The following is a 144,179-nucleotide window of genomic DNA, read 5'->3' as shown; positions in this document are numbered from 1 at the left end:
ACTTGAGACAGCCTTCAGCTGATTTAAAGGACAGACAATTATTTAGGTGTGACTCACATGCCTGTTTTATTGATCTATCCTACTGTTAAAATGTATGTAGGCATGTGTGCTTCTGGGACTCTTTTGCTTCCAGCACAAATATTTAGAAACAACTTGTGCCAAGACATTAAGATTTTGTCTTTGCTATTCTTTCAAACTTCAGTGCTCTAAAATAGAAGACATCTCAACAGATAAGGATCACATTACATTATGCATAATATATTTACCCTTTCTGGAGTAAATAAGATGCCTTCCTACAAACTTCAAAATAAACCAACTTCACAAGTCAAGCTCATAATTTCTTTCACAGGTACTTGCTAGGTAAAGTGGTAAATCCAACAGTGCATACACAGGTCGTGTTGCTACCACCACGTTAAGTGACTCCAAGAGGCCCTACCTCTGTCATATTCCTGCAAAATCTCTAGTTTGAGTAATCTCAAAAAAAAAAAAATTCTCTCTTGTACATTGACCCTTTAACCCTTTTCAGAGATTCAGCTCCCATTAGAGGACCTTGTTTACCAGTTAGCCAAACTGTAATAATTTCAGATTAAATATTCCATCCTAGGTTATTCCACAGGGAGATTAGGCTCACTTTTCACCAGAAAGGTTTGTCGTCAAGCCACGCAGCCCCCTGAGCATACTAGCACAGTCCATGGGAGTGAAGTATTAAGCCAAATAGAAACACACAGGTCCATGGGACCAGATGGGATGCACCAAAGGGTGTGGTAGGAGCTGGCCAGTGTAATTGCAAGGCCTGCTTCTCTACCATCTTCATCTCACTATCTTTGATTACTTTGATTCCTGATGATGACAGAAAGGCAAATGTTGCATGCATCTTCAAGAAGGGCAAGAAGGAGGATCCAGGGATCTACAGGCTGGCCAGCCACAGCTCAGTCCCTGGAAAGGTGATGGAGAAAAATCCCCCTGGAAGCCACTTCTAGCCACGGGAAGGACAAGAATGTGACTGGGAGTAGCCCAAACAGACAGACATACCAGGCAAATCCTGCCTAACCAGCTTGATTGATTGTTTTCTACAGTGACAAGAGTGGCTGTGTGAAAAAGAGGAAGGCAGCATGTGTTGTACACCTTGAATTTAGCAAGTCCTTTGGCATGATTTCCAGTAGACTTCTCACTGCCAAACCAGAAAGATATAGGCTACGTATGTAGATGATGAAATGGATGGAAAACTGGCTGGACTGCCAGGTTCAAAGGGTGGTGATGGTGCCATGAGATCCAGCTGGCAGCCAGTTAGTAGTGGTATGCCTTAAGGACTGGCAGTGGGACTGGTACATTTTAATGCATTCATTAATGACCTGGATGATGGGTTGGACAGCACTCCTGGAGTGTTTGCAGATGACACGAAACTGGGGGTTATGCTCAAAGTGCTGGAAGGCAGGGCTGCTATTCAAACAGGACAGGGTGAAGAAATTGGCTGATAGGAACCTCACAGGATTCGTTAAACAAAGGCCAATGCAAAACTGGGCCTCCGTGGGCCTCTGTCCTATCACCCTCAGTTACATTATTTTGCTAGTCTAGAGACCTCACCTGTGGTGACAGAATGTGGCCAACCAGCTAGGAGCAGCTCTGGAGAAAAGGCCCTGGGATCCTGGTGGGACACAATCTGGCCAGGAGGCAGGAGTGCTCCTATGCAGCAAAGCAGCCTCCACACCCAGAGCTGCACCAGCAAGAGAAAGGGATCCTTCCCAGATGCTCAGCATTGGTGAGACCACTCCTGGTGCTCTCCCCAGGTTTGGGCTCCCAGAAGAGGACAAACGCTAACATACAGGAATGAGCCCAGTGGACGGTCCCTGTGATGGCTGGAACTGGAGCACAGTGCATATGAGGGGAAGTGGAGAGCAATGGGCTGGTTCAGCCTTGGGAAGAGGAGGGAAAGAGGTGACCTCACTGCAGTTGCAACTGCCTGGTGGGAGGGTACAGAGAAGAGGAATCCAGGCTCTGCTTGGAGATGCACAGCAACAGGATAAGAGGTAACAGGCATATGCTGGAATGTGGGAAATCCCCATTAGGCACCAGGAAAAACTTTTGTAATGAGAGGATGTTAACAATATTGGAACAAGGCCCAGGGTAGTCCTTGGAGATATTCAAACCCCAAATGGACAAAGTCCTGGAGCAACCTGATCTAACTGGACCTACTTCAAGAAGGAAGTTGGAGCAAACAATCTCTAAAGTCTCTTCCAATCTAAATTATCCAGTGATTACTTTTTAATGGTGAATTACTTCAGCTAAAGCACCTCAACGTCTTTGGAGAATAAATACTTTAGCGCCAAGTTCCAACTGATAACAATAAATTTGACAAATGTTTTGGGAGAACTCTTTTAAATATATCAGACCACATAAATTTGATGATACTTGTAGGAACAGAAGCTTGCTCTCCTTTGGGATCATGCTTTTTGCTAGAAGGGTGGTTTTCTCTTCAGCTAACAGCAATGCTGCCCTGTAGGAAGACACCTACAGGATCTGTGCCGCATAGAGATGCCTAACAATGAAGGTACCCTTTGAGAATGCAGCCAGGTGGGAAGAAGGCGGCACACATTTTATCTACTCTTAATGATGCTGGATTTTTGCTTTTAACATAAATTATACCTGCTAAGAAAAGCAGGTTCACCTGCCTAGCCAAACAGAAAATACCAAACAGACTTCATAAAAGGAAAAGAATAATTTGTGCTGAATTCCATCCACATTTTTCTAATAACCGTTTCAAGCCACACACTGAATATACACCAGCTACATAAGAAGGAGCAATTAACAATTACCTTATCAATGTTTAGAGATTGTCTGAAATTCATCTACATAAGAGGAATGTACCACTCCTTTTAGAGACCTAAGGTGAGGTCTCTAGAGGAGCAAATTAATGTAACTGAGGGTGATAGGACAGCTTCATGAAGCTCATGTGCTTTCACTCTGCTTTGCTTAGACTTGAGGGGAAATGGGAAGGGCTGGCTAAGAGAAGAGGCTCTGGAAAAATGCCCACAGCTAGGAAAGGTTGGCGCTATCCCTCTTTCTTTGGAAGGGGAAGGAAAGATTTTCAAGTGGTTATGATGCTGAGAGTAACCTGGAGGAAAAGTTAAGTGAAGACTTGTCATTGCAACAGTCCACAGAGAGGGCATCTCTTTTCTGTGGCTCCCTCAACCAAAGTTTCACTGGCAATGAAGCAAGGATCATCTGGCCTTGATCCCCTCCCCAGCCTTTCCATGTCAATGGGAAAGGATGCCTGACTCTCTCCTGAAGTCAAACCTGAAACTTGGTCTTCCTGTGTGATGGTTGTGACTGTTGGTGTATATTAAAAGTTATGCTAGTGAGTTTATCCTTTCCTCCTTGTTTTAAAGTGATAGTGGCTGCAGGCTGTATTTCCTGCTGTATTTATGCCCTGTGGATATGTGTGATACAGCAAAAGAGTTGAGCCTTTCAGGGTGCTTATATCAAAGGGACTGTAGTTTAAGAAGTGGTACTGTGTGATATAGTCAATGAGATGCTCAGCACTGGCGCAGTGGCATTGCTGTGCACAGAAGCAGAACCACAGACATGAAAAGAAGTATACTGGTAAATACACGAGTCCAAGTCTTTCTTGCAGCAAAGCCTTTAGATGTGGATCAGGGCGTATGCTCTTTCTCATTTCCTTTCACATGACATTGCTCCATTATTCTTGTCTTTAAAAGTCATTTATTGGCATAGTGCTGCATATTACTGCATAGTGCCAAAGGCACATCAGTCTCAAAATTATTTTAGTATAAATACTATTCTGCAGCAAAGAGTCTTGGTTGAAGTGAATGTCAGTGATTCAGACAAGGCATTGGGAGCACAAGTTCATAATTCCTAACAACTCCTCTTCTTTATTACAATTTGAAAGAGATGTTTCATTGCTAGGTTTACAAGTGAAGATCTGATTTTTTCATCCTAGTACGTGTTCTCACTTTGATCTTTTACAGCAGTTTCAGGGTGTACTTCCATGCCCTTTGCTGAACTTGAGACTGATTTTATGACAGTACAACACCTCTTTGTCCTATTTAATTTTTTGTGTTGTCACAGAAAGCAATCCCAATGTGAAGCACCGAAAAAAACCCCAACCCTACATTGAAGGAAACTGGTAACCCTAAATGAAGCACTTTTTTATTAAGATCAAGCTATGACAAGAGGAGATGGTTGTCACAGACAAAAAAGGTCCCATTTCTGCAAAGAGATGCACTGTTTCATGCACAGTTCATTTGAGGTTTTGGCAGGATCTTGAATGGGAGCAAGTGGTGCGGTTGCCTTATTGCCAGTTCCCTCTGGATGGGCCTTTCAGCCCTGCCTCACAGGCTGGCGGGTTTTCCCATCCCCACTGTGCTTGGCAGCTGCCGGGAAAGGTGAGTGCTCTCCGAGCCTCTGCAGGGTTTCACCTGACCCTGGCTTCTGCAGTCCTGATGAGACAAGCAGGCAACCTCCATCCCTGTTGCCCAGCCGCACCCTTTTAAAGGAATTTGCTCTATGCTCCTATATAGCAGCAGATTGTACAACCGCTGGCTTTGATGGTTGAATCAGAGCGGCCTACGCAAAAACAAGGGTGCCAATCTCAGTGAAACTCCCAAGTCTTTCAGCTCCTAAGAGACTTCTATACATTTGCAAATATATGCGGTTTCCTGCAGCTTTCCTCCTTGCAGGTCCTTTTGTCTGACGACACTTGGGCAGTGAGGGATCAGGAATTATGGCATGCCACCAGAGGCACTGCAGCACTGCAGAGCAGCCAAGTGGGCCTGAGAAGAGCAAAATAAAATTCGTGTGGAGAGGTGTGATAGCACTTTTATATATTTGCTCCTTAACATGCACTTTGCAAAGCCAGTGTGGTCAAGTGGAGGACGCATGTGCAGCCTAACAAGTCTGAAAGCTGTGGATGGTGGGCCAGGTCATGCTGTGCTTTAGAAGACTGGTGGAGATACCAGCAGAGCCCTGAAGCTCAAACAACGCTCTACTGCAAAACTGCTGGCGAGGGCAATTCCATGTTCCTGCTCCACCCCAAGCTCCCATTAATCTCGTCTTTCCATAAAAAACATTTTATCTATGTTTTGTATGTGGAAGATCACACATTGGTCTGTTTCTCCTCCTACTGGCTGTCAGTTAAATTACTGCTAATACTGAGGCATCACAACACAGGGTTAAAACAGTCTGAAGGGAATAGAGATCTGGTTGTTCAAAGTACAACTAAGAAATGCTGAAATACACTTCCAATGCAGATCTAACAACTTTTCCCATGCACAGAAGATTAAGGCAGAGAGAAAATGACCCAGACGTGAGCTTTTCCTTTTTGAGCAATTTCTGCATAGCTTTCTTAAAAGGAAATAACAACAACAACAACAACAATAAATAATTTAAATTTCTGCAGACAAAACACTCCTGTCCTGTCAGAGAAATGAAAGACGTTTTGCAGAGTAGTCTTTGTTGTTGCAGAAAGGAAAGAGCTTGTTGGTCACAGTAGTCAGGAGACCCATGTTTTTATTTCCAGCTGAGCTTCACATTTCCTGTGTGACCTTGCAACTCCCCTGTACCTCCGTTTCCCGTTTGTAATGTTGGATAATAAATATCTTGGTGAAGCAAGGCTGATACTCTGCTTGCAGAAACTATTTGCAGCTCCTTATTCAGGTGGTGCCAGAAAAGTCTGAAGTTTGCTTTAATGACTTGGATGGCTCCGGAAGTGAGGGGAAAGGGCAGGGGGATCCTTGCTTGTGTTGTGCGAGGAGGAGTGTGTCACTCTCTTTTGCACTGATGTTTGGGAAGCTGCTTTGGAAGGAGTGTGGTCTTTCTGACTCTCTGGGGTGCTAAGGAAACCCTGAGGTGGGAGAAGTTGTCAAAATTGCCTTCCGGGTGTTGGAGGTGAATGAAGGAAACAGTCCCCAAGCCACTGAAACTGAAAATTAGTGGGTCCTTCCCAGCCCAGGTTTCTTTAGGGTCTTTACCAACAGATCCTTTTGCCTTTCCCTGGAGACAGATAAACATACTGCCTTTATGTCTTGTTTAGTTTGCTTCCTCTGAACTGCATTTTGAGGGATGATGCTTTGCTGTCCATACACACCTGTGAAAACCAATTCTACCGCACCAGCACAACATGCTTTTTGCCTTAATTTTGCTCAGGTAAAACCAGCTCACTTCTATGTGAAGGCAATGGAAAGCCCTCCATCTCACCAGATGTGCTCCCAGCTTCTAACCAAGGGGCTGTGCGTGGCCATACTGGTGCAATGCAGCAGACCTGATGGGATTCCAGGGATTTCCCAGAAAAGTTTTTCCCAGCCTGAGCCCAGAAAGTGTGTCCTGCAACAAGTTTGGTAATCTCTGGCATATGTGGCAAAGACAATGCAGTGGCAGATTCCAGGTGACACTCAAAAGAGAAAACACATGGCCAGCACTCAGCTGGAGGCATCTAGACATAGGAAAGACAGTGTCTCTCAGACTCTCTGGGACTTCCTTCTAGAGGACAGCGGGTCGTGTGGAAGTTGGTGAATACATCCAGCATCCCACTGGGATGTGGCTGGGGTGCTCCCCATGCTCAGCAGCATGGGGTACCCTGTGGAGGTCCTGAGGCGGAGGGGTGGTCACTGCCTGCTTCAGGGAATGGCAGGCTCTCCTTGGCACCTTGGAAACTAAGGGTGGTTTGCACAACCAGTGCCATCCTAGGAGAATAAAAGGTCATGGTATTATAAATAAAATCTAACCCAGCATTCATGCCCACCATCCCTCTATTAGGGTCACAGTTTGTGTTCATGACTTTTCAGGAAGGGCAGGCTGAAAAACTGTGTAAACTGCATGAAGATGTCCAGCTCATTTCACAGTGACTCTTAGCTCTTTTAAGCAACCTGGCAAGGAAAAGATTTTTTGCGTTAATTTAGGAGTACAGGAAACTGTTTAAGGAAGATGCAACCTGTAAGTTCCTGTGTTTCTTCCTGTTAGGTAAGGATCATGTTTAGAAAACAATGAAGCTGAAGTTATGCTTCACCTTTTTAAAACCATGTTCCTGCCGAAGGGAACAGATCACTTTTCCTGCTGGAGAACTCATCCATGAAACCTGGCATCCTCCCCCTTTGCCATCCATCCCAGTGCTTCACCATGTCTGCTCTCTGCCACTCAGACAGTGGCATTTGTGGAGCCTACATCTTTCTGGTAAAACATGTAGCAAAGATGAAGTCTGAAGTCTGTGGCGAGACCTCTTCTGCTCCAGGAGACACAACCTCCAAAGTGTTCACACTGACTGTGGGGTAAAATTGCTCATGAGGAGCATATGGTGTGTTCAGAACAGTGCTGGGGGGGGCAGGACTCTTTCTTTGGTCCCACATGTCCAACCTTTCATGAAATGCTAGCTAAAACAACACTGTAAGTTAAGTGGTATTAAATGGTAGCTATGGTATAAATACACATCACTTCTCATCACCTGTGTGGCTATTAAAATGCCGATCGTGATTTTAAGGGTTGGCAGCCCTGAGCAGTGCATGAGTGGAGGGATTTTGAATGTTTTTGAAAGGTGTCATGCCAGGAGCAACATACAGGACTGAACAAGCAAATGCCTGCTTTGGGCTCCAGACTCTCCTGTGTGTGAAACTTGCAAGCCAGTAGAGGTAAAGGGTTGGACTCCCAGTGAGCCTGGGTCAGGTTTTTCAGCAGATGCATTTTGGTAAGTCCTGGGAGATAAATAGTAGCCCTTAGCAGATGGTCCACAGAAGGCAGCAGCAGAACAGCCCATGCAGGAATACAATGGCAATACTGTTTCCCATAGACTAAAATAATGAATCATGGCTTCCCCTTGCTACTGTCGTTCACATAACCTTTACAATAATTTACAATTAGATTAGTTGCCCTTTGGATAGGTGCATATGCTTTTTTTTGAAGCGTTGCTAGGGTAACTGATGATTTCCTTATTTCATCCTGTGTAAGGGGAAATTTTACTTCCTAGTGAGCCTGAACTCAAGACTCAGTGAAAACAGATACTTGTTTATCAGGACTTTCAGTGCTTCTACAGTTATCAAGCAGAGGACTGTCAACCTGTTTTATGGGGGGTTGATTGTATTATTTCATTTTAATGGTAAAAGAAAAGCTAGTGCAACTTTGTGAATTCCTTCACCTCAAAGATAAGAGAGTGGAATTTTTAATTCGAATTTTTAAAAGGCTTTTGACACTTCCTTATAAACTTTTACTCAGCCTGTTTGCTTTGCTATTTTCTCTCCTCTAGCTAAAAATGCAGTTACTGCTGTGCATAAAAAAAAGAAAAAGCCAGAGCAGTCTGTGTGGGTGGATGGTAGTGTGCCTCTGCTTGACCTGACTTAATTATCTCTTTTGAAGAGCAGAAGCAGAAGTTTTATAAATCAAACAGCTGAGGGGAAAATTATTTCTAAATTTCCCCTCTCCTCTCCCACTTGCACAAACACAGAGGCCCCAGAACAGAGGGAAACTACAACAGAAACTAAGTTGCATGTCTCTCAGCTGCGGGAAACCTAATACACACCTTCAAAATAAACAGCAAAATTCCCCAGCGTCCTTGCCCTCTACCACTCTGTAGCACACAACAAGGGGAAAGAAGTTCTCCAGCTTCTGGGGAAAAAAAAAAAAATCAGCGTACTAGATTCAGTGGGCAGCTGACTCTGTAGTCCCTCTGAGACCCTGCGTGCTGTTTAGCAGCAGCCCTTTCCACCCACAGCGTGCATACTGCGAGCAGCTTGCTCCCAGGCAGCCTGCTTGTGGTATGAGCAAATGGACCAAGAGGGCCGACAACGCCTTGGGAGGAGGCCAACGATGGGTAACAGCACAAAGTGCCAGATGGCCTTATACAGGGAATTTCCCTTCTCTCACTGAAACTCTCTTGTGCATCCTGCTCTAGCGATTTTATCCCTAAATAAATATTCCCTGGCTTGCTGTCAGCAGTGGGATGGAGAAAGTCAGCCCCAGACATCTTCCTGCTCACCCTCCAGAGCCTGCGTCTGTGCAAGGCACCAGAGCTGCTGGCAGCAGAGCAAAGACCTCCACTAGCCAGTGCTTTGCAGCTGTGCTCATGTGCGGAGATGGAAAAGAAATTTATCGAGGAAATATTGGCTGGAGGTTTAAAAGTAGTCTGCAATTCGATGAGTTAAAGGACAAAGGTGAGTATATTTTATTGTTTAATCTGTCAGAAAGTTCAATGCAATTCAAGGTTATTGTAATAAATAGAAATGTTTTCCTAACCTTTCTCCATCTGATTCATCATGAATTATATGATACGTCCTCAATGACACAGGAATGTATAACTATAACGAAGAAACAAGCAGATAAGAGCTTTGCAGTGTATATCTCTGGTTTTATATAAAAGAGCACATTAAAGATAGGCATGTCCTGGATGCAGGTCTTATGTATATTCCACTGACTATGTTGCTCAGATGAGGTTTCACACAACAACCAAACTCCACAGAAATTCTTCAAACCGTCATCCTGAGACCTTCCACAGTTACCATTTTTCTCTCTGTCTCCTCCCTGCTTTCTCAGTAAGGGTTTTCTGTAATACTCTTGAGTAATTGACACCAAAATTGAGAACAAAATGGTTGATATCATTCTTCCTATTTGACCATGGCAGGACATATTGGTTATTTTGAGTCACTACAGAGTAAAAGCCCCAGTTCCTCATCAAGACTAAAGATTTGTGTCAGAAGGTGTCTCAAACTACTTATGGAATGTGAAGGTCTCCACTGTGCTTGTTCTCAGGTTTGTTTTTATTGGTAAATTAACATAATCGTTTGTCAAAAAGATACCATACATTCTACCAATGCTTTTCATAAGGAAAAAAGTAATTTATAAGAAAATTTGTCAAGTCAAAGTTATTTAGTTTTCTTTTTAGTTCACAATTTAAAAAAATCTAATCTTTATTTCTAAAAGAATTTTCATTTAAAAATCACTTAGAATTAAGTTTATGGTAGATCATTTAGATATTAATGATTATTGAGAGTAAGTATATGGTCAAAATAAAACCAAAACTCATCATGATGTTTGGAATTTCCAAGTTTCCACTTTTAATTTTTTTCTTAATTTTTTACCTTTTGTCCTGATTAGGTTTTGGACTCTGTATTCTATGTTGAAAACTTGATTTGGAGGCAGGAATTATTTCCCTCTTGAGATTTCAAGTTTAAAAGGAGATATTTACTTGGCCAGTGTACAAAAACACACACACACACACAGCAGCAGCAAGCAACTGGAAGAGTAACTCAAAACATCTTGCAAATCCTGAGTTTCTTCCAAGACCTCAATCCTTTTCTTCTGGAGAGTTGCCCCTTTTTATATAAATTAATGGCTCCTCAGGAACACCAAGCCAATTAATTATTGGGAAGACTGACTCTTGCTAAACTCCCAGGGAATTTTAAGCTGTCTATGACTGCCTCTTGAACCAAGCTGCCCATTTGGTCTCATTCTGGCTTCTCCAAGAGTAGTGGGAGCACCCCTTAATTGGCAGAAATCCCAGCTGTCACCTCAAGGAGCATGGTGGGATTGTGGAGTGCAAAGCTAAGGCCTTTGTTGGACAAGGGTAGAACTTGTATTGTGTGCAGAGTGCATGGGAAGGGAGGTTGCTCCTGGAAGAAGTGTGATATTCCCACACTGGAACAGGTCACTGATTTGGTCTGTTGAAATGCACTGTCGGACCGTGATCGCAGCAGTTGTTTCCAAGCCAAATGGGGGAGAGTCACAGAAGGTAACAGTACGAGTAACTGTGGCTAAGCCCACATCTGCTAGTGGGGAAGTAGAAGTTAACATTGCAAACTGAGCATCATTTCTCTATAGACGTATCTTTTAACTTAAACAAACAAACAAACGAATCCAGAAAAGCCTTTTAGAAGTAAAAGAAATAGTTCCTTTTCAGAAAGTTGGAGTCCACCTGGAGTACTCGGACAAATAAATTGTTCAAACAATTTGAAATTATCAAAAAGATAAGCTGTAACATGTGGGAGTAACCTGGGATTTGAACTTGTCTGACTAGAAACAGACTCAATGAATTTCAGAGTGCCAAAGTGAGAAGGCAATTTTTAAAGGTATGAATAACAAATTATAAAGGTGCAAAATAAAAGTAATACTGATTCTTGCATGGCAAAACACCCCCTCTTTGCTTTTTAAAGAGTGTTGACTCTTTATCACCTCAGGTGTTTCAGCTCTGCTAAATGGTACAAAATGGATGACATTTTAAGCATTAATGTTATGTGGGCCTGTACAGCCACAATCTTCAAGGGGCTATTCCCTTTCTTTCTATAAAACAAAGCAAAATAATGGAAGTTAAGGACACAGCCATTCACACAAAATTCTACTGGCAGGTCAACACTGATAAAGGAACTGAAGAGGTAGGATACTGCAGAAAACATAACCAAACCATGGCATCAACTTTGCCACACTGCATGTGGGGGAAAAAAAAAAAAAAAAGAATACCACGTATCTATTTCATTTCTGCTGTCTTCTTTGCTTTCAGTGCTAGTATACTACATAGCAACAGTTCACCATGTGTCATAAAATATAGAGGAAACTTACTGTGTCCAAACTGGTGTCAAATTAAAACTTTATTAATCATTCACATGGAAAGAATAATTAACATTACAATTACACTATTTACAATACTTTGAAGAGTCCTAGGCATGTAAAAACATCCTACTGGAATAAATTACACACAAAATGTCAATTGTAAGCCATCTAAATCCAAATTTATACTGCATCTACAGTCCTTTATTTTGGCTCTGATGCTCTCACACAGAAAAAGGAGTTTCCTTCTCCGAGCATTTTCAAATAGCATCTTAAAGATGTTGGGAATACCACAAGAGTGAAACTGTACAGCTTATTTGAATAAACACTTGTGTTCATTTTGTTGTTGACATGCTTTAGGTCAACTGGTTCTCATCCAGTAAGGATATATTAACAGTACTATCATCTTTCCAAGGCAGGGACTGCTTCTTATCAAGAATATGTAATAGTACCCAGAGAATAAGTAATAACACCCAGAGCAAAAATAAGTTAATATTAACCAGGACTGCCACACGGTTTTGTAACACAAATAATAAGATTACCATGAGACAGTGATTATGCCTGCAACCTTGCACAATCTGGATTCTTGCCAGCTCTGCTTCATCTGTACCTTTATAAGAAAGTTCCTATTCAAATCCTCTCCTCCTTGCTTTTAAGACCTTCCATGAAGCAGATGTAAGCTGTTCCTCAGCTCTTCTCAATATCCAAAACACCATCCTCGCTCCAACAATGTCTGTTGCTCTAGAACAGATAGTCTTTCTGGCATGCTGCTGCTTCTGCAGAAGACACTTACTCCCTACCCCGGCCCTTCCCCCTGCCAGCTAGTTACCATACTGCCTTTGGGTAGGAGGGTAAGGATTTTCCAAATGACCTCAGCACTCATTTTGTTCTCTAGATTTGCAGTGCCTATGGTGCAAGCATGACGATGCCTCTGGGCAGGTAATAGGGGGATTTCCACAGCAGCTGCCTTGGTACATGCCCTCAGTCACGAAGGGTGTGAATGTCCCACAAAGCACCTGGTTTATTCAGACCTTCATGAACTGGGAAGTGCAGGACAGTCGAGAGTCTTCCACTTCTGCTGCATTTCACCTGGCAGAAGGTAAAGGGGCTGAAGTGGATCCTGTTTTGTTCAAAAGGAGGATCTATGATGTAATGCGGGGAACCTTATATACTCAAGTATTTGAGGTGAACATTGCATAATAAGAAACTCTCTGACTTGATGTTCTGGTTTTGTCTATGAGCACAAGGTTTTCAGCCTTAATGTCTGCACCTGGGGCACCTCTTCTGTAGAGATTCAGGAATTTTCGGCAGCAGCTTCTGGAGGGGAGAAGGTGCACTCTGTTGCTGTGGTGGCACAAGTCTAGGTCAAGGTCACGTTGACATGAAGAGTGACTGGCAGCTGACAGTGAGGCAGCAAACAGCACGTGGCACTCTCACCTCTGCTTTTTGAGATCTCATCCTAGAGTTGGCAGCAGCATTTATGCAGTGCACCAAGTATCAAATCAGCATGCACTACTGAAGTCTGCCCAGACTTGGTCTTGGCCAAAGACTACTGGGTTTGGGAAGACAGCCTCTATGCATTTTCCCCAGCCATTTTTAGCTATTTATGCTCTTTAATTAGTGAAATAAGTACAAAAGTAATCAGCATGTAACCAGTGGCCACAATTCATTTATCAAGCTTTATGGATTCATTAGTTTCAAGTGGGTGGCCCTCTCTTTCAAAGGCACTAAAAGCTTGCGGCTCCCATGTGTGTTGGTGGGACTGAACACATTTTTGGCCACTGTTAATGAGAAATCTGATATCTGTTACCACTAGATGAACTAACGAAGCCCTTCACTGTTAGGCCACACAGCCTAAACAAACTTCTGAGCAATGTGAAGCTGAGATATGTAGGGCCAAACAAGATAGACATTTGCATACTAAAAATCTGTAGGCAAAACATCTTTTTCTCCTATTAATACTGATTCTTCAGCTATCAACATTGCAACTTTGGACTTTTAGTATCAACTGCAGTTTTTCTCCTGCTTGCATGTTTCATAATTTCTCCTTGGCTAATCTTGGCAGTGCCCTTCTAATCAGCCATTGCAGTTAATTAGGAAATGGGATTGGAAAGGGGTCCTAACATGTAGGCATTCACAGAAGACAAGAATGACTCTGAAGGACTGACCACAAGGCTGTGGGTGGCTGCATCCGTTTGTATCATTATTGAGAGACATATATCCGGAGGCTTCAGTGGAAAAAAACAGTCAGGATAAGAGAGGAAGTTCAATGTACTTAATGCAAAGTCCTCAAAAATTGTAAAGGAAAGATCCTCCAAATAGGTAATAAAAGGGGGAAATGAGAATCATTTGGGGATTTTTAGTGGTATCCTGTGATTTAGATTATAAAACATGTATTTTTAGGTAGTTATTTCACTATATATTTTTATTTATGATATATAAAGAGGTTTTGGCTACCTCTGGCTTTGGAAATTTTGTCTTGCCAGGTATGGATTTCCTTGATTCTGCCTCTGGGTGCATGATCTTTTAGGAAGGACAGACGATTTAAGACATATTATGAGCAATCACACTTTAGACCAGGGTCCTGGTGTCTTGAATCTCAAGGAAACCCTTTCCCCATGTGTGTAACTAAGGCTTAGAGCTATATGAATAGGAATAAACGGCCAAAGCACCTGTGTTCAGCAGTTCAGTTAAAAATGTTTTCCCATACCCAGTAAATAAACAAACGCTATTTTCCAGTTGGCCATTGAACATGAGCAAGGAGAATCCATAGGTCACTATCCCCAGTCTTACATTCTCTTTTAACACGTGAGAATGAAAAAGATTATACAAATCTGGAAACTTAAACATTTAATGACTGAATGACCTAAGTAAAAACTCTTTAATGCTGGAGTTGCCTACAATTTGCATCACATGAGTCTTTTTCCAAAATTAATAAGGTATAAGGACACATAAGCAAAGTGCACACAAGTTTGAGTTGGAGAACTATTAAGTAATCCAAATTATTTATATTTATTCTTTATTAGTTGGATTAAAATAGCTCCAGACAGGTGTGGAGCCTGTGCACCTGGCACTGCAGAACTGAACGGCAACAGCCAGCCAGCGCCAGGCCCAAACCCTTTCAGTGTGTAAATGGGTGCTACCCACCCCTTATGGCTATACAGGTGATTTAAACCCTGGCGGGCTCTGGAGAAGTGGCACTCCTGGGGGCTGATGAAAGCCATAGACTGAGCCCTTGTAGCCCAAACAGCCAGAGAACAAATGGAAAATCAAGGCAAAGGGTTCATCCAAAAATGATACAAGATTTTAATGGTATGTCCAAGGTTATTGATCGAGAGTCATGTATGCAATGCTTTTACTTTCACAGATCTCTTCTTAATGAGGAAGCTACATGGGACAAAACTGTGAAAGATGCTTGTGGATAAATGAGCAAGGCAGTTTTACATCACAGAGAGGGTAAGTATGCTGGGTAAGAAATGGCAGAATAAGAGAGAAAAGCAGATAAGTAAGTGTGTTGGGAAAACTCTCAGAACAGGAAGCTGGGAAAATTTTATAGTGGGGTTGGAGGTAACAGAACAAACTTGGAGAATGTTGTAAGCCTGGAATATTATCTTGGACATTCAGAGAAAATCATATAGGAGGGATCTTCAAGGTATTCAAATTAAGACTTAAGGTGCCAACAATGGAGAGGATGGAGGGCAATGGACTAAATGAAAACAGAACAAAGGAAGCAATGGCTTGTTTATTTAGGGCAGAATAAGCCAAAGATTTCGTCTATGATATGGGAAGGGGTAAAGATACTAACAACAGTTGAGAAGAATGCCAGGAACAAGATGAAAAAGAAAACACAACTTAATCTGTCTGGAACAGAGGCTAAGTCAGAGGTGCTTATGGATAGAATCAACAGGATGACAGAACTGATTTCATTGCCCAAGGAGAAGGCAGAAGCAGAGGGAGGAAAAACAAGCTCTAAAGGACAAGTGCCAAAAATTGTAGGAGTGAAAGGTAAGCCTGTCATGAAAGTTAGAAAGGAGCAACCAGATGTAGACAGAGAAGCACTGAGTCGTGAAAGCCAAAATAAAAAAAAAAAAGAAAAGAAAAAGAAAAAGAAAAAAAAGACAAAATCTCCAGCAGATAATGATTGATAATCAAAGGAAAAAATAATTTGGAAAGCTTTCCACTCTGAAGTACATAAACAGTATTTAATTATTGTGAGTAACAGGAAGAAAAATCCCAGGACTCTCTTTAAATCCAAAATAGATTGTGAATCCAAAACATAGGAAGAGGAAGAAAGCATGTACAATATTGTTTCCTAAAGCAGTAAAAACTAGACCCATGAGATACATTGAGTGCAACAAGGCATTTGTTTGAATGAATTAAGTTTGGATAGTGCATATTACTCTTTCTATTCAGTCTGAGAGCTAGCTAGCTAGTGTTTACTTGACCTTTCTCCCTGCTGTACTTGCTGTCTGGTCACACAAGTGTGCCATTCACAGAAATTCTGTATATTCCTGTCATGCCTGTACCTGCTCTTGACTGTCTTTGTGTCTGTCTGGGTCTATATTCAACTCTGAATTTCACCCAAGGAAAGCCAGTTGGCAGCAGACAGCTGAATTCAGCTCAACACATGTCTGTCTTGCCCCAAATGCAGATGTTCAAGGTGACACACCCTTTGTGTACTAGTACCCATGAACAACTCTTCTGAGAATCCACAGTGGTGGGAAGAGCATTGCATGTATTTCAGCAGCTAGAAATGGGCAGGTGTTTGATAAATCAACTTCCATGTGTGTGGTTAGTTGGGGAAGTGGTTATCGTGGTTAATAGTTATAATGACTGTCATTTACTCCAGCCTCTTAGACAGAAGCTTGATTTCTGGGGGTTGATTATAGACATGATAACCTTGCAAATTCAACAAAGCTCAATTTGCTAAAGCTCAGATGCTGTGTAAAGTGGGTGCCGAGGGGAAGGGAGTGTCTGTGGCTCTTGGCCACATGGCAGCACGCCCATCATTGCACCAGCAACAGGCAGCCTGGGCATGGGAAACTACCCCTGGAGGAACCCACGACACCTGTCCCTCTCTGTGCTGGGAGGAGACACTCTAGTTTCAAAGCAGTGATGGAGATTGATGAGGCACTTGGTTAGAAGGTGAGGCAGCTTTTAACACAGGGTGCAAATATTGAGGGAAAAGAAGGAGAAATTAAGGCTAGTCAGAAGGCTAATGGTTGTGGAAAGTCTGGTGCAGACTACAACGAGCCAAGGATCAGACTGTGTAAAATTTTTCTGTGTCAATATGTTTGTTTTTATAAAAAAATGTAGTCCCTTCTCAGTGAGCCTATCCACCATCAGCAACCTGTAAGTCTTGATTTTGTAAGGAAAAGGCACAGTTTAAGCTGAGTCACAGACCAGCCATGCTATGTCCTAGACGTGGTCATGTTCAATGACATTCCTTGAAGGCACTCATCTTGTCTGATCACAAGAGTAAGTGAGATGGTGTAAAATATTGTGTAGTCCAGATTTTGATCTGGTACAGGTCAGCTGAGACCCTGATGCTGTTGTACTGGTTTTATGCCAGTCCAAGCAAAGAGTAAGCCTTGAGGTTTTTTATACCTGCATTTCCTACAGGGGACACAGTGCTTCAGTGCAATTACTAAAAGGTAGCTACCCATAGTTAACAATAAAATAGACTTAGACCATAAGAAGAAGTCTCAGCACAAATTGTCAAGAAAGGCAGATGTTTGGGTTTTTCTGCCAATGTCAAGGATAATGCTTTTTAGTATATTTTTCTTACTCGTCAAAACATCCAGCATAGTCCTAGGTCTGTTGCTCTGACAAGTGTGTATTTGTAAAATCAAAAAAAGGCCATAAGAAGCTAGACTCATCTCTATGTATGGACTACGTGAATTAACTGGGCTTTTTTTGGCATTGTCCTCAGTTTCCTTTGTGCCTGAATTATTGAGGTCACTCTTCGAATCTTACTATGAGAGGCAAGGGGTAGACCTCCTAATTAATTTGCAATGCTTCTGAAAACAACCTATCTTCTGAAATGCATGGGCTATTTCCTGAGATCATGGAAAGGATCTCTTAAAATTGTCCATGGCCCCACCTATTCATGGAAAATGTAGCTCCAAGACAGCATTTATTCTGAAAACACCGATTACTTATTAGGAAGCTCTTCAGATATATGCATAGAATCAGATGCTCAGCCAAACCTTGAAGTGACTGAATCCCAATGACTTTATAGATGTTTGGCTAATTTTAATACCTTTTCTTGCATTATTTTCTGGTTTCACCAGAAGCAGAATTGGAAAGTCCGTCATGCAAGTGTTGTCTGAGTCTTGAGCTAACATATCATTGCAAAATTTATCTGAATCAATAATTTTGTCCACCTAGAGGAAAACCTCACATCTGGGGGAGTTTCATTCATTGTCAACATCCAAATATTTGGATGAATGCAAAAAGCATATAGGGAAAAAAAGAAGAAAGAGCCTCAAAAGGTGGTTATAAGATAATTACATGACAGACTGTGCTTTTGTGACTTAGCAAAAATTGTTAATATTTAGCAATTATTTGCATGTGCAGAGAGGTGTATGATCTGATGACAGTGAGACCTAGTTACTCGTTTCAAGATTTCTCTTCTTCCTTTGAGCTGAAGAAACATGCATCTGAAGCCAATCAATTTGCAGTGATACACAGGGGAGAGCCTTAAAAGTGGGTGTTTAGGCTTGTTGTTTGTATTCAGTGTAATAGTTCATGGAGCTGTCTATTGCATAATTTTTTGAAATTGCTTCAAGCACATGCCAATACTAATAGGACTCATTCTTACAGATCTCGGTGGATACAGGAACCTTGAAAGAATGAGTAGGAAGCACAGTCTACAGACAGTGGAAAACACAAGAAAACATATTGCCACTCACACACAGAAAAGGCAGGAAAAATAAGTAGTAGGTTTGGCTACTTAGGTGTGTTGTGGACTTATGTTAAAATTTTCAGGTGGAGGAAGTGTTTGGGGGCTGGTGAGAACAACCTTCAGGGAGAAGAGTTGGCGTTGAGCAGAACTGCAACAAGTAGGACTTCTGTGGTGAATATTAAATCAATGGGAACAGTTCTGTCTTCATGAGGTTGGTGGGACGGCCCAACTCTGAAAAGAGGAACTTTTGCTACCTCTTGCCACCCACACACTTCCTCATCAGCACTGAACTTGATAACGTGGCCTGCAAAATACTGCTGTCTTCCCTGGACCCTTGCTGATAACAGCATACCCAGCACTGAGCTCTGCAAACCCCATGAAGATGTGCTTTTCTCCCAGAGTTGTCTTATCAAACCCCCTCTGCCTCACCACTCCTTGGAAATGATGTTCTTTGCTGTGGAGACATGATACCTGACCTGTATGCAGAAAGTAGATACATAAACAATCCTCTTACCTAAAAACACAGTTGATGTGAATGTTCATTGGAAAAATACTCCAGGCCTTTGGTGGCTGAGGTCCCTCTGTGCCATCAGGTGTGTGGGGAAAAGAAAAGGGCCTCTTGAGACTACAAGGAGCAGTGGGCTGAGCATGTGCTGGCATGAGGTATCACATTGGTCATCCGAAAATCACTGTGAGGAGTAGGGGCCTCTACTTCCAACACCATGTGTACCTTTAGTAGACATGGACCCTGTAAATCTCCCGCCACACTGGCTTTGTCCAGCATATCACACCTACTCTTTCTGCCTGTAGGGCTGCATGCAAGCTGCAGGAAAAATTTTGCTAGGTGGTAACCCTTGTCCGCACGTTTTGCAGGCTTGCATGCACAAATTCAGGTGACCTCAGTCTAAAAACTTCAGTCTTTGCTGGGTCTCACCATGAGACTGTCAGTCAGGAAAACTCAAGCAGGCATATATGAGGAGCAGGAGGAGAAGGAAGGAGCCCAGGTCTCCTCTTTTGCTGAAAGTGGAATCCATAGGAAGACTTAAAGATGACTGTGGTGTCTCTGAGCGTGCTGTGGGGTGGAAAAGGGAGCTCTGAAATAAGAAAGGTAAAAAACAAAGAGAAGGCCCTATCAGCTACGCTGGAGTTAGCAGAAAGTACACACAATGCTGGGAGCAGTTCAGACTTCCCTGTCTACACCATGCCCCTTGGCTTTCTCACTCACCCATACAAAATGCTGGCTACCAGTGTGAAAGACTGGGGCAAGGTTGCTAGTCCTGTGGGGGTGAAAAAAATAGCTGTCAAGTTTTACTTTGCTTTCTCTGAGCTAGTTATGGACTCTCCAGGCAGCCCTCAGGCAAGGAAGACGAAGAGGATCTGGTGGGGTCTTCACAGCACCCTGGCAGCAGTTGGTGTTGAGAGAGCTGCGCTGTGCTGCTGGGTGGTGTCTCTGCAAGGTGCTGGAAGGGCTCCAGAGGGAGGCTGCGGGGGAGCAGGGGTACAGGTTGCACAGGGCTGTGCACTGTACATTCGGTAGTGCTTTTCTTCTGTGTTATTTGCAATTGCTATTAGCAGCTATGTCCTGTTTGCAGCTAGAAGTGGGCAGCTGGCTGAGTGAGTTTCTCTGCCCTTGTGAGATGGTGTTGCTCTGCAGGCAGGCACAATAAGGCATATGAATCATACCATCCCAAATGCTTGGCATCCGCGTGAGTCATTGTTTTGCTACCACGTTTTACAATTCCTTCCTGTTTTGCAGCATCTGGGAGTTTGTTATCCTTGTGACCTGCCCACAGCACTTTGAAAACTGGCCGAGGTGCAAATGTAAGAGCTGGCTGGGTATGGTATTTTTCATTTCCTAGGAAATCTCACAATTACGGTCTGTTTCAAAGGAGAATGAAAAAAAAGAAACCTTTGAAATACCCTGCAGGAACGAACACTTTGAACGCACCTTTGGTTGACTGCTTTTTTAAAAATTTTGAGGCATTTTTGATACTATTTTCTTCTGATATTAGCTGTTTTAAGGTTTCTAAACATCTCCTAAATAAACACTGAAAATTGGTTGAACTGAAAAATCAGTGTTTCCTTTATTAAAATGTCAGTAGCAAGTTTTGACACTACCAAAACACAACACTTAAAAAATCCTACAAATATGGGCCCTGTTTTGAAATGTAATTTTGACAAAAAATATTATTTTGTCAAAAGGATTAATCAAAAGATTTTTTGGCCAAATCGTTGTATACAGATTCATACACACAGAGATATGCAAACAAAAACTTGTCAGAATTTAAAGATGAAAATTTGGAAACATAATCATGCAAATTGAAGACTATCACAATTTTATAGGTTTTGGAGCAGGTATTGAAATTCTTTTCCCATTTCCATTCCATTACGCTTAAGTCTAGCACATTTGACACTTCTGTCAGTTACTTAGGAAAAAAAAAAGGGGCTAGTATTTAAAGCTTGCATAAGACATATTGGAGAATTGCTGAACTGTGAAGAGATTGCATTATGGATTTAGCAATCTGATTTAAATATATAGATATGTGCAACAGTGTATGTTACCTCAGGGTGAGAACATAGGTGACATCGTCTAAATGGGAACCAGTGACAAGATATTTGTGGGTGGTATGTAAGTTCCCCCAGTGCCAAAATAGCTTAAGAAATCTATTGGGAAGTATAAAGTAGAAATGAAGCTTTGGCTTTTTTTTTTTTTTTTCTTTTTCTATGTGTGCCACTGATGCAACTATTTCTGCAATACTATTAAAGATGTTGATAAAGTACAGAGGGTTCATAGAGGAGCCACAAGGATGAGTAATGGCTTGAAAAACATGTCACATACTAGGAGACTCAAAATAGTTGGTTTACCAAAGAGGAAGTTAGGAGAAGATTTGATCGCAGCCTGTCAGCACTCACATAGTGAGCAAACCTTTGCCTTTTATCTTCTAAACCTGGCAGATGAAAATATCACAGGAACCAGTGAATGACAACTGAAGCATGACAAATGAAGATTAGCAATGAAGTGCAGATTCTCAGCAGTGAGGCTAACTAATCTTTGGAACAATGTATTAAAAAATATGGCAGGTTCTTCAGCTGAAAATTTTAATTCGGAATTTTGTTGCTTAAAAGAATAAAGTCTGATTTTGTCAGATAAAAAATAATGCAGAGAAATTTGGTGATCTGTGTTATTTAAGAGGCTAGCCGGGATGACAGAAGTGATTCCCTTTTGCCTTAAGGTCTAGAAATGCTCAGTCCTTGTTTACTGTCATCTTGATTTGGTATGCTTTTCAATATGAAGGTGTGATGGATGGTGTTTGTGTTGCTTGGGTGTTTTCAGTGATATATTGTGTTCCATTAAGAAGCGAAGAGGTTGGCTTCAACCCTCTGGAACGAAAATGAGTGTAGGTTGCTGTTGTCTAGGTAGGGACCAGACATCCAAGTGTCAGAAGGTTGGAAAAGGGAATTTCCTAGAGAGTACTAGGAAAAATCTACTGCTACTCAAAAAGTCAATGAGTTGGCTGCAACCGGCCATGGGCATGAGGATCTGCCTGCAGAGGCACAGTCGGCAGGGGAAGAAATGCATACAAACCTTTCTATTTCTAGACTCTCTGATCTAGTTGCTTAGAGTTTTCCCAATTAATAAAGTGAAGTGTTCTAATTTTAGTTCCATTAAAACTGAGATTTTCTCACTTTAATCGATTTTTGGTCATTTTTGAAGGATCTAATTTTAGATGAGGGTCTAGACACATGGCCTTGAAATCTGGCCAAATTAAGATATCCTTGCAGCTTGTCTTTGTTTAATCCCCCCACTCCTTCCAGAAGTACTAAAAACTTTTCTATTGCTTCTCTACAGTGTGGTGCCCATGTGACGTGTTGGAAGGTCTGGAGCAGGTTCAGACACAAATCTTGTTCATCTCTTTCTTTCTGACAGCTATTAGTGAGGATTATTTGTTGGCTGTGTCTACAAGAACATTTGGTGGGGAGCCTTCACAGAGTCTCCAGGTGACATGAGCCATCCAGACCATGCCAGTAGTGTCTGATCTCCACCTCTCCTAGTGCAGGTTCCCTAAGCTTGTCAGTCCTACTCTTGTCCTAGCCTCCCTTTAGTCTTCTCTCAAGTAGGTGACTTCACTTCTTTCAGCCTTTCCTGATCAGCTGAATTTTCTAGCCCTCTGATCATCCTCATTCTTCTCTTCTGGATCGCCAGTTGTAATGTATGTAATTGTAGGTATATTTCACCTTTCTTAAGAAAGGATGCCTAAAGTTGAGCACAAAAATAATTTGAAAATATATCAGTGGAGGACAAGCAATTTCTCCCTGGGTGTCTCAAGTTAGACATCTGATCATGTGTCCCAGTGTGAGCTCTTTGCCTTTCTTGCCACAGTATAAGACTTTGGCTTGTTTGATTTAGAAACCACTTTCCCCCAGATGCCCTTTGCAGGGCAATACCCTCCTATTATTTCGCACCCTGCATTTGAACTATTTGATTGCCAATGTTTGTCTAGAATTTTACACTTACTGAAAATTGAACCCAGTGTTTCTAGACCTTTTCTTTAATGTTTAAAAATTATGCTGAACTCTAACCTTGCTCTCCATCACATCTGACCTTGCAGCTCATTCCGTACTGATGGTACAATAAACACATTTACTCTTCAATCATCTAAGCTGTTAACAAGAATATTGAATACCATACTGGGATAGACCCCAGGAAAACTTACTCAATACATATGTCCTGTTTGACATTTGTGTCATCGTTTCTTGAAGTGTGCTTTTCCAAAATGCTTAGCAGCCACCTTAGAACAGTATAATCTAAACCATGCTCACTTAAGAGAATGTCATCTAGGACTGTGTTTCAAAAGTCTTATTTAAACCCAGATTTCTAAAAAACTGAAATGCATACCAGAGGACACCTAGCATGCTTTTACTTTATTTCTAGGACCTATTGTCCTGTTATGTCATGCACATACTCCCTTTCGCTTTGATATTAAGTTTACACTTCCTTCAAATATCCAAAATGATGTAGATTTTGAACTACTGAATGGGACATAGAAAACAGGGAACTAACAGCTGGCTCAGCAACTGTTGCTTTTCATTATCTACATGAAAAGCAGGTTATGATTTTGGTTTCTTAGGAAAACTTTCATAGAGGGAATAGTTTGGATGGGAGCTTAACACAAATAAGATAAAGAAACCCAGTGTTCCAGTAATAATACTATGCATTTATAAAATTATTTTCTTCAAGGCCCTTTATAGATCTTATATAGTAATTGCAACAAAATATGCCTGGATCTACGTGGATAAAGGAGAAAGAATATCCTGTAATAACTTTGAATGGGGTGGAAAGATTTAAAGGCAAGAATGGCAACCGGAAAAACCCATTGAATATTTTGTGTATGGTGTTCTATATTCCCTGAATTTTACATTGATATCTTAGGAGAAGAATAATAAAAAGCTGTATCATTTGCAGTTCCATCAGCTGCAAATGCAATGGATAGAAAGAGGGGAATGAGCCCAGTAATTCTCTGTGGGACTGACAAAAGCATAAACTGCTGGGTGTACTCATCATCCCAGAGAAATTGTTGTAATCTGCTTTCCACACACCGATAATAATAGGGCTGTGAATTGGGTGGATAAAGAAAAAGGTTATCATCCTCCTCAAGTGTGAGACCTCCTACCTCTTGTCCTCACTGTACCCTTGCAATGTTTGTACTCTATCTACACAGTTTTCTTGTTAGCCACCCAGAGGTTCCCAACAACTATGTATCATCCTACCCCACAAATCAGCAGTCCCCCTTGCTTGGGATCCCTACTGCTCTGTCTCTATTAGGAAATTCTGCCTATATGAAGGGTGTAGTCTGGGTACCATAACACCTACCTCTGTCCTCAGGAATGGAGCTGCAGTCAGCAAGGGTTTGGCACCTGGGATCTGGGGACTGTAGCATACCCAAATTAACTTCAAATTACTGAAACAGTGCACTTCCAGCTGCAGAGAATGCAATTCAGGTTGCAAAACCCGAGGTCCTCTATAAGCCCGTTGGTATCTCGCTCTACACTTCTAGGACTAGGTCCGCAGCTCAGACCTTTGCGTGACATTCATTCACACCTTTCCCTCAAGGCAGGCATTCACTCTTGTACAGATATCAACTAACTCTAGTTTAAGAATTTGAGAATGCAGGTCTTTTGCTGGCCTCTGGTGTTTGTTTGAATCTGAAGTTTACTGTTTTGCAAACCATTTACACTTACCTGCTCTGTTTTGCTTGAGTTTCTGCTGAGTCATTTCCATCAAAGTCCAAGCCAGGGCCTGAGAAATTACCGAAGTTCAGCGAAACAGATAGTTCAGGGATACTCAGCCTTTCCTTTGAGAAAGATGTGGCTGGACAGACTTCATTATTTCCCCTGCAGTGCTTTCTAGGTTTTAAATGGCAGGTGAGGGTAATGGCAAGTCTCCAGAGAAGCACCGTGGAAAAGGCCAAATGGCTTTACTGACAGCAACAGCATCAGACTGTACTTTCACTCCCATGTATATCTGGTCTCACCAGACCTTTTTTCTTTAAGGTTCCGCCATAAGGATTCCTATACAATACAGAGCATCGAGCTCAGTACTTCTGCTTTGGAGAGGAGATGCTGCTGCAGCTGTAGGATTTATCTTTACAGTTCCAGGAAGAGAGAACTTCACTTTACTTTTTAATACACTTTTGATGTTAGACCAAGAGCTTGACCAGTTCTGAGCTTATTATGATAAAGGTCATATAAAGATATAAAAAATTGCAGGTCCTGTCCAAAGAACATTCAAAATTTCAGCCCAGTCTCCTTTTCTGCTGACCATCAGTCAAGAGAGGTATTACATCCTTGCATCAAAAAGTCAGTATTGCACCTTTGTGTGCAAATGACAGTCTCAGAAGTATTTTGCTTTCAGCTGTGATTGTCAAAAAGGAAGTGTATGGTGTACAGGATGCAATCAGGCAGTTCATAAGATGGGCAAGACTGTCTCACCAGAAGGGTTACAGTGAGGTGAATTTCTCGTTGTTGCTAAAACTTTGTCTGAATGTATTTATGTATGCTTAGTTTGGGGCTTTGGCAGGAAGCTTTAATGCAGAAACAGCATACCCTTCCGTCCTCCGTGTGTTTGAAAGCTCTTTCAGTGTGAGTCATCGGAATCCTGTGGTTTGTGTATCCTGAGAGGAGAAGGGCTCTCTGTGATTATCAGACACCATGAAAAAGTAGCAGTTTGAAAATAAAATGATAAGGAAGTTCATTATTTCATAGGAAATGTCTGCTGATGGCTTTTTTTCTTCTCCTGTAGGTTTATTGTTTTGTGCGGAGGTCTTGTGAGTGTGCATGGTCCTCTGTCATTTTGCTTTGCAGGCACGTATCATTTGTCACAAGTACCACTGGTTGCTAGAAGGTGGCTCTCCTTATGAGCTGAAGAAAATAAGATTTAGAAAATAAGACTCCTTGAAACAAGGGAGTCATCCTGAATGGTTGTCCATGTGCTGAACTGACGTGCAGACCTGTGCCACTGTGTGATACCACTCAGTAGCTGTCATGGTGCATCTTATCTCGCAAGACATTGATGGGAAGATGTCCATTGTTACCAACTTTCTGTTAGTGCCCCAATGACACGTAAGTGGGTGAAACTGAGTATGTTTCCCCAAAGTGATGTAGACTTCTTGTGGTGCTTTCTCAAGATGGTTCTCAGCAATTGCCATTGATTTCTTTGTCTTTATACTCTGCTGAAATCAGGGGACATTAAGGGTCCTGTCATTGTGTCAGGTTGTTTTGACAGAACATGTTAACAAAACAGGCAAATGGCATGCAGAATTATAACTAAGGTTTTTTAAATCTCTTGTTATGTCCAGAGTGAATCTGTCACTATGTGGGATCTCCAACATTTTACAAAACTATTTCACAAAAGAGCATTAGGAGAATGCTCTCACTGATGTGTTCAGGGTGTATTTGCCTAAGGGGCCACTCACTGAGTGAACAGAAGTGCCCTTTGAGAAAACTCTCTTCTTCTTGGCAGTGGGGTGGGGGAAGAGGAAAAAAGAGGCATAAAATAACTCCACGGAACTAATTATTGCTGACTAGTTCAGCAAGCTTGTGAAGCTGAATAACACATTGGAGAACTGTGGTATGTGAGTTTATTTAGAAAAACTAAACAGTCTTGTAACATTCTCAATGATCTTTCATCCCACAGAAGCAGGCCTTCTAAAAATTTAGAGAAAATCCAAATTCTAGGAAGTGCCTGGAACACCAAGGCTTGTGTAATATTTGAAGGATGAGTTAGAGTCTGTGGGCTGAACTTGAAGTGATGTTCTTACTATACTTTTCCGGTGTTCAAAAGGATTCTTTATAGATAGCAACAAAGTTACTGTTTCACTAGAGAATGTGTGCAGGCACCCTCCCTCCCCTACCAAAGCACACAGGCACGCTGGCATTAGCAGGAGCTTTGTGAAGGAGCTGACAACTGGAGCAGTGTTGCAGTGGTACGGACCGCACCACTGCTCTGTTGTGTCTTGTAAGCAATGCCTACACAGGCATTTGGGCAACATAACCAAGCCCAGGGCATTTAAGTTTGGAGCAAAGCTACTGTGTGCTGTATTATTTTGGTAGGAGTCTCTTAGCATATGAATAAGACCGATAGCCTACCCGGCATAGTAAAGTGTGTTGTAGTTTGTAATAATAACTGTATTTCTTCGTGCACAGTGCCTTAGAAGAAGCGTATTCTCCACATGACCTTTATCTTGACAGTCACTTTATCAATAACAATAAGAATGCACATCACTTCTAGAAAATATTATTAGAGATTCTACTGATCTTAGAAAGAAGAGAGGGTTATAAAAGACTGCCAAGTCTTTTTATGGCTGTAGGACATAAATGAGATAGGTCTCAAGTAAAGCAAAATATAATTTATGTGAACATCTGGGTGACATCCAAAGTCTTTGGTTAAATAGAATTACAACGAAGAAGAGAGTTGCAGCCAATAAAATACTAGTAATAACAAAGTTAAATACAGTTGGTGAAATTCTTCTTAACTGAGGTAAAAATGGCAGACTACCCTTTGGTTTTCATCTGGGCAGTGTTTCACTTTAATTCTGAACCCAGCAATTTAGGGAAGAGAAACTCAAAAGATGGTTAATTTGGAAAAAGGCAAAGATTTGTATAAAGCATTACCCGGGAGGATGAAGTTGAACTCTGTTTAACCCAGGATCTTGTGTAATTGGGATTCCATTACAGAGGACTGTACATATTTCTACAGGATATTGATTCATTCTTAACTTCGATAGGGACTCTCCATAATCCTCCCAAGGCATTCACAGAAAACCGGTCACGTGCTGTGTTAGAATCTTCTTCAGTAACCTTAGGAACTCTAACTAAACACTTAATTTCCCACACAGAGCCTGATGCACTCAAAATGTACAGTGACATTTGTAGTGGCTTAGTTGTTCCTTGTTCTTCTAAAAATATGAGGCTCACTTTTGCAATCTTATAAACTATTTGGAAATTTTGTGCCATTGCTAATCACCGGTGTCACATGTATTGGTCAGGAATTTGACATGAAGTGGTTTGCAATCTATTTTACATTTTGGAAAAATTTAAAGTTGTAAGCAAAAGTTATAAGCCCTAGAAAATGAAGGCCTTTGCTATGGGTGTAAAGAACTGTGGTTGATCTTGTCATATTTTATTGCCGTGTAATTTGTTCTGAATCACAAAACACAGATTTCTGTCCTATTTTGCACAAAGTATTTTCCTACATTCTCTTTCTAGTATTGAGTGAAGTCAGGAGAAAAGCATAACTGATGTTTTCTTCACTACATGGAACTTGGTTCATTGTAGGAAATTAAATAACAGAATGTCTCAGAAGAATTAGAAAACCTGTTTGTGTGCTGATTTGAGTAAGCAGACATGGTTGATTCAGGTTCAGTAAATATTGGATCAAGTCAGATGTTTTATCAAAACTGGCCTTCTTGTTCACAGTCTCAAAGATCAGTGAGAACTACTCTGCATCCGGTCCCTCCAAAACAGCTGACATATTTTTTATTCCCACCTCTACCAGACTGATATTTTTATGACTTCTTATTTCACTCAGAAATAATATCTGTGGAGAATATACTTCTGTTCTGTAAATTTGCTCCTAGTGTAAAACCTTACAAGGCAAGTTACAGACACCAAGTGTCTTGCTGAAATTGGGGAAAGGAGATTTGACTCTAAGCTCTCTCCTGCTTTACAAGCAAGATAACATAAAGACAAAAGGTGCCTGTAGTGAATGTCATGATTGCGCAGGCCTTCTGTTGGCTGAGAAGATGTTGCAACCCACCATTTAGGGTTTTATTGTTAGCAGTTGAAAAGTGGTACTGGCGTGGTTTAAGCCCAGCCAGCAACTAAGCACCACACAGCCGCTCACTCACTTTCCCCCCACCCAGTGGGTTGGGGGAGAGAATCAGAAGGAAAAAGGTAAAACTTGTGGGTTGAGATAAGAAAGGTTTAATAGAACAGAAAAGAAGAAACTAATAGTGATAATAATACACTAATAAAATTACAACAGTAATAATAAAAGGATTAGAATATACAAGTGATGCACAGTGCAATTGCTCACCACCCACCGACTGATGCCCTGTTAGTCCCCAAGCGGCGATCCCCCTGCCCCCAGACCCCCCAGTTTCTATACTAGATGTGACATCACATGGTATGAAATACCCCTTTGGCCAGTTTGGGTCGGCTGTCCTGGTTGTGTCCCCTCCCAACTTCTTGTGCCCCTCCAGCCTTCTTGCTGGCTGGGCATCAGAAGCTGAAAAATCCTTGACTTTAGACTAAATGTTACTTAGCAGCAACTGAAAACATCAATGTTATCAACATTCTTCTCATACCTAGCTCAAAAACACAGCACTATACCAGCTACTAGGAAGACAATTAAGTCTATCCCAGCTGAAACCACGACAGATACCAATTGCCAGCTGATGTAGAGCTTCTGGAGAAGTCTTTATAGGTGTGTAGAAGGACCGTACATTTTTTTGGTAGTTATAATATGCTCACTTTTATGTACACCATTTTGTGATCCCCAAACATATGAAATCCCATTTCTTTTGGAGGATTTCCTTCACAATGAGATTCCTCCTACCAATAAAGGTGCTTTCCACAACATACCTTGCAGATGGGAAGTGTTGCTTAAAAGCTAAATTTCATATGTTTTTAAAACTTAACAGTGTGTAGGAATAAGAAAACCCCACTAATTTTGAAGGAATCTCAACCAGAGCAGAAATTCTTCAGGGCATATATGTGTGTGTGTTTTGGGTTGTTTTTGCTCCTTCACTTCATTATCTGTGCTGGTAGCTCAGACTTCTGATGGAATGTGGTTAGTCCTACCTTAGCACAAAGTTGTTCTATTAAGACCTCTATTTTCTTTAAACTATTGGATTTTTGTGTGTATTAGCAGTGACACTACACTTTGAATTCAATAGCATATCAAATAAAAAAAAAATCCATATAGCTTTTATGACCAGTAAAAGTGACAGGCATCAAGAAGAAAGCTATCTAAGCAGACGCCCATCCTCAGACATACCTGTCCCTCCATATTTCCTAAACTAGGCAGGTATTGCAGCTAAATTTCTGCTTGAAGCCTACTTTTAGTTCATAAATTCAAGGAAGCAAACAATGGTAAAGCTCTGTTTCTTTCTTTCAGAGCAACTTGCTCTGGCCTTCATGACTGCTAGCTCTGGATGTAGAAGAGGTATTTAATTTCTGCATTTCTTACTGTTTATCTGCTATCTGGAGAGCGTCTGATGTTCCTGTCAATAACCAAAGCAAAACTTCAATGGAAGATTTTTTCAGACTTTGCTGATCTCTTTCTTATAGGCATTCAGCGTCATCCATAAAGTGATCTTTAATCCGTCTTTGGTCATGGTCCTCTGAGAATCCCTCCTAAGTCCTCCTTGGATCTCTGTTAAATACAGAAAGTCCTACTACAGCCAAGGCCATGAATACCTCTGACCTGGATTTGGATCATCTGTCCTCCTCATGACCTTCAAATCTTCTTTCTTCACTAGACATACCAAATTAATGAGTCCATGGATTCCTTTTCCTGCCTTTTCCCACACTTCCTCCTAGGTGCCTGATGAGTTCCCACAGCAGGGGATATCCCTCCATGAATTGTTTCTCCAGGTTCTTCTTCAGCCTTCCCAAAGCACCAGTCTTCCTCATTAAAAAGCCATCTCCAACCTGTTCATTTGTGCATTGGACAGAGCAAGAGCAGGGCTTGCAGTTAAGTGCTGCATGAGACATGCAGTGTCCAGAGAGATGAGCAGAGGCAGCACCACTTACACTCTGTAAGAGCATGGAAAGGAAGCAAGGAAATTCAGCAAGTGCAAACTTAGTGTAAGATGAGAAACCAGGCCAATACAGTTATTGTGAAGGAAAGTAAACAGTTAAGTTCCCACTTTTACCCTGGGTGTCTGAGTGGCAATCAGCTTGCTTTGTGATTAAGAATGCTCTTTTCAGGTGTTTGAGAGAGGAATGTGAAATTCAGCAGTAGAAAGATGAATCACAGCCTGTTGCGGTTAGTTTGTAAATTCCCACTGCATAGTGTAAGATAACAATACCCCAAGACCTGAATTCCTCCACCTTGAGGAAGCCCAACAACAACATCAAGACAAGCTTATTTCTGCACATATGGTTGTACATGCCTTGAAATTATGGATCAATTTCCTTGTAAAGAAGGAGGTAAAAGGATATGTGAGAGGGCACTGGTCACAGAGGAACAATTATACAGTCTGGTAACTATGAAAGTGAATTATTGTGGGCTGCTTGGTAAATGGCAGTAGATTTTTGTGGAAGATAATCCTTGTGAATAACAAACATGAAAGGTATTTATGAGAAGGATTTGAGGTGTATAAAAATGATACCAACCAGATCATTCACTTGGCTTAAAAATACAGGGCATATGTGCTTTAAATGTATGAACTTCTAACATTCACAATAACATAGTATTTCTATTAATGCTGAGCTAATTGGTGCAACAGATGACTGAATAAATTTTAGCAGGTTTAAAATCTTATCACTAACTTACATATTAGTGACCACAACCCCTAGAAGCTTGGAAAATATAGACGACTTCCATGAAGATAAGTTCAGACACAGAGACATTCAAGTGAAAAGAACATAAAAGAAATAATTAATTAAAGACATTTTCAGGAGGGTAGTACAACAAAAAAGGTTACCAAATACTGGACAACTACCTGCAGTGTATTAGATTAATAATGATTTATTATCTTCTTTTATGTCAATCTAAAACTGTATAACTTTATCTTTTTTGTTGTGCCCTGAAGCACTAACTTTTGCAGTATAACAAGAGAGCCTGAGTTAAATGTTCAATAAACATTAAACCTTAAATATTCTTGAATCTCTTTGTCCTGAAATTATGCTGTTGATTCTGCCTTTACAGTCTCCTCATTTTCAGTGACCAACCCTCCCAAGAAAAGAAGACAGACTTCGCAGCTGGAAGTTGGTGCTATGTTGTCCTGGTTTCAGCTGGGATAGAGTTAACTGTCTTCCTAGTAGCTGGTACAGTGCTATGTTTTGAGTTCAGAGCGAAGAATGTTGATAACACTGATGTTTTCAGTTGTTGCTCAGTAGTGTTTAGACTAATGTCAAGGATTTTTCAGCTTCTCATGCCCAGCCAGTGAGAAAGCTGGAGGGGCACAAGAAGTTGGCACAGGACACAGCCAGGGCACCTGACCCAAACTGGCCAACGGGGTATTCCATACCATGTGACGTCCCATCCAGTATAGGAACGGGGAAGTGGGGGGGCAGGGATTCGCCACTCGGGGGACTGGCTGGGTGTCGGTCGGCGGGTGGTGAGCAATTGCACTGCGTATCATTTGTACATTCCAATCCTTTCATTATTGCTGTTGTCATTTTATTGGTGTTATTATCATTATTAGTTTCTTCTTTTCTGTTCTATTAAACCGTTCTTATCTCAACCCACGGGTTTTGCTTCTTTTCCCGACTTTCTCCCCCATCCCACTGGGTGAGGGGGAGTGAGAGAGCGGCTGCGTGGTGTTTAGTTGCTGGCTGGGGTTAAACCACGACATATGTCCAAAGTAATTATTTTGGTAGCTAAAGTGAGAACTAGATGTCACTTACATAAAATGTCCTGTCCTCTAGCTCCAAGGCTGCAACTTTCTTGTATATTTTTACCTGAAAGTTATTAGGAAACAGGGGTTGCATCTCTGAGCAGCCCAAGACCAATCCTATTGTGAAGGGGGCTGTTTTCCATGTATTTCGTACCTCACTCAAGTCCAGAAGTGGAGCATGTCTACTTTCATGGGGAATACTGACTCAGAAGCTGCTCTCAAAACCTACTTGAACATGTGCCATTGCACAAAAGGGCATGTACAAGGACAGAGAGGGAAAGGAACACGATGAGTATGGCCTACAGACAGAATAAGAAGACATATCCTTCTTCCAAAAATTGCTCTCCATTTTATTCCACATCTGTTTAAGGTGGGATAAGAAAATAATAATTGCATCAGGGCTGAGACACAGAATTATTACTGGCCAGTTATGTACTCTTTATTTTCCGCTAGAACAGTTTTGAGGGAGCATTTTCATTAAAATGGTGGAGGCACTAGAAAAACAAGGTATTGCAATATTCCACTGTTCATGACTGAAATGTTGTGTCATCTATCTGTCTTTGACCTGTGTTTGGTGTTGGTGAGGCTGGGAAAAACACACTGAACTCTTTTTCACCCATTACATTGGTTTTGCTATTGGCAGTATTTACTGGCATAAGTCCTCAAATAGCCATATAACAAACAGTCTTTTGTATGATACCATACTTTGCCTTCTCATCTGTTCTTGTTTTCATGCCAGATTGTCTGTAACATATAGGTCTTTTTATTGTTATCAGATACTGTCTGCCTGGCAGTAGTATGGGTAGCAACATCCCCTCCCCTTGCCTAGCAACGTTTAACCTGCTCAGTAAGGGAAAAGAAAATGTTTGCTTGAAATGCAGATGTGGTGTGTCAGAGGCTGTGTGACACCTCTGTAGGATTTCAGTGGGAACTTGAAGTGCATCCAGAACTCATGGCGCTTGGAGTCGGGAGATGCAGTAAAATCAGTTATCACCTCTTCAGGGCATGGATCCCTGCATCTAGGTGTGACAAAAAAATTCAGTTGTAATTAGAAAGGTTGTTCCAGGCTAGGTCTGGGTGATTAATTAACTTTTGTCATACTGACTGAATGGGAGGAACTGCTGACTGAACAAGGAATAGGAATTAACTAAAGTCTGGCTGAAACAAAACTACTTTCTGCAAAGCAAGCCAAGAACTACACCCAGATTTATTTGGGTTCTCCATTAGACCAAACATTTTGTATATTCCTCACTAATACCTCTTCCTTATTTCTAGATTATTTAACCCCATTCCTCCCCACTGACCCCCCTTAAATTAGGTCCCATTTTCAAAAAAAAGTTGCATTTTCAAATCTTGGAGTAAAAGTGTTCTGTTTTGAAAAGGGGGAACAAATGCAGACCTTTTCCAAATGAAATACATGCTGAAAAGCACAGAGTTGTAAAGTTTTAAAAATCCTCCTATGCTTTGTTTAAGATAAGTTTTGATAAATTTGCTCCAATTTGTGAATAGTTTTTCTCCCTGTGCTACTTCTTTTTCCAGTGAAGTGACAATTTATTTGAATGTTTTGTCGAGCTCTGTTCCAGCCACTTGCTTGCTGCATGCAAAGCTGAAAGCCACTTAAGTATTACTTGTGGTTGCTTATTCCTTGGATGTGCTGCAGAGCAAGAAAAGAGAAATCATCTTACTTGAAGAGCTATGTGTTAGTTTTTACTAATTTCCTGCAAAAGCCTAGCCTAAGCATATCCAGCAAAACGCTCCTACTTTTATAATACCACTCCCAGCTCGGTTGTCAGTTTTCCTACTGCACAGTACTTTAGAAGATGCTCAGTCAGTCTGTTGATCTTCAGGGAAACCCCTAGATTTCCCTTCCTATTATTCATGGGGATTTCCCAGTCTGCTGCAGAAAAACAAGGATCAAAGTGTTTTACATGCTGTCGGATGTCTCCAGCTTCTTCATCACACTTAAAAGCTTAAGCAAGTGAGTGGCCATAAATAGAATTATTGAAACAATAGAAGTGGGAGGAACACAAACATATTTTACAAACTGTTTTATTAAAATAGCATACATAAGACAGCTTAAGGCTTTAGTTTTTACCATACAACATGGACTATAGAGAACAAAAGAAAGTAAATCTGCAGTTTTATAACTGTATTTTTTCTAGCAAGGTAAGTAGGAGAGACAAAGTTAGGGACATGTCTTAAAACAAAATGAATTAGAGATACGCCTGAGTGTGCTGTTTGAGATCTATCTGTGTTATCAGCCTGTTTAAGGACAAACAACATAGATCTTTCAAACCAAACTGAGGGCATTGGGCTAGAGTGTGGATTTGTGTCTCTTTTGTTAGTTAAATACAGCAGGAGAACAGCCCAGTTCTGAAGTTTGCTCTGGGTTTCAGGAATCATAGGTCTCCCACCTATGCATCTGGAGTGCCTGGCCCTGCTTCCTATAGCTCACCAGGCCATTAAAAGAAATGTCATATTTATGCACACATACACTTCCCTCAAATGTAATAGAAAAGAATGCCGTACCCAGAGAAGATATTTTCACATGTCGTGGGTAATTGCTACTTTGTTTTCTAACAGCAACAATGTTGGAAATGCTGACTTTCAATCATTGCCAAAAGACAGTATATCTATCTTAGAAATACTAGGGTGGAAAAAGAAATAGGCATAAATTTTGCCAGAATTTATCTTGCATACCATTAACCAGTCTGTGACATGTCTGGATTTCAAATTATTTACGTATCAGCCTTGTATTTGAGACAGGTATTAGTTACAGGGAGAGTAAATATTTAAAATATTTATTAAACAAATATTTCTTTAAAATATTTATTTATTAAAATATCCAATATTTTAAATATTTATTTAAATATTTAAATAAATAAACGTATCAGTGTTTTTACAACCCAGTAGAGGTGGGAACTCTTTCAGGCAAAATATAGGTGTACAACTTATTTGCTCATGTATTTAGAACAAAAGTGAAATCATGATGAAAGGAGCATTCCATTTCCCACCAAAGTTTGATGTGACTGAGACCGAACACATCTCCAAATGTAAGCATGTATATGGTATAATGCTGTTTTTACTCCCTGCTAACTTCAAACTTGGCCTTTTTTTCAATGAGTCTCATATTTTTATGTTAAAAATATGTTAAGTTAAAAAACAAGAAATCCTGCATGTATCCACAATTGATTGTCATCATTATCTTTCAGTTTTTCAGCAATGTAAGGATGGTTGCAGTCCATCTGAGAACTGTGCAAAAACTCGCTCATTCACCCTTGAATAACACAAGTGTCTGCAATCACAACTAAGTTTTTAAAGCGTGAGGGATTTGAAAATGAAAGAAAGATAGCAACTTTGACTCTAGGTGAGGTCATAAGGTCCTCATAAGGGCTGGAATTCACTGCAGTCTGCTTGAAATATGTTGAGTTAAATGTTAGAAAATAAATACTTGCTTACATGTTTAGGAATAAAAGTAGCAAATATTAAATTACTAATTTTTTGGCACCTTTTGAGAGTAGCGGGCCAAGTTAACCTTAGCAAGTCAGATTTTAATAGAATTAATCATAGGATGAGCTTCTTCCTCTTATGTTTGAGTCCTGAGTTCAATATGTTTAAATAAGAAAAGATTAAAAATCTGTGCTAAAGTATTGGTGGAATTATGCAGAAGCTAACTGTATATATCTAGGGAACATGAGAGCTTAAAATAATGCTCATTTATTATTTAATTCAGCCACAAGGAATTCTTGTTCATGCATTTGTCATTGACTTTCCTATTTGGCTTGATGTTGTCTTCTGCTGTGTGCACAGTATAGCCTCCTTGGCCCTGTGTATGTATGTTTGAATCCCTCACAGATTTCTGTACACACAGAGCAAACCAGGCTGACCTCTGTGTGAGATGCCTGTTGGTGGAGGTTTTTTCCAAGCCTTTATCACCTTGACTGCTTGTTTGTAGTGTATGGATAGTGTTAGAGTGCCTGAAAAGGGTCCCAAAACTCTTGGGAAAAGATGTAATAATGCCTAATACTAATTATTTTTAATTTTGGTCTTTGGGCTTTTTTTAATTCCCTAGTCATGATCATCTTGCTTTGCAGGATAGATTGAGGGAGATGGCCTGATGCACCCTTATCAACAAAGGAAATAAAACTATGGAAGGCATGAATTATGGTGTGACTTTGAGCCTTTCTGTGTCCTTGTTCAAGACTGCTTGGGACAGAGATGTCTAAGAAATCAAACTACATAGCATGTTTCCATGCTGTTGAGAGATACTGGAATGAGCTACCTCAAGGGCCTCTACCCAGAAGAGCCACAGGGGCAGGGGGGTCTGTGCTTTGGCTCATTTCCCTTCCTAACAGAACCATCTAGACTCTCAGACCTCTGTGCTAATAAAGTAAAGATGCTGCAGGGCTGCCTTTCTATGGGCAGAGGGTGGCACCCTCTGAGGTCACTGTAGTGGACAGCAGTGATATTGGCAGACTTCTTATCTGCTGTGAAGGGGACTAGAGCTGGGAAGAAGACCTCTCTCTTGCTGTAATGGTGGCTGCTCTGTGCACAAATGCGCATATGAAATACACTGCTCATGTGAGACTTAGCTGCGAACAATGCATGCATTTTGTTGTTGTTGTAATGCTTAGCCTTCAGAAATTATGAAAACAAACCTTCTCACTTCTTTTCTTCTAAGTAATATAAATAAAGTGGAGAGAAAACTCTTACCCTTAAACCAAAGGCTTCACTGAGTCCAGTCTGGACAGTAAGCGTAAAGCATAGCAAAGCAAAGCTGTCCAAGCCTGGCAGCTGCCTGATTTCCTAAAAGGTGAAAACTAATATTGTCATGGCGTTGTACCTCGTTTCCTGAAAAGACGGGCTCCAGGACCTGTCATTTATTGTCATCCAGGTTGTTCGCTTTATACTTTTCCCTGATGACCGATGTAGTTACAGAGTCGGTAACTCTTCCTGCCACCTTTCTACCTGTCCCACGATGGTGGGACAACGGTTTAACGGGCTGGGTCACACCGTGCTTTTTCCAAAGGCCAACGCTAGATGGTGTCCCTAAACCTCCTGAAAACTGCTCAGCCTCGTCTCGGCTTAGAAATCTCAGAAACAGTTAAAAAAGTGGAGAGGTGTGTTGTGCTGGGATGGGATGGGATATGTGTGTGCGTCTGTATGTGTGTCTGTGTGTTTTAATCCCCACACACTATTTATGTGCTTAGTTAGTGACATGTGAAACAACTTTCTGTGTTAGTCCCTGGTAATAATTATTTTAAGCAGGCACATGCTTTTCCTTTCCTGTTTTCCCTGAACACCCACACGGAACTGGAGGACAGTTGATTTGAGGGCATGTTAATGATATTTCCAGAAGACAGGACAGATGTTAGCTGTTCTGGTCCCAATCAAGTGAGCTCTCCATATAAGGGGCAGCTATCCTAGTGCAAGTTGCCTCCTTGAATATCATAGCTGTGTTATGTGCATGTATCTTTGCCAGACAGGGATGTGCATGTTCACAAATGTCTCTAATATAAAGTTTTCTGCAGACCATGCTGAATCAGATGGCAATACACACTTTAGGCTTGATTCTGCTCACACCTGAGAAAAACATACATAAGTTCACTTGTAAGAGAAAAATCCACAGGCATGCTTGTGTCTGGAAAATTGGATATGAAGGCTTTTTCACCCTGGTGTTATAGTGCTTAGGGTGTTTTGGTTTGGGGTTGGTTTTTTTTTAGGTTTTGGGGTTGTTGGGTTTTTTTGGTGTTCAGCAACCAGCATGGAAATTGCAGGAAGATGTGCAGGTTGCAGTGTGGATAAATGAGGAATAGACACTGAGCTTGCACCCTTGTTGCATCTTTCCTGAAGGTGCAGCATCTTTTAAAGAGGAGCCAGTTCAGTCCTAAATGTTTGCAAAAACGCATCCCCTGTAACTCAAGGCACCCACCTGGACCATCAACTGGCTGATTTCCTTGTATAGACAATAAGCTGGGGAAGACAGGCATTTCCAGCAGGTCATCTTGAAAAGAAGCTTAACTCCTCTGAGTATAAGGGTGAGCCCCAGGGAGAAAAGTTACCAATTTAGCTGGCACGAACTAATTCAGTGGGTGCGTAAATGGAGTTGAAATGACCGTCAATCACCCAATTACTCAGCACGGGATGATTATTTGTTACTGATGTTAGGCTTTACTGTCTGCTAGTGTATTAGAACTGTGACTGGTGTTGCCTTGTGGCCAAATATTTCAGTTTTTTTCAAGACGTTGTAGTTAGAGGTTTTCTTCAAGCCTCACTTCCTGCAAAAGGGACTGTGTGACATAACCTCTTTTTTTTTTTCTACTTAGTTAATTTCTAGAAAGAAAAGGATCATTTCAAGCTTTCATGATTGACTTGGAAGGCCTCTGTTGTGGTTTAACCCCAGCCAGCAACTAAGCACCACGCAGTCGCTCACTCACTGCCCCCCCACCCTCCAGTGGGATGGGGGAAAGAATCAGAAGGAAAAAGGTAAAACTCGTGGGCTAAGAACAGTTTAATAGCACAGAAAGGAAGAAACTAATAATGATAATTAAAAAAATGACAACAATAATAATAATAAAAGAATTGGAATACACAAAACGAGTGATGCACAATGTAATTGCTCACCACTTGCTGACCAATGCCCAGTTAGTTCCTGAGCATTGATCCCCTGCAGGCCAACTCCCCCCAATTTATATATGCTGGGCATGATGTCACATGGTATGGAATACCCCTTTGGCCAGTTTGGGTCAGCTGTCCAGGCTGTCCCCCCTCTGAACTTCTTGTGTCCCTCCAGCCTTCTTGCTGGCTGGCCATGAGAAGCTGAAAAATCCTTGACTTAGTACAAACACTACTTAGCAACAACTGAAAACATCAGTGTGTTATCAACATTCTTCTCATACTGAATCCAAGGCATAACACTATACCAGCTACTAGAAAGAAAATTAACTCTATCCCAGCTGAAACCAGGACAGGCTCTTAATATTTGAAAGACAGGAGCTGGCAGCCTATGTACCACGAGCACTATACTGTTTCACATCCCCTTGCAGCCTGCTACACTGCCAACACCTCAACCCACCTCTGCCAGATGGCCCCAAGCACCTCCTGCAGCATCCTGCAAGCTCTCATCCCAAGGCTGGATCAGCCCAGGACCACGCTGCAAGTCTGGCTGGTTCATCCAGGAGCTCTCTCTGCTGCCTGCACAGCCCTGAAGGAGGTGATGGGAAGAGATCGACAGAGGTTAAAGCACGGGTCGGTCCTGAGCAGTGGCTCGCTATCGCCAGGGCAGTAGGTGGCACGTCTGCACTTTCTTTAGCATCTTCCTTCACGGGATTTTCTGTAGTTGTCCTGTAAGCTGGAGGGCATCACCCGCTGACCACGCAGTGCTGCGGCTGGGTGACACCTCTGGATGAGAGGCTGGAGTCGTGCCTCCGGTGCCCATGGAACACAGCAGCTGGCGGTCAGGTCAGGCGTGGTTTGGTTCAGTTTCCCCCGCCGCCCGTGGCTTGCGCTAGCTGGCGTGCTGAGGGCTCCCTCTCCCGTCCCCACGCAGGGCAGCTGCACAGGCTCTTCAAAGGGTCCTTAATTCCCCAACTGCTTGTGGTCACAGCGTGTTTCACAAGGCTGAGGCCAGGGCTGAGGCCAGGGCTGGTGCCAGCCGATTTCAAGCCTCCTGCTGTTCGTACAGCCTCGCTCCTGGTGCTCCGGGGTTAAACTCCATCCCTGAGCACTACTTGAGTGAGATAATCGTTCTGGACCTCAAAGGGAGATGAAGTAACTGCTGTAAGGAGGGAAGGCTAAGAGGCTGTGCAGCTGCTTCCCCTGACAGCCTTCACTGCTGATGTTAGCAGCTACAGCCGGTTTGTATCTCTAAGGTTAAGGACATGGTGAGCTTTAGGGTTAGATTTTTGGGAATATAGAAAGTCCAAACCCTGGTAAATTATTTTAGTTTCAGGAGGTGGAGTCAGATTAAGGTTGGGAAAGCAATGCAATTTGATCATAGCATACTTGGGATTAGAAGGTGTTGATGTCTTGCTGGAGGAGGTGACTATGCTAAGAAGTTGGTAAAGACTAACAGCTGTCTTCAGGGGAGGAAAGGTGTGAAGGGAAAAGGAGAGCAGGCTCCACTTACATTTCCTGCCAAAAAGCTGTTTCCCTATTGCCCTCTCATCCAGTTGAGTAGGCATGGTAGGTAAACTCTGAGACGGGGATTACAGTCTGGGTTATTAAAGTGCTCTGAATAGTGGGGGCAACCCCAATTTAGGACTGTTTCTAGTTAGGATCACTGAGCAATGGTCAGACCTGGGCTGAAGTAGTTCACTATGGGTGGGCTATTTCTCCTTTGAAAGGGAGGTTCATGGGGACATGCAAGAGAAGGCTGGAAGGTATCCTGGTGATGGTGGTGTGGTGTGGGCAGGGGAGCCATGTCCCACATGTCCCCATGTATGGCTCTTAACAAACTGCTGTGCTCCCTTCTGGAGTTAACGGGTTGCTTGGTGGGTTAAGCTTAGGGTAGGTTTAGCTTTTAGGAATGGGAAAAACATGGAGATAGGACATTATGTGTTTGCAAAGCTGGACCCGGATGATTTGAGGAGTGGCACCAAAGAAGGTCTTCAGGATAATCTCTGAGGTGGGCCGACTCAGGAGGCCCTCACTGATGCTTTTGTCAAAGCTGAATTTAAGGACATCGTTGGGGAAGGTCCGCGCTGTGGTCAAAAGGGGCAAGCAGCCCTTTTTAACACCTGTTCCCTAAAAGAGGTAGCTGGCTGCTGTTTCTTTCTGCAGTTGGTGGTTACACTTGGGCCAAACTCCTATGCTGAGGATCTATTAAAGGAAAAAGTATGGAACTAGTGCAGGAGCATGTTTTAGATGTTGCCAGGCTGGTTTGAGGCTTGTTTTTTGAGCCATTATGACCATTCTTTTGGTGGAAACTGAGTGCAAAACTCTTGCTGTTAGAGGGTTTCACTGGGAAACAATTTGGGAGTTTTAGTGCTGCACACAATTTCTCTCTTTTTACTTATTACTTCTCTGCTTATTTCATGGGGCTTATAGGCATTATTGTGATAGTGGAAATTTAGCGCTCTAATTGTAAGCACATGCATTAATCACCTCACTAGGGGTACCACATGTGAAAGACACATGCACTTGTGAGTCTGAGTTACTACACATTGCACTAAGTTTTTAAGAGACCTTCCGAAAAGCATACTAAGTAAATAAAACCAAATATGATAGGACAAGCAAGGAAAATTATCATTAGGAGAACTTTGTTGGAATTCCAGTTGGTTACATCATCATACAACATCAATCACCGAATCTTTCCATTTCTTACTTTTGTAAGTCACCAGAACACCTGCAGGTGTTATGTTTGTCATGATTTTGAATATAGTGTTAAAATTTGATCATTAGAAACTAATTACCTACAATAGCATTATTCAAGCATCAATATGTTGTTATTAGAATTGCTTGGGAAAAGTAGGAATTGTTTAAGTGTTGTTTAATTTTTTTGGTCTGAATTTGAACCAATATTTTATTGATAAAATATCTTAACGGACTTTAAAGTCATGTTTTGCTAAATATGTGTATGCCGGCCGTGATTTGAGCAATTCCAAAATAAGGTTTTGTTTTATGAAGGATTCAGAATATGCCCATGAAAAATGGGCAACTTAATGCATGCAAGAAATATTGCTTATACAACTACTTTCAATACCTCATTTTGCCAACAGAGACTGAAAGGGAAGAGCTGTATCTGAATTTGAGGCTGTAAAACATAGCAGCATCATTTGGCTTCTCTGCTCAAGAGAATGGAAACAGTATGTCTTCCCTGTCTGACATTGAAATTGTAAGCTTCTCACTTCTCATAATAATGGGGCTCAAAGAAGTGCTTCAGGTATATTTGTGAAACAGGTCTCTTCTGCTGTGCTGAAAATTTCCCCATATATTTCCCTCACACCCTGGGAAAACGCAGTACCAAGCCTAAGTTACTGAAACTAACTTCACTTTTTGTCTTTTGAACTCATGGGTGGTTCTGTGCAGGTCCACAAAGACAGGCTTATCAGCCATGGACAAATCAAGATAATGAGTGAAATGTTCCTACTTATACATTCCTCCAGAGAGTCAGAGGTGGTCTCCCTTTTTTTTGTTGAGTGAGACAAATGTAAATAGGATTTACACTAATTTTCTATTTCTTAAGCCCACATTTTTGCAGATTTGGCTTATCAGTGTGTGGCTTAATAACAGAGGGTAGACGTATATTCTAAAAAATCATCACAGACTGTTGGGAAGTGGTGTGTGTTTCTCTCTAAGCATAACCATGCAAAAGACAGTCACTTGTTTAAAGACCTGAAAGGCCTTACCATCTGGATTTCCAAAAGTTAGATGAACAAAGAAGGGAATAAAAGAGAAATATTAAGCACTCTGAGATTGTTACAATGGGTTCTCAAATGGAAAAAAGCCTACTGGGAGAAGGTAATACTTCATAAAAAATATCCCATAACTTGCTTTTTTTTCTCTGTGTGATTTCAGGAGAAATAAATAAAATATTTACAGTTTTTTTCTGGTTAGAGATGTAAGTAAAGAGCCAGATTCTGCCCAATAGTGCCCAGTGAAAAGACAAGAGACAATGGACATGAAGTGAAATATAGGAAATTTTACTTAAACACAATTAGTATTTTTTTCACTCTAAGGGTAATTCAGCACTGGAGCAGATTGCCCAGAGAGGTTGTGGAATCTCCATCCTTGGAAATATTCAAAACCTGAGTAAAAACAGGCCTGGACAACCTGCCCTGCTTGATCCTGCTTTGAGCAGGGGACTGGACTAGGCAACTTCCAGAGGTGCTCCCAACCTCAGCTATTCTGTCATTCTGTGAAATATATTTTCATATAGAATAACTTTTATGATTTTAGATTAATGGCAGTAATAATAAAGAACACTCAATACACTAATAGTAAATTGTCGAGGGAATTAAGAACCTAAAAAATTTAAAAATGTATCACTGAGGTTTTAAGACCTAAGTATCAGAAGTCTGTTTTGAGAACTCAGCATGTGCCCCATCTGGTTCTGTATTAGTTTGGAAATCTGGACTTTGGGTCCTTGATCGCTTAGCTTATTTTGAAAAACATACTTCAAAACTGCTGTTTGCCTGGAATTGCATGGGAATTGAGCTTTACAATGAAGTTTTGCTCTGAACTACGGTGCACATTTTTGAGGCATGCTCTAATGACTTGGTGTGCTGCCCACAAGCATAAATTGCTACTTGATCCGACAAAAACCGTTTGTCCCCACGCTACTTTATCATCTGATGTTGTGACATTTGAAATGATTAGCTGATTACTTTGGGCTTCGTATTTGTTCAGAAGAGCTTTTACAGCCACAAGCTCAGCCAAAAGTGTCAGATTTATTGTATTTCAATGTTTTCTTCTGGATGTGTTTTCTCATAAGAGCAACAAACTGACTCCTTCATTTCATTTTCCATTAAAAACTCAATGATGTCCACTCAGCACATTAATAATTCTTGTAATTACAGAATTACAAAGTGAGGGGGTATTTTCCCATGTACAGTTATGTCTTTGTGTGACTGAGCAAAAGATCTGTGCAATGATGTAATGGATTCAAAGTTCACAGTATTTATGCTGGCTGGAAAATAACTTCTAACATTTTTTAGGGTGGTTAGAAGTATTACATTTGAAGAAGCCCCCTGCTTCAATGCCATGGCATACCTACTTGTCAGCAGTGTCAGTATGAGGAACATTGTACCTTAAACATGAAAAGTTTAGAACAGTTTCATTGTTTAATTTACATTCCCAGTGGAGGGAGGTTTGCCACCCGTGGGCAGGCACGTCCTCAGGGAGTGCCTTTGCCAAATGGTGCAGGTGTGCTCCTGGCCCTCATCCCTGGTGAGGTGTGAGCAGGCAGTGCCTGCATCGTGGGAGCAGGACAGCATGGGAACTGCTGCCTTATTTTCCCTCCCCGGCCTTTCAGATCTTCGGTGCTCACAGCCAATTTCTTGGCCTGTTTTCTTGGGGGGGGACCTTGCCTAGTAGATACATTAAAATCAGTTGCGTACAAGCCACGAGGCCAGCAGATACCATTGGTTTTCTAGTTTACAAATCCATAATCCATGATATATCACAGATTTCTGTCCAGCAGTCAGCTGTGAACATAAATTAAATGATTAGTTATTTCTAAAATACACCAGCAAGCATAATTGGATTAATTCGGCAAAACCAAAATTCCACATGTTTTGATAGACTGGCACTCTGTTTTTCACAGGGAAGTTTGCATCCATGCTGTGGCATTTCTATCAGCCACCTTTTAGTGACTGGGCAGTAGGATCACATGTGGGAATTCAGGAAATGTGAGAAGTTGCTGGGTACGTTCATTTAATGAGACCTGTACATTTGTGCTTACAGAGAGAAATTTTACTGGAGGATAACAACATACGCTCTCAGGGTAGTACAGCACAGTGCTGGTCACTGCTGTGGGACCCTGGGACTGCTTCTCGGCTTGCTGCTTGGATTGCAGGTCATGGTACATCCACTGTGGTCAGTGGTGTCACATCAGCGGAAAAGTGGCCTGAAAGAATAGTCAGAGATTAAAGGACTTGTCAGACTCATGTGAGTCATCCTGTGCTTAGTCCACTGACTCATTCGTGCTTTCCAGTGTGACTACTTTTACTGTATTTTAAGCACAGATGTGGAGACAACAATTCCTACTTTTGCAGAAATTCTTGGCTCTGAATATATCTCAAAACTTGATGACAGCTCTGGACATACTGAGTTTTTTCCCCTCCACTTTGGAAATAAAACCTGTTACCATCTTGTGATAAATATTGAAGGGAAAACTTAGATACTCAGGATAATGGCTGAAGGAATAACCAGCCACATTTGAACAGTGTAGCATGCAGTTAAGTTCAGGTTCTGATTCAGGTCACTAGCCAATGATCACTTAATAAATGAGCATCTGCTTAACTGTATTAAATGGCTACTGTTGTTATTTTAAATAATATGATTAATTTTTATTTTCCATAAACCTGCTAATGGTTTCTGGCAAGAACAGGACAATATTGTGCTTTCCCAGGAAAACTCCCCTCAATACTTGAGTTTGCTGAAGTTTTGAATGTACCATGGGGTGAAATGTATTGCATAGTTTGATTGAACTGATTTCAACTAAGGTGTAAATCAGAGAATGGAAAAGGTAAGTTGGAAATTGTATGTGGATTAAAGGAAAAGGAATTAAGAAGACTTAGGAGGAGCAGCTGAGGTCACTTGGTTTGATCAGCTTGGAGAAGAGAAGGCTGAGGGGTGACCTCATCACAGTCTACAACTTCCCAAGGGGGGTAGCAGAGGGAGAGGTGCTGATCTCCTCTCTCTGGTGACCAGTGATAGGAGACGAGGAGATGGAATGAAGCTGTGTCAGGGGAAGTTCAGATCGGACATTAGGAAGAGGTTCTTCACTGAGAGGGTGGTCGATCACTGAAACGGGCTCCCCAGGGAAGTGGTCACAGCATCAAGCCTCTCAGAGTTCAAGGAGCATCTGGACAATGCTCTTAGTCATATGGTTTAGTTTTAGGTAGTCCTGCGAGGAGCAGGGAGTTGGACTTGATCCTCCCTATGGGTACCTTCCAACTTGAGATATTCTATGATTCTAAGAAAAAAGCCCTCTTACTGTAATCTGTGGATTGGAATGAAGTTTCCTGTAAAAATTTGCAGTATAAACTGATTTCTTTTGTTCATACCAGTGTAAGAGGAAAACAATATTCTGAGACTACAATATGTGTGTGCATACATCACTGAGTTGAACATAAGGTAGTGAAACTCACAGTTTGGGGTGTAGTACTAAAATTGAAAGTCCAACATGTTATTGACATATGACCAGCTTCTTCTAGTTTTAAATATTTCACAGTAGACTAAGGATGTATGATCTCGGACAAAAATTGTCTTTTGACCCCCACATGAAAGTGAAAAATACTTTTGCCGTTTGCATAATGAAAGAAGCTGGCTACACGGACAGCTGCAACTTCCTGCTTCCAGCTTTTCATAACAGAAGCTGTACAGTTTATTCTTGCTGTATGTCAAAGCTGTGTCCCTCTTGTAAGCCATTACATTCTAATTATCCAGTTACTCTATTACAGGATACAAGTCAGCAAATGGAGAAAAAAATAGGAGGTTTCATGAACTCTGCAATCAAATCAAGTCATTATTGATTTTAAAGTATTTATAAATGAAATATTTAGCAGACAAGAGTTGGGTGTCATGCAATTTTTTAAATAGGGCTATATAAAAGAGCAATTATGCAGTTAATAATATAATTGCCAATATTTCTTTCTTTTTTGACTTAGTAAAGATAGAAGACATCTTGACTTTTCTGGAACAGTTGGTGTTTGAGTAAGCATGTAGTACGCTTGCTCAGTGTAAGCACTTTTCATTTGTTCACCCAAAGATGAACCCAAAGGAGGGTCAGCCAGGCACAGTTATGTTTATACACATAGACAAACTTACTGACATGAACAGTCTTATTGTGTGAAGTGTTGCTGCCCTTGAGAAGGGTGGCAGAGCTCCCACTGACTTTTATAGCAGCAGCTTTTACCCACTGAATCCAGGTGGATTATTGTGTGAACAACAGTTTGGTGCAAACAAAACAGTGGCTATACATAACTGTAATGGTTGTGGCACTGCAGTGCACCTGAAGTCTGTGTTTGTTGGCTAAGTACCTGCCCTACCTGTGGTGTCTGTAGGAACCAAGTATTTGCAGGGGTGCAGGTGGGCTTCGGTATTGTGAAAGCACTTGATCTGCAAGAAACTTAGCCAGACACCAGACTGAGAGCTGAAAATAGGACAATGTATATATTAGGATTTGCTTAACAAATTGAGCACCCTTCAAGCCGGAGGGTTCAGGCTGCTCCTCTTCACATCCCTCTGTCAGTCTGCACTGTAAGAGGAGATACATAACTTTCTAAATGTGCTCATGTCCTTAGATTGAAAATGTCTCACAATTTTTACACTAATTCAAATTCTTATTAAAAAAGAAACATTTCTACATCATAACATGGAAATATTACAGGTATTTCCTGCCAATGGGCTTTTTCTAGGTGGAAGCTGATAGAAGTGGTAATAATTTCTTTTTTCACCAGATGCTTCCCCCACAAAGACACCGACCAGGATGTCAGTCCCACTGTGTGAACGTACATTTCTTTGAGAAATTAGTGAACAGGGCACTCTCTTTCTAAAGTCTATTACAGCTAACCATGAGGTTAGCAGCGAATCCTGCCCTGCGTATTATCTGAAGCTTGGTTTTATTGCTCATCTGCAAGTCAGGCATTATACACTTATTTTTACTTTTTTGCTCAGGCCACAGGTAAAGTCCATGAAGCCTGACCTGGCTGATAATTCTGACTATTTCCTATTCATTACTTCATGCAGGAGGGAGCCTTTTTGGCCAATCAAGCCTGTAAACTCTTTAATGCACATTAATCATTTGAATATAATTGCTTCTTGCTACCTATGGGACATGTGTACACTCAATAATGTGGGGAATGCACAAGATTATCCCAGAGATTTTCTTTCCAGTATGAGCCTTCAAATGAAAAAGTGGACAATAAAATAATTGAGATAATGAAGATTTTGGGTCCTTCAGTTGCTGTCAGTCATACATGCCTGTTGTCATTCTACTGCACTACTTTTCAGGATTTAAAAAAATATATTGGACCAATGGCTCCTACAGTATTTTGGAGGATAGGACTGTGGAGTACCAAACACCTGTTGAAAAACAGGACTGAAATACCATACACGTTGGTTGACACAGAAGCTTTAGAAGCCTTGTGAAAAATAAATTTAGCTCCCAGATGGGCAGGGTTTTTCAGTGAGCAGCACTGAACAGCACTGCTGGCAGCACTCACCAGCTCTGCTCCTTAGGCCACAAACATTAATGACAGTGGTCAGCCCCTGTGCTATTCCCTCTGTTTTTTTGTATGTTAAACTCCCTGGTTTAGGTGTAGTTTCTGTCACAGTGTATCAGGACCCAAAGGGCTTGAGATAAAATATATCGGAATGAAAAATGATGTTAATTTCACAGGGGAATGCTGAAAGCATTAGAGGACATTCAGGTCTTCTTCAAATGACAGTACCTTGAAGAGTCTCCTGGAACCAATGATAAAAGAGTGCAACAAGGATCATTGCTGTGTTACAAAGCTACTTACAAACTATGCTGAGTTCCTGACATAGTACAAGCAAAGGTAATTTGAATAATATTTTCTTCCATTTCTTGTTCTTTGCCTTGCTGAGGGTAAAAATACTCTCTAGTATAATTTTGTCTTAGAGCTTTGCATGGTGCCTTCCCATGCCTTCATGAATGGTGGGATATAGAAATCTTCAGATAAGAGAAACACTTTTTTAAGGTGGAGAAAACAATTTTAAACCACAGAGACAATGTTTTTCCCATGAAACATATATCGTCATGCCAAATGTCACTTTCAAAGTGCATTAGCTGCTCTTACAGGTTAACCTGAGGGGACACTCAATGGGATCAAACCGAGGAGTCACCAAGGAAGGAGAACGATGCTGTTTGTCCAAATGCTGTTCTGGAGCCTTGGCTTAGAGCCAGAGAACTGAGGATGCTGCAAGCGGAGGCTGCTACAGAGACATTGGATTCTGCAGTGATGCATCTAGCCCAGGTGCTGCATCTTATTTTGAAGCATACCCATGCATTCTGCAGTAACGAGAGGATTAGGGTTTGCACCCCCCCTTGTGTGTTGTCCTCCATCAAAAATTTTATGCTTTTCTCTTGCCACAGCAGAATCTAGCATCTGTCTCACATGACATTAATTATGATTTAATTGATTTTTAGTAATTAATTATTCTCTGCATAGTGGACAGTTATTGAGGAACTTATGAAAATGGGCAGTTTTAAAGATCACCTTAGATTCGTTCTGCAGAAATAAAGCTATGCTCAGAAAGCTGCTATTGACTTTTAGGTCTCATTTTAGTTTTGATCACCAGAGGGAGTTACAGCATAACTTATTAAAACATTTCTCAGGTGAGTATACAGTCCATTCAAGTCTTCCACACGAAACACGAGGGACTTAACAAATCTAATTAATTTTGTATTGATATTCATAGTTAATGTTTCTTAACTACTCACCATACATATAGTATTATGCACTCAGGACCATCAAAGAGCTCTTTTGGGTCTCAGTGCTAAAGAAACGCTCCTCTGTGTACTCTAGTTTTATCAGCATTAGTCATGGAAAGCCTAAGCAGGAGTCTGTGCACATTGTAAACACCCAAGGACAGCGTGAAGAATGTAGGATCCCTGGGGACAGAGGTGGGGATACATGTGAAGAGCCAGGCTGGGCAAAGAGCACTCTGGCTCCCACAGGCACCTTACCTGCTGCCAGATCCTCTTGTCCCTCAACAGCCCTGCTCCTGTGTTGGGACCCAGTCTAGTCCTTAAACAGAGGCATCAGCCCACAAGCAGCCTTTTTGCAAAAGACTACTATGATGGAAAGAAGGCCTCTGAAATTCCTGCGTTTTCTTATTAATATCTTCTTGACTTACAGAAAGGAAATGCAACTACCCATGGAAGACCTGCTGCCCCTTGCCCACCCTGTCGCTGCAACCACATGCTGCTCTGGCTCACACTGTCTTACATCAGGTTTGCATGACAAGCCATGCTGAACACTTTTGCAAAGCTCCCTAGTGAACTTTATAGCCCTTTGTTTGGGCTATCAGAGGGGGCAAAACACCTCCCTATGACTTTTAGTCTCTCTTCAGAGTCAAATTAAGGTTTCCATGTTTTGTGGTGCAGGTCTCTGATCATAAGCTGAAACATCGTTTCAGCTGCCCTATCTGAAGACAGGCAATGAAACTATGGAAATCAGGTCAGGCATACAGATTTTAAAACTGGTTTTAATGCTTACTTGTAAAATGTTTCAGAGAGCAGCTGGTGGTTGTCCCTGGTTACACCTGCATTCAACAGGACACTGATTGAGAGTAGCTGGTCCCCAAATCTCTCTCTCTCAGGAAGGGAGCTGGGGGAGGAACAGCAGACAGGGGAGGACGTACAAGCTACATGCCATCATCTCATCATCTCTTCACAAGCTGGTAGTATAGGTATCAAGCCACAGAGCAGGATTCACAAACAAGATATATTCCACCTAAGGGAGCAGTAGTATTTGCCTATCTGCCACAAAATCACTCTCAATGAGGGATGTGACAACCAGCTCTGTTCAGAGACCTCTCTGTTACTTCTGACCATGATCTTGCAATGCCTCTTCAATCATTGTGTCCTATGGTAACAGAAAACAATCTCTCAGATATGCTGATTAGTTAGTCCTACTTGAGATCTTCTCTCAATAAAGCCAATAAGATTTAGAAGAACAGTATTTTCCTTATTTACTCTGATATAACCAATATGACCAATTTGCTGAATTAGAACCCTCATTTTCTGGGTAGACCACCGGACAGTTGGGGCTGGCAGGGACCATGGGAAGTCTCCAGTCCAAGCCCCTGCCCAGAGCAGGTTCTGCCATGGGGTCAGACCAGATAGCTCAGGGCTTTACCTGGTCAGAGCTCAAAACCCTCCAAGGGTGGGGATGACCCCAGCACTTGCTCTTGCTGTTTTCTGCCTGTCCCTGAAACTCTCCTCAATTCAGAATTCAATTCAGTTGCCACTAATACAAGGCATGTCTTCTCCTGATTACTGGGAGGATTTGTAAGGCTAAGAAAAAAAAAAAGTTTATTGATTAGGCAAACCATCTTTGAAAAACTAATAATAGCCTAAATGGCTACTAAACACATCACCATTATATGACCATACAATGATATCACTGCAAGTAATGCTGAGTTACAACTCTATTGCTTATTATTACTATTAGTATTGACACAGGGTTGTACTACTGTGAAGATAATTTATAAATCAACCACAGAAGCACTGTTTCTACTTGCACCATTTCACTCCTCAGAAGAGCCTTTTTTAAGGCTGTTTGCGGCACGTTGCAGAAATGTTCTTAAGCTATTATCTTTAATTCACTATACAGTAGTTTGGTTTTCATGGAGAGGAAAAAAATCCAGGGCCACCCTGGACTGGGATGCAACCCACAAGACTGCTATGCAAAAATGTCGATTTTGTCACATATATTTACTGAAGCAAAATTTAAACTGCATGTTATTGCAATAGCAGTTAAATATGAGTATTCATTGTGGCTGACAGTCCTCTTGCTGAAGACCCAGGGCTGTGACAGAGGATAAATAGATGAATTCCTTAGCGGATACTTGACAGAGAAATGAAGGGTAATTGGGTAAAAAGTTAGAAAAAAGTGACTGCGCTAGAGTGGTGAACACTCATTGCTGGTTGTGACTGCCAACTATAGCAAGAGTTTTGGTTGTGCTAAACCCAGTGACAAACCAAGCACGTCAGTGTCGGCGAATGTTTGGCACTCAAGTTTTTACTCTACGAAACTCAACATCTTCACATCCAGCATCAGAGTTGCCACAAAAAAACTATACTTAGATGCAGACTGCAGAATTACCTGCTTGTCAGGATTTTCTTTCTCTTTGGAAAGCCAGTAAAATGTACAGTTTAATGCAGAATCTTGGTCCAAAGGCCTTACAGACTGAAACCTAGTCGGTTTATTGTTAGAATGTGTGCTGATGCAAGGGGCAGTGCAAGTGTCTTTATCTGTACCTGGCTATACCAACACTTAGAACTCACCACAGCGTCCTAGACGAGATAGTGTGATGTGCTGGGAGAGGAGTGTGGGGTAAGTGGGAGCTGTGGGTGGGGGAAAGCCAGGCTGTCAGGACTGGAGCCAGGATGGGGTGTGCATCCTCCTCAGGCACTTCTCTGTGCTGGGGACCTTGGGTCCCCCTCCTCTTCAGGCAGGGTCTGGTCTGCAGCCCCCAAGGTACACTAGCATTGAGTGATGGTATCGCAAAAGGAGTGGATTGATCAAAGAGGCTGGAAAGGGGAGGCCATCGTTGATGGATACAATTTTTGCTGTTGTTGGCACTGCATACATTAAACTATACCCTGTGTGAAGAGTTGTAAATTATTTCGGTTCTGGTTTAAGGGAAAATCTGTGCTGTTTTCATAATGATCAAAAAGTGCAGCACTTAGTGACTATAAGTGATGCATGTGACTAAGTCTGATGTTTGATGTGTACCTATTTACTTCTCTTTAATGCTAAATGAAATTTCTTTTTGATAAAGGAAAATTTCTGTTTATTTCCAGCAATTCTTATTATTCTTATTATATTTTATAGCTTTTAACCTGTTCTTGTAGGCTTTTACAAAGCTTGGATGTAGTGGTCTATCAAATGGAATTCTAGGCATTTGCTCGTAAGATACTTCTACAAAACACACAAGAGGGTGCTCAGTGTCTCCAATAGTGTAAAAATAACAGTTCCAGACAAAATATGGCCATGTTTTCTTAACTTTCAGTTGACCTATAGGATTGAAATATGGGGGAATATTCGTATTTTATTTTACACTGAAAGTTATGTAAAACATTGTTATGAAAACTGTAGGATTTGGGCTCAGATGAAAGAAAACCCTACAGAGTAAAGCTGGGAAAAAGTCTGCTGAGATACCTGCAAGTAACTCCATCTATGTGTCTGCCAACAAAATTTGACCTGAAATGCAAGCACGGCTTTAAGGCTTATGCCAGCTGTGTGCAGACAATCTCGTGAAGCTTTCAGTGTGGAGAGAAAATTCATGGGTTCAGTGCAGAACTGGACATCTGTAGGATAATTAAATTCTCAGAGATCGCAATATTTAAGGTTGATGCAAATTTTGGAAGAGATGTAAATGCCCTGCTTCAGATCTGTCTAATCGCTAACAGTTAGAGATCTGGATGAGTCACAGAGCTGTCTAACATGAGGGTCTTGCACCTTCTGAGGAAATGATACTAAGTAGTGTTGGAGACAGGATGCTGGGCTAAACCGACCTCATATTTTATCTTACATAATAACTCCTGAAAACTCTTGGGACTTTATTTTGCCTTTTTTTACACACTTGAGGCCTGTGGTTACCTCCTGAATGTTCCTGCGTGACTTGTTTCTGGACTTCTTTGATACCACCATATGCCTTTTTCTCAATCTCAGTTGCTCTGTGCATTCAAAATGAAAGTTCTCTGGGACAGCATCTGTCTCTTGCCACATGGTTGTATAGTTTCTGGAGGTGTTGTACAAACAAACAGCAGCAACAAACCAAGTTCTATAGTGTATCCATTCATACTATATTACAGAAAACTAAGATGTATCTGGAGGTTTCCCAGTTGAAATGACATCCTCATTGTTTGCATCTACCAAAAATTTTATGCTCTGCAACTTGCAATCCATGTCAATTCATTTAACAAAACATAACTCAATGAGAGGCATGTCAGTAAACATTCAAACAGGCTCAGCACGCAGAAGAGCTAGCACAGTCTTCCTTTGAAAAATATATCCCATATATAATTTACCCCATTTTTTTCTGAAAGAGTAAATTGTGTATTCTGTTATGTATTTTCCATGGGAAGAAAAGGTGTGGCATTAGGTTTTCTGAGAATGGTTTTTTGGGTTGTTTTTTGTTGGTGTTTTGGGTTTGGTTTTTTAATAAGAAGTAGCAATATACATCACCTTAACTGCAGATCAGTAAGGAAAATGAAACATACCATGCTGTTTTCTGCTAATATGTAACTCCTCCTCCCCACTTGGATACTTCACATGACACCATATGGACAGAGAGTCTTGAAACGGTGCCTGTGGCTGTGAGTGTGGTGCTTGGGCAAGACCTGCCATCATATGACTCTTGCACTGAAGTAAGTGTCCCAGAGATGTGCTCAGCCTGGCCAGTCACACGTGGTTCAGTGCAGACTGTCTCTAGGCAGCACACAGATCTGGATAGAATAAGTCTGTTATTCCACATTAGCTAGTTGGTTCAATGCATAGGGTCATCTGCAGCACAGGAAAACCTGCTGTCTTATTTGTTTTAAATCAGAGGCTTTAATATTGATATTCAAAAATGTAAAACCTGGCAGGATTTGAAGAGGGAAAGAGTATGATACTATGCAAAAATTGCAGAAACCCGAACTCCCCTACTCTCCAGCATTTTTTTGCCTGGATGATTGAATATACCTGACGAAAAAAGAAGATCTTTTCCTTAGACAGACATTCTTAGTTTATTCCAGTGTGATTTCTTTCAGATACCTTATATACCACTTTTTTTGACATGGTGGTGTCACTTCAGGTATTAAGTTCATTATGAAAGAACCTTCTGAATAACCCTGATTTGTTTTCTATTGATTAAATAGTGGTGTTCTTTGTATGTGCAGGGTTTGGGTGGTTTTTTGATGAAATGTACTTAACGCACATGTAAGACAGTTTCTGGCAGCATAGTTTATTTTGTTTTCATGCTGGAGGTGACAAAATTCAGTCTGACCTACTCTGCCAAGAAGCCTTGAGCTGGGTCTGCTCAGATACACCAGAATACAACTATACAAACACTTGGGCAACCTGGGGCTACAATAGCTGTTCCTGTGCAGGTTGCACTTTATCATATCCACAGAACAGATATAATTATGTAAACAGATGTGACTGGGACAAGAGCTGACTGAGAATGAATAAATTCAGACAGCTTCCGAACTATTACCATTAGGTGGGATTATTTATATAGACCTGAATGACGGCACTTGTGAAATGTATTGTGTGTGCATCTGCCCTGCTGAAGTGGTTTAGGACTCATAAATCATTAAGGCAACCAAATGCAAGTTTATATTTGTAGTCCAAACAGTGCAAGCATTTCTTTTAAAGATCTTTTGCAATTGAATATAGGTTAAACAGATCCAAAAAGCATGTGGAGAGATTTTATTGGCTGGCATGTGTTTGAGTAATAGCCAGAAGACATAGCTACTTGCACTGGCCAGTTCCAGATGCAGAAAATTGAGTTCCATTTTGGGGGAAAAAAATTCATTTTAAAGAAAGAATAGTATGTGGCTGTGTAGAATTGTTATAAACACTTTATTTCCTTTCCAGAAAACTTTCTTTCTTCCTTGGTGCATATTGAAGCACACATTTCCATATGCCATCATGTACCAGTGCAGAATTTAAAGTTCAGTGTTGACTTTGCCTTTGCTACTATTTAGTTCAAAATAAAAATAAGTGGCAATTTATTTGCTAGACTTTGATGGATTTGTACAAAAGTGTTTAAGATATAAATAGTTGCTCAAATGGCTTCAGTAATCCATGCCTTAGTGTGGTTGTATGAACCTCCTGTGTATATACTACAATAGACATGAAATGATAAAACCTAATGAATTGTCAGAACATGAGGAAAATGAGGAAAACCTGGGTTTTCTCATTTTTTTGCTTTTGAGAGGAAGGAAGTTGAACATAAGGTTTTAGATCAAGATTTTTTTCCCCCATCTTTTTAATAGGAAAAAGATACTTACTATTCCTTTTTCAAAAGACTTTAGCCATGCCTTAACTCTCTGCAGTTTGGGGACCTAGGGAGACATAATCAGGTCCACAATGAATTCTGCCATACATTGTCATTACTTACACAGCCATTCAAGCCAACTATCTCCACAAAATACAAACTCACTTCTCCATCTACAGTAGGGATGATACTATTTCTTAACAATTAGCTTTTGATCACCAGAATGTGAAGAACTACTGATGCATAATTAACAGTCTTGTACAATCTTAAATGTGAATAATGGTTTAGTCATTACCACCATCTATCTGTAGCTGAGAGACTAAAGATCTAATTCGTAAGGGTAAATTCTCCTCCACTGTGGAAAAGGAAGTGTGTTTACATTGTGTGGAGACTGACGATGGCTGATTTTTTGGGAAGGTTTTAGAAGGACATTTTTAACACTTGACTTTAAAATTTGTTGGCTGAAATTTCTTGGAAGAAAGGATGAGATGCTGAAATTTATGTTTTCTCTGTCCACAGTGAATCTAAGTACATGTACCCATTAGCCAATGAGAAAGACTTCTCTGGAAATCATAAATAGAATGACCGTTTAAAGAATTGGGGGGTTTTTTGTACATATATATATATATATATATATATAAACCTATTTTATGGGAAATACCACAATGACATTTATAAAACTTATCCTATACTTGGATATAACCTAAACAGGATATATACTTATCCTATGTATACTAATTTTAAAAAATTTTCCTATATTGCAAACTTTACAGATGCTGTAGTTGCTATCCAATATCTGCTTGAGCTGAAGCTGAATTATGTAGTTTGGCTTCTAAATCCTGGAAAAATTAAGCAAAGCATTTGCTTGTTTTTTTAGATTTGCATTCCCATTGACAGAACCTGCTGAGTCCATCTATGGCCCCTTGAAATGAGCAACCATATTTCATTATGCATCAGCACTGCTGAGCATGTTACTACTGTGAGGATGCACAGTGCATTAAAGGTAGTAAGTCTGAATTTTTACACTGCTTGTGTCAGAACCTGTGTGACCTGATGTCATGCAAACCCAATACACCAGAGCAAATCCAGACACCTCGCACCACTATTTTTCTGTCCTAAGGAATGGTGTTGGGAGACAAGAGCATTATGAAGTCTGATCTGTACATAGTTTTTCAGTTTATATATGATGCACACTTCACCAGAAGATCACACAATGTCCATCCTGCTAATATCATCCCTTGGTGCCACAAATCCCAAACATAAAAAAGAGCAAGATCCTGTTTGTGTTGATCCAACTGTGAGGATAATCAGGAGAATTAGCAGAAAAAAAAGAGAAGGTTGATTTCAGTTGTAGTGATATGGCTTCTCAGGGTTTGTTCTGCATGAAGATAAAATCCTTCTTTGCTTTTGTTTTTTTCCAACATGAGGCACAGAACTTTTCCTGCAGCAAAGTACTTTACTTTTAAAAATGCAAGAAGTTTTGAAAAATCCCAATAGATTAAATTTGGTAGAGATTTTGACCATGTTGCTATCTTCAGGTGTGATGAATAATCATAATTTGTGAGTCATTGATGGTGAAACAAAAGACAGATCTGTGAGTGGAAAGAAATGCTTACAGCTTTGTTTTGTTAGCAACAGACAGAATATTTCATTCAGTTCTACTGATGCAATTCCATTTTCCACTCCATTACACCTAAGAGCACTTCTCTAACTTTGAAATAATTTGTTTGAAGAACACATTCTGTGGTTCTTTTTTTTCTTATATTAAATTGACTTGGTGACATTATAGGGCTCATTTTCACTGTATGAGTTAGACGTTATGTGTCCATGAACTGTAGCTCTCGGCTGGCCACCTGGAAAAACAAGCTGCTCAACAACCATGTAATTTGTTTTTTGTCTGGCTTTTGGTACTGTGGGGTTTTTTTTGGATTAGTGCTGAGCACACACTGAAAGGAAGCTTTCCTTGAAGCAATCTCCTTTCTCTAAGTGGCATCTTACTCAGTTACAAATTAACAAATGGTGTAATGCTGCTAAAAGCTTTAGTTAACAGCATTTCTGTATAACTGGATTCCATAAGAGAAAACATGTCCTTTCCTTTCCCTTTCCTATGACCCCAAAGCAGAATTAACAGCTTTGGAAGAAAGACATGTTCCTGTGTTGAATCAAAATGTGGCTGCCTGCCACATACCTTGATGGAAAGGGCTGAGAAGAAATACTTAACTCTGTGTGTCTCTATCTTTCATGTTAAAATAAGTCATATTTAAGAAAAGAGCATCTTCTCTATGAAATAGTGCTCCATAACCCCAGTGGTGACCAGATCTGATCAAAAGGACGCACTGACATGGGACTTCAATGATTAATGTTTAATTGATTAGGTGCAACACAAAACATCAGAATTGGCTCTTGAGGGGCTGTAGGTGTTTAAAACCCAAATAGGAATTATTTAACTTACTGTCCTGGCCAAAGTTCAGAGCCTGGCTCATTCTGTTTATCCTAAGACATTTGGTGCTCGTCAGCTGGAGCTCCATCTTAGCTCACAAATTAAAAAGTTCCTGTTAAGCAGACGCCAAATTATAACTGAGGCTTGCATTTCACTGATGATTTTAGTAAATGTAAGGCTACTGTGTATGCTCTTGGTGCAACTAACTGACCGTTAAGCTGATCTGGTCTGACATCCTGTAAAATGTAGGCTGAAGAACAAAACCCACTTACTTTCCCTTCAAGTCAAATACTTTTTATTTAAACTACAAACATGACTTTTGAGGGAGACATCCAACTTTGTTTAAAGACTTCAAAGTAATGAGAAATCCATCTCTTCTCTTGGTAAACTCTTACATTTGACCTTATTGTTAAAAACCAGGTTCCTTACTTCCAGTGGGTTTTTTTATTCTTCATTTCACTGTTACTAAAATTTATAACACATCCATCTGCAAGACTGTTCAAACCTAAGGTATCACACATCCTTTGTAGGTTGACCAGAGGCTCTGAAAAAATATGTCTTAATTGGGCAACCCCTCCCCAGTGAAAGCTTGCAGCACAGGTTTCTCAGGACCAAATTTTGTCTATGGAGATGTCAAAAACTCACTTAAAAATATCCTCTAAACCCACAGCCAAATCCTATTCCATTTATGTCCTGTTCTGAAAAAATGAATAGGATTTTTTAGGCTAACATGTAAAACAGAAATAAAGTAACAATCATCTATTTTTATAGGATGGAGCAGAGAAAGCGAAAAAATGAAGCAATGTCTTGTTACTTCAGCTGCTGAAACCATCTTTTTGCTTATGTCTTATCATCTCACTCTTCATCTTGACCTAGTATATGAAGAAGCTGCAATTACAAGAAACTAAGATCACTTTTGTCTCACTTTCATCTAGGCTGGCTTTTGCTGTTTCTTGTCAGGTCCAATGAAGTCAGGCTGAGCCAAAAAATCTTGTTTTTTAAAAACAGTCCCAACTGCTCTATATAAAGTTGTTACTCCTCATTACAGCTTTGGCATAGAGATAGGAGAAATGGTCATTTGAGGTGAACCAGGAGCTGAAGAGTCACTCAAGCCTCTAAAGTAAACAAAAGACAAATTAGGAATATATAGCAGTTTTTCTCTTAAAGTTTGCAGTGTTTTACAAAGTAATCTCAGGATTGGAAAACTTGGGATAATTCTTGTGTCTGACATTTTCCTTGTGTCTGATTTGCAATCCTGCCTGCACATCTGAACATAGACGAAGACATAGGTATAGTTTTGCATTTATCACAAAAGATCCTCATTTAAGATTTCAGTTGACTTTGTTAATTGGTCTGCTAAAGTCAAGACTGTGAACCCAGTTTGCTGTTGTATTATGCCTACTTTACGTCTGTGTCATTCACTGATTCCACCAGTGCCATTCATTTGAAAAAAGAGAAGTGATGATACAGACCTGAAGTGGAACTGAAACTGAACTCTCAGCTCTTACAAGTTGGCCTTCTTCAGCAGATGTGGCATGTTTATTCTCACTTGGAGTCACAAAAATAAGACTCAATGTCTTTGTAAAAGACTTAATGTGAGTTTTCCGCAGTCAATGGGCAAGTGGGTGGTGTCACTGAATGCAACTCTGCAGGACTCTTTACCCAGAAACACAAAGTACACTACGTTCATAAAATCTTACCTCCTGTTGTTTCAACAAAAACTAAGGAGGAAGTGACAAGGAATAGTCAGAAGAAGAACAAACTTTCAGCAAGAATAGCTATGGTTTTCTCAGAAGAGATATATAGTTCACAAACTCTTTCAGACATCGTTGCCTCATCTTTTGATTTTTTTTTTTTTTGACAATTGCTGTACCCTGCACTTATTGTTGACTTATATTGGAAGAAGACAGTTAAATTGGTAGGTGGAGAATTAGCAAAGCTCTTCCTCCACTGCCATAAACTACCTGTGGCAGCACAGGCAACCCAATGGGTAGTACCTTACCCCTGTTCGCAGGCATGAAAGCTGGAAGCCGCTGAAATGGCAGAGAGTGCAAAATATGGACATTTATCTCTGGGCATTAATTATGCCTTGGTTTCCTCTTTATAAAATGGAGGTGATATGAAGGTGGTGTGAAGATATTTGGGATCTAAAAAAGTAAATAGGACAGGGAAACTATATGTTCTTTCCATCTATGAAAATCAAGCTATTATATCTGGCTGAATATTCAGGAAATAGTCAATTACCAACCTTATGGAATAATTACAGTTCCAGTTGAGTTTAAGGTAAGATGTGGGTGTTCAGCCTCTTGGAAACATGGATGCAATAGCATCAAAAGTAATACTGCAGCTGAAAGAAACAATCCTCCCTCCCAGTGAGGGATTTGTCTCAACCTGCATGCTCAGGAGTTTTCCAGATGCCACAGAAAAAAAACCCAACCCTACTGATTTTTTTGTCTGTAATGCATAGAAAGTTTGTCATGTAAGGACCTGAACTGTCTTAGTGCTGCTTAGTATACCTGTGCTGCCTTTACCATGAGGGTTAAGTGTAGTTGCCAAGATCTATTCAGGTTTTTTTGATCTGTGTTTCTCTCAATGGCACAGTGTGAAACCTGTTTCTTGAAGTATATCATAGTTCACTGTTTCTAAGGAGTACTCTTCTTAGTATGCATAAAGCTTATTTACGTTCTCCAGGTAGTGTACACAAAATGGAATACTTTCAAAGCAGCTGACAACCTGTAAGAAGAAAAAGAAACTTTAGCATTTTAATGCCACTAAAGTTTGCTGTGGGACTGGAGTAATGTTAGATTTTCCCACTGCTGGTTATGAAAACAGTAATTACGTGGATGTCCTTGGCAGTTGGCATAGCAAAGCAGAGACATTCTCTTGATCATGTTTCTTAGCAGCTTGGCAGTGAGGGCTTATGAAATGAAAATATTCTTTTGAAATCATACAGTGATAGGCCTGTTCAGTTATATCATATTGTAAACCAGCTGACATAATAGTAGGTGGCTGGGTAACCTACCCACCCTGGCAATGCAAACCAGAGTTTTGCTTGATAGTGGTCATATAAACGTGGTGTGTCCTTAATGTACCCAAGCAGCCATTGAAGGAGCTTGCTGTCACAAAGCCACTTCAGCTAATGGGCGTTTCACTTCATCTGAGTAATTTTTAGCCTGGTTTACTTCAAGTAGATGTGGTATGGGGTACATGTGATTCATGAGCCAGCATTACTTGTCTAGCACACGTCCTGGCACAGCGTTACTTATGGTCAACAGTCTCTCCCTTTTTTCTTTTTTTTCAGATTAGGTCCGTTTGGAAAATAAGCACCTCACTCTTACTGCTAAAAATGGTAATTACAGAGAGGACTTTCAAGGCAATTTGGTTGGTACCCTGTTCCCACTGGATTTCAGTGAGTTTTGGGTGTTTTTTCCCATTTGGGACCCTGAAGCGAGGGCATGGGCCAGAATAAGTTCCTGAAGGATGGCCAACCTTCTTCCCATTACAGAGCTGTGCCTCTTGCATGATCTTTTCTTCTTTTTTAATGCAACTGCTAAAAATGGCTGGAATCCACTACTGTATCATAGAATCAATCATAGAATCATTTAGGTTGGAAAAGACCTTCAAGATCATCGAGTAAGACAGTATGTTTGTTAACTATGCTAGACCCATATAAATCAAGAGTTTCACTTAGAAAGCTTCACATTCATTCAGGAGGCAAAAGAGCCCATGAAGTCCTAGGACTTCATAACAAAGGGTCAAATATGTCATTACTTTTGGCATTAAAATATTTTGTATGTCTTTCATCATTGACAGACAACAAATTAAGTGAAGAAACTCACTCAAGAGATGGGAAAAGGACCTGGGCTGTTTCCCCATCCATCTGTTCTCTGCAGCCGCATAGTTGGGTTTTGCTGTAGGAATAATAAGGACATTCTTTTTCCTGCATCCTCTTTTTCCTAGCATCCTGCTCAAGTGACTGCTCACCGAGGCCAGTGGTACACAAAGCAGCACCACCAACACCACTGTTATCATGATTATTTATATTCTGGATGTTCTTATCTAACAAAACTAAAGAAAATATTTAATGTCTTCCTCCAGCCTGCAATAAGCAAGCTGCTTAAACTGTTGGATTTTTCTGAGGAAGAAGAAGTGTTAGGCAGGTCTGATGTCTTCTTCTGTAGACAAGGTGCTCCTGCAAGACTATGGAGTGCTCCTGAGTGTGCTGTGCTTAATCTCTCTTACATTCAGTGGGAAAACTCTTGAACAGCTAATGTAATTCATGTCAACTTCAAAAGAGGTGAAATTTTACCCCAAAGGTTCTGGTTTGGAGCAATAAGAACACCTGGCTTCCATTTTATCAAATCAAACCAAAATCACCAAAGCTGAATTTCTGAAAGCAACCTCCTCTAGAAGTCTGTCTTCAAACAGCATGTGAAGTCATAAAATAAATATTGTGCTTCATACTTCTGTTACTTCATTTACCTCTTTGTTAAAATAGAAACCACAGAACTATGTTATAGTTAGAACAGGAGAAGAAATTTTAAACTGAATCCCCTCTTCCTGCAAAGACTTACACGACTGCACGTCTGCAGGTACATGAACAGTAGCAGTGGGTACAGTGGGACTGAGTTTAACAGAGAGCTATGCAGCAACAAGTCATTCTGCAAGTACGCCATCAAACTGCAATAACCTTAATATTACTAAGCATGCTCCCTATTAAAAGTTTCCTTTCAGCAACAGATTGTAGACTCTTCCCAAAATATTGGGAAATTATGGTTATTTTCAAAAACTTCTTGTGCTTATTGGCAAAAAAAAAATTAAAAATGGAAGACTACAATTAGCCTAGAGAAAGCTTTTTAGATGCATAGAAATTTGTGAGGCAGTATGATTTAGAATGAATAAAAAATGTAGGTGTAGCTTGAAGAGAGAAGAGCGGGGAGACAGAAGAGGAGTGGCAGGAGCTAGTGGTAAATAAATAACACTAGTCCAGGCAAGAAAAACTAAAAGACAAAGAAAATCAACAAGTGATATGACTTAAGCAGATTCAGCGGTATTTACACCCAGTGGAAGGGTAAATACATGGTCCTGAGTATTTAGGGGCTCCAAGAAGAAATTACTTTAAGTGAATTCTTCAAATCTATTGGTATTAAACCTCTGTGTGGACTCTCATTCAGTGTTAAATTAGATTTTCTTTAGTTCTGAAGTATGTTAAATTAAATTGAATCAAAGCCATTTAATTTTGAGCAAGAATATTCACAACAGTGTTTTGCTATACTTCAATAAATCTCCCTAAGATTCTTATCTTTGGACTCACTTTCTCATCACTCTTCATGCTGACAGTTGTCCATGTGTTTTATTTGGATACTATACAAATTTTACAAATTAGAATTTCAATACTTTGATTGCAGTGGTGATAAGAATGTAAAAATGTTCTTTAAAAAAAAAAAATTCAATTTAAGAAATTCTCCAGCAGCATTCCTCTGCAGCATCCCCAAAGAAAGCCACCAATAGAGAACACAAATCCTTGTATGATATCTGTCGTGTTAAATAGTTCATACTTTACCACTTAGGACAAGAAAATAGTAACAAACAAATAAAAAAAAATACCATGTGAGGTGTATTAAATGTGTCTAGAGCCTGAAGTTTCTATTGCCTCCTGGTACTTGCCTTTGTATTGTTAGTGATGGCTGCATACAGCCTGGAGGAGGAGGTAAGTTTAATTTCCCCTGTCTTTGCTTTCCTTCCAATTAAAAATACATCAACAGTGAACATGTCTCTGTTGGCATACAGTCATAATTACCTCACAAAGTTAAATAACAGTTGCCTGCATCTTCAAACAAAAACAAATATAAAACTTTTCACAGAAGGTTTTCTTTGCAATTTGTACTGGAAAATAGTGAGACATTGTAACAAACCCAGGATGATAAATTGCTGTGGAATCTCCCTTTTTGTGCACTTTCCTTGCCTGTCTCCTGAGGTCCCAGTGAAATGTTAGATCATGAGATGAGGACAAAATGTAAACAAACCAAAGACTGATGTGCATGTTGGAGTTTCTAATGTCATGTTATTTTAATTAACTCTTACAAAAAACACCTGGCCCATTCGCATCACGTTGTTCTCTCAGCAGTTGCACTTATGAGGGCAGGGACCGGCAGCCTTGCTGATGACCATGATTGAAACCTCCTAATACAGCTCAAAGATAGCTGACAAACGTCATGTCACAGGAAGTGCTGGGGCGAGGGGAACCTCAGGGGCACACTACGTTCCCTGCTTCCATGGTGTGTGGGGGCTAAAAAATGCTCAATTTCCAGGGCTGCCCAGCAAGGACTGCCTTGGCACAGGTGGGTATCTGCACAGCCCAGCAGCCTCCACACCAGTTTGCCAGTGCTGCCAAGAGGTATGATGCTGTCTTGAGGGAGGCAGCTGAATTGCTCATACCCCTTGATTGAGCAGGGCTAAAGGCTAGCAAATTTTCACTGAATACCAAAACTAAATGGGAATGTCAGGATCTCTCACCTAATAAATACCAATGTGAAAACAGTAGCTAAGTGTCTGCTAGGAAAAAATAAAAATAAAAGAACCCCAAACCCAGTATCTTAGAAATTAGCAGGAAAAGAGTAAAGAATAAACCAGAGGAGTTTGTTATGTCCTTGTACAGCTCCATGGTGTGCCTGCCTCTTGAATGCTGTAGGGAGGTCTGATTCCCCCCATCCCCATCACAAAAAAGATAAAGCAGGAATAAAAAAGGTTTTTTCAAGTTCTCAGAGTGGCAACACGAATGTTCAAAACTGCGGGATTGTTCCCCTGGAAAAAGCAGACTGTGGTCAAAAAAGCAGACAATAAGGGATGAATACAGTAAGACTCTATAATATCATGAGCAGGATGTAAAAAAGAAAAGAAAAAAAGAATATTGTCATGTACAGGAGCAAGGGAACAGCAGGTGATAACAAAAGGAGTCAGGTTCAAAAGGGAATGAAACAAATTTTCCCACGTTGTCAATCTGTGGAAGTGATTGCCACAAGACATTGTGGTTGATGAAACTGTATAAGGGTTCCAAGAGCTTTAGACAAGTTCATGAAAGAAAAAAACATTGAAGACTATAAAACGTAAAGATACCACCTCTGGAAAAGAAGTCCAAGGTGCAGGTGACTGGAAACCAGGAGAGTAATACCTGAGAGGTAAAATTGTTTGGTTGCCTTTAACTTACGCTTTTGTTTGACATCTGCAATTGGCTGCTAAGTTTGACAGGCCTTGTGGTCCAAGCAAATTCTTCCGTGAAAGATCACAAAAGACAGAGGACAACCAAAAATAAGACCACCAACATGTATTTTGGGCACTGGTGTCCCTAAAGTAGTGGCTTAATAAACCACCATGAGGCTGAGCCAGTTTAACGGAACTGTGTGGACTGTTTGCACCATGTAAGCAAAGGAAAGGGCTTGGGGACCAAAACAGAGCAACTGGACAGGGACTCCCAGGGCAATGCCATATCTCACATGTATATGTCACCTAGGTGAATTAATATCCCAAAGACATCATCTCTTTTCTTCTCTTGCTTCTATTTGACTTACAGGAACATGGCATAGGATGCTCTCCAGGAGTCTGGCTTTGCTCTACAGATTGTTTTAGTGCTTGATCCAAAGATTCACCACTGTTAAACACATGAAAGAGTCTCTGAGGCTTCCAAAACATGAGACACATGGGAAATCCTTAGTTCTTAACCAATTCATTAATGCTGCCACGCTTCTGATATTTAGTCAATACCTCTTCTCATACATCAGCAAAGTCTAAGCTCACAGAAATGTGATTTATAGGAAAATCCGTAAGAGGATTCCAGGCACTGTTGCCATACAGCTATAGTGGCTGCTCCCTGGTTATGGAGATTTAAAATATAAGGAGCCTTTAAAGGAAGCATATTTCTCTGTGTATGAGTGTATTTATATTCTAACAAAGAAAAGTGGCATCTACTTTCACTGGTCAGTAAGAAAATAATTTTCTTATACTGCAAGCTTTAAAAGAACTGCTTTTCTCAAACTGCCTCTTGGGTTGTTCATATGAACAATCTGCTGGCAGGACACAAAGCTGGAGGAGGAATTTCTTCCTTCCAACAGCATATTTCCCTTGCTGACCGTGTGTTTTCTTCCCTTAGATTTACAAAACCAGGAGAATGACTGCCCCTTTCAGCTGAGGATGGATGAGGATCCTGGGCACTCTCTGCAGGGGCTGCTGTCATCACCAACTCTGAAGTGAACGGGGACTTTGCTGGAGCAAAGCCGGAGCTTTCCTGAGTAGGTATTACGTTGCTGCAAAAAAATGGAATCCAAATGATGATGGCACATTTGTGGTGTGATGATTAAACAAGGGATAAGCATCTGTAGGCAAGCACTGGGCTGCAGAACATGTAAAATTCCTACTTCCCACCCCAAAGCTCAAATATTCCAAATGAACGGTCTTTTGAATAGTGGCATTTTTAAATGCTTAGTTTACCTAAGGTGTTAGAAAGCAAAAAAGCACCGCTTATTTTCCCACCAGAAATGAGCAAGTTTTAGTATGCTTTTTTAATAGATTTTGTCTCAGATCTTTTCTAATCTGTTCCTGTATTGTTGGTTTTTTCCCCTGGCCTTTTTTCCCCTTTGTGTATTGCATAGTTGCATATTGGAATATTTTTGTCATCATCTTCATTACTGATTAACAGAGATTTTAAGTACTAGTTCAAGGCAGTTTCATTTAAAGAAATCTGAACAGTTCACATATTAAAACCCAGTTCTCTTTAAATGATTCAGGCAGATCAGGATTAATTTTCAGGCTAGTTTTCAGAGACTCCTGTCAACATATTCTTCAGTTTTATTCAAACATGTTTGTTCACTAAATTGAACTAAGTTAACCTAGTTCACACCAGTTCCTCAAATCCTCACTTTCATTCAGTTTTAATGATAAGCTAACTCCCCCCAAAGTATTTCTTTAAACATTTTCACTCTAGATAAACACACTGAAAACCTGAGTTTCCATTTTTCAGTCATGTGCTGTCTTTTAAAAATCTACAGGAATAATCTGGGAGCCTGAGAAGGGGAGACGCAGCTAACCTCAAGGCTGAAGAGTGAAGATTTGGAAAAGGCATTAGGAAGGCTGGCTGCCATGATTTGTGTGTCTATTACAAGAGATTTCACAAAGCTGTGAAGATGTATTTTCTGAATATCAGGATCCTGAGTCTGTTTAGCTTGTAAAATTTGAAATGTCAGAATGACATTTCAAAGTTTCTAATTTAGAAGATGGCATTTTATTTCTCATTTCTGCTGTGGGCTCCTAGTATGGCCTCTCTATTAAGATTTTTAGCTTTTTCAAATGTATAAACTTATCCAAGTCATATTTCCAAATAAGGAATTCTTTCATGCCACTTTAAGTATTTTCTACTCAGAAAATACATCCATTCCTTTCTATATACCATTTCTGAAGAGAACTGTTTCCTTCATTATTCAAAACCAATTGATTTCGAAATCAATAAATCAGGATGGACTTTTCTTCTGTTTTGAGCAGTGTGGGAAAGACTTGCAAAACTTACTTAACCCCTTCTGTTAAGTAAGATTGTGTCTTGGGTTGCAAGTTTCCTTGTATACAACTAAAAACTTGTCATATTTTTTCTACAAAGGGAAAATGTTACCAATATTTCTTTCTGGTTGAGTATTTAATTCATATTCCTATCTTTTATTAAGGTTTGTGTTGGCCATAACTGCAATGTATTAGTGAGTTTCATCAGGGTTTTGTTGCTGTCTAAGGTCTAGTTGGGGAAAAAAACCCCAACTGTTCTGATTTCAGGCCTGATTCTGACCTCAATTCCAATGAGAAAAAGCAAGGTACTAAAAAACTATGGGGCAGGCCCTCACCTCTGATAAGTCAATGGAACTTTACCAAGGGTATCTGGAGGAAGAAAGATGTCAGGAAAGGGTTAACTGTGAATGTGGCTGCTTCAGACAAGTCCTGAAAATGGCTACTGGAGTTCTTTCTGAGCAGGAATATTCAGTACCTGACATCTAGGAGATACGCAGCAAATATTCAGCAGAAGTCTCAATTTCTGAAGGACAGCCATGGTACTGGCTTTGGTTAGAAGTCGTACTTTGAGGTCTGCTTTAGGCTTTTTTCTTGCCTTTTAAAAAACTTTAGCCAGTACAATATTTTAAAGCATGTCTCTTTACAGACTTCGTACCAGGGGGTGGTCAAATCTTGGGAGTACCTACAGAAACTGAGCGCCATCTTCTGGCCATTCCCGTTCACCGCAACTAGGTGTGTTGGTCTGTAAGGACTATTTTACCCGAAGAGCGGGAGGTGTTTCTTCTCCACTGGTACTCGAAATTTTTCTTCCATGATTAAGTTACAGAGTTCCCAGTTGCCACTGGTTGTCTTACATACGAAAACATGTGTCAAGGAGCGTAATTATCAGCAAACAATGTTCATGCAAAGGATTTACGTCTGCTGCCTTTTCCTTTTCCTCCATAATATACCTACCATTGAACACAGGCTCTTGGGTGAGATCCCTGTAACTAGAGAGAATGCCTCTTAGGTAAGGTGCTTCGATATGTGCCATGCAAAGACTTTGCTTTGGGCATGTTAAGTCATCCTTTTTGGTGGAAGCATTTGTGTGAACTAAGTCACGTGCCCATAAGCTGTTACAAGACTGGAGACACAAAGCTATGTCCTCCCTAGGGCTGTTAAGCATTCAGCAAACACTGCACTTCCTAGCTGCTTTTGTTGTTCCAAGTAGAGGAAAAAGTGTGGGTGCATATGTGTGAGTATTTAAAAAAACTTCCATAAACACCAGTGCTTATTTTGTTTGGTTTTAACCGTTGGCCAGTTAGTGTCTCCACCAAGTGTTGGGAATTTTGTAAGTGCTCAGAGGACTCAGTCAAGCAAGAGGAAAGCGTTAATGGGTTATGAAAAAGGTTATATTTAACAGTACTTGTTAAATTGCATTTTAAAAATAATTTATTTTTACTGAAGTATGGAGCAATTTATTTGCAGTGGAAGGCTTGAGTATGCTTTAGGGATGAGGGGTGATATTTGGGTGAAAATTTTCTAACATGATTCAGTAGATGTTTTTACATAATTTTCTGATGTTCTAGGAACCACCAGAATTCAGAAATGTAGTTAAACATGTGCTCAGTGGGCACCTGTGGCTGGGCTAAGGACCATTGTGTACATATACACAAACACTCTGTAGGTCCCTACAGTAACTGGGCTTACATGCTCAGTCTACCCAGTAAAGGCCACTCACCAGATATTCCCTTTCCCCTGCTTTTCCCCTCTGAAATAAACAACCTGCCTCATTCATGTTTTCCTCATTTGCCTCTGTCCTGCTCACTCAGCACCCTTATTTGCTGATTCTGCACCCATGCTCAGCGACACCAGTAAAGCAGCATTTCCCCCTTGTTCAACATCTTCTGTCATTTGTCACCCTCAGGCTCCCTGATAGAATCCTTCCACAACTTTTCTCTGGTAGTTTCTCCCATTGCTGCCTTACTACTCCAGGGGTAGGTCAGGGTTGGCCAAACACTTTTTCATCACCTGTTTGGCGTGCCTGGTAGTTTCTTTCCTTGTGCTCCCATCAGTTTAACTTTGGGCTAAGGCTGGCCATTGGCCTCAAGACCACCTGTGGTCTTCACTCTCTGCCATATGGACAATTGCTTGGCAATCTCCAGGTGGTTATCCTGGGGAAAATCTACAGCTGGCAACCTGCAAAAATTTCGGCCTGCAAAATCTAAAGCTGAGGACCACAGCCACAGGCTCTGCTTTGAAAATGACAGTGAAATGTGAGTAATGAACCACAGCAGCAGCATTGCCTCCTTCAGCTGCTGGACTGCACTCTAAAGCAGGATTTGTCGGGTCACCTGGGGATCCTTCCAAGCACCACAAGAGTTTCAGAGGGAAAAACTAACACTTTTCCTACAGCCTGGCCTAGAAAGATCTCCAAGAAACTGCTCAGCACGATGATTTGCTGCAGCATGAACAGGTTAAGGCATTCCCACCGCTGTGGCTTGTTCTCACATGACATAATGCTGCACCCTCCCAGCCACCACAATCCACCGCTTGTGCTGCAGCACCCAGACACCAAGTGCAAGAGCAGTATAAAACAGCCACCATGGACATCAGGGTTGAGAGGTTCAACAAGCCACAGCCTGGCTTGCTGCACCACCACCCTGCAAATGTAAAGGCAGACACAAGCCTGGGAGAGCTGCCTGCTTTCACCAGGTGCATCTCCAGGATGGTGGGACTGGTCCCCACTCTCTGCAGGACCCAGTCTGGAGCCACCCTGCTCAGTAAGTGCCATCCCACCTCCTGTATGCAGCTGCTTTTTCCCTGTGCCAGCTTTAAAAGCAGCGTGTCAATCTGCAAGGCTGAAGAAGTGACAGGCAAGGAGTTTGTTTCCCTCTTGCTCTCAGACAAAGCACAGGACTGGGTTTCTGCACGGCAGGGTGTCTCCTACCCAGTTGCAACACTGATTTTTGAGTCCCTGAACACACTCTCTCTGTGATAGACAGAGCTTGAGTACTAAAATCACTCGTCACTGGTAGAGTGAAAGCTCTAACGGGGACTTCTGAAGTCAGCTGCTGAGCAGGAAATGCTCTCTGCTATGTCTGCTACTGGCCCATCTCTGCAGGGTGAGCTGGGTGACTAGCCTGAAGGCTGACACTTCCACCCTGTTACACACAAGGAAATTAAGCCCTAAGGGATCTTCTTACTGCAGCAGACTGGATAAACAAAAACAAAAGCGATCCCTAAGAAGTCAAAGCAGGCTGTTTGCCACATCTTTAGGCTGCAAATTAACCAACTTCACTTACTTTATAGAGGTGAACAGGAAGAGTCAGTGTCCTTCCTTCCCATACCAAATAAGGAGCTGGAAGGTATATGGTCAAACCAGAATTCCAGGCTCATTACCAGACCAATTCTGTAATTGTGTATGTGATTTATTTATTTTGAGCTATTTATGTGCTCTTGAAGTGTGGGTGTGGCACTTGGGGGTATGCACAGAGCTAAGGGGCAGGGTGGCCTGGGTCTCTGCCTGGAAGTACTGGCTTTCCAGGTGGTTGGAGGGAGAAGAATAATTTTGGGGATTTCGGAGGGGAAGCTTTGAGTTCTCAGTTCTAGGAAATCTGGGCTTCCCTGGGAGGGCAAAAAGCATGTTCAAGGGGAAAATTTAACCTACCTGTTTGCTCATTTTAATATTAAACTCACTAGTTGTTATTTCTGTTCTTCTGTAATTGAGGGCTGATGTGCCTTTCTGTGGAAGCTGAGCTCAGGTACAGGGAGATGTGAGAGCTCCTGCTTTGTTCACAGCACAGGAGGAACACACAGGAGGACGTACAAAGAATGGAGACATGACTGATGCTGCCACTTAGGCCTTACTCACCTGTCTTTTCTTGCCATAGAAACTGTCCTGTCCCAGTTGTTTGACCCTTCCGCAGCTAGGGGTGGATAACCTTCAGCTGAGTGTGGCATTTCCCTGGTTCTGCACAGGGTTAATACTGCATAGGGTTAATACTAAAAGTCCAAATGCAAGTCTTTCCTATCCTACGGCCCTTTGAGAGGACAACGGCCAACGATACTACATCATGGTGGTACAGGGGATGTTTCAAATGAGATTTCCTAGAATCCCTTTAGAACTGGGTGGAATAGACAAAAGAGAAGACTCAGAGAAAGAAAAGAAAGAATATTAAGTACTTGAGAGTAAAGATGGACTAGAACAGAGTAGAAAATGTGATGCCAGCAGCAGTGCTTCCTTCTGCCTCCCTCCACACATCTTTCCACTGTAAGCCCGTCACTCAGTGGTATTGTGTTGCCATGGCTTTGGAAAGTAGGTATCTTATATTGGGGCAGTACCTGTTAGTTGTCTATTTGAATATGAGATTTATGAATCTGTAAACGGCTGGATGCAACCACTCTATACACTAGTGGTTAGAGGGAGGTTTGCATATGGAGTTGTCACGTTTAGCAGCATTTCTGAACTGTGGGTGCTTTCAGCTCTGCAACCCACTGGCCCCCTTAGTGAGACTTATCCTTTGATGCTCACTTCCCTGCTACAGGGCAGTCAGGCAGACTTCTCATTTTGATGTTCCCAAGCTATACTAATACTAGCAGCTTAGCAAGCACTTGCCCAGAGCATTTGGGGGTCTTGCCTTCCTGTAGAAGATTATTTTTCAGTCTCTAAAAAACAAGGATACAGCCCATAAAAACCAGTTCAGGGTTTTCTAGGGGCAAAAGGGAAGAGGGGGTAAAGCGATGCCTTTATTGTCACTCGCTGTGCTTTCCCTCACCCCGACGACCGCAAACGGCCGGTCACAGGCTTTCCAACCGTGCGCATGCGCATATGCTTGCCTTTTTCTTCTTTTTTTTTTTTTTTTTTTTTTTTCATTTTCTTTTGCTAAGGGCAGGCGGCAGCGGAAAGCAGCCGGCGGCCCGGCCCCTCTTTCGGGGCCGCTTTCGGTTTCCATTCTCCCTCCGGCCTGAAGTTTCTTTTTCCCGTCCGTTCCCTGCCCGGCGTGGGCGGGGAGCATCGTCTCGCTCCCCGCCGGCTCTCCCGGTGCCGGGGCAGGGTGGGGGCTCAGGGGCCCCGCACGCAGCCGGAGCCGGGGCCGGTGCCGGAGCCGGTGCCGCGGCCGGCGGCGGTGCGAAGCCGGCCTGGCCATGACGGCGGAGGAGAAGAGGAGCCTGCAGTGCTACAGGCGGTACATCGAGAAGAGCCTGAACCCCATCTACATCCTGGGCAACATGACGGACTGGCTGTCCGACGGTGAGCGGCCGGCCGCGGCTTGCTTCCCCCGGCGCTGCCCCGCGCCTCCCGCGGCTGGGGAGCTTTGCTCTCCCCGCCGCCGCTGCGGGTGTCCCCCCTCACTCTTTGCTGGCTTCGGGTTTTTGCTAGAGGTGAAGGAGAGAGTCCGGAAGGAGGAGGAGAAGGGGGTGACGGCGGCCGCCGCGCTGTTCCTGGACGCCATCCTGCAGCTGGAAGCGGAGGGCTGGCTGCGGGGCTTCCTGGACGCCCTGGTTGCAGCAGGTCCGTTCCCACTCGCAAGCGTGGTTTCTCCCCGCGTCTCCCTTTCCCTGCCAGAGCCACAGCCGCCGCCCGCCTTCAGCTGGGCAGACCAGCCCAGCGCACCCGGGAGGTGGAGGGTGGCCCCGTTCCCCTCGGGCGTCTGCTGTCGGGCCCTGTCGCGTCAGATGAGAGGCGGTAGGAAAAAGTAGGTTGCCAGAGGCTAGAAGTCAAACTCTTACGGGGAAACGTCCATCTGAGAAGCAGCTGGACCAATTTCGATTATGGAGAAAGTCAGTGACAGGTGAAGGGGTGCAGAATAAAGCCGCACTGACAGGAGACTTGTCTGTCTCAGGGTGTTTAGAGGAGAAACAAGGCAGCCATTGTTCTCACCAGCTATAGTTAAAGGAAGCTAAATCCCCTGAAAGAGAAAGCTAAATGGGTTTCAGGATATGCATGGGGGCTAACTGGTAGGATGGGATAACTTCATTCAAGGACAGAGTCTTAAATTAGGAACTGATTTTTAAAATTATTCAGGAGTCTTAAAAGTCTTAAGTTTCAAGAAGTAGGTAACCATTAATAGCTTTTAAATTCTGATTGTTCCTCACTAACTATGACTGCTTGATGTGTGAAGTCCTAATGCAACTTCCTTTTGAAGAGATTGTGAAGGTGTAAACCTACCAGGATGTGCTGGCTTTCCTCTATATGTATAGGTTCTATTGTAGATTCTTCTTGGTGGTTTATTAGGTATCTCAAACCCGAAAATCTCATGCCATAAGCCACTTTTGTTTTCATTTACTCACTGTTAACTACAGATAATTACAGTATCTCAGTGAGCAATTATTACTAAATTTCTTATCACTTGGATCTAGCCCACTCCCCCCTTAAAGCAAATACTAGGTCCAGAGCAACTTTCTACCTGCCTGTGGTAGTCCTAACTTCTGAAATACAAACATACCTTCTTTGAACACATTGATAGCATTCAGTTTAGTGTATCTTCAGCAGAAAACTGAAAAAGTTAACCTGCTGACTTCAAGCGCTATCCCAAGTACTTACTAATTGGGCCTGAGAGTAGCATTTAGCACTACTCTCGTATTTGGCAGATGCAGAGGTGATAATTAGCTTAAAGACTGTGGTAAGTATCCATGCCATTCTCCTGCTTCTCCAAAAGAAAATAAAAAGTTAGGCAAATTCCTTCTGTTTGCCCACAGTTCCTCTGGGACGCTGACCTGCTTTCTTCCACCTCCGGAGCCCACCCAGCAAATCACATAAGTCCTCTAAATCTGATTCCCTGCCACTGTCTGTTCCAGGACAGTATTTTCAGCTGTTTGCTGACTATCTAGGCTGCAGGTGTCTGTGTTGCTAAGGAGGGTTGTCGTGTCCCAAGGCTGGAGTGACTCAGGTTCATGGATTTCCTTTGTCAGAAGTAAGGTGAAACGACACCAGGGGAGTTCAAACAACAATCAACATTTATTCAACCAAGCTAACCTTGCCCAAGTGCAAGTGAACTTATCGATATGAACCTTGCATCATGTCATTAAGCCACCGTTTGAAAAGGGAAGGAAGGTGTAGAAAAAGAAACGGAAAAAGGAACATGAAACTATGTCAGTGAACTGTACAACGTGTGCTAACCATACGTAAGCCTTACTTATTTGGGGATCAATTCAAAGAAGAAAATAAGGAGATCTCTCCCGTTGAGTCACGAGGTTCAGAGTGGACCCCCTTGCTTTCTAGACTCCTTCTCAGAGAGGAGCCCTGGGGCAACTGGATCCACTCCTAGTCCCAGACTTGGTCAACGGTTTATGTTTAAAAGGATGAGGTGTAGGGACTGTGGAAAAAAGAGAGAGAGAGAGAGGAAGAAAGAGAGAAGAAAAGGATTTTATCAGTCCTGGGTCCAGTGTTGGTCCAGCCAGTCTAGAGATCCAGTTCCGGAGGCCACTTGCCCAGAACTCGTCCTCCCTTCTTTTGTACCCAAAGGGTCTGCCCCTGTAGTTGGGGGTTTGCCGTCAGTAAGCAAGTGCAGTGTGAGCTCAGGAGTGTTCCAGAAATGAGTCAGTGGTCTCGACATGCGCAGTTCACATTCCTGGGATTCTCTGGAAATGGGTCGGTGGGCTTGGGGGGACATTGGGGAGTTGCTTCTCTCTCCCGCAGGCATGACCATTATCTGGCCTTTCCTCCAGGCGTGTACATTGTGCTTCTTCTCATGGTTGCTTAAGATAAGGAATTGTGCCTTTGGAGAAGCGTGGTCCCACCCGCCGTGGGGCCTTCTCCTCCAACTACATTTTCCTGTTCACACACTCCAGCACTTTTACAGAGGCTGTCTTCTCCACCAAAGTTCTTCAACAAATGTTTGAGACATTGGCTATAATGTCAGACAGTCACAAGGGTGTAGCCAAGGACAGGACTAAAAAGGCTAGTAAATCAAAGAAAAGAGGACCAAAGGTGTTTGTGATTCTGAGTAGTGTTCTGTGCTCTGGGAGATCCTGTGGAAGAGTATCATGGACTGCAAGGATCTAAGATTTGTATGGATCAAAGAAAAGGGTTTGTTACAGTTGCTTGGGTGATGTGAGCTGTGACATCATGTAGCTCTTTTTCCTCTTTGCAAGTGTTACTGCTCTTTCAGCATATGGTTTTTCATGTTATAGTTACAAGTGCTGTAAAGGAAAACATTCACTTAATCCATAAAAATTCTTAGTGGTTCACCTAGATTTTTGTCAGTTACAGGCCAAAATAATTTTAATTTCTCCAGTGGGGCTGAGAAGGTGTTTTTTCAGCTTGTTCCTACCTATTCTAGCTAGACATTGAATTCATAGGAACAATTTTTCTTTTTCTGAAAGGGTACACTGGACTGGCAGAAGCAATTGAAAACTGGGACTTCAGCAAACTGGAAAAACTAGAGTTGCACAGACAGCTGTTGAAGCGGATAGAAGCAACAATGCTAGAAGTTGATCCGGTAGCACTCATGCCGTACATAAACATGTGCCTCATAGAAAGGGAGTGTGAGGAGATCCTGCAGGTATGGTTAATGGTAAAATCCCAGGTTTTGCCTAGTTTTGCTGTGGAGAAGTGCTGGATTCCTCACTTGCTGGATGAATTGGTGCCCATCTGTCAGGCTGGTGAGTGAGAAGGGTGGCCAGCCACGGTCCCCCAGGGCGGGACTTTACTTTCTTCTGCTTAGAGGAGGCTTCGCTGTGTGGCTGCAGCTCCCCACAGCAGCGCTGTCTGCGATACCTGCATGTGTCATTCTTCACCCCTCTGGCTTGGTGGATAAGGTGGCGTGCGAAAGGGCTGCAGGCAGGGAAGCAGGATGGGGTGGCTTTGGCATTGACAGTGCTCAGCTCTATGTCTTGGCGAAGTCCAGGCTCCTGTGAAGAGACCGCAGGGGCTCTGGAAGGTGCCATATTACAGTGAAATGGGTGCCTTGCTATGCCTTTGAAATAGACCCCTTTCTGGAGTGTTCAGTCTGCATTAATGCTCCTAAAAATACAGATGGAAGTAGGCAAAGTGGCATTTAGATGTTGCCTAAATTGATTCCTTCTTGTCATGGGATTTGACATAGTCATAGTCTATTACCTTAACTGTGGCAACCACTAGAAACTTTGTGTATGGCTCTTTGAGTTTTGTCAGCACCCAGAGGGATGGTCGTAGGGTGAAAAGAAACTTCTGGTCTGAAGTCGTTAGCTAAATACTGTGTCACATAAATCAACAACATTTTCATTGCCTTTGGATGTGAAGCTGCTGTACTGTTACGCAGTTCTAGCTCAGCGTTGTTATCGATGACTGATAACAAGTGATATTACCAATCACTCATCATTTATGACTGGTTAATAATAAGTTATGATGCTGTGTGAAGGAGTCTTCTAGGTGTTCTCACTCCTTGTGACTCCTGAGAAAGATTGTTTGCAGGTATTCTGTTTTTAAAGCAGTATTTCTTTATGGAGATACATAATATTTGGAAAGCTATTGTGTCTGAGTAAACATCAGGCCTGCATACTTTTGCATTTTCCTATTCTGCAATGTTTTTTAATCAGTTTGGCCTCAGAGATTTATGGCAGATACGGCTTATTACAAGGACCTTGCCAGATGAAAATTCACAGAATAATTCAGACCTGGTGAATATTTAAGCAAATAGCCTACCTGTTGATGTAGTCCAGCTAATTTTAGTGTATGCCTAGGCTGGCAGAATTGCACTGGTAGGTAAATCACTGAATTTTACTGGAAACCTTTTATTCTGTGAGAAGGAAATGCAATTTTCAACTGAACATCAAACAAAACAAATCAAAATATCAAAGAACAGTGGTTTTGCTCACTCAGAAGCTACAGCAGCTTCTGTTTGTTGTGTGTGCAGGTCAGCGAATACAGAAGCAAAGCAGCCGGGATAACTAAACTCATTGAATGTCTCTGTCGATCGGATAAGGAAAACTGGCCAAAAAGCCTTCAGCTAGCACTAGATAACACAGGATATTACAATGCAAGTGAACTGTGGGATATAAGAGAAGGTAAACTGCGAATTGGTTTTATGATGCTCTTTTCCTGTTCTTGTACGAGACAGTAATATTTTTTTTCAGGAGAGTAAGACTAATTTAAAAGGATACCATCAGACTGCATTGCTCATTGTTGTTTAAAAATAAAACCTTTTTTTTTTTTTTAATTTAAAATGTCTCATATATAAAATGAAATACAGGTACTACCCTACAAACCATCAGAAATTATCTTTTGAGTATTTTTGCTCCCATATGGTTATGAATGATGCCTTTTTTTGGCAAACAATCAGACAGCATACAAGGCTCTGAAGGTACAAAACTAACAAAATGTTTATCTTCTTCCCTCCATTCTGCTATAATTCACCTTTTGCCATCTTTTTGGTTGCTTGAGTTGTGATAGATGCAATGTTTTCTGATAAAATATGATTAGTAATTTGATATTCTAGAAAGTGATATAGTTCCATGGTCCACAGAGCAGATCATATACTTTTTTCTTTGAGAAATCGATAAGCAGCACTTACCAAGTGACTATGTTCGTATTTTATAAAAATGCAGAATTTCCCCTAATAAGATTTTGCTTTTGTCATTGATTTACCTTTCCCCACTTGAAAAATACCTATATGAGTACCCTGCAGCATGGGAGAATTTAGAGCAGAATACAGTATTTCACTACAAAATAATGAAGAAAGACAAGCAATTTTAGATAAACTGGACTGTGGTTCTTTATATCTACATTTGCTTTCTCCCAAACCATAAGTGATTGTTTGAATTGTTTTTAATTAGCAACTGGGACAAGCTACTTTTAAGTGGCTTCTTAAACAACATTTCTTATTTTGAAATGTTTTTATTGCTGTAGTCAAATGTGTGTAATTTCTTATCTGCAGATTTAATCATTATATATATAAAAATTATATACATTTAATACATTTATAAATAATAATATATAAAATAATATATAAGAATAATACTTATATAGATATTATTTTATGTAGGTGATGGCTATATATATTATTTGGTTAATGGTTATATTTTATAAGTTAAAGATACCACTGTCTTTTGGCACAGCTTCTGCTAACATCCAGCTTAATAAAGCCAAAGTCAGCCTACTGAGCAAACGTTGTCCATACTGGAAGCATTTTAACGCTAGCAGTTAAGAAGAGTTGCTAGTGTATGTTAATCACAGATACTGTGTGCTTTCTGGAGCTGGATTATGGTGCAAATGTGTTCTCCCTCCGTCTCCAAAAGCAGCGTTTTGTGATCATGTGTTCTGTTTGCAACGAGACTCTTCATGCAAAGCCCAGTGCCAGTTCTTTGAGAAGGTAATCCTTACGGGGCCGAAGAAAATTTTGGCAAGCATCTTCGGAACCTCTCTTGATTATCATGTAAGATAAAGGGTGGAGATACTCTTACAATTTCTAAGTCCTTCCAAAAGGTAAGGGGAAAGGGAGAGCAAAATCTTGAATTTACGAAGCTTCTTTAAACTCCTAAGTATTTTTCATGCTTGTGGTTAATGTCCATGTTAAATCTGTAATCTTGTCACTTAATATAGAGGATATAACTTTCTTCCCAATCTATTATCTCCTTTGATTTTTAAGGGATAGATAAATGTGCATTGTGTAGGTGGGTCTTCTAAACCCAAGACTCTCAGTGCTATCCATCTTACTTGAAAGGGAGCCTGGATGCAGTGTCATTTTATGTAGTCTTTCCATGCTAGCTATGAACTCCTCCACCTTGTCATCCCAGCAAATACATTTTAAAATCAAAAGGATCAGTAGCATGCCTTTTTTTGTGATTGTACAGATAATGGCAAAGATGTGGATGGTGAAATGACAGATGCCTCTGAGAACAGCTTTGAAACCGTGGTGACGTTTTCTGAAGAAGCAGAATGTGATAATAATCTCAGTGAAAATCTCTGTTCAGCTTCAGGTAAGACTTAGCAACTTATAACAGTTTGTGGCTGGAATTCTCTGTTTCTTTAGATTCCTGAAGGATGCAGATGCAGTGTGCCACAAAGGAAGGTACTGAGGAACTAGTTCAAATCTCTGACTTGATTTAGCTGTCTTCTGTTTTAAAGTTTTAAGGATCTCATGCTGGGCATCATATATGTTGGGGGTTGCCACCTCATTTACCACATTTCTCGTGCAAAGTTGTTCTGCCAGCACATTATCAACACGGTCTCCAAACACCAGACTGTTGTAGATGCATCTCTTCTCTGATACAATTAATTCACACATGACCTGATATTAGCCGGTTTAGAGAGCTGAATGTGGCTGCAAAGGATCTGTGCAGTGGCTGTCATGTCTCATATAGCAAATTTTGCTCCACAAGTGGTTTCTAGTTCCTGTTCATAAGTGCAAACCCTCTGACAAGACCACAATTTAAGAGAGTATTAACTTCAAAAGTCTGTAGAGCAGAAGGCTAAAAGGAATACTGTGCATATATTTGGGGGAAGATAAGCCCTTTTGTTTTATTTCTGAGTTGAAAAAAGACCAGTTGAGCTGAGAGTTGTCAGCCCAGACTTTGAAATTAGTTCATTTTAGGAAACACAGTCAAGCGGTAACAAAAGTATGCCATCAAACCTACACAAAATTCTTGTCTGGTGCGTATGTCCTGTTAAAAGGCTTGTCTGTCAGAGAATGCTCCGTGTAGACTGCAAGGACTCTACCTCTATCCTTCTAAATAGCAACTGTGTGGGGCACAATATATTTTATGCATTTCTGTTGCAACACTCGTCAAAAAACCATGGTTCTCTCCTAGAAGGGATCTATCAGTCTTCACCTGTTTATGAACCAAAGAGGGCTCGGAGCTACCAGACTGAACTTGCGCAGCCTGCTATCAATGGGAAAAACACATTGATATGTGCCCCTACAGGTAAGAAAACATGTTTCTTAGAAAAATTCTGTTGGTGGAGAGGGCTATGAAGGATATGTTATAGACGCTCGTGACAAATTGGAGGAGCCAATTTGTATTAAATGACACGATCGAATTTATTAGCAAGCGATAAGAGAGCAAAACAGCGCTGGGCGGCCGGGGAGACAGTGCTCCGCCAAAGGCTCGCGCCGAAAATGGGGAAGAGTCCCTTTATTTATACAGTTTCTAGTTTCTGTCTACGTGACGGCTCGTATCTTCTGTATTGCGTGTTTGTGCCGTCAGTTGCTAGGTGGTCGTAATCTGCCTTCAGGTGGCGGCTGGTATCTTCTGCATTGTGTGTGTGTTTGCGTCGTCATTTGTTTGTTAGGTGGAACGTCTTTCGTTAATTATCGGTACTTAACTGGATACTGTGGTTTTAGATAAGCGAGGAATGTCTCTACCCCCACATGCGATTTCATGAACAAAGTTAACCAGTTCATTACAGATAGGGAAGGGTAATGGTTCAGTCAACCTTTTCCAGCTGTTTATTTAAAAGCAGTCTTCCTTGCAGTACTAGATCCAGATCTAACCTGAAATTCATGACTAAGGGCAGCACAGAGACTGAGCAAGACAGATGTGTCTCTTTGCACTTCAGTGCTTGTATTCAGATTTCTGTTCTGACCTCTGCTTTCTCATTCTCTGGTGCGGATTTTTGAGTTAAAATCACTCACTGATCTTTGCAGATCTTTAAGAAATTTGGATTGCAAGTTGAAGGAAAAATAGGCTGAGTTGCCCTGAGACTCCCCTGTCTTCTGTACTACAATGCCTACAACATCAAAACAGCACAGGGAATTTTTGCAGTAGCTCAGGACTGAATTAAGAAGATGGAAGTTCAGCAGCAAAAGAGAGATCGATCAGCTCTTTCTCTCCACCTGTGTTTTCCATGTTGCTATCCTGATTCTCCCCTGGGCCCTGGAGAAGCAGGTGGGGTAGCAGAGGCAGGGACACAGAAGAGCCCTGGGTGGCCTGCACAGTGATCCTGAATGCTGAAGGAAAAGAAATGTGAGGAGCAAGGCTGCATGGGGAAGGATGGAAGCTGAAAGTGCCCAGTGTCTGTACCATAGTCTGATGTGGGACCACACACTAAGAGCAGAAATAGACTCAGTGATTTCAAAGAACTCAAATAAAACTGCAAATGGATTTTCCTTCCCAGTGACTGCTACATGGTCTTTACAGACTGAGACTGAGAGAGAGAAAGGGATGATTACCCACCTGAGTAAGCAGCAAGTATGTGTTCAAATCTGTCCCCAGAGAGTCTGGAAGTGTAACAGCCCCCTTGTCAGCTCCCCATTGTTACAGGGCATCCAGATGAGACAGGCATCTGCTTGCAAATACACCCTTTCATGCTAGTACTTTACCTTTCATGTTCTTCATTTAAAGGATCTGGAAAAACTTTCGTGGCAATTCTGATTTGTGAACACCATTTCCAAAACATGCCATCAGGACAAAAGGCGAAAGTTGTCTTTCTTGCAACCAAAGTGCCAGTGTACGAACAACAGAAAATTGTGTTCAAGCAGCATTTTGAAAGAAGTGGGTAAGTGTAATTCTACCTGGCTTCCTCCGCAGAAAATAAACTGCCCTCTAGGTCAGCTGTGGCTAGGGCAAAATGGGTTTACTGGTGACAAGAGTGTTTGGCGTTAACATGAGGATGATGCCTAATGGTAAGAATGGCAAGTTACTGTGGTAGACTTTGTTTGGAGAGTCTGAAGTCTGCTTTTGGAGAGTTTAGGCACTGGTTGTGCAGCATCTACGGAAATGGCCAAAGTATACCTGTGCTTGCCTCTGGAAAAGGGTGAAGTGTGCTCTCTCTTGAGACTCCTTTCAGTCCTGCTTCCAAAGACGAGGCAGTTCCAGGCAGCAGCAGTGGGATTCCTGTTGCCATTCTCAAATGGCAGCCTCTCTCTCTTTCCCAAATGGAAGGACTCAAACTTCTTTGGTTTTTCAACTTCTAGTCAGAAAATGACAGCCCATCTCTCAGATGGGACTGAAAATTGTTTAGGGGTGTATTGACAAGCTATAGCTTCTGATTTTGAAGGAACTGATTACTGACCATTCACATATGAATCTTTATAGCTATGAGAAAATGAGGCTGCTGGACAGAAATCAGTCCCATGCTGGTAGACATATACAGAAAAGGGATGAAGGACAGGATCTCCAAATACAGCTTACATGTGAACTGACAGATGCAGCTTAAATGTACAAATTCATCACCCCTCAAATCTAATATATTCTAGTTAATGGGAGTTGAAAATCCAGTTTACCCTCAGCAGTTTTTTTCTCAGCTTCTGTGGGTAAAACTGCCAGCTCCAACAATTTGACATTTTGAACTTAGTCACTATCCTTCAGGCTTGCTGAAAACTCCATTCTTCTAGCTTTTCTTGCCCTGCAAGACATCCTTTTTCATACCCTATCTTTTGCCTCTTCTTTCTAGATATTCTGTTCAAGGAATTAGTGGTGAAACAGTTGCAAATGTCTCCGTAGAAAAGGTTATACAGGACAGTGACATCATTGTGCTAACACCCCAGATTCTTGTGAATAGCATTGAGGAAGGGATCCTTAGCTCCCTCTCCATCTTCACTCTGATGATATTTGATGAGTGCCACAACACTACGGGCAACCACCCTTACAATGTGTTAATGAGTAGATACCTGGAACAAAAATTTGACTCTGCAAGCCAGCTGCCTCAGGTAAGGCCCAGTCTGCCAGTGGTGGAAACATTAAAGAGAAGTATTTTGCAGTGCAGTCAGCAAAGCCTGAAGTCTTGCATTTTGTGTTAATCCAATTCAAACTCCCATTTAACAATGGCTGCAAACTGAAATGGTAGCATCTGGAATACTTTTTCCCTTTTCTCGGACACCTCCAGGCTGTTTTCCTGTGTTACGTGTTCCCTGCAGCTGCCAAGAAGGACTGATGAAGCGTGACAGAGACTGGAGTACTTGAGAGCAAACAGGATTGCTGGGCTGGGAAGAAAACATGTGCCCCAGAACTTACATCATCTCCTTGTCACCTCTCTGTTGCTGTCTTCTGCAACAATAAAATGGATTTGCTGTTTCTGTGTATGATGAGCACTGACAAATACAGCTGGTTATGGATTTAAGTGGGTGGATAATTTATTATCAGTTTGAATAAGCTTGAGTGCCTTGGAGAGGGCACGAGTGGGGACAAGGTTTGGCTCTGAAGATTTAGTCCTTGCACTTATGTCTACTTCAGTTGCCTGTTTTGTTCCCTTGTTTTTGAAAACTGTAACAACTTGGCAATGGGTAACAGCGTCTCCTGGGGGTTTTTTTGTTTGTGACAAAGGAGCAACCACTGCTATTCATGTGTGTGCTCAGATTGTAGGTTTAACTGCTTCTGTTGGAGTTGGTAATGCCAAGAGCACCAAGGAAACAATAGAGCACATTTGTACCCTCTGCTCCTACCTTGACATACAGGCCATATCCACTGTCAGAGAGAACAAACAGGATCTGCAGAGATTTGCAAACAAGCCAGAAACACGTAAGCACACTTCCTTTTTGTTTTCCCATGAGATGCAAAGCACCGTAATTAAGGCAGCTATACAGTTCCCCTTCGGCCAGGTGAAATTAAAAGCTTAAAACTAAGCTGGAGCTTTGCTTCCTGCTAGCTTGAAAGGAGTTTAAACATGCACTTCATTGTTGCCCCACAGTAAGGCATTGCCCATTTGGGCAAATTTTCTCTTTGCTGAGATACACAATCTCTGATTTTTATTCAGATCTGCCAGTGAAGATTGAGCGCTGTTTCTTTCTGTGCAGCTATAAATCTCATTAACAATAAACATCATTATGATTGCATAAAGCACCATATGTAGCATTCTTCTGGACAAGAATTTGTTCTGTGCTGCCCAGGGAAATGTTTTACTTACTCAGGCCGCTGACTTCCATTTCTTGTCTCTAGATGTCAGATGGGTTAAAATGAGAGTTCAGAATCACTTTGCAGACATTATCTCAGGTCTGATGTCTGAGACAGAGGCATTGATGAGGAGGATTTACTCAGTGGGTAAGATACTGTAATATGCCTGTAACTGGGATTCAATCTTTGATTACATCAGTGTGAATCTTTGTGGCTGCTAGAACAGTCACTCTTTTTCCACTTCCTTTCTCCTCCTTCCTTTTTACTTTCCTTTAGCCAATTTTTCCTAAATAAGAAGTTACAGGTAGAAGAGTCAACTATTTTCCTGTTATACATGATTAGTTTGATAATTATAAATATTTTTGCATGGATTTCAGCCTGTGTTTCATTCAGCTAAGGATGATGTGGTTTTGACACTGTCATATAATTTTGAATGTTTAAAGAATCTGAAAGAAAACTGCCAAAGGGCTTGCTTTCAAAATGCAGCGAGCTGGATTTCATTGGTGAGAGATACCTGTATGTTCTTATTTGAAGCATTTGGAGAAATCCTGACACCTAAATCTGCCTCTGTTAAGGAAAACAAGAAGGGTCTCAGTTATGGTGTTACTCTGGATGTTTTAATTTCTTCCTTTCAGCGACAGTTTGCTTTCACTCTTGCTGCTCTGACATTTCTTCTCATATTTTCTCTGGCCTCTCTGAGTTGCGCTCAGAGTTATTTCTAGGGGTGCCCTGACCACCTTTTCTGGTCAGCATTTTGTCCTCTTTATACCTCTGGGTACCCCTATTTCCACTGCTTACCAGGTGTCCATTATTTGTTATTGAAAAGCATTTAAAGTAATTTTACAGAGGAGCATCTGTGGAACATGAACACCACCAGAGAGAGGATGCGGCTGCCTAAGAAAGGAAACACTTGTCTGTAGGGTTCCAGCCTCAGGAGCTGCAGTGGTATGAAGGTTTGCGGAGAGGAAGATGCATGGCTGTGAGAAAAGAATGGGTCTCACTGTCATGAGACCTAATTCTGCAGCCCTGCAAAAATCAATTGATCTTTTCTGCTTTTGCAGAATTCCTAAGTGGTGTCCAGTAAGTGGCTGTTATCAACAAATTTGAAGAGCTACAGGGGGTACAAAGCAGAGACCCATGGATGGCTATGCTCAGGACCAGCCTTGGTCTATCTAGCTCTGAATTAAAGGAGCAGGCTTTTGCAAACTGACTAGGGTGCCTTAAGCCTGTTTACCTCATTTCTGTGCTTTCTAGATTTACACCCACACTGCACTTCCCAGGTATTGGAGAGTGAACTATATTCTGGGGCAGGAAGGGAGAATTAAAAAAACCCCACCAAAACAAAAAAAACCCTACCCAACCAAAAAAAACCCAACCCAAAACCCAAGAAACCCCAACAAAGAACAAATACAGTGGGATTTTCAAACTGCAGGCTAAATTAAGCAAACACTTCTGAAGTTTATTTCTGCATCACAGTTCCTCTTGCATGAATGCCATTGGCTTCCCTTCTGTGGACCCTCTGATTACTGAAGTTTGTGAAGCACTCAGACAGAGTATGTATATGACAAACAGGTACTGACTAGTTCTGTCTCAAGAACAGGCCCTTGGATAATATGCCTTTAAGTACCATGGACCATTTAGCAAATGAATACTTACCTGTTGAGTAGCTGGTAACTCAAGGAGCAATGCACATGCAGTTTCTTGAATACTGTAGGTTTCTTATAGGACAAGTGAGCTCTAATTTTATTCCTAAAGACTCTGCAGGTGTGTGTATGTACACAGATCCTCAGCTGAATTGTACTAGGATAATTTTAGCCTAACATGTATACACTGAAACACAGGGAGTGAAGAAGACAGCGCCAGACTCGTCTCAGATGGTTCCCAGAGGCAGGACAAGAGGCAGTGGGCACAAACAGAAATACTTAAACAACAGGAAGAACTTCTTTGCTGTCAGGGTGGTCAAACAGGGGAACAGGTTGCCCAGAGAAGTTGTGGAGTCTCTCCTTGGAAGTACTCAGAATCCATTTGGACGTGATCCTGAGTGGCTGGCTCTAGGTGACCCTGCTTTGAGCAGAGGGTTGGACTAAAGACCTCCACAGGTGCCTTCCAGCCTCTGATTCTGTGATTGTATTATACAGTGTTCTTCTGTATAGGTTTTTTAGACCTAACATTCATAGAAATGTGTTATCTTCTAGCTAACTGTTCTCATTATTTGTTAGTCAAGATTTACAAATGTTTCTTTCCTCCTTCTTTACTAGACGCTATCTCCCAAATCAACAAGAATGATTTTGGAACACAGAAATATGAACACTGGATAGTTGCCACTCAGAAGAAATGCAGGCTGTTGCAACTGGCAGATAAGGAGAAAGAGAGCAGCATTTGTAGAGACCTTTTCATTTGCACTGAACACCTGCGGGTAAGTGTATATCCTCTTTCCTTCCATATGGAGGTGGAGCCATCCTGTTCCTTCTGATACAGGTATGTTTACCTAGGAGCAGGTTTGGAACCAAATAATTTTATTTGATGCAGGCTAAAGCATAGTGTGTAAGAGTTGTGTCTTAAGATACTCACTAAGAACAGTATAGTGCAGAGGAGACTTTGTAATGCTTGTGTTGACATGCAAATGGAAGAACAACATAAGTTTGTAATACTTAATCTAGTTAAATTAAATTTGCATTCATACCCTGTCCCACAGAAAATGAGGCTTAAATGTGTATGTCTCTCTTTCTGAGCAGAAATTCAACGATGCTCTCATCATCAGTGAAGATGCCCGCATTGAAGATGCTTTAGCCTACCTAACTGAATTTTTCACAAATGTCAAAAATGGACCATATACAGAGTTAGAGAAGAAACTGACAGCCAAATTTCAAGGTATTTCACACAGTACCTGTGGCAGTGGCAGGGGAGAAGAGGGCTTATGGTAGGGTAATCCAAGTGTTTTCTTCAGAGTAAGTGCAGTTGTTTTTCCAGAAGTTTTGCACTTTTCAGAAGACCTAGTGTCCGTGTGGGTGCAAATGTAGTGTTAGGGTAGGCAGGGGGGAACTTACTTTCTGGGACTGCAAGCTTTTAGTGCAGGAGCTAAGGAAGTAGTAGTAATTGTAGCTAGATGCTATAGTAGGTTCTTACCTGCTTGACTTGGAGATAAGGCAGTGGTGTCCTTAAGAGTGTGCCCCACAAGTAGGGGGATGGTCTACAATCATGGATGCTGGCAGCATTAGATAAGGCAACGTACACTGCTCAGTGCACTGCCTAGCCTCCTCCTGCCCAGTGCTGCTGGACGAATCCCAAACTTCTGGGAAGAAGCAGGTGGCCCTTGTACCCTTCTGATTAAAAGTTAGAGGTGGCACTGTTCCTTAACTGCTGATTTAGTAGCAGTGTGCTGTAAAACAGCCTGTGATCTGGTGTATTGCAGTGTTGACCGCAATTTTAAATCACTGGGCTGTCTGCCCTCTGGTGTCAGTTGTTTCCTAAAAAGAAATAGCACTGCTCTTTGCAAGAACTGAGTTTGTTTTGTTGCTGTCTTCTGACTCGCAGTATGTCACAGAGGTTCTCCTGTCAGTCTACTACAAAATGTGAGAGATTCAGAATTCTTTTTTTCTGGGGATTTTGTTGCATTTAACCAATAGCTTTCTTTGCTTGCATCTGAAGGAATGGTATAGAAAATAAAAATAGATGCTAAAGAGAATGTGGGTGGCTTTGTAGGTTTGGGTGAGAATTCTGGTTTTGGCGTTAAAGAAGGTGAATTATTCAAGACACTGCTGTTTTCTTCCAGAGAAAGAACCAGAACTGACTGCCCTTTCAAAAGATGAGTCAAATGAGAATCCTAAGCTGGAAGAGCTTGCTTGCATCCTGGAAGAAGCATACCGCTATAACCCAGAGACTCACACTCTTCTCTTTGCTAAGACAAGAGCCTTAGTAGCTGTAAGATATTTCTTTTCAAAGCTCCTAAAATGGGAAGTGAGAAAATAAAATCCCTCATCTATTATCCTTCCCATTTTGATCTGGAAATTTAAAAATATGCATGTATTTGATCTTCCTAAGAAAATAATTATCTTTCTATATCTTCCTAAGCACTGATGCTATGAGACAGGATGAGGGTTTTTTTTTCCTTTTACTAAAAACTACAGTACAGGGGTGGTGCCCTTCATCACTTTTTCTTGCTACGTGTCATAGCTGGTCATTAAACCATCAGATTTTTACTTTAGGTCTGAAGTAACTTTTAACAAGATGTATTACATTGGTTTTGGCTTTAATGTGGCAGTATTATAAACGAGCATCTCTGCTCTATTACAGACTGCACATCAGGAGGCATTTATAGGTTTCCCGGAGGATCCCTATAGGCCCAAAGGAGGCCTTTGCCCTAGCATGTGTTCTTGATCAAGAAAAAGGAAAGACTTTGCTGAGCTGATGATCTCTGGACCCTTCTGATGCACTGGTCTATTTCATACTTGCCTAGGATCAAGAATCTAGGCTGCATGATCTTTCTTCTCCCTTCCAATACGTTGTTCCCAGAAAAAAATTCATGTTTGAATTAATTGTGCTGCTAATCATTAGCTTCAGTAGCTCTTAAACCTTTACTGCAGGGTGTCATAGTCTCTGGCTACTGTAAACAGATTTATTGGCTGAGAGTCCCAATCCCCATTTTATCCTTGGGTATAGACATGCTGGATGAATTGCAAACCAGAAAAATATTAAAGGCAGGCTAAAGTCCAAACTAACAACACTAAGCATTTGCTGGCAACTTTCCATTAGAGAGGTAAAAGCCTACTGTAGCTTGGCTGAATTTTGTTCTTATGTAACAGCAGTTTGAAGGTGCTACATTCACTGTGCAGTGAGAAAGCGCAGTTTGTAAATAGCAACTCATTTCCTTTGGATCCCAGAGGTGTAGTATTCAATGATCTGTTGGTTTATAAGAGAAAAAGGCATACTTTTTAGCGGTGAAAGGCTGCTTGCTCTCTAGTCAGTCTTTAAGTTGCAGGGGTGGGAAAAGTGGAAATCACCTGTGGCATGGTTCAATCTGGCATCATGGCTGTGACCCTTGCTTTCTTACCTATTAATAGATGTACTCGACGATCTTGAAGGTCTTTTCCAACCTAAATGATTCTATGATTCTATGATTCTATGTTCCGTCCTGACGCACAGGTCCCACCTTCTTTTATGCTTTTGCTTCTCAGAAGTATTAATTGTCTAGGCAAGCGTGGGCTGGATCTACGTATCTATCCCAAACTAACATTTCATCTGGACAGGGATCTAACTCCCTGATTTGCTTTCCAGGCTTTGAAGAAGTGGATAGAAGCAAACCCTCTACTTAGCCACATAAAGCCAGGTGTGTTGATGGGTCGTGGAAGAAGAGATCAAAAAACAGGTATGCAGATTTGCACTGAGGAATGAATACCAGTTGCTAGACCTATGGTGGCTACACTGCTGAAATTGTTCTACTCTTCCTGTGTTCATCTTCTGTCCTCTTAAACAGAGGAAGGTCGTGAAACTTTGTACTATGCTTTCTTCCATATCTAGAAGACCTTTAACCAATCCTAAGGAGATGCTTAGTTTTTCTGTCCAGAATCTTTGGTTAAAGCAGCAGTAACTTTGCTGCAGGATTCTTTTGCTAGTTCAAAAGAAGTTTAGAAACTGTTTGCTATCGTGGCTTCTTGTGATTACTTCTAGTGGTATTTTCCCTGTTCCTTTTACAGATCCCTCTCTTATTTTGTGTGTGGTTTTAAGGTAGAACAGAAGCTATAGCTGAAATGAATTATGCATGGCTTATGTTAAGAGTTAGCTTGGGCTTAAAATAACTAAGCTGTATAGGTCTCTCTAATAAAGGTCAGCTAGGCGTTGTGTCTGAAATCGTATTTCCCAGAATGACAATTTTTGTGGCACATCACAGGAATTCCTCCTCAGTGGGTATAGTACGCAGCCAGCTGTATACACAAACTTAAAGTACTTTTCCAGATCAAGAGGACATGCTCATTTTTAATCACATAAATAAGAGCAAATGCAGGTATCTTGCTCAAGGAATTCTTAACTCTTCTTAATTTAAGGAAATTAGTGTTTTTTCCTGACACAGTTTCTTGGTACTGTAGGTATGACCCTCCCAATGCAGAAGGGTGTGCTGGATGCATTCAAAACCAACAAAGAGAACAGACTGCTAATTGCTACATCTGTTGCTGATGAAGGCATTGATATTTCTGAGTGCAACCTTGTTGTGCTCTATGAATACTTCGGTAATGTCACCAAAATGATCCAAGTCAGAGGTATGGAATTTCAGAGCTATTACTTTAGAAACCTGTTTTGGCCTAGAAATGGATATAAAGTGCTACTGAATTACACTTTGAAAATACTATAGTAATATGTGCATGTCTTGCTGTTATTCCTCTGTGCCCCTGAGTGAAGTCAGATGAATGATGGGACTGGACATGACAAATTTGTTCACAGAACTGAATCCTTGATGTTGTGTGACTTTTCTTTTGCCATGCAAATTAGCCAAGCTGCACAAGGTTATTGAACTGTTGAGGACTGATCCCTCAAGTGGCTAATTATACATATAAGCAGAAGTATGGCTAGAAGAGCTGTAGTCAGAAATAACACAAATCATTCTGTGACAATTTACAAAGGACTGCTGTAATGGAGTTTCATGTATTGCCATGGCTTCTGAAGACCTTCCCCTGCCCAGTGCTTATTGCCAACACAGCTACTCATGGGTACCTGAGACCTTCACATCTGCAGATCTCTAACATTCAAGACAAGAAAAAAGAAAAAAGGAAACTCTGTTTCTGTCTTGGCCTGTCTGAAGAAGTCTGTCAAGACTTCAGTCTTGAATCTTGGTGATTTTACAATAAGGCCAGTAGAGGGGAATGAAGACCCACACTAAATACTGGTTTCTGTTTATGACATTCCTAAATGTCATAAAACTGCCTATGTCTTTCAAGGGTGCATCTGCAGTACTTTATCATATCACCCAAGTAGATTACTTCATCATTTGATGGTGAGTGATCTTAGTCCTCTGCTTTCAGGGTTTGTGTCCTGTGACTTTCTTATTTTTGTCTTAGAACGAAATAATTGGCCCAGAATTCATGTTTATGGGTGAAAGGATAGTGTTTCTTAACAAGCCATGAAAGATGCAAAGAAAATAGGCTGCGTCAGTTTTAAACAACATAAAATCATGATTTTGGGGCAATAGGAGCTCAAAAGCTAATGTGAACACTTTTTCTAACCAAAATACTTCTGAAGTGGTATGAGATCCCTGTAGTTCTTAGTTTGCCTGTGTCACAGCAGCAAAAAGCAGGCAGGCAGTAGGCATAGACAGGTGGAAGAGATGGCACTTGCTCTTGTCTCTTTTCTTGCCATTACTGTATTTCCAGTTCCTCAGGTTTTTTGTGATAAGACTTTTTCTTTTTTTAAATAGACACCAATTAGCAGGGCAGAAAACTAGTAAGTAAGACTAAGATGAACCTTTTTCCTCTAGTTTTTTTCCCACAAGAAGACAGCAAGATGCTGTACAATAACTGAAGTGTCAAACATGCCTGAGCTTAACTGAGGCAGGCCACAGAAGCAGTCAATACAGTACTGGCTGGGCGATATCCATGAGGGTGCCTGGAAAGGTGCATCTTTTTCTGGTTTGTGATTAAAAAGAGTGAGCTGAGAGACTGCTCTTCAGAAGCAGCATTATCTGAATCTGAACATGGGAAACAAAAGCAGCCACACAGAAGTCCTTTATGCTCTTTTATGGCATAGCTGCCGCTTTTGCACGTCTTGTTAAGAGTAACTAAAGAGGATAAATATGTCGCTGTATAGGTCGTGGAAGGGCAAAAGACAGCAAGTGCATCCTTGTGACAAGCAAAATAGAAGTGGTTGAGAATGAGAAACACAACCGTTACAAGGAAGAAATGATGAATGAAGCTATTGAAAAGCTACAGAGTTGGGATGAAACAACATTTGCAAGAAAGGTTTGTACTTCTGTGGAATTTTCATATGCAAATCTACAGGCGTAATCTATATTGGCCTTAATCTACAAGGGCTCTACCTAGGACCAAGTGATAACGTGAGGAAGGTGTTCGCTGTATTTGGTTTCAGACCAAGGCTAGATCAGCAGAGAAGGGATAGTGTGTACTGCTCACTTGCAGAATGTCATCTGTACTGTAACTGTAAAAAACTTAGAAGTTGAGGTAGAATTTATGTAAACTTCTCATCTTAGAAATAAAATATAAACTATTCTGTCCACTGGAAGAAAAATATTACTGTGTCTGGGATAGTGGATAGGGAGATGGGTAACTATGCAGATGGTGGTAATAGGTTCATCCAATTCTTGTTCAGAAGCACTTTATCTTTGCTGCAGGCTGGTACAAGTGCTTTTCTAAAGTTGTTTGTTGTCACACCAAGTGCTTGTTGATTTCAGAGCAGTAGTTTCTGGGAGATGTCAAGAAACCATTGTCTGGGACATTAACAGGATGACATTTGGGTTTGTACCTGCTCTTCTGCTGGTGACTTCTTTTGTACTGCCTACAGTACTGTTAATCTTTGCTTCAAGCAACTTCTGGCAGGTGAACAAGCCTAGTAGAACACCTCAGTACACATTCAGTGCTTTTCATTAACCCTGCTGTGTGCTGTGCACTTACCAGATCAGAAAACATCACGAGGGTAGAAAGAAGTGTCAAGTACTTCTGGTGCGGAGGTGACATGTAAGAGGTGTCGCGGGCTAAGTCAATGACAGACTTTTGGCCGGGCAGTTTTCTGCCTGGCACAGCAGCCACGTCTCCTCTGTAACCACCCCACCTTCCCAGATGCCCTTGCATAATAGGTATGAGGCTCTGCAAGTGGAACCGAACAATGATGAGGATGATGGTTCATCTAGCTTGGAGGTGTCACCAAGGTTAAGTTGGCCTATGCCCTGTGTCAAAAACACTTCCATAAAGAAAAAAAGACAGGTCACTGTCATAGGAGACCCTCTGCTGAGGATAACAGAAAGCCCAATATGCCGACCGGACCCACTTCTTAGGGAAGTCTGCCACCTCCCTGGGGCCCAGGTTAAAGATGTGAAGAGAAAGCTTCCTACCCTGGTATCGCCCTAGTATTATTATTCATTATTGATTTTTCATGTAGGCAATGATGAAGTTGCAACAAGAAGTCCAAGGGCAATCAAAGAGACTTCAGGGCCTTGGGACAACTGGTTAAGGGATCAGGACCACAAGTAGTGTTCTCTCCTATCCTTCCAGTTGCAGGGAATGATGACGGAAGAAACAGGAAGACCCAGCAGATCAGTACGTGGCTCTGAGTCTGGTGTCACCAGCAGAATTTGGGGTTTTTTGATCATGGGTTGGTCTACACAACACCAGGTCTGCTGGTGACAGACAGGGTACACCTGTCTCAAAGGGGGCAAAGGATCTTTGCACAGGAGTTAGCAGGGTTCATTGAAAGAGCTTTAAAATAGATTTTAAGGGGGAAAGGGATAAAACCAGGCTCGCTAGAGATAAGCCTGGCGGTGGCATGCCAATGTTTAAGGGATGGTGTGCTAGCGAGGTCCTTAGGTCTGCCATCTCAGTGGAGGTAGGGGATGGAGATCCATGCAATGGCAAAGAATCAAGGGGTTTTGATGTGTTAGAAACCACGGGAGTGACTGAGAACAGTCACATAGGAATTAGGGCTTCTTCCCCCAAAAAGTGGCAGGATCAATAGCCCAACTGAAGTGCATCTACACCACTGCACACAGCATGGGCAACAAACAGGAGGACTTGGAAGCCGTTGGGCAGCTGGAAAACTATGATAAAATTGCAATCACAGAAGCATGGTGGGATGACCTGCACAACTGGAGTGCTGCAATGGATAGCTATAAACTCTTCAGAAGGGATAGGCAAGGGAGGAGAGATGGTGGGGTAGCCCTGTATGTTAGGGAGTGGTTTGATTGTTTAGAGCTTAATGATAGTGATGACAGGGTTGAGTTTTTATGGGCAAGAATCAAGGGGAAGGCCAACAAGGCAGAGGTCAGGGTGAGAGTCTGTTATAGACCACCCCACCAGGATGAAGAGGCAGACAAAATACTCTATAAGCAGCTGGAAGTCTCATGATCGCTAGCCCTTGTTCTTGTGGGGGACTTCAACTTGCCAGGTGTCTTTTGGCAATACAACACAGTGGAGAGGAAACAGTCTAGGAGGTTCCTGGAGTGTGTGGAAGATACCCTCCTGACACAGCTGGTAAGTGAGCCAACTAGGGAAGGCACTAGGGAAGGTGGTTGGGGGCCATCTTGGGCACAAAGATGATGAAATGATAGCTTTTGATTCTCAGAGAAGGAAGGGGGGGTTAACAGAACTGCCACCTTGGACTTCCAGAAGGCAGACTTTGGCCTGTTTGGGAGACTGGTTGACAGAGTGCCTTGGGAGGCCATCCTGAAGGGCAAAGGAGTCCAGGAAGAATGGACATTCTTCAAGAAGGAAATCTTAAAGGCATAGGAGCAGGCCATCCCTATGTGCCAAAAGATGAGCCAGTGGGGAAGAAGACAGTGCTGGCTGAACAGAGAGCTTTGGCTGGAACTCGGGGAAAAAAAGGAGAGTTTATGACCTTTGGAAGAAGGGGCAGGCCACTCAGGAGGACTACAAGGATGTTGTGATGTTATGGAGGGAAAAAATTAGAAGGGTCAAAGCCCAACTAGAACTTAATCTGGCTACTGCTCTAAAAGACAATAAAAAATGTTTCTAAAATACATTAGCAATAAAAGGAGGGCTAAGGAGAATCTCCATCCTTTATTGGATGCAGGGCGGAAGCACAGTGACAAAGGCTGAGGAAAAGGCTGAGGTACTTAATGCCTTCTTTGCCTCAGTCTTTAATAGTAAGACCAATTGTTCTCTGGGTACCCAGCCCCCTGAGCTGGAAGACAGGGACAGGGAGCAGCATGAAGCCCACATAATCCAAGGGGAAATGGTTAGCAACCTGCCACACCACTTAGACACACACAAGTCTATGAGGCTGGATAGGATCCATCCAAGGGTACTGAGGGAGCTGGCAGAAGTGCTCACCAAGCCACTTGCAATCAATTATCAGCAATCCTGACTAACTGGGGAGGTCCCAGTTGACTGGAGGTTAGCAAGTGCAACACCCAGCTACAAGAAGGGCTGGAAAGAGGATCCAGGGAACTACAGGCCTGTCAGTCTGACCTCAGTGTCGGGGAAGGTTATGGAGCAGATTGTCTTGAGTGCCACCACACAGCACATACAGGACAATGAGGTGATCAGGCCCAATCAGCATCGGTTTATGAAAGGCAGGTCCTGCTTGACTAACCTTATCTCCTTCTATGACAAGGTGACTCGCTTAGTGGATGAGGGAAAGGCTGTGGCTGTTGTCTACCCGGACTTTAGTAAAGCCTTTCACACCATTTCCCACAGTGTTTTCCTGGAGAAACTGGCTGCTCATGGCTTGGAGAGGTGTACTCTTTACTAGATAAAAAACTGGCTGGATGGCTGGGCCCAAAGAGTGGTGGTGAATGGAGTTAAATCCTGTTGGTGGTCGGTCACAAGTGGTGTTCCCCAGGGCTCACTATTGGGGCCAGTTCTGTTTAATGTCTCTATCAATGGTCTGGACGAGGGGATCGAGTGCACCCTCAGTAAGTCTGCAGATGACACCAAGTTGGGCAGGAGCGTGTGTTCAGTTTTGGGCCCCTCACTACAGGAAAGACATTGAGTTGCTGGAGCATGTCCAGAGAAGGGCAACGAAGTTGGTGAAGGGTCTAGAGCACAAGTCCTGTGAGGAGCAGCTGAGGGAACTGGGGTTGTTTAGCTTGAAGAAAAGGAGGCTGAGGGGAGACCTTATCGCTCTCTACAACTACCTGAAAGGGGGTTGTAGCGAGGTGGGTGTTGGTCTCTTCTCTCAAGTAACAAGAGATAGGACAAGAGGAAATGGCCTCAAGTTGCACCAGGGGAACTTTAGGTCAGATATTAGGAAAAATGTCTTCAGTGGAAGGATTATCAAGCACTGGAACAGGCTGCCCAGGGAACTGGTTGAGTCACCATCCCTGGAGGTATTTAAAAGATGTGTAGATGTGGCACTTGGGGACATGGTTTAGTGGTGGACTTGACAGTGTTAGGTTTGTGGTTGGACTCGATGATCTTGAAGGTCTTTTCCAACCTAAATGATTCTATGATTCTATTTTCCTAGACCTTTGCAACAAATTTCCTAGAGAAGACTGGAATAAGCCAGTGGTAGCCACTACGAATAAAAAGACTTTGTACACAGTTCTGCCATATTCCTGTGCATTTGCAGATCACCCCATGTTTCCAGGCAAGCTTTCAGGGACTGAGCAACAAAGGATGTCCAAGGCCCTCTAGCCTTTGTGAAACTTCCTCTCCCACCTCCGAGTCTTGGTTTGGCTACTCTGCTTCTTCTTGGAGGATTTTGTTTCTGCATAAGCTGCAGGTTCCCAGGTCCAGGCTGTGGCTGTTGCCTCCTTCTCTGCCTGCAACTTCTGTGGCCTCTAGAGCCTTCTTTCCAGAGCAGCAGCACTACTTCTGCTGTAGGGAGTCTCACATGACTTAGTCTTCACAAGGACTTAATAGTATTATGACCAGAGGGGCCATAGTGGGGTAGAGGGGAGGAAGGAACAGATGGCATAAATGCTGTCCATCATGTGACTTACTTATTCTAGCCTTACATTCTTAACCTGACAAATGTACCACATTCTTCCCTTGGTATGAGTTGCTAGAACAAGGCCTGTTTCGTTTGTTTGCTTTTAAGTAATAGGTTCCTAGATGTTACATATCCTGAGTCATGTTTAGACAGATGTAATTTCATAACAATCTTGATTTTTATTTATTTATTAAAGATACATGACCTGCAAATGAAGGAAAAGGTATTACGAGATTCCAGGAAGAAAGAAACAAGAAGTAAGGTAGTGGAAGGGAAAAAAAATCTTCTGTGTGGAAAATGCAAAGCATATGCCTGCAGTACAGATGACATCAGAGTTATAAAGGTATGTGTCTGTATGGAAACCTACATCCATGAACACCAGGGAAGTCAACATTATTGAACTAACAGCAGTGTTTATTAGTGTGGAAAGCAGGCTATTTTGTGCAAACTGGAGCAGAAAAAAATTCTGAGTAAATCGGTAAGCCACAGGACCAGTCGTAACTACTTCTGTAGCATGTTATGATGGTAGTTGATGATATCCAGAGTGTGCAAATATGTGATATGACAGGAATCACTTCAGTTTTCCTGAACCCCCTTCTATTAGAAACTGATGAATTTTGTGGTAAATCATGTGATCTTCAATGACATAACTTACTCGTATAACTGCTGGGTATTTACTTTCCCGATTAGCATAAGTTTGGGAGTCTTCCTGCAGTTGAGAGATTTCTCCCACTATTTCTGTTGATTGCAAATTATCCATACAAAGTACTGAGATCAGCTCACTGTTTAGCTCCTTGGCTTATGGGCCAGTTTTCAGTTTTGAAAGGCAGGGCAAAGCATGGTTTTACAAGAGGAGCCCTTTAATTCTTCAGTATTACTTTGTTTTCCATTCTTTAGGTAGTTTACATTGCTTCAATGTATCTCATGGGGACATTTTTATTGTAATCTTTCTGAACTTGAAGAATTTCTCTGCAGGCCCAAGAAGCCAATACTCTAGACATGGAAAGTGGTGATCATGAAAGAGAGCCTTTTCTGGGCATTTTGAGCCTTTCTAGTTCTGAAATTTGTTCTTCTGAAGCTTCTATTTGTGCTGCTCTGAAAAGTGCAGTTGTGATGTGATAAAGGGCTTCAGGCCACAGCTGAGCATTACAGAATGCTTGCCTTCAGCCACTTCCCTCTAATCAAGAATATCTTTTTTTTGTTTTTACCAGCTTTTTTTGGAACGTAGATGGAGTTCACTACTCCTCTGCATAGGGAAGATCCACAGGCGAGGATTTGGGAATAGCTCAGCCTTGTGAAACCCTAGTTACACTTCTTTGACAAATAACAAGGGATATCTAATATGCACCTCTGACTGTTACTCCATTTTGTGCTGCTGGCTTATCACCTATACCCGTGCAAATAGTTCCGAGAGTTCAGAAAACTCTTCAGGAAGAATTTTTGCTTAGTACTCTGCAGATAACCCCTCACAATATTTTAAATAATCCCTACAAACTGAGTTCTGTCATAGTTCAGCCTACATATTTAATTCAAGTTGGATACCGAGGAAGAACTAGCATTTTCAGACTCCAGCTCAAATTGTATATATGCTTTCAAATTAAGTTGTTAATTTTTTTAATCTTTAATTATATGTTTTATAAACAACAACTGTTACTCCTTTACCTTGTTAGGCTTACTTTTTTCTATCATTCCAATGTAATTGCATCACCCCTCATGGGGTCATATAGTTAAAATAAGTGAGAAGCAGGAGTCTTTCAAGTTGTCTGTTGTCTGGATGACTCTGTTATTTTATGCAGAAGGCTCAAATACTGCAAGCATGGCTTTTAGAGAACCTAAGTAAGTTCAAATATGTGTAAGCTAGTGACTTGTGATATATAGTAATTTGGGGTTTGATAAGCCCAGGCCTGGGCCTTTCTAGTACCTGGTATTTAATGAATGGGGAAAAAAGAGCAATGAGCCAAGGGGGCTGGAAGGTGAGCCTCCTTAATGACAGGAAGCACCTTACCAGGGAAATGGTATTTGTGAGGGGAAGGCGAATGTCGGGGGAAAAAAATGAGGAATGGTGTTTCTACTATTAAGTGCTCCTGGCATGTGTTGTTTCAGGAATCTCATCACACTGTCCTAGGAGATGCATTCAAGGAGCGTTATATAACAAAGCCTCACCAGAAACCAGTCCAGTTTGATTGTTTTGAGAAAAAAAGCAAGATGTATTGCCAAAATACTAATTGCCAGCATGACTGGGGAATCATAGTGAAGTACAAGACATTTGATAATCTACCAGTGATCAAAATCAAAAGCTTTGTATTAGAGAATGTTGAAACTGGGACACAAATGGATTTTCAGAAATGGAAGAATATTAATTTTTCTTTGAAGAATTTTGATGTTGAAGAAACATCCAGCTGAACTCAGCATTTTAATGCATGTATCACCCTACTGCACCAAGCTGAAATAGTGGATAATCTCTTTCCATGTATAAAAAGTTCTTGTTCTTTATGCTGTTGGATATACTAGGCCCCTCATCAGCATCTGGCTAGATTAAAAAAGGCTCGTATGGCCACTAAAAAAAAAATCTGCTATCTAATTAAATGTTTCACAAGAAGTTTTACTATAAGCATGGACAAAAATGTGCCCTAAGCATCTAAATCTTAATCGTTGCTGCTATGAAGAAGCTGGTCTGAAAAATACAAAATCAAGCTGAATGACTAATTAAACATCTGATTTTAGGTGACAGGCCACAACTTCAAGCACTTCTGTGTGAATCAGAATCTTTTTTGTTACCAGTTAGTTCTGGTTGGATTGCACCTCCATGCAGACAACATGGCTTATACAGACACTTTAAGCACTACTTTAGCTACTTGTAAAGCTTTTTAAAAAAATTACTTTTAATGCTCTAGGCATTTTGGTATATAGAAAATTAAGAGAAAATGTCCAGTAACTTTTCGGTAGGGAAGATATTGCATGTTTTAAATCCATCTTTAATAGAGAATGCTTCTGCAACAGTCTGACAAAAGCAGTAGGGCTTCCCAGAGCCCTCTTGTAGGGGGCATCTTCTGATTAAAATGGTAGCACTGTTTTCTTCTATCACTGCATGTTTGTCAAGTTGCTGAAGTTGCAGAATGGACACCTTTCTATGTGTTGCTTAACTGAACAAGCCCCAAGGAGGACAACCAGTGCCCTGTAAGATGGGTGAAGGCTTAATTTAGATGGTGATTAGCATTTACCCTGATGTCCTGTCTCATGAATTAGCTTCTGAAATCTCTCAAGACATTAATGTTAATTCTGCAGATTTCCTGTCAGAGCTGATCTAGAATTGGAACAAAGTCTAGGCATTAGTGTCTTTAAATCCCTCCTCCCCATCCAGATCCCAGACTTCTCTCAGAAAAACAGAAACTGCTACACACACAGTTATAAAACCTGGTGTCCTGGTTTCGGCTGGGATAGTTAATTTTCTTTCTAGTATTTACTATGAGAAGAATGTGGATAACACACTGATCTTTTCAGTTGTTTCTAAGTAGTGTTTAGACTAAGTTAAGGCTTTTTCAGCTTCTCATGCCCAGCCAGCAAGAAGGCTGGAAGGGCACATGAAGTTGGGAGGGGACACAGCCAGGACAGCTGATCCAAACTGGCCAAAGGGGTATTCCATACCATGTGATGTCATGCCCGGTATATAAACCGGGGGGAGTTGGCTGGGGGGGGTGGATTGCTGCTCGGGAACTAACTGGGCATCAGTTGATGAGTGGTGAGCAATTGCATTGTTCATGCTTATACACTTATTTTGTACATTCCAATCCTTTTATAATTAGTACTGTAATTTTATTATTATTGTCATTATTATTGTCTTCCTCTCTGTCCTATTAAACTGTCTTTATCTCAGCCCACAAGTTTTACTTTTTTTTTTTCTTCTGATTCTCTCCCCATCCCACTGGGTGGGGGGGAATTGAGTGAGCAGCTGCGTGGTGCTTAGTTGCTGGCTGAGGTTAAACCATGACACACTGTTAAAACTTGTACACTTTAAAGCACTTGCTGATTCTATGTATCTTCAATGAGCTTAATCTTCAATATTTGTGGAACCAAGATCAAATATATTTTCAGTTCACTTTATGCATTTGATAGTGTAATAACGTATGTAAGTAGAAGAATTATGTGTCTGAAAGACCTGAACTCTGAACAAAACAAACCACTTTGAACAGAAACCTAACTCAGAGTCCAAAAATTACTTAAACTACCTAAACCCTACTCGGTGAGACTTGCAGTGTTCTTTTAAACAGTGTTATGTGGCATTAAAAGCAAAACAATTTTTTAAGCGCTGCTTCATGTTCCATCCCAGTCCATGCCTTTTACTTTGAAAGCTGTATGCACCGTACAGGAAGCCTGAATCTGTCCTACAGTAACTTACTCTGTGCTTAGTTTTTACCTAGTAAATTCACTGTTCTTACAGCTGCTTCCAAAAAGGAAACACAGAACAATGCATAAAGATGATTTATGGTTGGATGATGCCTCCCCTCCAAAAATACTAGAAACAAAGATTTTGAAAAAGGCTTGTTTAGCAAAAAGGCTGGTTTAGCACTTTAAAATGAAAAGTACATGGAAAACAACAGTCCTTGAGTATGTTTGCTGTGTGAAAGGGCCATCTACTTTGGGACTCTTGGCATAAAAAATAATCAGTCTTAAGTTTCACAGCTTATAGTAATAACTACTGGGAAGTTAAGGGGTTGGAAGAGTTTTGGTCTTTTGCTATTGTTTGAATGCAAGGATTGCAGACTAAAACAACTCTGCAGTTCAGCCTAAATGAGTGTAATAAAGGTTGATGAGGTAACACATTAATAAGAATTCAACTGCATACAACAAGCCTACCTTCAGTACCCAGTGGAGATAGGAGGGTGGTTAAGAACACCAGCACTCTACTTGGCCTTTGAGAATATCTGAATTTTTTTGCAATGGAACCAGAAGTTGCATATTTAATATCAAATAATGCTCAAGATTATGACCATATTAATAGCTCTCTGTTAAGATGTTGCAGAGAATCACAGAACAGCTGCAGCTGGGAGGGACCTCTAGAGGTCATCTTGTCACCTACAACAATTTGCCCAGTACCATGTCCAGACAGCATCTGAATAGCTCACAAGGATGGAGACACCACAACCTCTCTGGGCAATCTTTGCCAGTCAGTGCTTGGTCACCCTCACAGTAAAAAAGTGTTTCCTAGTGTTCAGAGGAAACCTCCTGTGTTTCAGTTTGTGCCCATTGCTTCTTGCCCTGTGTCCTGGGTTCAGCTGGGATAGAGTTAATTTTTTCAGGAACCTGGGAGGGGGGGGGGGGGGCATAGCTGGGGCAGCCGACCTGAACTAGCCAAGGAGCTATTCTATACCATGTGACATCATGCTCAGTATATAAATGGGGAGCGGGCCGGGGGGAGCTCTCTGGATTTTCGGTGGCGGAGCGTCGGGTTCCGGGTGGTGAGCAGTTGCACTGTGCATCACTCTTTTTTTTTTTTTGTATATTCTTTCATTAGTACCGTTGTTGTTGTTGTAACCTTTTTTTTTTTGTGTTGTCCCAGTAAACTGCCCTTATCTCAACCCTCGAGGTTCCAGGTTTTCTTCTTTTCTCTCCTCCGTCTCCTCCCTATCCCACCGGAGGGGGGCGGGAGGAGTGAGCGAGCGGCTGCGTGGTCCTTTGTTACCGGCTGGGCTGAAACCACGACACCCTGTTATTAGGCACCACTGAAAAGAGGCTGGCTGCATCTTCTTTGTGCCCTCCATTCAGATACTTGTACATAAACAACGGAGGTGTCCCTGAGCCTTCTCTTCACTGGGCTAAACAGTCCTGGCTCTCTTAGCTTGTCCTCGTATGACAGATGCTCCAGATCCTGCAACATCTTAGTGGGCCTCTGCTGGATTCGCTAAAAGAGCTCTGTGTGTTGTAATCAAGCAAGAATAGCCTGTTGTAGGTACAGTGCCATCTCTATCTCCTCCTTAAGCCTCTTGACTTCTTTCAGAACTATTTTCATTGTTCTGGAGCCGACTGCTCCAAAAATACATTAGGAAATTACTTTGAAAGAATTTCTCCATTATGTTAATTGTTGTGGCAGTCGCTCTAAAGACAGTTAAGAGTAAGAATCAGTAGTATAACCTTGTTTGTCTCTGAGTAAGAGGATATTTGTTATCACTGTAAATAGATTCTTGTGGTATTGTGGATAGGGCAGTCACTGACTTCAGTGAATGCATTAGTGTAATCACTGGTTGCTAACTGCCAAAAAATTTGCTGACAAGGATCTTGAAATTGTGGTAGCTTGTCTTCTTGAGGACACAAAACAGAGCTAAGTACATTACAGCAGTATTCTGTTGGGTTACAGAAGACTGCCAGTGTCTGACAGCTTTTGTATTCATCCTAATGCAGATTATTCAAAGAAACAAGAATTAAAATACGAGAAGTCAAGACTTATATGACTCTGCTCCTACAGGGACAATGAGAAGAGTTTAAAGTCCAAGCTTTGTTCTGCATCTTGGAACGAAGGATAACATGACAAAAACCAACAAACTTCTTGAAAATAAATTTAATTTTATCCATTAGAAATATTATCCCCAATAGGTCCACCTTTCCACAAAGGCTTAGATTTTAACACAGTTCACATTTTTTAAAATTAATAAACAGCTAAATAATTAATTTTTGTATTAGATTCAGATTCTGGTCAACTGAATAAGCAAGCAAGTCAATATCAGGTAATCAGGAAGGAAAAGAAATTATTTTTTATACTGTCAGTTAATTTTTGGACCACTGATAGTCAACCTAAATGGACCAAATATATGAAATCAGCACATGATCTTCAACAGTTCCACAGCTTCCAGCAGTATTTTAATGACTTTTGCACTGTATTCTAAGGTAAGTCGAGCCAACCACCATATAAAACAAATAATAAAAGCTGTTTACTTTAAGTGGGCAAGCGTGTCCATTTTCCTAATACACAGAATAATTCAGCATTGTAAACAAGCCTTCTAATACAATCCATGAACAAACTGTTCACTTTATGGTTCATGCTTACAAGTTTATGATTACCATAGTTTTATTGTGCTCACCAGAAGCAGGCTTGTACCTGGACGTTTTTGCTTAATGTTTTTTATTAGGAAGCCATTTTACGGATCATGTAGTTCAGAATGCCACCGTTGTGGAAGTAAGTGAGCTCCACGTCAGTGTCAAATCTCATGATGGCATGAAAGGTTTTCCCAGTATCCAGCTGTTGGGGTCAAAGAAAGTCATTCAAGCAGCAGAACCTTCCACATGTTGCATAACATCATAGTAAAATAAGGACTATTATGATAGTTTTGCCATCTTAAGAAATTGTGATAGAAAGCTAAAGTGAACAGGCACTGGACATCAGCATTTCTTTCCACACTAGACTACAGCAAGCTGCTTAAGAGGAAAGCAGTTTAAAACTGTTTTAAACAGACAGCATTGCATTTGCTGCCTCATTTAGATTTATTGTTGATAAGCCTAGAGACATGAAAGCTGACCATCCTTTCAAGTGGTTATACTAATTCTTGATGTTGTTCTATGTAGTCATTCTTCTGGCTTGGGTACAACAGCAATACTAATTTAATTAGCTTCCTCTGAGGCCTAGTGTTTGGGAATCAGAAAAGCACAGACAAGTGCATGAAGTGAATAAAACCATTATGTTTTACTGAAGACCCCTCTAGTCAGGTACTTCCAGATGAACGCACAATGTTCACCTGTGGCTAATAAGCTGACCAGCTCTTTGGGATCTATACTTTCTCCATCTCAGGGCAGTTAATGAGGCACATGTAAACAACTACTGTTAGAAACTAATCCAGGGAGACCAGCTGCATTAAATCAACATGCAGTAAGTAGATTGTTTTGCTAACCACAGTAAAAAAGCAGAGTTTGATGCTATTAGGTTAAGTCAGTCAGTTTTACAGATACTCCAATGAAGAATAAACCAAATTTTTATTGTAGATGATATTTTTCAAAAAGGGGCATAGGTTTGGAGGCAAAGCTAGACAAAAAGCGGTCTTTCAAATACAGGGGTTGAAGTTTAACTAGATTTTATGCTGGACATGCTTAGACTTCATACTGAATGTTGCAGTGTACAATATTCTGTCAGTTAAATTGTCAATGAATTATTTTAAACTGGTTTAAATAAATTAGTTTAATTTATTTAATACTTATCGTTCACTTTCTGTTGTGCTTCAAATGTTTAACTGAGACAAAAAATTATAGTGGACTTTGAAAGACTGGTCCAAAATACAGGACTGCTTTGTGCTAAATAAAACAGTCTGGGCATGCTGCTTTTATATCCCATCATAGTGAATCCCTGTTAGAATGACTGTTTCCACCCCCTTCACCATCTCAATTTTTCTCCCTTCCTCAAGTGAGGGAAGCTTACTGCCATTATGAAAGCACATTATTTGAAGAGACAGTTAATTTTGAGTGAAATTACAGTGATTCAGAAAAATCAGCCCTTAGCTGTCTCATACCTTAATCTCGATGTTCATCTGAGGTTTTAGTTTTTCAGGAATGATAATCGTGTAACGCTCCCGTCCAGTGAGTCCTAAAGACTCTGCATCCTCTCCAGGTAAATACTGCAGAGGAATCACTCCCATCCCTACTAAGTTGCTTCGATGAATTCTCTCATAGCTTTCAGCAAGCACAGCCTTGACACCCTGGGAAATACACAACAGGTACAGTTATATTCATGGTTTAGGACAGTCCCTCTGTGCTCATAGAAAGGAAATTGGTACATTTATGGTCCCGTCCATTTAATTTACCAGCTACTCTTAGAGTCAGCAGGTCCGACAGTGGACTGTCCAGGATGACTTGATTATATGTTAACTTTCAAACATCTTTAAAAGAAGTCTGACTGTCAAAAAATTACATATGCTTTCTCAGAAATCCTGCATACTTCTCCATAACTCTTGCTAATTCAGTGTTGCCCTCCTACACTACAAGCTCCAGGATGCAGTTTAATTAATTTCTAAATTTTTACACGTTAATGTAAACTCTACCGTGGCTTTTGGAGGCAGCTGAGAATTCAAAATAGCTCTTGCTACCAAAAGTGAGAATGAGCTACCCCAGATGTTGGTCATAAGCTAGTCTTCCTGACAAATGAATGCACTTTTAAGTACTGTCATCCTTCTAGTTTACTGTAGTCACTCACCAAGAGGAATGGTCCTTTAGCTGCCCAGTCTCTGGAACTTCCTGCACCATATTCCTTCCCAGCCAGCACAATCAGAGGATGACCAGCCTGCTTATATCTTTCTGCAGCATCAAACACGTCCAGCTGGAATGAAAATAACAAATAGTTTATACACTTTTTGGGGGTGGAAGCACAGTTCCATGGAAACAAGGGAAAAAGTGTCCCCACATAAACAGCTGAAGCCCACACTTTCCATCAAGCAGCACTTTAAGGATATTAACCATACAGTGCTTTGTGGCTTCTAGCCTGATCTTACCCCCAAAACAAACCTGCACCTTCCACTACTACTTCTGCAGTGGTTATACTCTCCACTGATATGCCTGATAGCACCACATTACGTAGGTATGCATGACCTGCTTCCTTAGGTCAATACAGCTCCTGTCCTCTCATTAGCTTTACCTAAAAGGCACTTAAGTAAATGACCTAAGCTGTAAGAGGGAAAGCCAGTACTAATCCACTCTACTGTCAGTGTGACGTGCGGAAACCAGACTCCACAATCAGTGAGATTGTAAAGTAGGTATATTTATTCAGCGCTGGGCCGTACGGGGGGTAGTCCCACCAAAGTCGTGCGCGCCACACTCGGCAGTTTGTCTCAAGTTTATACAGTCAAGTGTTACATATTCACAATACACCTATACATATGCATGACCTATCCCCGCTCCATATTAAAATTAGCTCCGAGAGGTCATTTCCATAGTGTCCTCTCAACTGCGCTTGCGCAGTGCCTCTTTATGGTGGTCGTCTGGTGGTCGCAGAGATGAAGATAGATGACTCCTCTTCGTCACCGCTAGTAACCTTTTTTCTTGCGCAGGCTCAGTGATTTCTTGGTATTCACCCAAGCCGCAAGACCAGTCTTAGCTGGCTCTTGGGGCCTGCTCCTGCTTCTTATCAGGAGCTGTCTTTACCTCATTGGCTGGTCCTTGGGACTAGCTCTTCTTATCAAAGACTGTCTTTGCCTCAACTAATTTCAACAATGTAAGCGCTAAACATCATCCTTCATCCCCCCTTATTATGTCTACTGAGATTCTTTTGACTCCCCTTGTCTCAAGTGAGCCTCAGTTTAGAACAGCATGTGTACTTACAGTTTCCCCAGAAGGGAAATGGACAGTCTGAGGTCCTTGTTTATCAATAAATTTGTTCACCAAGCGAATGTTTGCAAATGTTCCTCTGGCCATGACAGCATCGTTCCCTCTGCGGGAGCCGTAAGAATTGAACTCTCGAGGAGTCAAGCTATTAAGGGAAAAGAAAACAAGGGAAAAAAGGGAATTGTTGTTTTTAGGCTGAAGCACTCTGTGCTTTAAAAAAAGAAAGCAATGAACTGGTGTTTCTGAGGCAGGTATGTACATAGTTCCCATCATGGCAGTAGCATCCAGTTAGCTGATACTTCTACTTTTAAGATATTTTGAAGGAAAAAAGAATAATTAAAAAAAATAGAAGTCTGCCTACAGCTTGATCACAGAAAGCAGCTTCCATATCATCCTCATCGCTTGTCCTAGAAACAGCGTCTGATAGCGATGCAAGGATATAGTTCATGTTAGTTCAAAAGACACAGTACAATTCTTTTCTTAATAGCTGGCTACTGAAAATCTTCCTTGTTATATTTATATTACCACAGCATCTAGAACAAAGGTAGAGACACCACGGTGCTAAATATCTAAAAGACAGTGAGAGCCCCTGCTGCAAGTTAGAACTACGGAAGAAAAAATTCATTTGTAAACAGAGATATGGGAAAGAGGGGACACTCCAGCCTAACCAAAAAACAAAAAACATGCTGGAATGTGACGGAAAATTGGACAGTTTGCATTGGGCTACATCCAAACAGCAGCTATGACATACAACATCTGTTTTGTAATGTGTGTAGGACTATCTAGATTTCAAAGCAGCTGATACCAGAGGGCCAAAGAGTCCACAGCAGTTAGTTTTCAGTAGATCACACTGTTTTAATCAATTTCCTCTCCAGAATTATCAGGTCTAGTGAAGGTATTTTTTTTTTTAATAATGTCAGTGCTGTTTCTCAAAGCACCACTGAAGTTCTAAGAAGTGCTAAACCAGAGAATAAAAGTATTACATTATCTGTGAAGACAGTGAATTACATTACATTACATTATCTGTGACAGGCAACTCAGCAAGTCCTAGTCTTGCCTTAAGTTGAACCCAGAGTACTAAACTGGCAGGCTGCCTATACAAAAAGACCAACATTTTACAGCAGTTTGGACTCCAACCACAATAGCTTTGCCAGTTTTTGTAGCTGCGCTGAAACAAACTACTGGGTGTTCTGTAGGTCCTAACAGCCTAAATCTATGAAATAGCTGCACGTGCTAGAAGAACTGCATATAAAACCAATTTTTGGCGTTAAGGACCATGATCATTTTGCTTCGATATGGAGACAAATCCTGATTCCCTTACTTATGAATAGACTTACTGCAAAAACCAGCCTGAAAGTTATCTTCTTCCCCTTGATGAGAGCTGCTGAGACAGCAGAGAAGGAAATGCTTTTCTTTGTTCTTTTATATATTCTCCAGGCATCCATCAAGGTATACAAGCATATGTGAACAGACAGCACATATATGTGCCTGTTAACATGGTATAGTAGTTGTGGCTTGTTTCCTCTTCCCAATTTATAACAAGAAGTAGTGCTTACCCTCTGCTCATCAAATAACGGGCTGCAGGACTATTTCTTGCTATATTCCCAGCCGGAGATATGTGGTCAGTTGTCACAGAATCCCCAAAACTCAACAGGACATAAGCGTCTTCTATTGTTTTCGGGGTCTGAAGAGCCAAAGTCTATACCATCATAGACACAAACAAAATCATTGAAATATGACACAGAATTCCTTTACCTTTCTCAAAATTACAAATTGCAAAATAAAGTCTTCCTTTTCAAACAAATTAAAAGAAAGAAAAAAACCCAACACTATTAAAAATGTTTACATTCTTGAACAAAATATGATGTCCTGTCTGTCAGCAAGTTCATGCATGAAGAAAACAGATGAGGCAAAAAAATTAGCTGAAGCTTCCTGTGGTACATGCATGAACACAGACAAAAATCCAGGATTCCTAGACTTCTGCATGCATTGAAATCTGCATTTCCTTTAAATGGTACTGAACACTGAACTATTTGGTGCAAAATGCGGGCAGGCAGAATTGTGGGTTTCTTTTCCTGTCCTTTTCCCTCACTTGCTTGTTGAAGAGTATTTCAGCTTAAAAGGAGACTTTTCAAAAGCCCTGAAGTGATAGGGAATCCTCACAATTTTTAGATTCACTCATGCCTTTGTATTAAAATGAATACAATAGTGTAATTCTAACATTTGAGAACCAAGGCCTCAATAGGCTATGATGGATGCTCCCAGGCCCCTTGAAGTGGCTTTGCTTCACCTTTAACATTAGTCAAGGTCACTACACACTTTGGCTTGATTCAAAGGGAAAGCGTGCACGTACCAGACCATCAAAGAAAGGCGGAGACTTGATGTAAGTTGACTTGGGATTCCAAGTATACAGTTTATCTGAAGGAGCATCTAAGGCATTCCAAGATTCATTTACTGTCTGAAAAACACACAAAACCATCCTACTGATTTCTAAGTTTTCAGAAGCAACAGAATTACTTCAGAATCCAGGTAAAATTACAAATTTGACGTCAGCAAAAGCCTTGTGTATTTCTTAGAGCATTTCAGGAAATTCTTAGGACAATATACCTTATGTTTGAGGTGGGTTTTCCTTTAATGATTCTATCTATTAAAAGAGTTAGGAAAATCCTCAATTCATTGCAATAGAAGAGCTGCTCATCCAGTTTTCCAACAATAACCTGTATTTTGTATACAGATAACACTTTATAACTCTCAGGTGTATCTATCAGTAATCTTAAGAAGATTTCCTAACATGAAACAACACCTGAGAAAGGCTTGCAGGAAAACATCACCACGTACAAGTTTTCTTCTGATGTGAATGCTATTAAGTCATGTAAATGAATTTTATGTCACCTGAAAAAAACCAAACTTCTGTGAAGCTGGAATATCTCACTTTCTAATATCAGCCTGGGATGACTGTTTAAAACACATCAACCATAAGTTACATTAAAAAAAAATCATTAAGGAGCAATTTTCAGGACACAACTGCCTGTAAGAACCAATTAATTAACCAGAAGCCATTAAAACAAAAAAAAAATATCATTTGAATACTTGTCTGAACAGGACCGACAGCAATAGAAGGAAAAGATTCATTTCATTATCAAGACCAGCTTATTTAACATCTTCAGAATAGCACAGTACATCAATCAAACTACTGCCCAGGGGATTAACTCACCTCTATTTTTTGGTAGACCTCCTTGAACATCCCAGGAATAACAAACTGACGCTCAACAACCTGAATCTCATTTCTTGTTGGCCAGATATCTTTCAGGAAAATCTTCTTCCCTGAAGCATTTATTCCTGTAGAAAATGGTATTGTTATGTTTGTTGCAAAAATTTTCTATTAAGAAAGAAAGAAAAAGTTTATCATGGTGTCCTTTAGCTATGCGTTCCTTCTAACCTTGTCAACACTCATGAGACACACTTCATTTTGCTTACAAGGGTCTGACAGGAGCAGGCCTCATAAACTTGATAATGCCTGTACATATGCCTTCTTTTGTGATTTTTAATGGCCTTCCAGAATAATTTATACAACAATTTAAGTTGGGAAGGATCTTTGAGGGTTGTCTAGATGAACTACCCACTCAAAGAAAGTCTTCTAAGTCAGGTTGCTCATGAGATACTGTCACCCAGATATAACCAAAAAAATGCCTTTGTGGAATTAGAATACTGGTCAGGCTTGGCTTCCCCCTTTCTCCGTCATACAGACTCCTTGTTGCTCTGTTTCTTACCAATCGCGTGCTTTGTATCCCAGAGGTACTCAGCCATCTGAAGCATCTCCCCAAGACAAATGTTTCTGAAGAGCTTAATTCCAACTTTAGTTTATAAGCTGCGAAAAGAAGCATCCTGACACTGTCTTACCCAAAGGCTCTTTCTCAAAGTCAATCCGGATAGTCCCCGCAATTGCATAGGCTATTACCAGTGGCGGGGAGGCTAGGTAGTTAGCACGGGTGTTAGGATGGACACGTCCTTCAAAATTCCTATTGCCAGACAACACACCCACCCCTACGAGGTCTCCCTGTAAGAGAAAGTTTGAAACAAAAGTAGCTGAGGTGCTTGCAGACTCCACACACCCAGCAGGTCTGCAGAGCTGCACTGTGCTGCAACATCAATGACTGGACAGTCACACAACTGTCTCCTTCCAAACAATCCCAAAGCATTTCCCACAGACAAGAGAATATAGACTTCTCAGCACACAGCTGAGAAGAGTTAGCGCACAGTATAACACAGCTCAGAACAGCACACAACAGAGAACAGCTTACCTAAATAAGCTGCACAGGAAAAACTGCATACCTGTGTAATGGCTGCAACAACAGACTCTGGCAGGGGTCCACTATTGCCAATACATGTCATACATCCATAACCCACAACATCGAACCTAGACAGAGCACAAAAATCATCAGTGAACAAAAAGCTATTTTGGAGCCCTTAGCAGTTGGCTAGGGTTACTTTCAGAAGATGTATTGTTTTAACAAATTAATTGCTGCCAAAATGAGCATTTTTGAGAATGCTCAATTCTTATAATTGCAGAGACTCCATGCACACAGAATGAAGATCGGGGAAATGTGTTAGCAAGCAAGATGAACAACAATAAAGAGTCATTTATGCTGTTTTAAAACCATTAGTCTTGAAAAACAACCCATTTCCTGCTTAATAACATGAGTCTTCAGGAAGCTACAGCAGGCAACAGGCCTTCTCCCTCATTGGTACAAAGTCAGCCAGCACAACAGCAATGTGTGAACTCATGCAGGATCATGCCATTGGTTACCTGTCATATCTTTTAAGCTGTACAGAGAAATAGTTATTCTATTGCATCACTTGTTGTCAATGCTTTTAGTTAAGCAGCCATAGGACAACAGTAAGAAAAGCACTCTTACCCTAGTTGGGAAAGGTAACTCATAACTCCACTCTCCCTCAGATAGTATGTGACAACCCCGCTTCCTGGGGACAGGCTAGTTTTAATGTATGGCTTCACTGTCAAACCAGCTTCAACAGCTTTCTTAGCAAGCAATCCTGAAAAATGCAAAGGATAGTTGCAGTTTGTCCTGGAAATGGGACAGTTTGGTGGATTAACAGGTTAACAGAAGTATCACTAAATAACTGGAAAACAAAAAAGGCTCCATTTCCAGCAATTAAATGGTACAGTGAGCCAACAGCATTAGTCGCAGAATAATGAGTTAGAACTCAAGTGCTCTGTTGAACTGTAGATACAGTCTGCAATTTCTGCTCCACTGGAAAGTTGCTGGAAGTTCCATTCAACAAGATGCACTCCCACTGGGGCAGCACATAGACATTCAAAACTCAGAACACCATTTGTAAGACAAGTGCCTCACAAAAAATTCAATGAAGAATTGTTAACTTGTCACTCATGGTGGTCTAGTGACCCAGTGCTGAAATAACTGCCAACACATGACTTGCTGCCCTCAGAAGCAGATGGCTATAAGAGCACCAACTCTGGCCCTTGCCACAAACAAGCTATCTCACAATCTACAGCTTGTTGCAGGAGTGCTGTTTTACCACTCCTGGATTTGTAACACGCATAGATATGTTTTAGTGGAGCATATGTGTTACCAGAAACATATTTATCCTGAGTTTCTTCCTTTTAAATGAATTGTCCATGCACAGGCGAATGTTCAGAAAACAAACCCCCTCCAGCCCTTTCCCAGGATGGACATAGAAGAAGCAGCAGCTATGCAAACTATGCAAAACTTCACATTCCCATGCCTCATTCTCTCTCTCACACATCCACTTACATAAGAAAACATACATCAGCTGTGCTTTGATCCAACATGATCTCCAACAGGAAGACATCATCAAACTGTTTTGTCTTTGCCAGCTGTTTGGCAGCTCTGTTAGACATGACCCAGAGACCTCTGCTTCTAAGTGTTGTGTGAAAAGGCCTACAGATAGATTTGGAGGCCTAAAGGTAGATACATGAATTTAAAAAAGCAGTCCTATGCCTGAAGTTGCTGAGGCTTCTTAGCTGCCAGAGGAAGCTGTGGAAACTGGAGCTCTTGGATACTTTTGAAAATGTGACCATGAACAAATTATCATCCTAGGACCCAAAAGCCTGACAGCCTGTTTGAAAGTGTTGGCTTCTGTTTTCCTGCCAATACCAGTTCTGAAAAGAATGCAAAGTCAAACTCTAAAAACTGGCAAGGAAATGCCAGAACTTAGGTTGCTTTGAGCAACCTTAATCCAACACCTTTGCAAAGTCAGATTAGGCTGCCAAGATTACTACAGCATACACTGATTATCCCCACAGATGCACAGCCCCTGCACATCATTTAGTGCACAGGATATACAGCGGTAGTTTGAAACAACTATTCATATTTTGGATTTCTTTTAGCTTACTTAGTGTGGGAGCAGTGTATGTTTTATTTACTTTCATTTCAAACCCTATAATGAAAGCCAAATTATCATGTTTCTTGTGGGTATCTCAGAGGTTCTCAGCACCATAGCGTACAGTTACTGGAGACTGACAGAATTACTTTTCCCTCCTTGTTGAGGTCAAAGCTTAAGTGCCACTGTAGGGAAAGGTAGTAAAGTTAAGAGTACCCACTAAATCTGAGTGCATACGCTGAGATCCTTAGGACTATGTTCTTCAGGCTGCTGTGCATTAAGTAGCAGCGAATGCATTCAAAGTACCAACTTCACTTGTATCTGCAGAGCATTCTGCACTTTAAATTCATATAGCTATTAAGCCAAGCAGACTGAAAGATCAGCATCCCCACTGCCACAGAGTGGGTTAAAAATGGATGCCATTAGTCTGGGAGCCAAACACTTGAGGAAAGTGTTTGGAAAGTATCCTAAGCAGGTGGCACAAATGACAGATACACCCACCTAGAACTAAGGGAATAGGACAGAGCAAAGATAGTTTGCCTGGAAGAAACCTACTTCTTGATCCTTGGAAGAAAGAAATACAGCTCTATTTCTGTAATCATGATCAGGATGGACCCGAGGAAAGAAGTATACTTATTTGGCTGTCCTGTCAAGGGCAAGTGAATTGGGAGATTTTGTTTAATTCTGTTCCTCTCAAAGGAGTAAGAAATAGAGCACACCTCTCCTCAGCTTCCCTTTCCACCCCACATCCTGGTTTGTGATGGACTTTGGCCCTGTTGCTAGGAATTAAAAGACCTTTTGTGCCTGGGAAGGGGGTGAGCTGCCGGTACTGTAGAGTACCAAAAGAAAGATGCTAGCCCAAGAACAGGTGACAAATATCACATCAACAAGCTAAATGCAAAGTGATTGTTGACAGAGCTGTCCACAAGCCAAGATCCTCCCAGCACCACATAGGAACAAAGGAGACAAATTATGTGACTTCATCCAGTAAGTAATTGTCTCTAGTCAAGGGCCCTTGCATTGCCCATTGTACATCCCTTCCAACCTTTGTAGAAAATAAGCCTGCATCCTACAAACAGTCTGACAGACTAGGAAGCCCTAATGCAGTGATGATCTTACAGTGACAGATAACATCTAAGTATATGTTTGCAGAGGAGAGAAAGATGTGAGCATGTAGCCAAGCACCTGGGAAAGACGGCTGAACTGGTCTAGTATAGACTGAACCCTTTGAGCTGACTCTCTTCATGCATATTTTGTTACCAGAAGCACACATTTGGAATGAGAAATTTTCTGCCCAGACTAGCCAGGTTAAAAATGAACAACCTCCTTCCTGCCCTGAAATTTAACATAAGCAACTCAGACTGTTTTGTAGTGTTTGAATGGTGATAAGCAAGAAAGTGGGGGATAAAAAGCCCACCCCTGACCACTTCTTGCATGCAGTTAAGATGTAAACGACAAGGCTCTGAAAGATGGCAACTCCCGAGAACACAATTTTCCTCCTCTACTCACCCCCCAGGTGCCCTCAGACTCTTGCTGTAACAACTCAATAGACCTCTAGCTAAGTGTGTGTTTTGTACTCTGCTGCCAGATCAGAGCACCTTCAGACTTAATCCCATAGACCGTTCTTCACTGTCCCTCTTCTTGTGGCTCTGACTTTCGATAGCCCCTTTTCAGCTCTATATAACAGCTTCTGTGCATTTGAACAAATGTCAGAGGTGCTGGTTAATTCAGTTCCAGCTTGCCCTGTAAAGATGATAGTGCAGGAAAAATCCATTTTCTTCAACCCATGTTTCTAGCTGCCATTTCCAGAATTCCTTCTGCTACCCTTAGGGACTAAGTGCAGTTTTAGCACTCCAAATGACAAAAACAGCACTGTGCATGTAGAATTACATCAGTGTTGTATTTGTCTTTAGGACACACAGCCAGAGCTACAGAAAAACTACTGCACATTAAGCAAATAAACTTACCTGCTCCCAACATAACTGAGGGGTTACTGGTGTTTGTACAGCTTGTAATGGCAGCAATCACTACTGAACCATGAGCAAGCTCGAAGTCACAGCCCTCAAAATTAAATTTGACTATGGTGTTGTGTCTGTCTGGGGCAATTTGGAATCCTTTGAATCCTTGCTGTAAGACAAGAAAGTAAGAATCAAAAGGGTGTCGTTAATATAAATATTTTTAGTGGAAATTGGTATGGGCTGCGTATTTCACGAATGAGAAGCGTCTGTCAGTCATATCCATGCTTGCACTTTTACATCTGATAGTGAAGGCTTGCATCGCTGATTAGTCAAAGTGGTGGACAAAAATTATTTTTCTGGGGTCTACCCTATTCTCTATTTACTGGTTAAAGAGGCAGCCTTTGCAGCAAAATGTATTTGTGTTTTCTTCCTGCATGAATATATCCTTCTTCAGATTGCTCAGATGCTTCTTACTCCCATATGCTCCAGATTCCTGATTACATACAGTCTTGTTACACAATCTAGTCCTGAGATTTTAGCTGTAACAGATAAGATTTTTAAGCCATGAATATCAATGAAACAGCTCAAACTTATACTAAGAGTTGACTTGAGAGGCAAAAGCCTGACAGTTGAAAAAAAAAAAACAAAGAGCAAGAAGGCACTGTTCACACCATGAAAAATTACACTTAGAGATCTGAAAGCATAAGGTCATTTAACAGAGTTTGGAATATGTAACAAAACAATAATTATTGGGAATTGCTGTAGTTTAAGTTTCTTGATTTACAACACTAGAGTTCTATACTGCCTTTAACAAGGGTGGTCACCGTATCGGATAAGGATTCAAACTGATTTTGGGAACTTAAGTGTCTGGGCATATTAATTCAAATTAAAGTCTTGCTCTTCTTTCAATGACCATTTTTGACTGGATGATGTACAGAGAAGTCTTTTTTCTTTCTGTCTTTACCACCAACATCAGAGTGTCACAGAGACATGTGCAGTTCTGATCTGCTGAATAGATTCAGCACTGAATGAGAAACTATGTTGTGGAGCTCAGGGCCTAACCTGCTTGGAAAGCTGAAGAGCTGGGTAGTTAGCACAGAGCTCAGTGCAGTAGCTACTTGGTCCACTCTACTAACACCACCCATCGTGGCTAGTTCAGAAATCCCTAGTGTATGTCAAAACTGTGTTAGGCCTAAGACTGATCTAAAATCAGAAGGAACTACTACTTCAATAGGACATGAATACCTTCATGTGAGAGAAGTATCACCCCAATTTTAAACCACCCATTTTTTATGTCATCTTCTAAACTGCATTCAAACATCCTCATTTACTTTTCAATAGGCAAACAAACAACACACAAATTAACCCGAGAATGTAGTTCCTGAACACCAAACAACTTCTAGAAGCATGCATTAGTTTGTATGCCCAAATGTTCCTAGACCCTACCTTGGCTCCCAGACAAGTCTCAAAGTCCTTCTTCATATCTGACACAGCAACTTTGTCCTGAGGTCTTTTTGGTCCACTGCAGCAAGGCACAACGGTATGGAGATCCAACTCAACAACCTATTCAGTAAGAGAGACAGAGTGGTTCAGCACTGCATGACAAGTTGAAGCCAGTTAAGCCACAGGTATGCTTACTCCTGCTGTTGAACCAAGGCTAAGTCTGCACATCTTTATGTTTGTTTGCAGAAATTATCAAAGACATACGAGAAGGAAAAGATCAGAAGAAAAGGAACAGTTCTAGTTTTAGACCCTGCCAGCTCCCAGGTATGGCTCTCAAAAGCATCCCCGTTATTGAAAACTCAATGTGTGACTAAAGCATCTAAACAATATAGATGATTTTGAGAATTATGTCCTTTCACATGCTAGCAGCAGGGTTCTTTTCAGAAAACAATGATGTGAAGAAATCCTGGTACTGGCATAAACCAAAGCAGACTATTTATCTTGGCTTTGGGGAAAAGTTCAGTCCATTATGAAACAGAGATTATCATATTTTCCTGTTTCAACTTTGATTATATAGTGTGCTGCATCTTTCCATATTTACTAAGGTTTTTGAATAATCATGCAAATCTGAACATAAGTTACAAGATAAATTCTTACTGTAGAGAAAACCAGGAGTATTCTTGAGTTTCCTGGACATAGAGTAAGATCTTGATTTTCTTGCACAGAAAATGGCTTGTGTGGTCTGCGGTTACAACAAAGAGCTTCTAAGTGTCCCAATTCATATAGTAAAAGAAGTTGCTGAACAGAACAAGGGTAAAATTGGGACAAGGCTTACACAGAAAACATCCACACTATCTTCATAGCTGTGTTTGAGTCTGGACTGGACTTCTCAAAACCCCATGGATCAAATTGCAGAATCTGCACCAGCTAGAGCTCAACTGAGAGCCAATCTATACCTATGCCCAAGTTTTCACACCTGGAGAGACAGCTGGCTTATTCTACTAGGCCCTAAGTTAAGACAGCTGTGTGGACCAAGCCAAAGTATAAGGAATCCCCTGACTATTTCTTAGTTTCTGTGAAAAACAGACAATTGTCACATTAAAATAGGGCAGGGCGTAAAGCAAGGAGCCAGAAAACAGAGTAGTTTCTAACCTGTGTGAAGTCCGGATCCTGAGAGGAGTTCTTGAAATCTCTTAGCATTCCCACAGCCTCAAGATACTTTTTTGTGCACATAACTTTCTCTTTGTCACGGCCTAAGGTGAAAGCCAGATACAGCAAAAACAAAATGCAAATAAAACTGAGGAACTACCATGTCACAGAAAAAGGAAAAAAAACATAGAATCATAGAATCATTTTGGTTGGAAAAGACCTTCAAGATCATCGAGTCCAACCGTTAACCATGCCCCCTAAACCATGCCCTGGAGTACCCTGTCCACTCGCTTTTTGAATACCTCCAGGGATGGTGACTCAACCACTTCCCTGGGCAGCCCATTCCAATGTTTGACAACCCTCTCAGTAAAATAATTTTTCCTAATATCTAACCTAAATCTCCCTTGCCTCAACTTGAGGCCATTTCCCCTTGTCCTGTCTCCAGCCACCTGACAGAAGAGACCAACACCCACCTCACTACAACCCCCTTTCAGGTAGTTGTAGAGAGCGATAAGGTCTCCCCTCAGCCTCCTCTTTTCTAGACTGAACAACCCCAGATCCCTCAGCCGTTCCTCATAAGACTTGTGCTCCAGGCCCCTCACCAACTTGGTTGCCCTTCTCTGGACACGCTCCAGCAGCTCAATGTCTTTCCTGTAGTGAGGGGCCCAAAACTGAACACAGTACTCGAGGTGCGGCCTCACCAGTGCCGAGTACAGGGCAACAACCACCTCCCTGTTTCTGCTGGCCACACTGTTCCTGATACAGGCTAGGATGCGATTGGCCTTCTGGGCCACCTGGGCACACTGCTGGCTCATATTCAGCCAGCTGTCAACCAGCACCCCCAGGTCTTTCTCTGCCGGGCAGCTTTCCAGCCACTCTTCCCCAAGCCTGTAGCGCTGCATGGGGTTGCCGTGACCGAAGTGCAGGACCCGGCACTTGGCCTTGTTAAACTTCATACAATTGGCCTCAGCCCATCGATCCAGCCTGTCCAGATCTCTTTGTAGAGCCTCCCTACCCTCAAGCAGATCGACCCTGCCTCCCAACTTGGTGTCGTCTGCAAACTTGCTGAGGGTGCACTCAATCCCCTCATCCAAATCATCAATGTAACAGGCTATTTCACTGTTGACACTGTACATTGCACTACAAGACCTTTCAGCACAAATATTAGAGACTCTCTAAAAACAAAGCGATTGAGCAGACTTGGTGGCTTTTGGACAACAAAAAACTTAGGTTCCTGCTTCTGTCATCTGGACAAGCTAGGTTCAGGCAGGGCTAAGCAGGCAGTTAGCTGTGAAACAGTCTAAACCTTGGCTCTTCCTAAACATGGAGCCTAAGAGCCACACACAGCCTGACTAAGCAAGTACGGACAAAAAAAGCACTCAAGCTCAGAAGGCTCCACCTGATTCAACCCCATTGCTGACTACACCATATAGACCTGTAGTCCTTCATTTCAATTACACCTTTAACTCATTGTCTCCTCTTACACTCACCAGTTTGTATCAGGTACCCAATGCTAATATCATCCACTGGGAAATAGGCAGCTGTTGCTCCATACTCTGGACACATATTGGCAATGGTGGCTCGGTCAGCAATTGACAGCTGGGCTACACCCGGACCAAAAAACTCCACGAATTTACCCACGACTCCAACTTGACGAAGGTGCTGTTATAAAAATACAGTGCTGTGTCATTGCTAAGTGTCAAATGACCTGAGCATGTATGTTATAAAATCCAGCTTTCGACTTCAGAGAAACCTTTTCCGAAGGTTTCTATAGCCGCTTGAAACCAGGAAGCTTTGGTAAACTAAATCACAAAGATGAGGACACAGATACAAGGGATGTATTCCTTCTAAACTTCCTCTTCCACTCATTTAAACTAGAGTCTATCTTAGAACAACTGTATTTTTCTCAACCTGACACACTAAAGAGAGGAGAACAGTGTGGGGTCTTTAGCCAGCAAACCCTGGAAGATGGGGAAACAGGAAGAACCAACTGCACAAGTATGTGAAGCAAACTGTAAATAACTGAACACACACAACATCTGGATGAACTCATAAAAAACCATTGGCTTTCTCCATGTGGAGGTTCTCTCTAGAGACAGCATCCCATTATGAACATGTGTACCAGATTTCTGACCTCTGACGACATTAATGCTGACCCAGTAATACTCTTAATTCAGCCACAATCCACAGAGTGAATAAATATATTATGAACATATGACATGTGTGCCAAACCTGCAGATCAAAGAAATCAGACTGCAGAACTTACTGTTTTCAGATTTTATATTGCCTTATTTTAAGTGGGGACTTCAAAAAAGAAAGTAATCTGTTTCTTTTGAGGCAGGAGAGAAACAAGATCCTTTTACAAGCACTGCTGTTCCAAAACAGGTCTGCACGTGAGGATTGGAACAGGCCATGAGACACCAGCTCTCTGTTCTATTTTGTCTGGCTTCTGGGAAACAGATTTGCCTAGCAAATTTGCAGTTGTCCTTGGGCAGCTGATTCCAACCCACAAAGAGCAACAAAGCTTAAAAAAAGTTCAAAATGACTACATGGAAGCACACACAGGGCTCCTAAGCATGCAGTACAGTGGCTCTGTCCTACAGAATATGCGTAGCTTCCAGCACTAATGGCAAAAGAGCAGACATGTTCATTACCTTGGTAATGGTGAGCACAATGTCAGTGGATGTTACCAGAGGCTGAGGGTTTCCTAGCAGCTTATAGCCAACCACCTCAGGAAGCACCATGCTGATCGGCTGGCCCAACATCACTGCTTCTGCTTCAATGCCACCGACACCTGTATGCAATAGGAGTATACAATCCAACTATTCACAGAGATAGTAACATGTCAGAGAGAAACCCATGAAGTACAATTGACTGATGACTACTCGATTTAAGGTGTGAAAGGAGAGAGAAGGCAGACAGCCAGAGAGCTTAGCCTTCTGCTAAGAGGCACTTATCTTGCTTCAGTTTCTGCAAGGTTGGGCTTTTTAATTTCTTTCCGTTTCATACTTTCATCCTTGTTCCTCAGCCTAATGAGGAATATTAGGGATATTAGGTAAATCTAAGTAACTTACTCTGAGGAAGCATGACTTTTACAATAACAGATGTAAAAGTTTTATTTAATGGCTTAAACATGCAATGCATAAACAAAGAATGACTGACATGGCATTGAACATGGTGTGCTGTGAGTGAAATGCATGCAGACCATGACTATTGGTCACCAAAATCTTAAAAGTTATTTTGAAGGAAGGATTATTAGAGTCAAGAGTATAGACTGTTCTACAGAATACTGTGGTGGGTTAACCCTGGCTGGACATCAGGTGCCTACCAAGGCTGCTCTATCACTCCCCCGCTGAGCTGGACAGGGGAGAGAAAATATAACAAAAAGCCCATGGGTCGAGATAAGGCCAGGGAGAGATCACTTGCCAATTACCATCACAGACAAAACAGACTTGACTTGGGGAAAATTAATTTATTACCAATCAAATTGGAGTAGGATAATGAGAAATAAAACCAAATCTTACAACACCTTTCCCCACACCTCTCACTTCTTCCCAGCTCAACTCCACTCCTGATTTTCTTTACCTCCTCCCCCGTAGTGGCACAGGGGGACAGGGAATGGAGGTTGCAGTCAGTTCGTCACACGTTGTCTCTGCCGCTCCCTCCTGCTCAGGGGCAGGACTCCTCACACTCTTCCCCTGCTCCGGCGTGGGGTCCCTCCCATGGGAGACAGTCCTCTATGAACTTCTCCAACCTGAGTCCTTCCCACAGGCTGCAGTTCTTCATGAACTGCTCCAGCGTGGGTCCCTTCCACGGGGTGCAGTCCTTCAGGAACACACTGCTCAAGCATGGATGCCCCATGGGGTCACAAGTCCTGCCAGAAAACCTGCTCCAGCATGGGCTCCTCTCTCCACAGATCCGCAGGTCCTGCCAGGAGCCTGCTCCAGCATGGGCTTTCTGTGGGGGTCACAGCCTCCTTCGGGCATCCACCTGCTCCGGCGTGGGGTCCTCCGCGGGTTGCAGCTGGATATCTGCTCCCCCGTGGACCTCCACGGGGTGCAGGGGGACAGCCTGCCTCACCATGGTCTTCCCCACAGGCTGCAGGGGAATCTCTGCTCCGGCACCTGGAGCACCTCCTCCCCCTCCTTCTTCATAGAATCAGCATGGTTTGGGTTGGAAGAGACCTTAAAGATCATCTAGTTCCGACACCCCTGCCATGGGCAGGGACACATTCCACTAGACCACATTGCTCAAAGCCCCATCCAACCTGACTTTCAACACTTCCAGGGATGTGGCATCCACAGCCTCTCTGGGAAACCTGTTCCAGTGCCTCACCACCCTCACAGTGAAGAACTTCTACCTTACATCTAATCTAAATCTACCCTCTTTCAGTTTAAAGCCATTACCCCTTGTCCTACCACTACATGCCCTTGTAAGAAGTTCCTCTTCATCTTTATTTAATCCTGAGAGCTTATGGGTCAGGATTAAAGGGAGAGCAGGGACAGGTGACATTATAGTGGGGGTCTGCTACAGGCCATCCAACCAGGAAGACCAAGCGGATGAGGCCCTCTATAGACAGATAGGAGAAGCCTCACATTCACAAGCTCTGGTCCTTATGGGGGACTTCAGCCACCCCAATACCTGTTGGAGGGACAACACAGCAGGGCATAAGCAATCCAGGAGGTTCCTGGAATGCGTTGATGACAACTTCCTTCTCCAAGTGACAGAGGAGCCAATGAGGAGAGGTGCTATGCTGACCTTTTCACTGACTTTGGTGTCTGCAGAGCTGCTTCTCTCACGTATTCTCAATACTCTCCCTGGCTGCAGTTTCTGTTCCACAGCAACTTTTTTTTCCCTTCTTAAATCTGTTATCCCACAGGTGCTACCACCGTCACTGATGGGCTTGGCCTTGGCCAGTGGTGGGTCTGACTTGGAGCCGGCCAGCATTGGCTCTGTTGGACATAGAGGAAGCTTCTAGCAGCTTCTCACAGAAGCCACACCTGTAGCCACCCTGATACCGAAACCTTGCCACGCAAACCCAATACAAACACTAACAGAAAAGCTACTTGTTAAGACAGAAATATCGTCCTTACATCTGTTAAGTTTCAACGGGTCCTGGGCATGTGCAGATAAGAACCTCTGTGTAAGCACACCTTCAGTATTAGAGAAATGCAATTCAAGTGACTACTTCATTTTGCTAATTTAATAATATAAAGTATTAAGATGTCATAGTCATATGCAATCTAAAACCCGTGATGTTTACTAGCAATTTGGCATTAGGCAGCAGTTTTATAACCTTTTGCCTGTAGAAAGTCCCTTCTACCTTTTGTTTAGCTTAATTAATAGTGAGCTAGAACAAATTGCCTGTAATAGTTGCTTATGTATGCCAAACCACTACTTGTATCCTTTTTCCCACTTAATCTAATAATGGTTCTGAAAAATAATTTCCAATTTATTTTATGCAAAATGATATACCTATGTTAATTAAAAAGGTAATTCTGTGACAGATCAAATTATATGACTCCTTTCACTAGGAGTTGAATCATTTTTAAACAGTCAAGTTAGTCGACATGACTGACAGGCTACCACAGACAGGCACAAAGCAAGTTCAGCATTACCAGCCACTAGCAAGAAACGCTGGATCCAAGAACGTGCGCTTTGAGCATGTATGGTATGGACTATGCCCAGCCATACTTTTCAAATCCTGGAGAAAAAAAAAGGCTAAGTTTACAGACACACTCTTCCAAGCAGCAATTGGTGTTGCGACATCATCTAAATGACAGCTCTATGTGGAAGGTGCAACCAAATATAGAATAAAAGAGACCTTTCTTATCCCAAAGATGTCATGGTTTAAAATAAAGTGAACTTGTTTACCTTTGTATTCCAAGCCAGCAGGAATTCTTGCAACCTTGACAGAAAGTCTCAATCAACCAATATTGCTACAGTAGTATAGGCAGGGTAGAAAAAACACAATGTGCTACTTCTATCACATGTGGTATTCAGAACTTGACAAGCATCTTTGTGAACAACTAGCAAATGCTGTTTAAAAACACAGTGTCTTCTGTATTTGTAAGATATCTGTTTCAATAGGGCTCCTATCACCATATCACAGGAAGATAAAAAGCTCAACTGAAGTTTTTGCTACCATGTGTGGGATGATTGCCAATACTTACACTTCATACCTACTTATTTAGTCAATAATTCAAACACTGCAGTTTGCCACTACAAGCAAAAAAAAGGAATTATTTGTATTTATTTCTTTAACAAGCATTCTGCAGACTACTGGTATTGAAACATACTTCATAGTGCTGTTTTTGACAATGGCCTCTCTGGCCGTATTTAACTCACTCAGATTTAACTTTCAGCATCTTCAGTCTAATAGAGAGTTTGCAGTACTTTTTGATAAGGCAACACTTTGAAAGTAGCTAAGTGACTAAGGAACAAATGGATGTTCAGTGATGCTTCAAGTCCCTTGCCTTCCCCAATGACTAAGATGCTTCCAGAAGTCTTATTTATGATTTTCCTTGCCTGCTTCCTTGTGATTTAAATGCAGAATAGAAAATATATAAAAGAAAAAAACCAAACCCAACAATACATGCACCAGAAATCATCTAAGACTGTTACCAGAACAGGGAGCTTAGTTAAAAAGCTTTAAATAACTTTAAAAGACCTTATTAGGTTCCTTGAATTTAGGGTTAGTCTGTGTACTGTGTCTGGCTGGCACAGAAGTAACTTTTCTTTACAGCAGCCCATACAGTGCCATGTTTTAGATTTGTGACCAAACCAGTGTTGATAACTGTTTTGGGTTTGTGTGGCCGGGTTTTTGGTAGTGGGGTCTTGCCTCAAGCCTTCAAAAGACTGATTAACGAATAAGAAGGCAGTGATAGTTCAAAGAAAAAAAACTAAAACATGAGAAGTGTGGTATGTTTGCTATTCAAGGACTGTTTAGATTATGTGTACTCAAGGTAAAGCTTATCTAGTTTAAGATTCTACTTACAATGGAGGATGCTTAAAGAGTCACAGACTTGCTAATTAAGGACATACATCCTCCTTCGGCATTGAGAAAGGAGGGGTTGGCAAGAGAAACAAAGACCCTGGTGTCCTCAGATGACACATGCCCATAAAAGGACAAAAGGAGTAGGGCTATTCTTCCCCAAACGACCACCGAAGACCCCCAGAAGCCCACCAGAGACCCTCACACAGGCATAGAAGACTCTGGGATGATTGCTCAAGACAACAACACATCAGGCTTGCTCCACATAATGAATATGCAATAGTTAGGTGGAACATATGTATAGATAGGCGTGGTGTTTTAACTATATAAGTATGGACTGAAAACCTCAGTAGGTGTGCTCGATTTGTGGAAATCTTCCACCTTGCACCTTAAGCAGAATTAAGCAATGCCTCCTCTTTAAACATACTTTGTGTGTTTCAGGAGTTACTTTCTGATCAGGTAACACCCTGAGGAGGAAGGAGCAGCAGAGACAAAGTTGTGATGAACTGACTGCAACCCCCATTCCCTGAGAGGTGGAGAAAATCAGGAGTGGAGTTGAGCCGGGAAGGAGGGAGGGGTGGGGGGAATAAAGATTTTGTTTTACTTCTCATTATCCTTGTTTTGATTTGATTTGTAGTACATTAAATTGATTTTGTTTCTTCCCCAAGTTGAGCCTGTCTTTTGCTCATGACCATAAGTGGTAAGTGATCCCTCCCTGTCCTTGTCTTGACCCATGAGCTTTTCTTTATATTATCTCCTCATCCCACCCAGGCTGGGGGGGGAGGAGTGAGCGAGTGCCTCGTGGTGCTTTGTTACCGGCTGGGCTTAAACCACGACAATAACACACCAATGTTTTAGCTATTGCTGAGCAGTGCTGACACAGGTCAACTGCCCCTCAGCAAATAAGCTGGGGTGGGCAAGACACTGGGAGGGAACAGAGCCAGGACAGCTGACCCAAACTGAACAGAGAGATAGTCCATGCCATATAACATCACGCTCAGGATTAAAATTGGGATGCGGGGGGAATTTTTCCAAAGTAGCCATTGCCCAGGTACAGGCTGGGCTTTGGTGTGCTGCTGGGAGGTGGTGACTGATTGTCTTTGCATCACTTGCTTTTGTTTCCTTCCCCCCACCCCCTTCACTTATTAAACTGTCTTTGTCTTGACCCATGAGTTTTTTCTTGCATTTCCCTTCCAATTCTCTTCCCCTATCCTGCTGGCAGAATGAGTGAGTGACTGGGTGGGTGCTAACCTGCCAGCCAGGGTCAACTCACCAAAGTCTGAAATAGACCTTAGTCAGCCAACAGACTATTCACAATACACTACTGCACATACCCCATCCAAGCACTCCCAAACCGTCTATCATGGTGGTGTGCGAGTCAGTGCCCACTACACTGTCTGGATAGTAGTAGCCATCCTGATCCATCACCACTCTTGCCAAGTACTCCAAGTTCACTTGGTGGATGATCCCAGAGCCTGGCGGAATAATCCTCATATTTTTAAAAGCCTGAGAGCCCCACTGAAACAGAAGGAATTGGAGTAAAAAATTTTCAACGCACATGAGCACTGGAAGAACTTTTGTTCATTGCACTTTTCTCCATGCAAATAGAATTAATTCTTTCGGTACCTTTAGGAATTCAAACCTTTCCTTGTTCCTTTCAAATTCCAGGTCCTGATTTTTTTGCAAGCTATCTGATCTGCAAGTGAAAATAATCAGCTGTCAGAACAAAAAGTATCCACCTGAAATTTATGTCTGGTCAGGTATACCCAAAGGTTGAAAGAAAAGAAGAGTTATTAGCTAATGTTAATGCTGATCAATCTTATATTTTTAATCTCACTGCAGCTGTGAACTGCAGGCAACCAATTAAAAGGATTTAAGAAGTCTTAAGAGATAATACCTGAAGTCTGGTTCAAATGTGAGTGTTAATCTGCATATTATATATGTGACAGGCGTAAAACTTGTAGCTTCGGAATAGCTACACTACTTTTTAGAGCAATGTGAAGTTCCTAACACCTAAATCAGAAGCAACCAGTACACAACTGCCCTGCAACTTCAGTTTAAAAGAGATTATCACTGATGATGCAGTGCTGCCTGAAGCCCCTGTGTTTCAAAGCAGGCAGGGCTAACAAACTCTTCACTTGAATCAGCTGCCTAACTTAGGCCTGAAGAGTTTGAAAGAACTGAAGCATAGGGCTGGCCAATGTTCTCTCCATATATACATGAGCCTAATAGAAATAAAATAAGGCTGTGAGAAAAAGTAATTAGCAAAAAATTATCTAGGTGAAGTCCCAGATACTACTGATAACATAAAATGAATGTTATTAAAATAATACAGAAACAGAATCATAACAATTGATTTTGTTCTATGGTAGAAATCATATCTTGTTCACAAAGAAAAACACTGTTTCTGAAAGATCTTAAAAAATGTGAGGCAAATTAAAAAGAAGAAAGGTTAGGTTTCTAGTTTAACAGATTAGTGCTAGAACACCCATTACCCCAGAGATCAGTCTTTAGACGATTATTTCTAATTTTGCATCTGTTCCTAAACTGCTTAGTGTTATGTTAAGATTAAGAATAGATACAGCATCTCTAGGAAAAAAGTTAAAGGGAGTTGATTTTCAACAATTACATAGGTAAAAATTTTTTGGCCCTTTTTCTCCCCTACCAGCTATGAAATGGCTTCAGTGAGAATTTGTATCCTTACTACAGCTTGTATCCTTAGTCTACAGCTAAAAAAAATAGGAAAAAGTTATATTTGAAAACTGTCTGGCAACATTCTTCTATGAAGCAGGCTTCCCAATGCATTTCTGCTCAGAAGTTCCGTATTTTTATTCTAAAGAAGCCTCTAAATATTAGTACTGAGAAAGTGCTCTTCATGTTCTTTAATTTCCACTTTCTAGGAATATTCTTCTTTGCAATGCTATAACTTAAGTGGCCTGCTTCAAAACTGTCTCCTATCAAGGACAATAAACACAGAGTATTTCAGCAGCAAGGTAACTGCAGACCAAAAAACTTCAGGAGTTTGGAACATGGAAGGAAACCACTGAGAAACATGTAATTGCAGGATCTGTTTGGAAAAGTAGTTTTGTAGGCCCATGTTTAGATACCATAGAGGGTAGAAGGACCCCTGTGCAGAGGTCTTGTATTTTATTGTCGGTCTAGTGAGTGCTCATCTCTCTGTAGCACGCTGAGGATTGAATAGCATTATGTTTCCTTCCTGTACTTATAGGGGCCATATTAATTAGTGTCTTGTGCTCTTCTGCATGGAGGCACTGAACTAGCAAACAGTTCCTCAGAGCTGGGCTAGGGCAGCTCAGGTCTATTCTTATATAAATAAGGAAGAAAGGAGACATTCTTACTTGTCCTTTCCAAGACGCCCTACAGGGTCAAAAAGTGCATGTGGAAAAAAGCTATTTCTGAGCAACTAATAATAATGCAGTATTATTATGGAAAATTACGATCACCACAGGTCTGGACTGAGCCTGTTTCTGTTAACATTTAGTCGAGGCTTGTGCTGCTGAGAGATGCACCACAGGAAAAACAAAATTCCTCCATCTAATTCACAGCAACTGATACAACACCCCAACTTAAACACTTCTTAGAGTCTAGGATGTTATAGTCCAAATGCTAAGAGTATCACCAATAGAAGTACCTTTATTATCAGCAACTGGATCCAGCTTACTACCATTAAGTAAGAGTTATTTTGTATCCTTACCGCCTGTTAAAATCAACCTGGATGGAGTGATCTATCACTAGATCAGCTGGACAGATAGGATTGATTTTTTCAGGGTCCCCACCAAGTTTCTTCACAGCATCACGCATTGCAGCAAAGTCAACCACGGCAGGCACTCCACTAAAACAGAAGAGAAATAGACAAGGTGAAACAATTTGGAAAAGAAAAAAACAAAACAAACACAACTGAGATCCTGAGATGGAGAACAGACACCTACTGCCCCACACAAAACAAGCCACAGCCTTACCCTGAGTCTTGGGATCATTACTCTAGAGCAGAGACAGTACCCTTGGAAAGACAAAGTCAGAAGAGAAGAAGGGACAGAACATATATCCTGAACACTGTAAGAATTAAATGCTAAAACCAAAATTCATCAAGTAACAGAAGCTGTTTAACATGCTTGGCTGGGAATCTGGAAACATAGTCCTAGTCAGCATTCCTTTGGGACCTTGAACTGGTTTCTCTTCTTTTGCTCCGTTCCTCTCTCTCCTCCCCAATCTGTTTAAAAAGAAGGGGGGAGGGGGAAAAAGACAATGTCCTTTCTTTGATTCTCTGCTATGTTTATTTAGCTTATTTTAAGGCAAGGGTCATCTCTGAAGTTTTGCAAAGCACAAGAGAACCTTCTCCATAATCGGGGCTGTTTGGTACCTTCCACACTCCAAGTGAAACTGGAAGAGCAAGGCATCAGATTTCTTAAATTACAAAGGACATGACTGCAATACACCTTTGCAGAATAACTGTATTTTCAGAAGTGGATTTAACTGCCCTGCCAGATCACTGAACAAACATGAAAGGCAGAAATAAGGTGTACTATTCATCTTTACTAACAAAATCTTGTACTCACCACTGAGAAAAGACCTTATTTCACAAATGACACTCAAACAGCACGTTTTCAGGCTATGGGCCAACATTCATGTTTCTGCCTTCTCACGTATCTTGTGACAATCCTGCAAGCCCTTGAACTTCAAGTGACTCAGAATAAAGCTAACAGACCTTTTTCCCCTATGTTTGTATGTCCCATTCTCAGCTTCTACAGGGGTAAGTACCACCATGACATTTTTTTCCAATCAGTTTGGGAAACCTTCCTGCATACCAGCCTATCTGATTTTGCTGGCTACTAAGACAAAAAGAGCTATCTGTGATGTGCTCGTAAGGATGTGGCATCATTCAGTAACCCACTGAGAACACTGTGTTTCTGCAAGAGCAGCCCAAAGCAGTGAGAGATCCCTCATCCTGAATTCACTCATTTGGATGCAATTTATCTATTCCATTTTTTTCCCCTCTGTTTTGAAGACTTTCATAAAGATATTTATTTCTCGATCCCAGACACACTTCATTTAATGCTTTTATCATGAGTGTTTGCCTCTCCAAGTGTTGTCTGTAGCATGACATCCAGGAAAGCTGAAAAATGTCTTTCCAAACATTTCACTGCTCTTCTTTCCCTCAGCTCACCCCTCCACACCAAGCTGAGCATTGCTGCACTTTCAAGAGCCCCTCTTCCTAGCTTTGGAGAGCATCAGACTCACGTGAAGTCTTGCAGAATAACTCTTGCAGGCTTAAACGGCACTTCAATATTCTTGTGTTGCACCACTTTCCAGTTGAGAATATTCTCAATATCTCCCTTCTTCACTAGGAACTCATCACAGTTACGGATTGCTGCTTCCAAGAGGACTCGAATAGAAAACGGCAGGCGTGCTGCATGGGTAAGAGGCAAGAAGCAAACTCAGTTTTTACCTTAGGGCATTATGTCAGCAAGTGCAGTTCCACACCTGGGGCAGATGGGTCTTCAAGCGCTGTCCCCTTATTCTCACGTGGCTTTATGCCAAATTATCAGACACCCTCTTCCAGCCTTCAGCTTTGTAAGTAGGTCAGTGCTAAGTGACCTGTCCCACTCAATTCTTTGAGCAGATTTACTATCTCAGTCCCTGTGAGACAGCAGACACCTTTGCTGAAATGACTCCTTTCCACAGCTCTTCCATCCTCCACAGCAATATTACTCTGAAAACATGCTGTGCTCTCCTTGTTTCTCTGCAGTTTCCTCTCACTCTTGCCACTGAACACAGTCATATAAATGCACTAGAAAAACATAATTTTCTACCTGACATGTTGGAAAGCATAGCTTTAGTGGTCTAGGCAGTCTCTTCTCCAGAGCTGGAAAATGAAACTGAATGGCAGTAAGACTGTGCATCTGCTAATCTTCTTTTACTTCAAGATAGAAATACTTATAGAAGACAACACAAAATATTATTAGAGCAGTCCTGACAGCTTTACTACAAGCAATGGGTGTGAAGAAAAAAAATGAAAGTTTCTCTGTCCTTCCTCCCCTGGTCCACTGTAATAATAGCTGTTTGATTTCCTCTCAGAGTATTTACATTCAAAAATGTCTTAAGAAGTTTGTCTCAACTTTCTACACAGGACCCCCAAGACACAAAAGTCACTCAATCACAGTGAGACCTCATTACTGCTATCATAAAAAAACCCCAACTATTATTCAGGACACAGTCATTCCAAATCATTTGGGGTTTTTTTGTTGGGTTTTTGTTGTTGGTGGTTTGGGTTTTTTTTTTAAATCTTCTCCCCCTCACCCCTCCTTCTTCTGTTGCTAAGTTATTCCATTTTTCTGCTGGATAGTGAGAATTGTGTCCTTTTTTCTTTAAAGAATCTGGAGTTTATCACTCCTGGAATCCTGGAATGGATCAAATGGTAATACCATACATGTATTTGTCTATTTCTTAAGACTCACCTTTGCTTTTCCCACACAAAGTCTGACATTAACTGATTTCTCATTTACACACTACCTGAGCCTGCATTGGTATATGCACTGCTGACATTCAGAGAAAATGTTCCCCCTCTTGCTTCTTTAATTCTCCTTAATCACCTGTTTCCATTTTGAAAGAGGAGAAATACCCAATATAGACAGCCTTAAGCTACAGATACTTGCTTTCTAAGTCAGTGGCATGGATTGTAAGATTTTTACCAGTACCACATGGAAGATGTCTAAGTACATGTGTGCACAGCATGTAGAGAAAATAATACTGTGATCTTGACAGTATTTCTGTAGTTCTAAATTTCCAGAATTAAATTTTGCTAAATTTTGTTTTCAAGAACCATCTTTTGAATTCATAGTTCTCTCCAAATACCAAATATCATCCAATGTTGCAATGTCTCTTCAGGTTCTGTTCATCAATGTTAACGAAATGTTTTCCTTATGTTGTCAACATACCGTATCTCACATCATCTAATTTGCTCAGATTAAAGAACTTCTTCAGAGGCTGTTTAGGGTCCAATGGCTCCACAATCCATACAAAAGGGTTGCTCATGGTTATTCAAGACCCTTAGTGTCCCTAAAACACAAAAGAAAAATCGAAGCCATTTTCACAACATTTGTCCCGCATACAAAGTACGTGTCCCACAGTCCCACAATGTACCTGTCCCACATACAAGGCCTGTACCAGACAAAAAGGTACTGCACAGTCTGTGTTAGTCATGCCTCTTCCCCCACAAATCTACTTGTAACACGTCCTCAGAGATAAAAGGTCTACAGGAAGATAAGAGCATTGTGAAAAATATGGATACACCACATGGTTTACAAAGGAAGTTCAATGTCTACACTATTCTCTTCTTTACGCTGCTTCTAGACAGGCCTTTGTGCCTCTGTGATCCACGAACCACCACAACAATGTGATCCTACTTCTTAAGTGGCATTGGTCTAAAGCTAAGCAAACAGCCATTTGTATTCAAAATTAAAAATTCAACTAAAACAGAAAACAGAATAGTTTTACTTGAGCCAGGAAGTGTTACAGACTAAGATTACAAACCCTGACTATCAGAGACACAAGGAACCCTCCTGATTTCAGAAAGATTCATTAGGGTCACTACCAAAAAAAAAAATACTAAAGTGGACTCTACTGTAACCATCATTTTAGTTTGAGATCTTTTCTTTTTTTTATGGCTATCCCAATGGTGTACTACATAGAGCATTCCACTGGGAGCTAGGATTTTTAGGGTTCACTTACACAAGTTAAAGTACCCTGAGATATTCCCAATATCAAGGCCAACTAGCATAGGGGGACATAAATTCACTCCAGAAACATCTCTCAATCTCCAGAAAAGGTTAACTGCATGCAAACTGCCTAATGGAACAGTTCCTAGGACCTAAATTCTGCCCAGGGCTCTTTTGGGAGCAATGGCTTAGGCCAACACATGCCAGGGAGCAAGCTAACAATTTAACGGTAAGGACAATTCTCTTACAATGCCTGGCAACATTCTCAGTCACGATCAAAATTTTTTTCGAATAGAGCTAATCACAGCCCTAATTTCCAGATCTGTTGTTGTTTTCCCACAGCACTGTTCCTGTCTTCATTCAAGTAACATTATCTTTCCTTGCCCCAGTTTTTCAAAGAAACAAAAAAACCCCAAAGTATGAGATGCACATCCTTTGACAGGCCTTGGAGACCATTTGGTGCAAAGGGATGCACAAAGTCCAGTATTTCTTAAAAACAGTTAATGCAAGGCCAAAAAGTGAAATAATTTATCTCACCTGTCAGTCTCATTGACTGTTCAGGGAATACTAGTATGTGGAATACATAAGGGGGATTTTGAAGTATTCCAGCACAAATCATATTTCACATATTTTGAAGACAACAGCAAAGTTAGAGGTTAGATTGAGATGGAGAGATAGCAGAAATAGTGACAAAGGAAAGTCCACATGTAAAGCAGCAAGATAGCGTAAAAGTAAGAAAAATTTCCAGAATTCTGTCAAACAGAACAATGGAAGTTTCTAGATAAAAAGTTGAATGCCCAGGGAAGGCAGAAAAGTAGGCAAACGAACAGACTGCAAACACCACTCCTCCAAACATTCGCACCTTTTGCATTCCCATGTACAAATTATTTTCTGAGATTACTCTTCCCAGCTTTGCAGATACCCATTCTGCACATAAGCCCATCAAGTTTTAGGTGTCATCTTCTTTAAACAGAATGAACTACTCAACTATTCCCCTTCTAAGAAAACTCTGTGCTTCTATGATTGAGCATGACCAAAATAAACTGTTTCCTGCCTCTCCTTGCCAGCTATGCTCCTGATTTGAGGATATGCTCCTTTTTATTTTCTGCCTTCCAAGCTGAGAACTTTATTTTATGCATATCCACTTCTCATGGGAAAGTCTAAGTGTAGCTGAAGATAGAAAACGCTGGGATATCCCCTGACAGATCAAGCAGGTCATTACTTTGATATGACCATAAGAAGTGCACTGTACTCAGTTCACATATACTCATCTAAGTATAAATTGCAGCTGTAACATTTCCCATCCAAGTCAGTGTCTTGGCAAACCACAGTAGCAATTCAAGATGCTATGACACATTATCTACTTGTTACCATTTCTTTGCCAGACATCACCCTCTTCCCTGAACACAGCTTTTTTAGTTCACATTATGAGATACTTCAGTACAAACCTGCTTTCATCAATGAGTTACACAAATATGCCAAACTGTGGGGTGACCAAGTTCTAAACACGTGTTCTTTTCACCTGCCTGGTCACATTGATATGAACAACTCTGTTACAACCTTGTAAGCCATTTAGAAATCCCTGCAAAGAGGTAAAGTATCTAGAAAAAATACCAACTCACAGCATTGCTGTAGCAAATTTCAGAGGTGGAGAAGCAACCAAGTTGGTGAGGGGCCTGGAGCACAAGTCTTATGAGGAGCGGCTGAGGGATCTGGGGTTGTTCAGTCTAGAAAAGAGGAGGCTGAGGGGAGACCTTATCGCTCTCTACAACTACCTGAAGGAGGGTTGTAGTGAGGTGGGTGCTGGTCTCTTCTGTCAGGTGGCTGGAGATAGGACAAGAGGAAATGGCCTCAAGTTGAGGCAAGGGAGATTTAGGTTAGATATTAGGAAAAATTATTTTACTGAGAGGGTTGTCAAACATTGGAATGGGCTGCCCAGGGAAGTGGTTGAGTCACCATCCCTGGAGGTATTCAAAAAGCGAGTGGACAGGGTACTCCAGGGCATGGTTTAGGGGGCATGGTTAATGGTTGGACTCGATGATCTTGAAGGTCTTTTCCAACCAAAATGATTCTATGATTCTATGATTCTAAGCCTCAGTCATTCTAACTACTACTTACAGACAGTAAATTATAAACCAAGTGGCCACAGCACAGAACTCAAGCTAGTGATCTGCCAAAAAGATGCAAGGGAGCAATACTCTGCAGATTGAGTACACCAAAATTTTTTAAGTAATCACTGCAATAGATACAGATTAACTTGTGATTGCAGCACAGAATATTTATTCACGTTTTGCAGGCACTGAAATGTAAACATGCAAACAGGCTAGCACGCAGGGGAGATGACATCTGTCTGCCTGGGATTGGCGCAGTGCATAGGGTCACATGCATTGACCATGGCCAGTGCCACATTACCACGTAATATCTGATCACACATACCAAAGAAAGCACTTGATCTTCTGCCTAACAACCTCAAAATTGTTTGCGTGGAGGTCATATCTGAAATGGGATTCCATATAGCGGCCCTCAGGAAGACAGAGGTACAGATTAAGAGGTTCCTAATGGTAACGGCCACCCACACAAATGGTGCTCATCCTGGCCTTGGAAAACAGCAGCAACTCTAGCCCAAGCTATTCCTGCTCTCCAGTTACCCAGACACATGTTCTTTAGTGTTTGTGCAATCCTGGACATAGCCCTATGACTCCAGGGCTTTCAGCTGACTGAAATCTATGAAAATGGTTCAACTGGGGAGTTTTAAAAAAAAAAAAAAAAAAAAAGGAGCAGAATCTTATTACTGGAACCTTCTCAAAGGGTTGCATGACTTGTATAAAGTGTACCAGACAAACAATAGCTTTATTTTAGCCCTTCCAGTGTCTACTAATACAATTTTGATAATTTGGCTCATACTAACGCTGATCATTTTTAAACCTACACTCCCTAACTATCACTATTGTTTTCCACTCACCTTGTTACATCGATGCAGTTGCTTAGCACTGTGCCACCTAGCTCCATCTCTTATCAGAGTATGCCTCGAATTCACCCACAGACTGCACATCAGCTCATCACAGAAAGTCTCTCTCTCCCAGCTCCACTTCTCTCTCCTTCACAGAAGCAAAAGTGCAGAAGGATTCTAACCATGAATACCAGGAGGGGCAAATTTATTTGGACAAGGACATAACTTTCCAAATATAAAAATAAGGAAGCTGGTTTTTGTGCGTGCAACATTGGCCCTTCAGGATAGAGAATGAACCCTTGGCTGTAAGAGCTGTTCCATGCTGTCTGTACCCCTAGATAAGAAACAGAGGGGTTCAAATTTCTCTGGCAACACAAGTTTTACATTGTGATACTGTAACAAAGCATTTGCACTAGCAAAATCTGAGTACAACAACATTCCTCACTTCATCTGCATTGAGTGGGTCAGCGAATTCAGCTTTTACCATGAGAGCTCAGAGGTTTACTAGCAACAAAATATCAGTGCAAAAATGCCTACTGGCTATACTGTGTGTGGGGATCTCTATGGCAGCCTGAAGACCACACCATTTGATGATCATTACATAGGAAGTATGCACAAGCCCAAGGGGACAGAAGGAAAAAGGTGTCTGTACCCTCCACTTTCCTTGTCTTCTCTTAAAAGTTAATCAACTAAATCAAATACACTCAAAGCATATTAAAGTCTCATGCGGATATCCACAAAAAGGATTAAAGTATGTAACTTAAAGTAACTTTTTTTTTTTTAAAAAACTACATTCACAGGAGATTTTAAAATATGTTGCATGTGCTGATTTCAAATCTTAAGCTGATATAAGTAATCTATGTAAATCACTTGGGTAAGTAACTCTTGACAAGACAACGGAATAGAAGGAACAAACCAATGTAAAACTAGGAACCAGAAACTTTAATGGGCTGGTTGCCCAAGAAGCTTGGCTATACCACATGAAAACACACCCTTTAGTTGAATTTAACTAATTATAATATGAAAACCAAACCTCTAGAAGTTAGGATACCCACCTCCAGCTGAAGACCCTCACCCACTGAGCTTGTGCAGTAAAATTAAAAGACGCTGCATGTTTAAATGAAGACAAGGACACTATACACCAATCAGCTTGAAGATATGGAATTATGGGCACCAGCAAAAGGTTGATAAACAATGAGTTGTTGCTAAGTTACAACGTATAAATAACTGTTTTAGTACTGGATGTGCAGCTTTGTGGGGATACCCCCTAGCAACCCCTTCTGTGCAGAACTGGCAATAAACAGCTAATATCTCGACTGTGTGTTATTGGCTTGCACACTAGGTGAATGATCCCACAAGTTTTGGGACAACAGTACTAGTCACATCACAACACCTTCTACTGGTAAAGGACTCAGTTCAGTAACTGAGGTATTATTTAAAGCATGTTCTTGATTGACTGTGGGTCCTGGACTCTGCTTCAGACCCCTTTAAAAGCAGCAGTGTGATTTGGAACAATTTCAACAAGCTGAAATCTTACTGAAATTAATGGAATTGAGAAAGCCTCCTTACATATCCTGTAGTTTTGCACTTGCAGAAATCATCTCATGCAGACCCCAGACAGGCAAAAGGTGTGCTGCTTAGCCTCCCCCTACACCTAAGAGAATCTGAAGACACCAGAGCTGTTCTAGACATCACTTTAACATATTATTCTACTCTCTTCAGAGCTGCAAGAGCACCTGAAGGTAAAAATGAACACAGCTAATCAGGCTAAAAGCAACAATATCTTTCACACCATTAAAAAAAAATTTTTTTTTAGATATAACTGCTCTTATCTTCATTTGTTGTACCAGATCAATACCACCAACTACATTGTTCTGGGGTTTTTTAGGGATCTCAGGGGAGCCCACTCATCTCTCACTATCCAGAATAAGAGAAAACCTTAGCATACAGGAGTACTTTTCTGCTAAAATACATGCTGACAGTAAATCATTCTCCTTCTGTAGTACATGACATGAGTGTTGACAAAAGACTCTGGATTAGTAATAATCCCATTTATTATAGAAGTGCCTGAGGACAAACCAAGGACACAGATTTATTTTGTTTGACCCGCAGAAAGGAAAAAAAGAAAAAAAGCCTCTGGATGAGACAACCATCTAAGCTTCAGGCCGCAAAGTAGGAACAGAACAGGCACAGTCATTCAGGATTTTAATCTCACTCAGGGAAAGGGAACATGTCTCCATCACTACATTTTCTATACCATCTTTGGTTTCTTAGTTGTTGTCTTTCAAATTGTGCCTATGTTATTAACAAGAAAAGTTCATTTTAAGCATCCATGCATAAAACTAAACACCTAATAGATTGACTAAAACAGATTTCAAGGAGTAAAAGCTCTTTTTCCTGGAGAGTGGGTAAATTCTTGGCCACCACTGGTAAGCACTCAGTCAGCAAAAGAGCAGTTTAATTTGAACACTACCAGATGCTAGAAATGCTGGAAAAGGTTACACTCAGCCAAAGAAAAGAAGGTATTTTATCAGCCATCAAGAAAAGGGGGAAGGCACAAACTAGCCAGTACTAGCAGGAAATCTGTGAAGAAACTTCAAACTGAAAACTGGGAAAAGCAGGACTGCTATGATAAAAGCCCTTGCCTGGTAATAAGGCAGAGGACATAGGGAACATTCATGGCCTTACTTGGAAAATACAGTATTTCCCACCCATGCTGAATCTGATCTTACCACCTTTCATTGCAATTCCTCCTACTACTCCTCCAAATTATTTCCCTTAGTTTTGTCCACTCAACTGATTGACATTGTGTGTGTGGGGGGGGTGTATCTGCTGCTAAGTATGTGACAAGCACCTCTAAATAGCAAAAGCAAGTAACTAAAAAACCTAAGGGGAGCTGCACCACAGCAGCAGGCTACCGTATTGTCATTAAGACAGCATTGAGCATGCATTTTCTCATATTACTAAGAATTATATATATAGCTGAACATCGCTTCTTAAACCGAGGGCTATTGCTCCATTCCCCAACAGAAAATGAGTCTCTGCAACTTACATAGCTCTTCTCGTGGTTTCACATTCTACTCAGCAATGGGCCTTAATTAAAAACGGTGATGACTACTTCCAGTTTACTTAAGTTATAGATCACTTAGCCATGAACAAAGATCTCTTAGCAGGTCCAGCATGTAGGAATGCTCCTATTGGAACTGCAGCATGCTCTGTGTATGCCTACCTTGCCTGAAAAGCAAGGAAGGAAAATATCCATGTTTAGCATTTTTGATATGGAAAGACAACTTCTCCAATATTAGTCAGGTGTCTGCAGTAGTAAAACTTTGGTAAGTAAATCCATCCATAATTCAAGTAAGTTCAGAAAAAAAACTAACACAGATATATGTGTGGTAGAAAAAAATTTTAGTTTAAATATCCAACTTGCCTAAGAAAAATGTTTTTATTACCCTGGGAAGAAAAAAAAAACCCCCAAAACAACAACAAAAAAACCACATGCACAAAATAAACCTGGCAAAAAAGCAAAAAAAACCCTACAAATGCCCCTAGAACAAGCAGAGACTTGTTTTATGATGTATCTAGCTATAATTACTTTTGGATGCCCACAGAACAGATGAGTGCAACTACTGTTGCAATAAACACAAGTTTCTTGTTTTGATTAAGAGAAGATATTACTATTTAACACTTACTCTACCTGTGACAGATAAGGCCACTATATAAGAAATATACAGTGCTGCATTGCTGTAAGCAGTGACAAGATTTCAGTGCTAACAGTTAGATTTGAGAAAGAATCTTTGTGTTTCTCCATTACACGCAGAAGTCCATTGTTACATATAGATCCTTAAAGAGAAGTCCACTAACAATCTGATGACTGAGTAACTATTCCGCTGGTATTAAGTACATCAGTATCGCACACTGGAAGAAAATATAGTTATATGTAAAGGAGGTTTTTTTAAACACTCTCTAAGCAAAGTTTCAGGGAGCCCCTTTGAACTTTAACACTCAAGAGGAACTCTGTAACACAAACGGGACTCTGAATTGCAGACTTTACTGCTTTCTCCTGATGCCTAAAACTTTGACTGCAATTCTAAAATATTTATTTATTCAGAGCCATGAAGTGCTACACTTCCAGTGGACTGGACAGGTGAGTAAGTGCATATTCCTATAACCTGTACATTTCACAGGCGTTCTGACCATTTCACTTTGTTAGCAGCGCTGTATTGCACATATAGGAACTGAAGATTTAGTTCTGAGATCAGGTTTGCGAAATCAAACCTTTAGGTCTTAAAGTAACTCCAGCTCCAAGTGAGATACATGCCAAGTTCCAAGATGTGGATATTAAACTCCCTCAAGTCATCCCTCCAGAGAGCCAAATGCTACCCGCCCCCCCTCACTTCACCACAGTTAGTTCACTTACTGCTTAAGGGACAGTCAAAACACTTCTCATGTATACATCTCACCAGCTTTTGGTGACCCAGGCAAGCACACATATCTAGTATCCTCAGATAGCCTCTGGAACACAATCTAGCCTTACAGTTAACAAAATCCAGATCCTAATTAAGCAGGCATAAGTGTTAAGGGAATGCTGTGTCAGCAGACACACCACTGAGCGTCCTAGTTAAAAAGTAGAGACTAATTTTCTTTTTGCTGCAGGAAAATGAGTAGTATTATGCCTGAGAATACAGTGAAGCTTATTTGGAGGCTACAGAATGCTGAAAAATGAAGCCTTGAATTTTTTTTTTTCCCTTGAAAGAGCAACTCTTAACTTTAACCTACTTCCTACCTCTGTACAAACTTGCTGCTCATTTTCCCTATGTTAGCAGTCTTAGACTGTTCATTAACACATATGCAGCATGGACCAGTTTTAACAAAGAACTAGCTTTCAGTGTTAGTAAAAAAAAATAAATTAAAAAAAATCCTGTGTAACACACAGAAACATGTTCCCACGGATAACATGGAAGCACTGCGAGAAGTCTGCAATACAGAGAGTGCTCTAAGTGTGTACAAAGGTTTGGTCTGAAATTTGGTTTCAATTTCAGTAGGCAGCAGTAAAAGACATCTCACTATTGGTCTGTTTGTTTCAAAAGGCTCATGTGAAGGGGGGAAGGAATGCCGCAGAGGTACATGGGAAGGGGAAACAAAATGGGAGTATTGCGAATGAGCCCTCTACTAATGCCATTACCATTGTACCAGCTCTGCAAACTGCTGTCTCTGCACCCCTAAAACTCCTTTTGTGCAACTTGCCACCCGAACTGTTTCAGAGCTATCAAAGATATGTAGGTGGAAGGAGTCCTTTCAGGATGAAGAAATGATGAGAGGATTACTACTGTTGTGAAATACATCTGGCATCATGGGCAAAAATTCCTAACTTTTCATGCCATTTCAAGACAAATCCTGAATTTGTGCTCTGGAAATAATTAGGACAATTTTCTCACAACAAAACTTGCTGCCCACAATCTCAGTAGCTATTCAATTGCTCATGTAGATGAATGCAGCTTTTGAACACCCATGGCTTCAGTCTGTAAGCAGAAGAAGTGCCTATCTGATAAGATTTTACCAATTTCAACTAGCTGTTACCAGAGTTTACTAGTCAAGCTCCCTGGGGAAGCAAATTAAGTTTCCACAAAACATTTTTAATTCAACTGGCTTTTTCAGAACAGTTTTCCACAAAAAGGTGGGGGGTGGATGGGACACAACACAACAACAAAAAAACCCCACAAAACTAAACACCCTCTTTCACAAGCTTCTGGAGTCCTGACCCTAGAATTGTGGGATGTCCCAATTCCTGCAAGGAAGTGCCAAATACCTAGAGGAAATCTTCTGAACTAACCACTCCCTAAGGCAGCACTGAAGGCAAGAACTCTGAAAAATTCTTACCTCCTATTCATACAAACAGAGCAGACTGGAAATTAAGACTCCTCTCTACCTTCTCTCTGTTTCAAAAGAAGGAAAGGGACCACTCTTCAATTCATATCCTTCCAGTGATCTTAAGTGGATCTTTACTTCAGGGAGGGAGAAAATTTCCAACTATTATGTGGTGAAATTCTATGGTGAGTCTATGCTGGAAAACACTAGCAAAAGAGATTTGCTGCTATTTTTACTGTTTAAATATTAATAATATTTCTTCTGTGGTTTTCTGCAATTATTGTTTCAGCTCTTCCACCGTTACTACAAAAACTTCACTGAATAATATCAAAGTGGGAGTGTATTATCCTCTGGCTAAAGGGAACCAGAGAGAAAGAAAGGTGCCAAATTACAAATGTGATATGACAAAAGATGCAGTTTGAAAGCCCTGCAGTCTTCAGTTCAGCAGTAGTCTGCATGATATACTGTGCAAAGCACCACTAAGTGATCAGACTGCTTCGTACACCAAAAACCTCTCCAGGAATTTCCTCTATCTTACAAAGTCCAGGATGACTAAGGTATTGACAAGTTTCTGAATAACTCCTCACACACAGCACAGATCCTGGAGGGCACAAGAGTCAGCTGCACTTCCTACTCTATGCACATTAAATTCCTCTTACTTTCTTTGAAGAAGTAACAATCCCCAGAAGTTTATTAGGACATTCTGATGCAGCATAATTGCTTCTAAGTACAGCAATACTAAATAAACATTCCAGTGTTAATATTTCTCTAGGGTGGTCTTCCTTTACTTCGGTATTGCGGATTGATAACGAGCCAGTCTGAACAATAGCAACAACACTGACTGCTCAGAGATACTAATTCAATTCCAATTGTTTGGAGAGGGAATCCTCTGTTTTAGACCAAGTTTCCTGCTGGTACTAAAGAATAATGAAGCCCAGAGCTCTCTGTCTTTCCCCTGCCTCACACCTATGCTAGCTTTAGGGATGGAAACCAAATATCAAAGTACAGCCTCCAGTTAAAAAATAAGAGGGAACTGTGATGGTCTTATGAAACATGGCAATGAGCTGAAGAGGTACAGAGGGACTAAGCCAAACACATACCTAATCCAGATTCTGAAACCAGGCATATCCACAGCCACAGTCCTCAGCCAAGTTAGACTACAGGCAAATATCTGCATCTGTGCTACAACCTCTGTGACTGTTATTGTTACGGAGCACCTGCTGTCTGTGCCATGAATGCAAAACAGATGATTTTGTCACCCAAAACAAAAAAACAGAACTATTAAAAACTGTCACTTTACCTTAACATAGGCTTCACCTTCTAATGTTTCTCTTCCATCCCCTTCTGTCTTACCTACTTATGTTGCAGTTTTATTGGTTTTTTGCAACACAGCAGGGTTGCTGTGTGCTTGATAGGTACACTATGCACTACCCTCCACTATTTAGGTACTACTGAAATACCAATAGCCAAGGCTGCAGTTGTTCCAGTAGGAAAACTAATGAAAAAGCTTTGCCTAGATGAGGATAGGGCAGCACAACTTCTCTTCCATTCCCGCTCTTCTCTAGCTATATCTATTCTGCTTTCTCAGCTCTGCAAAAGCTGAGTCTTCGACCTGGCGTGAGCAGGTTCAAAGCCGGCTCTCGGGAGAGACCAAATTCCAGCCAGCCGGGGCCTGGCTAGCCGCTCCGCTCCCTGCCCCCTTGCAGCGCGGCGCGGGGGGGTGGGGAAGGGGCGGCTGCTCGGAGACGGTGTCACAAAGCCGCCCGCAGGACCGCTTTCCGAGAGCTGCCTTCCCCCCGCAGCACCGAGCCGCTCCAATGCCCCCTTCCAGCCCCCCGCCCCGGGAGCCGGGGCCGCCGGGAGGCGGCAGGATCCCCCGTCCCACCGCCGGGCCGGCCTGGCCTGGCCTGGCCTGGCCGCCGATCCCCGCCCTCCGCCCGGGCCCGCACCCGCCTCAGCTCTGCCCCGAGGGGCGCCCCTCAACCCCCCGCCTTCTCCCGCGGCCGGCAGGGCCGGGCGTCGCCGGGGAAAGGGAGCGCCGCGGCGGGGGAAGCGGCTGCAAGGCGCCCGGGAGGAGGGGGGAAGCAGGGCGGCCGCGGCCGCGCCC

The 144,179-nt window shown here is 41.5% G+C and overlaps 2 protein-coding genes across 9 annotated transcripts; one reads left to right on the top strand and one right to left on the bottom strand.

Annotated features, from left to right (window-relative positions):
• Positions 1-72,919: 72,919 nt before the first annotated feature.
• Positions 72,920-101,173, top strand: RIGI (RNA sensor RIG-I). 6 transcript variants are annotated; one of them, XR_008233390.1, is made up of 19 exons: positions 73,024-73,193; positions 73,323-73,454; positions 76,268-76,446; positions 77,779-77,929; positions 79,715-79,840; positions 80,672-80,785; positions 82,205-82,358; positions 83,256-83,511; positions 84,157-84,319; positions 84,737-84,838; positions 86,950-87,107; positions 87,427-87,562; positions 88,464-88,612; positions 89,966-90,056; positions 90,775-90,945; positions 92,486-92,637; positions 93,087-93,149; positions 97,497-97,643; positions 99,404-99,491. XR_008233390.1 is itself a non-coding variant. In XM_052776231.1 (18 exons), the coding sequence occupies exons 1-18, from the start codon at positions 73,088-73,090 to the stop codon at positions 99,701-99,703; spliced, it is 2,784 nt and encodes a 927-aa protein (XP_052632191.1). In that variant the 5' UTR covers positions 73,025-73,087; the 3' UTR covers positions 99,704-101,173. The 6 variants fall into 6 exon arrangements, 5 of the variants coding, with proteins under 5 accessions (XP_052632193.1, XP_052632191.1, XP_052632189.1 ...); XM_052776231.1 differs by lacking the exon at positions 93,087-93,149 and having other exon boundaries at positions 73,025-73,193; positions 80,675-80,785; positions 99,404-101,173; XM_052776229.1 differs by lacking the exon at positions 93,087-93,149 and having other exon boundaries at positions 73,025-73,193; positions 99,404-101,173.
• A 2,850-nt stretch (positions 101,174-104,023) lies between these two features.
• Positions 104,024-143,675, bottom strand: ACO1 (aconitase 1). Of its 3 annotated transcripts, none has more exons than XM_052776237.1 (21): positions 143,373-143,675; positions 132,475-132,595; positions 130,778-130,946; positions 129,234-129,371; positions 127,145-127,214; positions 126,853-127,036; positions 121,179-121,318; positions 120,015-120,186; positions 118,528-118,628; positions 117,379-117,495; positions 115,942-116,101; positions 112,510-112,645; positions 111,926-112,010; positions 111,494-111,650; positions 110,808-110,932; positions 109,947-110,051; positions 109,150-109,292; positions 107,591-107,738; positions 106,470-106,592; positions 105,790-105,975; positions 104,024-104,531 (listed from the first exon to the last, which is right to left on the bottom strand). In XM_052776237.1, exons 2-21 carry the CDS (start codon positions 132,569-132,571, stop codon positions 104,418-104,420), a joined length of 2,670 nt encoding a protein of 889 aa, XP_052632197.1. In that variant the 5' UTR covers positions 132,572-132,595; positions 143,373-143,675; the 3' UTR covers positions 104,024-104,417. The 3 variants fall into 3 exon arrangements, with proteins under 3 accessions (XP_052632197.1, XP_052632198.1, XP_052632200.1); XM_052776238.1 differs by lacking the exon at positions 143,373-143,675 and adding an exon at positions 143,173-143,272; XM_052776240.1 differs by lacking the exon at positions 143,373-143,675 and adding an exon at positions 140,625-140,643.
• Positions 143,676-144,179: the final 504 nt, after the last annotated feature.

This window comes from Harpia harpyja, chromosome Z, assembly GCF_026419915.1.
Source record: "Harpia harpyja isolate bHarHar1 chromosome Z, bHarHar1 primary haplotype, whole genome shotgun sequence".
Lineage (NCBI taxonomy): Eukaryota > Metazoa > Chordata > Aves > Accipitriformes > Accipitridae > Harpia > Harpia harpyja.
This window is presented reverse-complemented; position numbering and strand designations above follow the sequence as displayed.

What these genes read in the sequence shown, in the direction of transcription:
- RIGI (XM_052776229.1), top strand. Translation starts at nt 73,088, where the DNA reads ATGACGGCGGAGGAGAAGAGGAGCCTGCAGTGCTACAGGCGGTACATC. An exon ending in AGTGTGAGGAGATCCTGCAG is followed by an intron (nt 76,447 to 77,778) that starts GTATGGTTAATG and finishes TTGTGTGTGCAG; the next exon opens with GTCAGCGAATACAGAAGCAA. An exon ending in ATTGATATGTGCCCCTACAG is followed by an intron (nt 80,786 to 82,204) that starts GTAAGAAAACAT and finishes CTTCATTTAAAG; the next exon opens with GATCTGGAAAAACTTTCGTG.
- ACO1 (XM_052776237.1), bottom strand. Translation starts at nt 132,571, where the DNA reads ATGAGCAACCCTTTTGTATGGATTGTGGAGCCATTGGACCCTAAACAG. An exon ending in TTGTTGCAGCCATTACACAG is followed by an intron (nt 111,651 to 111,925) that starts GTATGCAGTTTT and finishes TTTCTCTTACAG; the next exon opens with GGAGACCTCGTAGGGGTGGG. An exon ending in AGGTCTACCAAAAAATAGAG is followed by an intron (nt 110,052 to 110,807) that starts GTGAGTTAATCC and finishes TGTGTTTTTCAG; the next exon opens with ACAGTAAATGAATCTTGGAA.